The sequence below is a fragment of the Triplophysa dalaica genome, chromosome 17 (genome assembly GCF_015846415.1).
Source record: "Triplophysa dalaica isolate WHDGS20190420 chromosome 17, ASM1584641v1, whole genome shotgun sequence".
Classification (NCBI taxonomy): domain Eukaryota; kingdom Metazoa; phylum Chordata; class Actinopteri; order Cypriniformes; family Nemacheilidae; genus Triplophysa; species Triplophysa dalaica.
In genome coordinates, this window is record NC_079558.1 from 18667563 (window position 1) to 18811741 (window position 144179).

Genomic DNA, 144179 nt, shown 5'->3' on the forward strand with positions numbered 1-144179 from the left:
GATTAGACATCATGAGGCCCAATAAAACCCTATTAGACTTGATCAGGACACATTAAGCCTTGTTAAACCACATTAACCCTATAAGACCTGATCAGATATCTTATCAGACTTCTGATTCAACCTAGTCAGAGCACATTAGACCTCACTAAACCACATCCTATTAGAACCTCTTAGAACTCATCAAACCCTATAAGACCTTATAAGAACTTATTATACCTTGTTAAACCACATCAAACCATATAAGACTTGATCAGACATCATTAAACCTTGTAAAGCCAGAATAAACATTTATGCTTTCCTGTAGCTCAGTGGTAAGAGCATTGTGTTAACATCGCAAGGTTGTGGGTTTGATCCCAGGGGATTCCACATACCTAAGCATTAATTTATAGGATAATGCAATGTAAGTCGCTTTGGATAAAAGCGTCTGCCAAATGAATAAATGTAAATGTAGATTTCATCAAATCACATCAAATGCAATTAGACCTCATCAAACCCTATTAGACCTGATCAGACTCCATTAGGCCTCATCAAACCCTGTTAAACCTGATCAGACTCCATTAATCCTCATAAAAACAATATCAAACCCTTTCAGACCTTATGAGACTCCATTAGACCTCATAAAGCCACATCAAACCATTTTAGACCTGATCAGACCCCACTAAACCTTGTCAAACCCTAATAGACCCAATCAGACCCAATAAACCTAATCAAACGAATTAGACCTGATCAGACCTCGTCAAACCCTATCACACCCTTTCAGACCTGAGGAGACCTCATAAAACCACAACAAACCATATTAGAGCTGATCAGATCCCATTAGACTACATCAAACCCCAATAGACCTGATCAGACTCCATAAGACCTCAAATTTAAATGATTTTTCGGTTTGTCCACTGTCAGAGAAAGCCTTGTGAAGTTAGTCTGTGTGTAGTGACGTCACAGTGTGATGTTGTGTAGTATTTACATGATTCATGTCTCTGAGATGGACAGAAAACAGATGAGACGGAGAAACCCTGCAGCCGCTCTTATTCATCTCTTCATTTACTGTCTGAGGAGGAACACTAGCTGTCAATCAAACCATCTGCTGTCACATGATGCTCTCTTACACTGAACTGTTGCTTACTCTAGACTTCTAGACTAAGTTTATTCAGTAAATAGTTCATTAATCATTCTTATCATGAATTAATAATGTGGATGTCACACATTGGGACAAATGAATGAACGTCAGTGAAGCTATAGCCACACATTACATTTTCATTAATAACTCTGCTTGTTGTATCTTTTTTTGTCAGTCTTGTGAAGAAGCAGAAGAATCTAGAAAATTCTCTTTGTGTTTCTGATTAAAGTCCATTTGGGCCTGATTGAAACCTTGAGTCGTGATTCATTATGAAAGACCCTCAGAAGCCTCTCCTTGTTCATCAATAACAATATGATTTTCAACTGGGAGTACAAAGGTCGCGGAATTGATTGGTTTTACGTAGCACAAGATCGACATTTTCATTTTAGTTTGCTATCAGTGCAACAACAACAACAAGCTCTCGGTCTTAAGGCAGTGGAGCCAATCGCTGGCGGTGTGGAAGTCAATCTCGACTGCGTGGAGTGTTTGTCTAGTGGAAGAGCCAATCTTGACTGTCTTGAAGTCTCTCTCGGCTCCAAACAGACTGCAGGCAGATGTCAAATATAAAAATGGCATATTGATTTTTGATCGCTTCACAATGACATTCAGCACGGAGATCATGCATGGAAATTTTAAATGCAATTTATTTGAAAATGTCAGGCTCCTTCTTTTCTCCTCAAGGGAATAAAATCTTTCTGCACATCAGAGTAGGCGTGTCTGGATGTATCAGACCCTTTAAAGAATGCGTGTCACCATGAAAATCATGAAAAAGTTTTGTTGCTCTGTCTGTAAGCGGTAGAAACATTTGTAGGCAAAAACATTTGTCGTCGACCAAAATAACTTTTAACAGATGAGCGCAATGCAGTCTTTCACTGACAAGAAAACACATCAAACATCTTGATGACTCATGCTGCACTTGCACATTTCAGCCAATCAAAAGCTCTCTAGTATAAAAATGTTACTCCCTATAATCAGAGCTACATGAAAGTATATATACTGTTTATACTGATGACGACACACCTCACATCTGAAGTGTAATATACAGTCACCTAAAGGATTATTAGGAACACCACACTAAAACTGTGTTTGACGCCCTTTCACCTTCAGAACTGCCTTAATTCTACGTGGCATTGATTCAACAAGGTGCTGAAAGCATTCTTTAGAAATGTTGGCCCATATTGATAGGATAGCATCTTGCAGTTGATGGAGATTTGTGGGATGTACGAAGCTCCCGTTCCACCACATCCCAAAGATGCTCTATTGGGTTGAGATCTGGTGACTGTGGGGGGCATTTAAGTACAGTGAACTCATTGACATGTTCAAGAAACCAGTTTGAAATGATTGGAGCTTTGTGACATGGTGCATTATCCTGCTGGAAGTAGACATCAGAGGATGAGTACATGATGGTCATAAAGGGATGGACATGTTCAGAAACAATGCTCAGGTAGGCCGTGGCATTTAAATGATGCCCAATTGGCACTAAAGGGCCTAAAGTGTGCCAAGAAAACATCCCCCACACCATTACACCACCACCATAATAACATTAATGAGAAATTGAACAAGTGTTCCTAATAATCCTTTAGGTGAGTGTACATGAAGAGTTTGGTTCCAAAATGAGATCACTCCGTTAATAAATTTGTTAAAAAATCATGTATTTTTACTGTGCATTCCAATACATATCAATGAAACTTTTGGTGGTTTGTTTGATTTAAGCCATAATAACTAAAAAAAATACAGTTAACTAACACAGTAAATCACAAAAAAACACGATAACACAATCTCATTTTGAAACCAAACTCTTCATATATTAAAATGTATTTAATACACAAACTCTCTATAGTCTATCAGTGAATTATGGCATTTCAACGAAGTGCTGCGAACATTTTCATGCCACACAGACACTGACCTTCTCAACTGTTTGCGAATGAAAATCCTCTGTAATGTTTACAGCGTTCAGGCACATCTCACGGAGGTTTTCAGGCGTGACTGGGTGGCCGTGGGGAAATCGCTGGTGTTATACTGTACGTGTGTGTCTCGGAGGAGCTGTACTCAATACTTTTAAAGTTGCTATGAAACCGCAGATTGAATTTGAACTTTTATTCCTTGCAACATCCCAAGTGAAGAATCATCTCACCGGTGAAATAAAGATCTGAATTACATTCCAAACGTCACTCACAAAGGAACACAGAGACTGTCGTTCACTTTTGTCGGGTCCAAGACACGTCAGAGTTCAGGGGAACTCATTTAGTCATTTATGCTTTTATCCAAAGTGATTTACAAAGAGTTTAGGGAGCAATAAGCGATATGTCATACAGGAGCATCAATACAATAGGTGTCAATATAAAGTCACTGGTTTTAACAAAAGCTAGACCACTACATACATTACATACGCTGATGATTACGATTGAAATTCACAGGGGTTGAATTTTTGGAGAGTCAAAAGTGCCCGTAGTTGCAGCAACACATAAGATACAGACAAACAAACTATAGACACACGTAAACATCAACAAAGTGTATTAAAAAATGGAGTGCGTATGTGCACAGGCACGTAGTGTTTCTTTATAGTGCAACAGTGCTGTCCACTGGCCTGTGAATAATGAATAATACAGCGTTTTTACTCGTTTGACTGGCTGAGAGTAGTACTCCACTCTCAGCCAGTCCTGTCTCTTTGTTCCAAGGTTACCGCAGGATGCAGTTCATGCCCAGACCTGATGGCAGAGCTGAGAATGGGAAGCGGTGACCTGACAAGAGCTAAGAGGATAGAGCTGGATACAGGACGCGACAACTTTGTTTTTCCTACAACATTTCAAATGCTATTAGATTGTTAATGATAATCTTAAATCCTTAATTTTTATATTTTTATTAAGCCTTGTTGTGCAAGCACTGTTGAGCTTGTGCAGAGGCAGCAGCTTTAGCCAGAGGGGAACTGGAATCCCCTGATTGGGCCTGGGTTCCCCTGAGGGTTTTTTTCTCGATGGGAGTTTTGGGTTCCTCACCACCGTTTGCATATTGTTTTGCACTATCTGCCTGGCCGGGGGGGCTGCTTTAGAATTCATACTTGTATTCAATGTGTCTCATGTACAGCTGCTTTGTAACAATGAAAATTGTAAAAAGCGCTATATAAATAAAGTTGAGTTGAGTTGAGTTTGCCCAGATCCATGTAAATGCAGACCGTTTTGATAACGCTGTCGTGTGTACGAGAAACTGTTATGAAGGAACACATTTTCCATTTTTCATATTATAAATGTGCTCTCAGTTGACAGGTTGTGTGTGAATGACACAAAGACAAAGCATCACGGCACTACAGAGTTAAAAGAGCGCTTCACTGTGGCTGATATGCAGTGATATTTACAGTATTTAAGTGAACAGGTGTTTCACTTCAGCCACTTCTACATCATATTTCTAGCACAGTTGAAATCATAAGCACATGTACTGTAGTTGAATCACAGATGAGCACCATATCGGTGAGGGCAAGACTGCCATATAAACACACACAGGTGAACGTTAACGTTTCTCAACCAAATTCAATGTTTAATGATCTACACGTACAGACGTCTGAACAGTGTTTGTTTTATAAATGTGTTTAACAGCACATGTCTCTGTGACCCTGAGATGATTGATGGGTTTGAATACTACCCAAAGGAATAAAGCGGAGGATATTCTGTAGCAGAACTTTTTTGTTGGAATGCTAATCTTTCTGAAAACTGGTGTGAACATACAATCGCTGAATGAAAAGATGAACACCAATGGGTATTTAAGCACAACAGTAGTTTTGTGGGTTGATATGAAGAGATGATTGTAGGGTGACAGTTTTTGGCAAGTGTGTTATTTCTGCTACAATGAATCTTATCTGACGCGACGCACGAGGAGAGAAAACGATTTATCTGTACTGCGTCCAAAGAACATGATCCATAATCTCCATAAACTCCTTCATCATATCTCATTTTTTCCCTGGGAAATGTCTTTAATATACACTTACACACCCATAATGATCATCATGTAACTAACAATGACGTTGGACTTTCTTTTCAAACTTAACTCTGGGTAGAAATAATCTGAAGGGAATACTCCTCAATGTTATCTACTGAGAAGTGTGTTTTGTTTACTAAGCGTACTGTACCAGACAACATCTCTGCAGACTTCAGACATTATTTATGGATCTCTTTAAATGTTGAGTCATAAAACTGCTTTACTAGAACTGCCTACAGCAGAAAAAACAAAAACTCTTAACTGAAATCAAACATCTCATCTGTGAGCAAATTTACTCTTAATATGACCGTCTCTCCGGAAATAAAGACATTCAGAATCTTGAGCTCTCTGTTTCAAACAGCGTCAATTTCAATATGTATTAAAGCTTTTATCATTAATTTCTCAAGTAATTCTATCATGGCCAGTTAGTCTGAGCCAATCCTTTCATTGTGTTCTTTGTGTCTTTTCAAGAAAGAGGAACTGACTGCTACTGAACAGAACTGTGTTAAGACTCTTGAGTGATGGAGCAGATCTTGTGCAATAAAGCATTTCTCTGATGTGATTTCCAACAAAGAAACGATTGAGAGTTTGTTTTAACACATGTAAGTCTATTCGCCCGTGGGCTTAATTTCATAATTCTTTGCTATTTCAATTTCTCCAAACAAAGAGAGCTGAGAGCTGAAGAAAGCTGGAGGCTGGTATTCGTACAATCTGCACATTTTCTCACTGTGCTGTTAAAGTGTGAAACATACTGTGTATATTTGTGATACCCCAATCTGTCTTAACCCAGCCACTGTGCTAATGACATTACTAAAACTAGAGGTGTAGAATATAGAAGTAGTGTAAAATGAATGTATATTGTCAATAATCTGGTTTTGGGTCAATTTGATGAGAAATATTTGAGTTCAAACTGAGATCTTCAATCATATTGACTTTTGATCGCAGACTCTAGACATTTGGAAGTCATGGTTTATTAAAAATATTATAATTTTTAAATATTTACACTGAAAAAAGCATTATGTGCCTTAGTAGATTTTATGAAAATGAATTAATAAAGTATACTGACAATAATTATGTTCCTGTTTGAAACATTTTTTAGTTTTTCAGTAAAAAGAAAGACTTGTCCATGTTTTTGTTGATTTGTGATTTAGGAGAGTTTTGGTATTATTTTTAAGTTTGGGTTTTTTAAGTGGTTACCGTTGTTCAGAAGAGCGGTGCTTGTGCGTAAAGTCAGAGGGAGTCAGAATAATAGTTAGGAAGTGTGTTATTTCACTTAAGGAGCAGTAACTGTGCTAATGCCAGTCTCTTCTTTCATGACCATCTATGTTGAACATAAAACTTATATTTCAATATGAAAGAAAGTGATCTGTGCAGTTTGAGTTAGACATGTTCTTGTTTCAGAGTAACATTTACTAGTATTTCATTTATTCTGTTAAGTTGTACTTGAATTATGGCAGCAAATGTTACTTAAAAAATGTTCGTGCATAATGTTACAAGGATTTTATTTAATAAATTCTACAAGTTGTTTTTTTAGTGTTCATGTATAATGTCTTTAGTTTAGCATGAGCAATACCACTGTCATGAAGTCTAAATGCACACTTGACTTCAATTAATGTCCTTATATACTCATAAACTGTTTGTCAATGTAAATGAATGTTAATACTATTCACAATTATTTTCATAAATCATATGGTTGAAACTGAATATTGTTCTGCTTAATTATGGTGTGTATGAGTCTTATTGATGGCATTGTGGTCATACAAAAGAATGAAAGGGTGGAGAAAGTCCTTTGAGGCAGTGCAACGTTACTCGCAAGCATTCATTCTTTCAGTGGAAAACCCCCAGAAGTCTTTGACAGCCCGAGACCATGAGACACTTCTGAGAAATGTGCTTCTGCAAAGCACTTCTGTATTCAAGTGAGCCCTTGATAGCGTGCACACTGCTGATATAGAACTCCACGGTTTAGTCTATGGCAATAGTGTGTGTGTTTGTGTGTGTGTGTGTGTGTGTGTGTGTGTGTGTGTGTGTGTGTGTGCGTGCGTGTGCGTGTGTGTGTGTGTGCGCGTGTGTGTGTGTGTGTGCGTGTGTCCATGTGCGCATATGTCCCTCCACACACACGCATGACCAGAACCCCACGGTGGGATCATTTCTCTCAATTGCTCATTATGTTTTCAGCAGACAGAACTACTGGTGAAATATTCATTCTGCTGGGGAATGTGAAGCAACATTTACTCATGACACTGTTCATTATGACTGTGTGGAACATTAAAAAGCAGACTTAAATTAAGAAAGGTGTTTGGCGCCACCAAGAGGATCAGGACGGGTTTGTATGCAACACTTGGGCTGTCACTTTGAGAGATGGGGTAGACCGGGGCAAGTTGTCACACTTTTCATTCCAGTTTAAATTCTCACATTTTCTCATCAGTATATATTTAAAGATAAAAAATACATGAGAGCCATTTAATATTAATATGTAGCATTACATTTTTCCAACTAGAATTAATGTAATGTAATTTATATTTGACATGTTTGTAAATCTTTTTGTTTATGCTGACGAGCGATTAAGTAGTCCTTTATACATTTTTTAACATAGTATGATGCGCCTTATGTCATTTACTTTAGACAATTTAAACAATTTATCTGTATATTAGTAGAAAAAATAGATTTTGTCAAATCAGATCTTAAACATCAGGTTATTATTGTGAGAAAAATAACACACTGTAAAATGTTTGTAAAACAGGCGTCAATGGGCAGAACTTTACAAAAATCCCTTGAAAAGAGTTTAAATGGATATGCATTGATGAGGAGCTGACAGGTGTGGGTGATAGCCGGCAGGAGACAGGTGAGGGAGAGTGGAGGATTGTGGGAAATGCAGTTGGTAGGAACACTAAAAGCTTTACTATGAGTATTTCAGTAATGTGAACGTAGATTTGAACAATAACATCTATCTAGGCTCCGACGTTTTGTAAAATATTGTTTGAATACACTGACAATACAGAGGAATTGTAAATTCTGAAAACGGTCAATTTGGAGAGGTCTCTTCATTGGTTTCTGTCTGTAGAAACATGTTCTTTCTGTAAAGTTGCTTGGAAATGATATGCACGATAAAAAAACACTTAAATATAAATAAATAACTCTTAAATATGTTACTTTCTGTGACTTTTTCCATTTTGTGTTGTTAAAAACGGATTATTTTTAACGAATTTTAACTGATTGCAGATTAAACAAGCATCATATAATTTTACAATAAAATTTAATAATTATTTTAATATATTGTTTGTGAAACAGGCGGCAATGGGCAGAACTTTACAAAAATCACTTTAAAAGAGTTTAAATGGAGCAGTGTAGTGGGCAAGATTGAAATGAAAGGCAGGATTTGATATTAAGTGTTGTCATGCGGTCAGTTTTTAATTCACTTACATTTGTACTTTTCTGGAGAAGAAAGACAAATAGTAAAGTAGTTATCCACGTTGTCAAAAAAAAGCTGACACAATGTTTAAAAAGAGAGATTTAAATATTACTTTGGTACTGAAATATCAGTATTTATTTTGATGATGCATTGTTTTGGAGTAATAAGTGATAACATAGACATTTTATTTTATTGTTTGGTGATGGGGTTGTTCTATTTTTATATATATGTTTAATGTGCATGTTTTGTATTGCATCCAATCCTCAATGTTGGCCAAATAAACCATCATTCATTCAGGTGATCTTGTCAATATATTACACAGACTGTGAGTAAACACACCAGCGGCAGCGTTAAAGGGCTCATCGGAAGAAAACGTGAAAAATAAGAACCCAGCAGGTTAACTGTGGTGTGCCTTTCCTTGCCAGCATGTGAGAAATCGAGCTGTTCAGATTTCGCTCCTGTTGTGACGTAGAGGGTGGCTCTTATTATAATGTTACCGCCCCTCTGCCACCATTGTTGTTTTCACAATGCTAATGTTCGTGGACAACATGCGATATGTAATGCATTTGGCTGCACAGATGAACACAAGTCTTTGTTAAGAGTCCCAACCTCGGAAGAGACGAGATAGGAGTGGATTTCATTTATTCCTTGTGGAATTCCATCAGAAACAAAGGGGAAAATTATGTTTGGGACACCTGTACAAGCAGGGTTAGCTTTAAAGTTATTCCTCAGTTCCTCCTTCAGTAGTCCTCGAATCGAGAACTACTGAACGAGTCAAAACTGCTGATGTAAGTAATATTTATGAACAATCTGAATTGACGTAAATGTACAGTATATATAGGAGGATAACGTTAGCATAAGATATCGAAGGAAGCATAGTAAGTCACGGGCTAAATAGAACATTCAAACCCAGTGTTAAACTTACTTTATATTTACAGTTGAAAGAAAAAGTATGTGAACCCTTTGGGCTTACTTGGATTTCTTCATAAATTGGTCATAAAATGTGTTCTGATCTTCATCTAAGTCACAACAATAGAGAAACACAGTCTGCTTAAACTAATACCGCACAAACATTATACGTTTTCATGTTTTTATTGAACACAACATGTAAACATTCATAGTGCAGGGTGGAAAAAGTATGTGAAACCCTAGACTAATGACTTCTCCAAGAGCTAATTGGAGCCAGGAGTCAGCCAACCTGGGGTCCAATCAATGTGATGAGATTGGATGTGTTGATTAAAGCTGGCCTGTCCAATAAAAAACACACACCAGTTTTGAGTTTGTGTTGTCTGATGTGAACCATGCCTCGCACAAAAGAGCTCTCAGAAGACCTACGATCAAGAATTGTTGACTTACATAAAGCTGGAAAGGGCTACAAAAGTATATCTGAAAGCCTTGATGTCCATGTGTCCACGGTAAGACAGATTGTCTACAAATGGAGAAAGTTCAGCACTGTTGCTACACTCCCTAGGCGTGGTCGTCCTGTAAAGATGTCTGCAAGAGCACAGCGCAGAATGCTCAATGAGGTGAAGAAGAATCCTAGAGTGTCAGCTAAACACTTACAGAAATCTCTGGCACATGCTAACATTTTTGTTGACAAATCTACAATAAGGAAAACATTAAACAAGAATGGACTTCATGGGAGGACACCACGGAGGAAGCCACTGCTGTCCAAAAAAAACATTGCAGCACGTTTGAAGTTTGCAAAAGAGCACCTGGATGTTCCACAGCACTACTGGCAAAACGTTCTGTGGACAGATGAAACCAAAATTGAGTAGTTTGGAAAGAACACACAACGCTATGTGTGGAGAACAAAAGGCACAGCACACCAACATCAAAACCTCATCCCAACTGTGAAATATGGTGGAGGGGGCATCATGGTTCGGGGCTGCTTTGCTGCCTCAGGCCCTGGACGGATTACTGTCATCGATGGAATAATGAATTCCAAAGTTTATCAAGACATTTTGCAGGAAAAATTAAGACCATCTGTCCGCCAACTGAAGCTTAACAGAGGATGGACGATGCAACAGGACAACGACCCAAAGCATAGAAGAAAATCAACAGAAGAAAATACGCCTTCTGGAGTGGCCCAGTCAGAGTCCTGACCTCAACCCGATTGAGATGCGGTTACTTTGTGCGGTATTAGTTTAAGCAGACTGTGTTTCTCTATTGTTGTGACTTAGATGAAGATCAGAACACATTTTATGACCAATTTATGAAGAAATCCAAGTAAGCCCAAAGGGTTCACATACTTTTTCTTTCAACTGTACATGTAATTTGGCAAATGGGCACTTGGAGTTTGGCTATATGTATGTTAATACATTGTGTGCGTTAATTTGTTTAGCTGTGTCAAGCTGTCATTATTGTTTGCTTTTTAAAAACACTCCATGGATTTTAGGCAAGCATACACGCACAACATGAGCACATTACCAGGATGCGAGTTTGCTGTGACGGATTTTTTAGTCTCAGGATGAATGATTTGAGACATTTAAAACTAATATTACCCACGGAGGAAAAATAATCTAGCAAAACGATTGCAGTACTGCACGTGTGTTGTGTTGACACGCTGGACGTATGGGGTGTGGGGTGCGCACTTACTCATTATCATTGCTGTGACCATAGCTTTTTTTACAAGGCAAACGTTTTTTTTATTACACAGCCATTGAGTGTTTTTAAACAAAATATGTTAAAGACATCTCATGACGACCCTAATAAAACATACCAATTTGTTGAAAGTGCTCATGCTATGAGCCAAAAGTTTTTTATAGATTACAATGATCTGTTTGGGGAAAATGAAAAAAAAACAGTACATACAGAAATGCTTAGGGCAGACTCTATGGGACTTCAATGTCTGCAATAAAACCTCTGGGTCTTAGAGGTCCCCAACCCCAGGGTCGCGACCCACTACCGGGCAGTGAAAGAGCCATTGCCGGGTATCTTTAATGTGCTGAAAATCCCTGTTACGCCACTGTGCATTTGTATTATGCAACGTTCAAATTTACACAGAGGGCGCGTTTTTAAGAAATGATGAGACTCACCCTGTTCAGCCAGAATTAAAATGAATGCCAAACAAACATCGCTCGAAGGTTTCTTTAGTGCAGGAGGTAAGAAAAGACCTAGTGATTGTGATTCAGAGACAGCTAATGTTTCTTACGAGAAAAAGGGGTAAAAAGAAAGCCACCTTTAATTGAAAACATGAAGATTCATATCTAAATGATGGGTTCGTCGCCGGCGGATCACAAGCTCCAAGACCTATGTGTGTAATATGTGGAGATAAATTAGCGAATGAGTCAATGAAGCCCTCAAAATTGCTTTGACATCTTGAAACTAAGCATACATCTCTGAAAAACAAACCCTTTCATTACTTTGAAGGGGAAAATGTGAACAAATAGGGTAACAGCAACCGCTGAAAGAAATTTTTAGCGAAGACATTTTCCGAAAGATGTTTGGCGAAACTGCAGCTAAAAATAGGCCAAATTCCTCTTTCAGCTCACAAGGAGAATTGATGACATTGAATATCAATTGTTAGAAAGGATCAACAATTCACCGTGGTTTTCACGTCAACGAATTGACCAATGTTGACAACAAGGCAATACTTCTTGTTTTTGTGCGATATATATTTCAAGATGATGTGCACGAGGACATTTGTGAGTGCGCTCAATGGCAACTAACACAGCTTGGGCAGAAATGTTCAAGTCTTTGACTGAGTACATGTCAGGGAAACTTGACAGGTCATTTCGCGTTGGAATATGCACAGACGGAGCTGCGTGTATGATTGGCCGACTGTCCAGCCTCACTTCCCGGGTTAAAGGTCTCATGAACTGGCCTTGTTTATTGTTATATACTGTTTTATGAGGTCTAGTTATGACGTTCGCGTTAAATTAAAAAAACATCAAAATCAATAAGTAATACGCTATTTTCTACAGTGGTTTTAAGGCCAGCTCTGCAAACGTTCGGATTCAATGGGCGTGCTTCATCGAAGAGTTTATAAGTAAACGCCCACTGCTTTGACTGGATAGCAGTTTGTGTACTTGGAGCCTTCTGTGAATTTGGTTTGAGACGTAACGTTAGGTTACACATTAGCACCATTCACAGTTTTCGCACGGCATCAGTATTTTCTGGAGACCTACAGTAGCTAACTCTGGTGCAATTACTTTTAACTGTGCATTGTCCCAGTAAAGTAAAGTGTAAGTAAAGCCCAAATCAGTCTTAAATCAAACATACTGTTTGTTATTCTCATTGGTAGAGTATACGGATGATAGACTGCACCACAACTGATGTGACAGCGTTAAGTTTGCGAGTGCGCTCTCTCATATTGTAGAAGCTGGCTTCGCAGGATTTACAGATACTGTTAGAACGCGTGAACAAACATGACGGCGGAGGAAACAAAAAAGGTGCAGAAGGACGTTCATTAGTTCCCAAAAAGGGTCACACTCCACTGTTTGGAACAATTTCAGTTTTGACAAATGTGATGTTGATCAGGTAAGAGTCTTGTGCAAACTGTGCTCCCGTGCCATCAAAACTTCAAAAAGTAACACAACCAACCTTTGTAACCACCTAAAAAGCGATCGCAGAGTACAATATCAAGAATGTCAAAACCTGAAGACACAACCTGCACACTAAACACCCAGCCATCCATGACACAGACAACAATAACAGGGACATTGTTCAACGCAACACCATATTCGCCGTGCTCACAAAGACACAAAGAAATAAGTTCTGTTAACATTTTTCCTGAAATAGTGTAACTATTAGACAGATGCATTTAGTGATTTCTGATCCTTTTTCTCTGTAGAGAATGCCATGAAGGATCCAAGAATTGACCGGCTGTGGGTTGGCACCTTCTCCTACAGCTGGAAGTGTTCAGCAGCACAAAAGGAGCTGAAGGTCCCTGAGGACTCACTGAAAACAGCGTCCAACAAGGTGGAGATCACGCCAGGCCATGATAGAGAAAGTCATCGAGCAGCAGAAGACCATTGCACATGTCCTGTCTTCTGAGAAGAAGTCTCTACATCTTATCCCAACATGGCAGGACGTTGATGTGCTAGAGGCGATCATCTAATCCCTGCACCTCAAGTTGACTTGACAGATGCACTAGTATGTGAGCGTGTTGTAGGTAAAGAACTCTTATTTATATACTGATTTGAGACGCCTTAAAATATGTTCAAATTGTCTTTTTATTTACATTTACATTTAGTCATTTAGCAGACGCTTTTATCCAAAGCGACTTACAAGTGGGGTAGATAATGGAAGCAATTGGGACAGCACAAGTACAACAAAAGCATAAGTGCAATCAAAAAGAAGACTAGTCTCATATAGCCTAAGACAGTATACAGAATCATTCATTCATACATTTATTTATTTTTTTCGTTTTTTTGGGGGTAGAGAAGAAAATAGAGTCAGAACAGATCAGTAAGATGTTGGGAGAAGAGATGTGTTTTCAGGCGTTTCTTAAAGATGGCTACAGAATCTGCAGATCTTGTAGCAGCGGGTAGATCATTCCACATCCGGAGATCCGGAGAGGGTGGGCGAGAGAGATTTTTTACCTTTATGGGATGGCACGACAAGACGGCGTTCGTTTGCAGAGTGTAGGGATCTGGCGGGTACATATGTCTGTATTAGGGAGCGAAGATAAGGTGGTGCCGAACCAGTGGTGGTCTTGTAGGCCAGGAGCAGAGTCTTGAATTTGATGCGAGCGACTATAGGGAGCCAATGTAGCTTAATGAATAGAGGAGTGACGTTTTTATGTGTCTAGGTGCCACCCTGAGAACCATTTTCTCCTTTTGGTTTATTACACTTTAATGGCACCTTTGCATCAAAGAACTACATTATATTTTAAATGATTTAAAATCAAAAACTACTATGTTTTACAATTTCACTGTATTTTTCTCCATTTTTGATCAAATAAAAGCAGGCTTGATGAATAAGAGACTTCTTTCAAAATCAAATAGCACAGAAATGTGTCCAAACTTCTGACAGAAAACGGTCTAGCAGCTAGTGTTAGCAAGCCTCAGAAAGTGTCATGAAATAGTGCTAGCTTACATTTAACATATCTGATTTTCCGGCTGGCTAGTTACTGAATAAACATATTTTGGTATTTGCTAGTTAAACATCAATATTATAGATAAAACATATTTAACCAAGTAATATCAAAACTAATTTGAATGGATGTAAACTTCGAACTCAATATTCCTGTGTTAGTCAGAGTCTGGAAGACGGGGATATCCCACCCAGATGTGGGTGAGGGTCTTTTTTAGACCGTTTTTTCTTTCTCACCTAAATATCTGCTCAGTCTGTGGATTTGTTTTTACTATGGTATTATTTGGACAATAGCTTAAAGCACATGGTTTTAAACCTACATTTGTGTCATTTATGGAGATTATTTTTGTGTGCAGGATTAATTCAAGAAATGATCTGTGTGCACAGCGCATTTACTGTAGAACTAAATATAGATATTTACTATGTTTTTTTCTTATTCCTCGTTTTAAAAGTTTAACCCTAAACCAGATGTGGAACGTGTTTGATTTTGAATGCCAAAAAGATCAAGAAGAGTCATTAACACAAACATTAAAGATTTTCCTTCACCTCAGATCATCTCCAGAAAATCAGTTGGGATGGAAACCCAAAGCTTTCTTGGTTCATTGTCTCAAGCCCACATCACTGTCAGAACACACTGGACCTTTCATACATAACAAAATATATTTTCTCTCCATAAGGGTGGAGAGACATATTTCATACAAACTTATAAATTGTCAACAACGTAAACGCACAGGTCTATGGTAACTTATTGGCACTTGTGCTCCTTGATAAAATAATGTAGGAGCCCTAGGCCGGTCACGATTATGAAATAATTGGCTTAATGCAATTATTAGACATAATCACAATTATTTCAGAGAACCACAATTATTGTAAATCTTAAGAAGTGTGTGATCTGCAGCATTTGACATCCACCGTCCTTAATCTGCACTCACTGTGATATTTCTTCATCACATGAGCTGTATCAGATTCCTCTTTTTTGTTTGCAGAATCTTTATAATTGTCAAAACCTTTAAATAATTAATTGCCCTTTCCAACGTGACTGCGTAATACGGAAGTCGTGGACGTGCATCACTGAGCTAAAGCAAGCCATGTTCTTATATTTGAAAAGAATATCATTCTTTAGTTTTCAACAGAAAAAATAAAGTTGAATTATCAGTAAATTTCAATTGTAAAGTGAATCATTAAAGTGGAATAAACCAAAAGGAGAAAATGGTTCTTGGGGTTTCACCCAGACACATAAAAAGACAATACGCAGTCTATTATCTGTATTCTCCGCCAATGAGAAGAACAAACAGTATACTTGATATAAGACTCTTTGATTTGGGCTTGGTCCTTACACATTGATATCGCAACGATTTCTATTAATTAATCATGCAGCCCTAGTTTGGATACAGCAAGCACTTCCTCAAGAGGAGATATCCCAGTCGTCATCCTCATCTGTGTACTGAAAGACATGACAAATGTCACAACAGGTAAAGCAGGTTTCAATGCGTTACATAATCACGAAATACAAATACAAGGGCCGGTTGCTTATATCTATATTTTTTTACCTTGAGATCTTTCTTTTAAATGTATAGGCTATTACGTTTGCCCTACACAAAGTTTTTGGCGCATCCGTAATTCAAACCCTAGCAACACACTAGCTAATAAAAAATCTTTTTGCCACCGTTCCTATTATCACCGTAAGAACGTATTAATTAATTATTTTATTAACTAAAAACATGAAACAACAACCCACGAAGGGGTAAAACAAAAAACAAGGTATAAATAAGAGCAGGCAAACAGGAATGCAGACAAACTGACACTAGACTAGAACTGGGATAACTCACTGACAGGAAACACAACGCAACCTCTTCAAGAACTCGGATGCAAGCACTGGAACACAGCACGCTAAAGGCAGAGAATACAGAGAGGACAGAGAATACAAGGGCATTAAATAGGGAGACGAACAAAGGATAATAAACAATAGGCAGGTGTGGGTAATGAAACACTGAAGGGAAGGGGGCGGGGCCATAGACGAGACAGCACATGGCATGTCAATATATAAACACAGCCATGTCTATCTCACAGTAAACACGTGATACTATCATGGTTCTACCCCAAGGCTGGAAAAGCCTGAACAGAAATGGCAGAACCATGCCAAATGCCTTCAGTGTGTTTGACACACTGACATCGGCCGAAACGTCCCCCAATACAAACTGAATATCACAGTGCACAAACATATATTATATTAACACTGGATGCAATTGATCATTAAACAGCCCTTCAGATTTTCATGATTCTTTAGTTTGAAAACTACAAAACAGTTCTTAGAAACTTAGGAAACCTGAAAAGTTCTACAGAGCAAATATGTTCACATACCGTCACGTTGAACTAATACTGCTGGGGCCTCGATGACATCTGTTATAGAAACAAAACCATGTGTTATTTGTTTCCAAAGTGCACATTACCAACATTGTACATTATCCTAGTCCATCATTTTCTATTTGAATCTAAAAACGATTTCATTTATTTTTCACCAAAAGGATGAAAGACGACTGATCAGTATATGATAACTGCTCATATTTCGCGACGTGTTTCGACCCGTGCAGGACGGCAGCAGTAATACAGGATATCCTGAACACTCCAGAGTCTTCCTGTGCTGCTGGACTTCAGTACTGACCTGCTTATTCTGTGAAGAAATCATCTGCTTCTGCTCCTGAAGTCTGTCATTCAATTCCTGCATGTGACGTCTGGTCTCCTCTCTCCCTTCTGACACAACACACCGCAGGTTTGACAGCTCCTCCTGAAGCTGAAACACACAGAGCAAAAAAATAAAAATCTGTCATCATGTCATTCTAAACCTGTATGACGTTCTTCTATGAAACCGCTGACAAGTTACCAACCAGTTCCATCTCGCTGTCATGTTGCTCATCTATTTTTCCATTTTCACTTGAATAGTGAAACAACTTTATTAATAAACGGTTTCATCATATGCCGCACCGGGACTGCAGTTCAAGGTTCTGTGTGTAAGTTTTAGAGGCCATGGAGGAAACCCTTCCACATCAGGTGCTGCTTGGAATAATGACCATGTTGATGACAATGGCATTACAAAACGTATTGTGATGTTCATATCATGTGCTACAACATATGCAAGAAACGTGTGTAAATGACCTAGACCTCTCTTGACTTCTGACAAGGCTGGTGCAGGTACGGGGGGGCACCAAACCAAGCCTTCTGGGGTCATCTGGTCAAAGGCTCCTCCTCCTAGACATCCCCGCTTCACAAGTCAGTCTGTTCTTCAAAATCTGTCCTTGCAACTCAGAAATGTATCCATACGTTTTTTCAGATTTCAAGGCGTTTATGCTGTATCGCTTAGCATTTTTCTTATACAGTCTTTTGAAACTGAAATTACAAAAATGAAAAACAATCAATATCAGTTTAATAAAACAAAAGACAACCTTAACATTTCTTTACAGACCTATTAAAATGCATATGAAACACAGGCTAAATACTGTACTATACAGTGAGGGAAATAATTTGATTGATGCTGATTTTGCATGTTTGCCTGATTACAAAGAAATGAAGGGTCTGTCATTTTATGGTATGTGTATTTTTAGCCTCCTTTTCACAGATGTTAAAGACGACTAGTGTCTAGACACTGGCTTGGACAAACTGCGGCTTAGACGAATATTATCGTTTGTTTTAGATGTCAAAATCAACTGAATTTTATTGTGAATTGAAACCAGCTCAATGTTACCAACACGGCTGCCTCAGAGACTCCTGTTTACCAGCGCACAATCTCAAGAATACTAGACTTTAAACTACATGACCCAGCAGGCCTTGCACCGCTGATCACACACACGCATGAGACTCATTTCACAGTCTATATAAAATAAGATATATACTGCGAAGATTTATTGTTGTCACCTGGTTTGTTTATTGGATTTAGAGTCGATCTAAAAAGTCTACACATCCTTGTTAAAATGGTAGGTTTTTGTCATGTAAAAAATTTAATCATAATGATTCATGTCACAACCGGTTCCACCTAAATTGAAAAATTGCAACCTTTATATTAAAGTGAATGACAAGAAGAATCATTTAGGGGGAAAAACAATCTACAAATACAATAACCAGGTTTCACAAGTGTGCACAGCTTTTTCTAATGCAGTGTATGAAATCAACCAATCACATCAGCCTTAAAGCGGCCCTGCAACGATGTGTCATGCATTCTGACTTCCTTACAATGTTAAACGTGTTGTCTTCTCATGCTTAACATGGTCAACTTGTCAAAAAACAAGTCCGAAATTTCCACACGTTAAAAAATAATATTTACACACTGCCTTCGATATTTTCGTCCGTCATAAAAAGATTTGAATTGGGTTTGATTTTCTGTGCATCCATGGCAAATATTTTGAGAAGCGTTTTGACAATCCAGATACACCATATAAACGAGCGCCAAATACTAAAACGCATTCCAAAATTTTGGACTATGTGCATAGACCTTAATTTTGAACTTTACTAAATCAAAGGCGAAGGAAGAAATATACGTAATAAACATACATGTATATGTGACCATTTTATGATATATAAAAGTACAGTTTAAAATGAGCATTTAATGGCTGTAATGAAATCGCAGTGAAACCAGACGTGCTCGAGGATGTTTTCCAGAAGCAAACGTTCTTCTGGATTATTCTGAATTAAACTGCAGCATTCTGTGAAATGAAGATGAAGAGGCTGTTATAACTTTACACTTGTTTTAGAATAATAAATCTGTTGGATCTCATTTAGAATAAATCTTCTCACCTGTGGTCAAGCCGTCCTCACACCACACCTTCTCATTCATCTGGTACAGGTCATTATAGTTTGGAAACACCCCGCAGACCATGATAAACAAGAGAACTCCCAGTGAGTACACCGTCGCTGGATTTCCCTTGTACTTGCCCGTTTCAACGAATTCAGGGCAGGTGTAATTTCTTGTGCCTGGAGAATCATGAATTTAAAATTCATCCGAGACATTATCAGAGAACTGTCTTCATGTGTGAAGTGATACAACATACCCATATAATTCCTGTAGGTGGATGTTTTTAGGAGGTCGCCGCACCCAAAGTCAATTAATTTGACCTTAACTGTGTCTGGGTCTCCATAACGCTTGACCAAACCGCCCACCTCCTCACAGGGAGTGAAGCGCTCCAGGACCATGATGTAATTCTTCTCAAAGTCCTGCCAGTCAAGAAGCTGAATGATCTCTTGAGCATTTCCCTTACTGGCGAGAGTCAGAAGAGCGACCTCTCTAGGAATGGGTTCATCATAACCCGGCTGGAAGAAAGAGAGTTTTTATCAGGATCAGATGAAGGTGACAAACAAGGATTTATCTCAGTCTTCAACAAACTTAAGTCAACAGAAGTGTGTGTGTGTAAGAAAACAATATTGAAGATGTTTGAATGTCAATCAATACTTACGATGCTGATGTAATCTGTGTCCTCGTCCTTGACGACGTATTTCACTGCCACCTGAACAACAGAAACAGATTTACAGTTAAATCAGATCACTCAAACATTCATGATGAACACACATGACATACATTTATAACAACAGAGATCATGTTTGATCGGTCTAAACATGAACATTAGACACGTAATCGAGTGAGATATCAAAAACACACTGATAAAACTATCTGCTAGCTATTGAACGTAGCAAAAGTCAAACCTTCAAGCCGTCGCTGAGGCGGGTGCCTTCATACACGGTCCCAAATCCTCCTTGACCCAGCTGATTCCCAATCTCATACAGCCAGGAGTTGATTTCTGTTCAAAGAGAAATGAAAAGTCAAGCATTAGAAATACTTCCAAACCTAATGAACAATATTACAATATTTTAATAGCTAAAGGGAAGGCGGTAGTAAATAAACACAAAAACCTTTTTTCACAAAGATTTCATTGGTCTATGTTTGCTTGTATTAAAGTAAGAGTAGATTATTCCTGAATTTATTTTGTTTTAGTTCACTTTAACTGGAAAGCGCTAAATGAGGATAAATGAGGTAAGATTCATTATTTGCAGATTTTTATGTTTGTCGCTGCGTCTGTGGTATAAATGTCAATAATGTCAGAATTCATGTTATTGTATAATTATATTGTATTAATTAATCATAAAAATGAGTCAAACGCTTGTCAAATATCGACAAATATTGCATTATTGTTCGTGAGTAATAATTGTGTAGACATGGCATCCTCCATTTTAACTTTCCAGAGTTTACTAGGAAACACAACTGAACCACAAAAATGTCTTAATGTCATTTCATAGAACAAAATATAAAACCAAGAGGTTTGTTTTGATAAAGAAAGAAAAAGGCAGAGTTTCAAACTTTAGTCATTAGTGCTTTACTTCAATATGTTGTAGCGCTTTTACACCAGAGGATGGCGCCACATACATGCACACAAAACTTTTTTGCTTTAAATGTAAGAGTTCCTTCTGGAGGGTGTGTGCATGTGGCTCTTCTTCAATAAAAACATTTCGACCTAAAATTGAAGCCTAAATGTGACTTTGTCCATGTTGTTGATATGGTGTAAATCATAAGTAAGATCTGTTTGTTGTTAAAAAAGCATTCAGAATATTATACAGATTTCCAGTGGGCTATAAGATCATATTTAGGTTTTTTTCTGGGACCCATTGAGATGTCCCTGGACAAAAAAAACATAAAGGTCATCAAGTTCACAAGAATGTATTCATTTAATGAGGCTATTAATTACAACAACACATTTCAACACAATATGTGTCACACTTAGTGAAGACACACCCCCACCACCAGTTCATCGTAAAATAAAAAATAACTTTATAGATAAAACAAAATAGAGCCAAGGCCCAAACTCTAGCCAAAAGAGAAGACCATAAAAACAAGACTGAAGAAAAACACAAAACTCTAGACTCAACCGTATTAAACACAGAAACACTAACTGGACTTGTGTTGATCTCACCAGACAAGAGGTGCTGTTGTGTCATGTGTGTAAAAACTGAACACATGCATCAGATATCACTGTGACGGTCTGTAGTGAAACTACTTATATAATGTTCAAACACCACTTTCTATGTATGTGTCAGTGCAGTGTGAATACATGCTGGATATACAACATTGTGTCTCAAATGACGCACTATACACTTACACTATGCACTATGTACTCTACTGTCTAGTGTATGAATTTGAGAAGCGTAAATCATCTCACTGTATTTTCAATGTAATTGTTACCTGTTTTGCCCAACATGACCTAAATCACCATCATACTGAAGACGAATAGAACTTCGCTCGCGCAGCAACATGTCCAGTGTCATGTAAAGAAATTTAAATTTGAACAAACTACTCACATTATTTATACTAGAAAATTGTGTGTAATATTACATAAGTATATGATTTGGGACACAACCCGAGGCCATCTGTGCACGACACCTGTATGCACATTGTCATTCATTGGTTTTGAAACAGGGTTAGGTCTAAAGCTTCCTCAGTCAGGCGTGTTTTCTCATTGGAAGTGAGGCCCTGCTCATATTTAAAGTGAAATGTATGTATGTGTGTTCTGTAAAATAAACACCAGCAAACAAAACCTTGAATATTAAGTATAGATTTTTATTAATGAAAGTTTGCCAAATACACACCCAAAACCATCCAGGTAAATATTACGCTTTTATATCTATTTTCAAAAGTGGTAAATCATTGGAGTATGTTCAGGGTGAAACAGAGGTCAATAAGCATTAGATCTGTTGATGATTAAAAAAAACTCTTTCAGTCTTTCAGACTAATTCAGACCAACTCTTCTGCCTAGGAAGCCACTGGCCGACATTTAGAATGTATTTGTAATGTTTATTTATTATGTTGAACCATCTGAATGTTATGACGCTTGAATTCTAGTTTCTGAATTTTGTCGTAAATCTGCAACCAAGATCTCGGCGTATTAAAACGCAAAGCATACAGACATTTAAGAGACACACATTTACCTTCCACATGAGAAAAAAAATGCCATGAAAAAAAAAACTGGAGATCTGGTCAAGATGAAGAACAACATCATGAATGTACAGACTTCATTGATTCAATGGGGGAAACTCCAGTCGTGACACAGGTTCACACAAGTGCTTTACACGCAAACACACAGTAGTTACCCATCAGTATTACAAAAATAAACATATTAATACAATAAGAGAAAATAACAACTGTAGAAATTTACACATCTGATAGTATTCCCACTTCTTTTCAGTGCATAAATAAAGAAGAAATTACATTATTGTCGAGTTATAACTAATAACTAACATATATATATCTTGTCTCAATATCTCAATACTTCTCTCTTTCCAGCCAACCGTACAGTCAGAATGTAAACAAGATGCATCCGTTTTTAGACTGTGGCTTTAAACAAAAACTACTGTAGTACTCCAGAGTCTGTTTACAGCTTGTGCATTAAGGTGATGTTGACATGATTCTCGTTTTACAATAAAACATTATTGTGAATGGCAGAAAGACTCAAGACTACTCTCTCATAGGCACAAAGGCATATTTTCGTTTCACTTTGGAGCAATGCTTACACGCAAATCTGTCTTTATGTGAACAAACAGAAGCACATCTTCACAGTTTTGTGCTTTTCAACAGAAGAATGTATGTTTTCGCGCTGCCATCGGAGGTCTTACAACATTCATCACAACTGGGGTAAAAAAACGATTACACAGACCACAAAAAAAGATAAAAAGGAACACTATGTTTACTGTCGATGAGACATCAGGACTGAGATGTAAATGAACGATCGCTATACATGTAGTTCATTTATACGAGACAATTAGACCATTTGTGTTCAAATATTAAATGCCTGAGAATTTACAAAGGACAAACATAATTCACACATGTCTTTACTCATTACTGGATAATATCACAGAGATTAAACTCGTATTGAGTAATTTATAGCTGATTTAATATGTGTATAGCTAGAAAACATTTCATTTATAATTTAAGATTTCGTTTCGTAATTTTGTCAGGCATAAAAAGGGTAAAAGTCCTTGAAAAAGCGTTTCATGAGCATTGAAACTCTAAACAGATAAAAAAATACATTGGTTAAATAAAAAAATCTACTGATTAACATATAAATTAAATATACAAATGTTCTAAATGGTTACTGACAAATCAAACAATAAACAGATTAAAATGATAAAAAAAATCTAAATGTGTGATTCTGATTTTGTTTCCTTCTCTCACATTCTATGGCTTTCTATTGTTAACTTTAACTCTAATTTGTGCACGCTGCTCTTGTCAGATTCAGATTACTAAAATATCTGGACTCAAATCGAACACCGATGTTTAAGAATAGGACTGTATTAATAACACACATGTACAGAAACGCTTGTGCCCAACCCAAATTACTATGAATTAAAATAAGTATAATTTTACATGTGTATAAAGAGCTTCACAAGATCATTTCTTTCAGCTTTTACAGAAAAAACAACAACATTTGTGACAGATGAGATGGTAAATAAATGAATGAAGCATTCTTATAGTCAATATCGATGGAAACTTTGGCAATGTAAACTTACCATGAGGGTCATACAGTCTGAAATATTCACAGGCAGCAATTTCATTTCACTCATATTGCATCAATAATCACAAAACATCAACATACTTACAAGGATTTAATTCTTCTGAAATCACACATTAAAAAAAAAAATCTGAGATAAAATTCAACAGGTCTGAGAACAGGCGGGTCATTTTGGCAGCATCTAGAATAAAGAAACCTCAGATCTTTAGTCCTGGTTACATTAGATTCCTATTTTCAATCACATTGGTTAAAAAGCGTTAATAAAACTGGACGGCTCTGGATATCTGAGGCTTCCAACGCTTGACTTTGACAGTTTGTGAAGCTGAAATTACGAGAGCAATACAGATTCATTTACCTGAGTAAGATCAACAATACAAAGCCTTTATAAGACTAAAGCACATACAGTATATTAGACAAACACGGTACTGGATTGATAGTGTAGGTAGTGCAGATTAGAGGAAGGGGCTACAAAATTCATACCTTCAACCACAAGAAGCCCTAAAAGAGCCCCGTCACTGCTCGAGAATCTGACGCAAGACCTTCAGGAGGTTCTTCAGGCCGTAGATGTAACCCTGGTCGTGGCCGTCACTAGGGAAGACATGTGCAAAGTCAATCATCTTAACCTCCACGTCACCGCCGGTGTCCTGTTCCGCATCCCTCTTTAGCTCCTCCCCTTCCTCTCCTCGACCGCGGTTGCCGTTCGGCTGCTGTCTGGTCGTCCACACGCCGTTGTCCTGTTTGGCTTGATAGTGGGTCCGGACGCAAGCTTTCTTGTGCAGGGAGAACATGGAGGAGAGGTTCTGAGCGATGTTATTGTTCTGCTCGCAGGCCTTGGGCGTGAGACGGCCGTCAGAGCGCACAACACCCGGCGAACATGCCCCCTCATACACAAAGAGCAAAGAGCTGGCGTAAAAGCTGAGCTGACTCTGACCCTCGAACCACTCCAGGATCTTCTGGACTTTGAGGATGCTGCCGGTGACGGCGTCTTTGCGGAGAATGTCGCCGTTGTAGAAGAACTTGGACAAACCTGTGTCACAGAGACGATGCTGGTCACGCGAATCTTTCAACAGAAAATGAGAATTTGTGAAATGTTTGACATCTCACCTTCTCTGACCGTTTCCTTTCCCAGACCTCTTCCGTAATGCTGGTCATACGTGTCAACGCTGTCCGAGCCCGTCTTATACACCTACCAGACAAAACACAAACAAACATTCTTGAGGAGTCTTTTCACGTGAGGACATTACAATCAATTTAAACAAGAACAAATCAACTTCTAAAGTTAAACTTCTCCAGCATTTTATGGGACAGAACTGCCAGTATCACACTGTAATGTGTGTCTATTTTGAGAAGGCTATTAAGATTCTTTCTGTGTCACTCAAATCGGCAGAATCATTATGAGTAATGCTTGAGTTTGTTTCATTCATTCGTACAGAGATCCAAACGCCTGGAAAAGACATTTAAACATTGTCTGTCGCCCCTCAATACTTCACAAACTAGACCGCATTGCCCTTTCTGAGGCCGACTGATGTCCTACAGACTTAAAAATCGATATCCTTCAACACAGCGAAAGGTCAGCCGTTTGTTTTGTGTTTAAACTAAAAGGGAAGGTGCGGTAAACAACAGTTGTGCGCTCTTTATCATTTTCTTGCAAATGTTCAAGTAAAGAAACCACCCAGAAAGAACGACTAATATATGTTAAAGCGGAAAAGCAATTCTTCATTTCCCAACCATTTGGCCACCAGTCAACAACGTGATGTTTATGATGCTCAGTTTGACAGATGACGTGATGGCACAAATGAAGAACGCTCAGACAGCACATATCTCGGTCTCGTATCTCTGACTGCACCATTTCCTCTACGATAATAAAACAGAAGTGTTCATGTAAACCTCATCCATCATGAGCTGATGATAAAGACATCAGAGGTCCACCCATGATTCTCAGGAGAGCTGGATGTTTGTGAGATGGGACAGGACACACTGTGTGATCAACTCATCCTGTGTGATGACACAGATAGACCGACTCACACGAGTTAAGACACTTTATAGTGGTTACAGATCTGAAAATAAAAACCCTGTGAGCAGTGTTTGGGTTTTAGAACAGGGTGGAAAGATGATTCAGAAGAGCTGTTAAAGAACAGAACGACCACCTCCAGTCTGACACAACCTGAGGACTGCTTCAAATAAAAACACATCACCCCAACAACCAAGAAAATTCCCAGTGTCTTACGTGACGCATCACCTACACAAGTTTCACATCACTCTGGCCGATATGAAGAAAGAGTGTAGATGTGCACCATTAATCATTTCATCAGTTGTATAATAAAATAGAAGTTTCATGTCTTCAGGCAGTGAATGAAAACCATTCCATTCTCAAGCAGTGTTACTTATACACAATGTGTTGTGAAATAAACCTAACAGACTATAAGTCTCATCCTCTAGGCATAAGCTTGCACACGTTCTTGTGTAAAATTGTGCTGTGTTTCCTCAAAAACCTTTGCAGCCGTGCTCATTTGAATGTAATATTTGAACTGAGAGCAGAAAGTTTTATGCTGTAAAAACCTTTCTCAACTCATCACACTGAAAGCATTTTAGCCGTGACATCAAACGTCCCATCTGCATAACATCAGGGTTTATCAACCCGTCCCGAGATCACAGGTGGGATGAGCTTCACTTCTTGTAACCTCCATGGAGATTATATTGAATTTTTCTCAAATCTATTATATGCACAGATGCTCATATCACATTAACGGCCAGCGTTACCACCTCCCATGCATCCTATTCATGTGCACCCTTTACACCTGTGAACACACTTTTCAACAGCACATGCTTTTTCTGGCTTCTACCTCCGACAGCAACACTTCCCATTCATTCTCAGTGAAGTTCTTTTTTTGACATGCTTCTCTATACATCTGTGCTGTGTTTTGTTAAGCTGAACATGGTCGCTCGTAATTCATCAACATTACAATGAGGTTGAGAGCAAATTCTCGTGCGTATTTAAATGTGTATATGAACATGAATAATGTACGCCAGGGATGCCCCACCCTGCTCTTGGACACCTGTAAAGGTCAGCTCCTTCACCAATCAATCACCCTTGATGTCTGAGTGAATGAGACCTGATGTTCAGACTTGTCCACGTCTGCAGAAACACATACCCTCATCCCCAGCAGCAGGAAGCCCATCTCCTCCATCAGCGGGTACTTGTTGATCTGCTGATCTCGTTTCTCCTGTGAAGCGAAAGGATCGTAGCTCTTCTGTCCGATCTTCACGTCCATGATACACGGCTTCTGAAACCTGCTCGTCACGTCCTCCAGCTTCAGGTACAAGTCTGTGGTGGACAGCAGACAAGCTTTCTAAATCCAAGCGAGATATCTTTCGTCTTGGGAACACACACATTCATTATCCCATTTTATTACCCAAACTTCTCTTCTAAATCAGCAATAAAATACATGAAGATGCAGAATGAATGTTCAGTCAAATAACAACAATTACCAATGTAATATGTACGTGGTAAAAAAGAAAAGGTTATATTTTAGGTCTAGTTGATGTGAAATGTACAGCACTAGTTTTTTACGGCTGTTTCTCTTGTAATGGTCACTTAACGAAGTCCAGCTGTCTATTCACAGATACCCAGCTCTCTCACTGTACCTGTGGGAGTGTCAGGTGAGGACCAAGTGCCGTAATATGTTGGCAGGTGCTGTCGGAGGTCTATGAGACACTGGTCACAGCAGTCTTCAGCATACACCTGGAAGGAAACAGAAAGATGTGTCTGCATAAAAATATCATCCAACTGATTTAACAACAGTTACCTGTATTGCTACATACCATGCTGTAAAACTGCATCTCTCGCGGTCCTCTCGGTGGAGGCTGCAGCTGTTTTAAGACCGTACCATCTGGATGTTGCAAAATACCTGTGGAAAAAACATCCCATAAACTCAATGGTTTCGTCAACATTAAAACAAGATTAAGAACATATGTTACAAATTAGGTAGAACCTTTATCTAAGAAATTCAAATGTGACAGTACAGAATAATTATGGAATCAGACCAGATGTACTTTCACAATAAAGATGATTTTACATGAATGAACGTTCGGTTCTGTTAAGTTTTCTTTGTTTAAAGCTCACAGAAACAGCGATCGGGTTGATCACCGGCGGGTGTGTTGATGACATCTCGGGGGTTGGCCTATATGCCGGTTAGAAGTGGGTTGACGGGATTTAGAGATTACAGTCAGACGGTGACCGTGAAGCTGGAGATTTAGGTCAGACTCCCCCCATCCCTTTAAAAAGAGCCGTTTAAAAACGACACAGAAGAGCAGTAAACAAGAGATATTTATGAGAGTGTAAAAGTGTGGGAAGAAATTGCTTCCTCGCCATTTACTTAAAGCAGGAAATTATAAATGGCTTAAATTTATGCATTCATCTTAAGTTTGTAGCCAGTAACAGTGCATTCAGTATTACCCCAAAATCCAAATGAATTAACAGAAATTAGATTATGTATTAGGAAGAGCTGTCAAACGATTAATCGCATCCAGAATAAAAGTTTGTGTTTATGTAATTAATGTCTGTGTACTGAGCATATTCTTTTGAATTTATAAACACATACACTAAATATTTAGATATATTTATTTATATTTACCAATAATTGAAATAACATATAAATGTTTTTTCATTTTCATGTTTCTCTTAAATATATGCATGTATGGGTGCATATATACAAAATAAAAATGCAAAGTACACAGACACATAATATGTTAACACAAACTTTAAACCTGAATGCCATTAATCGTGATGGATCGTCTGACAGCCCTATAGTATAAGGAAAATGAAACTTGTTTTGGAACTATTGAAGTCAAAACCAAAAGTTAAAATAATGGAAAATTTTACTCTCACAGATGCTGATGATATTCATGAATACAATAATGAAATAATTTGTCTAGACAATAACTGTACTGTAGGCATATACTGTCATGATGAACAGATTAAATCAGATTCATTGCATTATGCAAAAAGATATTCAACACAACATTTAAATAACAAGAGTTGCTCAAGCAAAAGTCACGGGTTCAATCCAGAGAATACACACATGGTTAAATGTAAAGCTCGAATGCCTTTTAATAAGTGTTTGGTCTGCCTTGCATGTGTGTAAATGTGATAGTTGTGTCAGACTCAACTCAACACTATAGTGGTTTACAGTGAAGCAATTCATGACTTTTTTGGCACAGAAAGATCTCATCATATGAATTGTGAGTAGTGAGGGAGTGTGGGTCCAGTTGTCACAAGTGCTCAGTAACAATAAACCTTTGAGTCCATTACACTAATGCTTGTTGTCTATCACAGTGATTGCGTACATTTGTTTTAAAGACTTTAAATACAAAACTATATTAAATTACGAAACTAGACTGTATAACAATCCCTACCATCTTCTGCAATGCTCTGCTTAAATGAAAGCTTTACAAGTTGCTGTAGTTACAGGTTTAACGTTACATGTTTTCTTTATGACCAGATTAGCATTGTGACAACTAACTCCATATACAGTCTGTGACATTTGCTGTAAATAAAGGCCAATGTACACTTTCTTATGTATGGACAATGACAGTGGAGATGTTATTCGACGGCGTTTTACAGACGACAACACTTCAAGTGTGAGGTTCTCAGAAACCGACGGATAAACCCACCGTGAGAAATACTGACTGACAGGAGTAAAGAGAAAACACAAATGATATGTAAACGTGTACTGACCCACTTTATCCACGCCGTATTTGTGTCCGGCCACCTGATGAGAGAGCGGCACGCAGCCGTTCAGGTGCGCGCTATGCTCGCGCTCCGGTGAACACGCGCCGCGGGTCGGTACCGGACGCGCGACCTCCAGCCTCCCGAGCGCCACGGGTGAGTCCATTATCTGACGGGACGGCTCTTTACTTCGATCGACCACTAGACATTCACATATTGATCGCACACCCTCGACGTGTCACCGTTAGGGGTGACCGATCGCGTGCCATCAGTCACGGCGCCCACGCGTGTGACCATATAACCAGAGAGAGAAGCGCATCCCACTTCCTCGCCTCAGAAATGTTTACACTCCACCCTCTGTAATCGGCGCGAGATAGCAGATACACAACGAGGAGGGGACGAAGATCGACGCGATATTTTGGCGGAGTTAGTCATATCCACTCTCGGAGGTCGCACGGGAACAATTCTGCGAACGCTGCGCTGTTTGTTTCCGCCCCGCAAACACCGACGCGCGTCCCCGAGAGGCACGCTGTGAATGACGTCATGACGCACGAACAGCGGAAGGGTCTCGCTTTTCTCGTATTTTAATTTAACTTTTAAATTAGATGTCAGTTCGGGAGAATGAGAGTTTTATTTATTTATTAGGGCAAACATGGGTGTTAGTTGCTTTTGAGCTGTAACTGGTGTGTGTGAGGCGCCATAATTTTACCAACTTCCGGGTTGACAAACGTGCTGTAATCATCATCATTAATCGTGAAGTCTGTTTATAGTACTGAACGTTCGGTTATTGTGCGATAACACTAACTGTACTGAACATAAACATCGAGAAAGATTTTTTACATAATGATGTCATTTCTACGGGGTCATTTAGAAAAATCCCCGCGGTAATTTATCTTTCGTCAAATCCTTAAGGAAATGTTGTGCTATTTATGTATGTTAGTAAGCACGTACACGGATGTGTTGTGTAAATACAAGCGAGAAAACGAACATTAGCGTCTGATTCATCAAACATAATCTGTGACAGTTTTTAAAATGCACACGTGTGACAATTTAAAAATGATTGTTTTTCAGTAGTCATCAGAATATATAAAAATTCTGGTTCAAATTCATTTATAACAACAGATGCATCCAAAACGCAGGATGCTTTCAAACACCTCTAAGTTTAAATACATAAAGTATTTATGTATAAATGCAATTTATACATAAATTATTTTTGTAAATGCAATTTATGTAAAGTATTTTATATTATAAATGCTCAACTTAAATCTGAGACACTGAATCTAAAGGTGAAAAAACGAATAAACAAATGGGTATTTATACACAATTCTAAATCATAAATCTGTCATGTGCTCAAAATAACTGTGAAAATAAATATCTGAAACAAGTGCCCACTTTTAAACAAATTTTAATGCAAAATAAAAAAACAACAACAAAATAGATCCAGTATAGTTGCTCTTAACTATACAATAAAAATATCTAAAAGAAAATGTAATCAGTTAGATGAGAGATACAATAAAACGGTTTTCAATTTCTTAATCGCCCTCTTGTGGGGCTAACCGCAGCTGTATAACATCATGCCAATTTTAAATAGGATTTATGAAACAAGAAAACAAAGTGCCCAACACCACTGTGGGGGTGACCAGAATGCACAAAAATCAATAAAAAAGCTTAATGTCTTTTGTGCAGCGCACAGTCCCCTTCAAAACACTAGTTAAGCTATTATTATTGGTCATTTCAGATGGTAAATGTTAACAGTACAATATGTTTAATAATATAACCTAATCTTACGGTTTAGATGCTAGAATTTACAGTGATTTTTGACTTTTAAAAAAAATTCCGTTAAGTCTTCACATTGCATACTTCTGGGTCCATTCTCTTGCTAGTCTGTTGTACCTGCGGAAAAACAAACAAGGTCATGAGATTAACAGGCTCAAGACTTTTCCCTTGAGTAACTACCAGCAATCATTTAAAATCAGTTGTAAGTGTTCTTTGAGTCAGCAGTGAGCTGCTATGACTGTTAATGCAAAAGAGATTCTGCACTATTCCACATGTCAAACAAGACTTTTTCTCAATGCGTGTACTACTTACTTTTCTTTGTCTGATTTGTAGATATGTGCTATGTCTGGGACTAATGGGTCGTCAGGGTTTGGATCACAAAGCAAAGAACATATGGACAAAAGAACTGAGAAAGAGAGGAAAACAAGGATTACAAACACTACATCTCACTTTCTGAAAAGGACAAGAAAGAGAATCTAAATGAACACTAAACAGTTGCAGAACTATGATTTCTGATCGCTGTACCTTTTGAAACTGTTAGTGCTGGAGACCACTGTGACCTCAGGATGTCCAGGCAAATACTTCCATTACTGTTAATGTTAGGATGGTAGATTTTTGTTGTAAACGCTACCTGTTAACAAGAGGAGGGTGATCTTAAAATGCAATTTAATGACAACACTGCAGGCAAAATGCCAGGGACCCTTAATACCTTTGGTGGCTTGAAGGGATAGTCTGTTGGAAAGTGAATCGTGAGAAAGAAGACCCCTCCTTGGTATGGGCTGTCACTCTATAAATAGAAAAAAATAAAAATTTGCACTGTTCAGTTTTTGTCTAAACATTCTGCATTTCAGGGGTCCTAGGAAGTCATCATACAATGCTCATGTAACTCAATGACATTGTCATAAACCAAAAGCAGGCATTCACCAGCCAGTAGTGTTTATTCCCCAAACAAGTTACTTGTTTTTTAAATGACTCCTAAACGTTTATTGCAAACATCACCTTTCAAAAGTATTATTAGTCAAAACAAACTTCTGAGAGAAAATGAGGAAAATACTCACAGGTCCCATTATTGTTGCCTGCCAGTGAAACACTAAAAAGAAAGGAAAGAGGAGGTTTTTTGAGAATCTAATTAGTCAGATATTATCTGTTGTCATGTAAAACTGACTGACAGTTAACCTACAGTCATCTCCGACAGGTCCAGCAGAGCACTGAGCGGGAGGATCCCTCTGCAAGTCCTGTAGCTCCTAAGATAAATAAATATAGTCACCTTAAGTTAAGCAAATTAGGTTTCCATATGTCTGTATATTCAGTGGCACATCAAAAGTATGTATACGTTTTTATATATCATACACACAAAAGTAACATATATAAATAAATCACATAAAAAGAATAAAAGAACAAAAAAACAGCACCAGCAAACAAACAAAGCCACAGCAACTGCACTCTGTTTTATTCTATTATTTTTAAACACCTGCTCCTGAGGTCATATTAATATATATTATACATAATCCTTTTTTTGGATAATTGGTAACCAGAAAGTTTTTAAATACTTTATTTTAAACTGCTTGTGCATTGTCTTACTAACTAAACCTAACTTTTTAAAGGTTTGCCTTGAAGATTTATAAACAGGTCTACGTATGCAAAGTGACAAAACACAGACCTCATTTGTGTCAATATCAAAATGAGTTACCTTTGGTAGATCATATAGTTGTTAATAAAGCAATTTAAGTTATTCTTCAATCCTCTAAATATGGGCTCATTTTAAAAGACGTACACGGTTTGATTGCATGTCCTCTGGCAAGGTAAAGGATGTTTGCGATGCGCATCACAGTGTTGCGAAACAGAAACTGCCAAACTGATGGCGTCATTCTGGAGCTTCTGAGAATCCGGTTTTATTGCTTGCATTGTGTCCAATACAACAGAAACGACACCACCAATTGGCCATATTCAGTATAAACTAGACCAAATCAACTCTAACCAAAAGTCCCTCGAAACATCAACTGTGAGCCTTCAACAAAGAACACAAAAGTGGTTTGTTGAAGTGAATGAAATGATTTGCTGTGGCTGCTGCTGAAGCTCATGAGCAGACTCGGTGTCTTTGTTCAAATCGAGGCCTTCTCGAACCGTGAACACACATAATAATACGCAATACAGCAGGTGTAATATTCTAAATGACAACATTCAGCAAATTATCTCGGATAAATGTTGAATGTACGAGTTTTGATAGAATAAAATGACTCGTTTATATCATAGTTAGTCTTGGAGAAGTACATTGCTAGGCTAGCACACAAACACAACATTGCGGTTAACAATATACAAGCGACGACTGACGTTCTCATTAAGTCAATATTACTGACTGTAAGGGGAACTAAATACAGAATCTCTATTTAATGGCTACCAGTAAACTCCAAAGTGGTTATGGTTAAAAGGAGAAACACCGCTAGTTAGCCCGTTATGCTACTATCCACTCATATCGTCGTCGACATAATAAATCTACACATTATTTCGAAACACCCTAACATAATGTACAGTAACAATAAACCAATATCCTTCTACTAGCTAAAAATATAGATGTCATTTTATACCGTGTAAATCGAAATAAAAAGCGTTAGCAGGTTATCAAAAACTTGGCTACCGTTGTCATGCTAAAGGAAATCATTTGGCAATTTTGAAACAAAGCTTTTACCTTCTGTATTCTCTTCAATGCCATGCTTCCTCACTGTGTGTGGCGCCCCAGATTTACGCGATATAATGTATCTCTGCGATATTATTGCTACAAAAACCCTCAGCAATAGTGTGTTTCCCTGAGTTTAAAATCAAGTGAGGGACTGAAAGAGAGACAGCTGTAACTCAGCGACCTCTCACTTCCGGTGCGGAGTTGAGAAAGGCAAAACAAAAGTCCCTTTGAAGGGGAAAACAAAATATAAATTTAGAACTGAGTGCGTTCTGATAGTAAAGGATACTTGACATTTGAACAGTTGTCTGTTTCGTAAGAAAAATATATAATATTTTGACTTGTCTCCATCCGTGTAGAATAAAATTAAATACATGTAAAAATATAGCTTCGTTGTTATTTAAAAACGACGAGTTCGGTCATGTGAAATATTAAGGATATATTCCAATATTTCATCATGTAATATTCTACTATGTAATAATTCATATTCCATCAATACTGTAAATTGTATTTATATGGGTATAATTAGAGTTATACTATGATGGCTTGTAGTGTTATAGTAAGGTATGAAAGTACTGTCTCGAAATCTCTCGTGTGAAATACGCATGCACGGAGTCTTAAAGTAAATATAAATACAATTAATAAACAACTTTGTAATACAGTTATACTGTTTGTCCTTACAATCGAAAGTACCTCTTTGAATATTTGACCGAAATATTTCCCATGATGCCTTGCGCTTGGCTCTGGCTTCACAGAGCTGAATGGCGCCTTTAATGTAGGAGACAAGAAAACTCCTCAAGATAACCGTTTATTTCATTAAACTCTCACTCTATTTTATACAATAAACACTTGATCGATATTGTTGGGATAGTGACAGCAGGTGCACGATGGCTCCATTCAGCTTAATGTCAGTCGGTGCTAATGTTTTGTTAAAGTCAGTGGGACTGTTCTCGAGCGCGTCTGTTGTGAGGTGAGCGAGCTCTAAAATTACTCGCACGTGTCTTTTCAGGAAAAAAAAATGTATTTATAATAAAACTGCACAAGTTACTTCCTGCATTGTCCAAAACTGATGCATGCCTTTCTGTGACGTTACGGTGCTACACGGGGGTACATCGTGTACAATGATAATACCATGTTTTTAGGCATTTGCTATGTAAAACGGCGTTTCTTCACTTTTTACCAGTGACTTTGGCAGGATAAGGATTGTTAAAATCATTTTATGGACGTTGTACTTAAACGGGGCATTTTCATGGATATACAACATTGCAGCACCAAGCATAATTATTCTCATTTTAACTGCATATTGGTAATGACAGCAAGGCGTTGAGCAGCTCTGGCCCTATAGTAATATCAGCATAGTTATATTTCATAAAGCAAGATTCATGATAATCTGTTATTTTGTAATTGTAGGTGTTCATGTGTCTTTCCGGTGATAAAGAGTTTTAGCACCACAGCCAGGGATCCGCCAAAGAGACCCCTCACAGCATATATGAAATTTATGCAGGAAATGCAGCCCACCTTCGTCAGACAAAACCCAGGTATTCTGATCACTGAAGCTGCTGGCGTTTGCAATGTTACCTTGCATATCCGTTTATAAAAAGAAAAAAATACTTCTTAACCTCCATAATTAACTTTTTTAAATTCAGGAATAAAAAATGTGGATATCGTCCGAAAGATAGCACAGCAGTGGAGAGGCCTCACTCCTGAACAGAAGCAGGTACGTGTGAGTTGGATGGGTTTGTGTATGAACAGACGTGTGTCATTGATTCAGTGTACCTGCAGCCGTTTCAGGAAGTGTCATTGGCAGCTAGAGAGCAGTACAAGCTTGCTCTGCAGGAATACAAAGCCCAGCTCACCCCTGCACAGTCTGCTGCTATCGCAGAGGAGAGAAAACAGAAGCTCGCCAAACGAAAAGCCATCCGGAGAAAGAAGGCGAGTGTCCCTCACATTCAGTCACATACTAGTGTGCCTTACCACCAGTAATGAGAACACTACAGTTTCTTCTTAAACGCATGAATACTTCTTTAAGAACCGCTGCTTTAGGGTGAAGGATATTGTTTTAACTCTAGGAGCTGAATTCTCTTGGCAAGCCCAAACGGCCTCGAAGTGGATTCAACATCTTTATGGCGGAACACTTTGAGGAAGCACGAGGATCTACTATGCAGGTGAAGAAATAAGAGATCTTTTTTGCCATTTCATTTAGTGAAGCAATGTCACAAAAACAAAAATCAAGCCACATACTTAAAAATTCCCAGGGTAATGGCTAACCGGGAAATATCATCAAAAAGTCATAGAAATATGACTATTATCAATAATCTCAATCATTTCAAGAAATGCTCTCAAACTCTTTGTAGATTTCACACAATATGATTTGGTGGCAACAAGTGTGTTGAATGTCATTTCTCCTCGCAGGGAAAGATGAAATCACTGACTGATGACTGGAAAAGGCTCAACATCCCACAGAAACAAGTGAGTTTCACCTGAACAGCCCTGATCTTCCCTTTCAGATGAGCATCAGAATGCTGTATCTCACCTCACTGCTTCTTTCTCAGATTTACACACAGCTGGCAGAAGACGACAAAGTCCGTTACAAAAACGAGATTAAGTCGTGGGAGGAGCACATGACGGAGATCGGAAGAGAAGATCTTGTTCGGAGAAAAGAGAGGAGGTCCCTGAAAGCAACAGCCACTAAGGACAGAAAGAAGTCCAGCGTCTCAGTGTTAAAGGCAAAAGCCATGAAAAAGAAAACCTCTATGAAGAAGACTGATTCAGGAACGGCTGCTAAAAAGACTGTGAAGAGCACCACGAAGTGAGGTGTGTGTTTGTGTGTTATAAAGGCCAGTTCCGTCATGAATAAAGACTCTATTCTTTCCATTAAAGCACTTCTGGTGTTTCAAGCTTGAAGGTTTTAGGAGGTCCCCGTAATTTCATTAAACTGTTTTCTCGCAGCTTTAAAGTACAGTATTATGTTCAGGATATTTTAGATCCCAAGTACCTGTGACCACTCATGTAGTGTTATACTGCTTTCTGAAGTCCGTTTCTTAACATGCATCAGTTTTGCTTTTTTGTCTCCCACAGTGAGTTGTGTCTCATGCTTTCCAAATAGAAAACAGCAGCTTTTGTATGATATCTTTAATTGCAAAATAAACATTTACATTTTCTACAAAAACAAAAGGTATTTACAACAGCATGTTATCTCCACTATGGTTACATTTCTTAAAGACCACATGAAATTGTTTATGGAGATAGTAGTAGTTCTTCTACACTCCACTTCTTTTAAAACAGGATGTTTTGTTTGGACTATAGCCTATAGGCTTATTTTAAATAACAGCAACAAACCATGAGTTGCTACTTGCCAGCTCCGTAAAAAAGCTTATATAAAAACATGACATTATTTACAATATTATGTGAAATATTATTTGGGGAATAAATTCAGGGCTTCGTGTGAGAATCGGGTTTGGCCTCTTGCAGTAAGGTTTCAAAATCAGGTGAGCACACCAGCTTGTGCGTGACGTTTCCCAGCACGGTCATGTCTCCAGTGCGCCCCTCTGACAGCCGCACACACACCAAATGCTGCGGATGCAAACACCATCAGCTTTTTATTGTAAATGACATATATAAAACGCATCCGGTTTATGACCTGCAGACTCACCTGTAGGAAAGAGAAGGCGGCTCCCTCAGAGACATCTAAAGTTACATTTCCCATGAGCAGCTGAACTTTACCCGACCTTCTTATTTGTAGTTTTCCAATCAGACCCTCGGAGAAGTCAGACAATACATGCATATGGGTCTTTTCAGTTTGATCCTGAGAAATGAAGACGTCACAGCATTAAAACCTGTCACGAGAACACTGAAACAGATATTAAACTGGAAATGTAGTAACCGGTAAGCTGTGAAATCTCAGTGGCACAGTGTGAACATATCCTACTTTAACATGCGGCGAGCGTTTGTCTGCAGGTTTGACGGATTCGTGTCTCTTCTTCTCTGGGCTGCTGCTGTTTTTCGGCTGACCTGGTATGACATCAGGAAGCTGAATGAACAGCAGCTCTTCCCTCTCTGAAACACAAAGCTGCTCAAATAGTTCTCGAACTGTTGGCTGCTGTGGGGTCACAAACGTGGCCGGTTTCAGGACGTCGGGCTCTTCTTTAACTGCATAAACCACAATGTCTTGATTCAGTGCTTTGTTAAGAATAAATGGCATAAGAACTAACCTCCTAAAGCCACTGCAAACACAGTCACTTACATGTATTAGCTGCGTCTGTGGACAAAAGGTTGCACGCCTGACGGAATGGAAGCCTTATTGGTCTCTGCGTTGGGTCGTTTTTTAACCCGGGATCATCCAAAAACTATTCATTAAACCGAGAAGAAAAAAAAGAATTAAAAAGCAGTCGACTCTTTAAATGCAAATTCCCATGATAAAATCAGTTTCCTTTTTTATTTGAAACACATTCAATGGCTCAGCCCTTATTTCAATGTCTGTTTATACTTAAATCTAAGATTTTCTACCTGCCATTTCTAATCAGCTGGAATCAAAAGAACCTGTCTTCAATATTTATTTTCCAGTGTGTTTCCCTAGAGGATTTCTACAATAATATCCACAAACGTTCACTTTTTCAAGCAGATGTACGTCAGGGTCGATGTGTTATTGTGACTTACATCATCTCGTTGGAGTTTTTGTAAAATTGCATCATCATCATCCTCTTTAGAATTGATCTTCTCCTTATCAAAACACTTGGTGACTAGTGCAGGATCACAGTTGCTCGGGTTCGAGCCTCCCCAATTACCTGCAGGTGAGGAACCAGACGCGAGTGAAATGTAAATCTTTCTGATTCTTTCTCTATGAGTCAGTGGTGTGTAAACGTACCCGGTTTTCTGTAGGTGTCTGCAGGACCCTGTTCAAATATAGAGTGAGACTGAATCGTCTGGGGTTTTTCCCGTCGTCTTCTTTCTCTCTGTCTGTCATCTCTGTCTCTTCTCTCCTTCTTCGGTGCTGTGTGGGTCTCCTCCTGTAACCTCCAGAAAGACAAGAGTTACGGGTGAGTTTGCTGCCAAAACAGAGTTAATCAAAATAACTTCAGTGCACTTTTTACGTGGTCAGTGAGTTTTCTAAAGACATTAGATTAGTCTCCCACCTAACCTGAGAACACAAGAGATACAGATAAAATGTGTTTCTAGAATACTTACTCGTCTTTAGTTTTGCGCACAGAGTTAACGTTTGGTACGAAGGTTTTCTGTAGAAAGAAAATAACTGGGGAGTCAATTACAGGTCCATAAAAAATATATGATATATAAACTGACGATGAGCTGTACAAGTCAACCTTCTTAAATCCACCCAGGGTGAGATCTCTGGAGCGCAGGGAGGTCAATCTGCCCGGTGGAGGGGGATTCAGAGATATCCGGCCCGGAAATCCTCTACCCAGAGCAAATGATGATCTGAAACTCGGTTCTGGATCCCCATCACTATGATCAGACATCCTGACAAAAAATACATGTGTTAAAAAAAAGACACTATTCCTTAAACATTACAGCTGAAATGAACAAAAGAATGTTGTCAAAAATGTCAATGGCTGTAACAGCTACACTACTTATTTTGATGAAACCTATAAGGGTCTGTGTGATGTTGGTGTGTTATTTGGTGCATAAGAACCGTTAGAACACCATAAAGGAATTACTGGTTTTATTGGTAAACATCTTACGGTTCATATTTGCATTTATCAGGGAAATGTTATATTTTGTCAGCAGATATCACAGGCAGTGCACCAATCTGATGCTTAATTATGTGCAACAACACGTTTTCACACCGAAAGGACGCTGCGCGCGCCTCCTTGTTTGTCAACACAGCTAATACAACGCAGCTTTTAACACGACTCGGTGCCGCTTACGATGGGTTGTAAATCTACAAAAAAGACGCAATAATGTAGATATAAAGGAAAACAAAGACTATACGTACTTGAAATTTGTGTAAACGCCTTTAGACGCATCTGTAATATTAGCCGAGCTAACGGCTACGTGCTCCAGAAGCGTCAGTCACGGGTCACGTGACCGCGCCTCACCGGTAACATGACAGACTCACAAACCTTTTATAAAACACACACCACACGCGCTTTATTGTTATGTGTTTCCTCCTTTATGAGAAAGTACAATTAATATTAAAAATATACATTTAATTTTCATTTGATGTTTTCGGTGTCTTGTTTGTGTATTTAGATGTGCGTATGGGAAATTACCAAGGAAAAGTCTTTGTGTGTACATGCAAACAAATGTCATGCTTACATGACGTGTGACGACACAGTCGAGAACATGTTTGCATTTATAACAATAAATACACATTTGTAACCTATAATAAAATAATACAACTGTCTCAAAAGTTAGTATTCTATTCTGTTACATATTCGTGTTGAGAATGTTGTCTAGGCAGACAGCTCACTACACAGATGTTGTCTAGTTAGACGACTCGGTAGGTTTTGTGACTCTCTCGATCATCTTTTGGCTGATGCTGCACTGAGGGCGGCGCTGGTCTCACTTTCTCCTCCGCTCCCCTCCGGTCACTTCGAGTAACTTAACGGAGAGCCCGCGGTCAGGATGATCTGAGAGCTGCGAGTCAGCGGTGCTCTGCGACAGACATGGCCGCTCAGCGTGAAGCCTTCAGCGGATACTCACAGCAGTCTGACCCGGGCTCGAACAGCGAGCGCAGCGCCGACTCTCCTCTGCCCGGGTCTGAGGATGACTCCACCGGACCCGCCGCGCCGCCGGACCCCGAGTGGACCGAGGAGAGGTTTCGAGTGGACCGCAAAAAGCTGGAGATCATGCTTTTAGGTAAAACTCTTATTTTTACAAGAACATTTAACACTTTATAAAGTTTATGAAACTCACAGTACTACACAACGAGCACACTTATAAAAGTGAGTCATTGTCTTGTTGAGTTAAACACACACTTGAGCAGTAATGTGGTATAATGCATTAACTCCAGTTTGTTGTTTCTTCTGTGTCCTTCACTTTATTTTGACACGTAGGCTGCAATTCTTTGTTTTCAATGATTTTGCTGTGCGATATGTGTTTAGACAGATCGTGGCGTGAAAACATAGAACTTTAAAAACACTGGAGGATAAAAACATCTCTATCAGTCCTCCATAAGGATCGGGCTCCATCCCTCAATAACACACGAATGTATCAGAGATACAGAGAAAACCTCACAGTGCTTGATAAAAGTACAGTTCACTATTTAAATTCATTCGTAGATCATTTTCATTTATGTAAAGATCATTTCTAACAAAACATAAGATTAATAAGCTTTTATTAAGGGGAGTTATTTGTTTGGTTTATAACATTTCGTGATGTAGCCTATCGGGTTTATTCTTATTGAGTAGTGTTGTATATATTTATCCATGTTTTGTCTGTACATGAGTACAGTAAGAGTTATGATGGGATGGTGTGTGTGTATTCTGAATGGCAATAGGGGGCAGTGTTAAAACAGCTCTGTTTTTGACATTAGCCTGAATTCATTGTGTTTTTCTTCATTACTTAAAGTCTTACACTGTCATTTCAGTACAGTAAGCTCTCTGAAAAAAGTTTTAACAAAGGTTGAGGATATAATAGAAATTAATATGGAAAATTATTAAATGTCCAGATATTCAAATGTAAGCTTTAGACTTTAGTAATAAAGGCTGGACAGGTCATTAGCAGGATAACATTTATTTCTTTAATGATCTTTATCTTTTTCTCCTGCACATGTACCGCAAATTGTTTTTGGATGTGCACACGGTCACTCATAATTCATTCAGCATTTTTTCACCCTTGTGTCATTCGAAACTTTGACCGAGACATTTCACAAAATATCTTCTTTTGTGTTGCAATTAAGAAAGAGTCACATGCAGGTTAACAACAACATGAGGAGAAATAAATGATGACGATGTTTTGTTTTTGGCTAATCCATCCCTTTAACCTTCATGTATGTTGTATGCTTGAACATATTCTTAATAATAGACAGAAAATGAGTCATTTACATCTAAAGAAACAAAAAAATGACCTGATCACGTTTGATTCGAGTGGATTTCTTGAAGAGAAAGAGTTATGGACAGGAGCTGCACATCCTCAATGGCTCTGTTGGGATATCGAATGTTTTGATGCTCTTCGGGTCGTGCATTCCATGTTATATACTCGTGGGTTTCAGTTGGGAAGTTTGACTCTGGAAAGGGACACCGGCGACACACACAGACAAAGTCACCAGGTTCAGTCAACCACAACAATCCTTCCCGCTGAGGTCATTCAGCATCTCTTCATGGGATGTTTTTGGACAGTATTTCATGGTTCCGAATGATATTAGCATTCCGTTGGAAGACGTACAGATGAGTTTATGTGGGTTGTACATGAACTAACATGGTACAGACTCAGGATAACTCGGGAATAGAGATCTAGAACATACAGTGACCTTGTGAGCTAAATATTAAAAGCATTACACTAAGATCCATCAAAGTACAAAGCTTTGCTGTAAGTAGACATTCCAGCATTTTAGATCAGTTTGTCAGCTTATTGTCAGCAGTAATGATAAACTGTTATCATCACACGGTGTCATTTTGTTAAAGAAGAACTCGAAGGCTGAGAGAGAGTGAATAACATTGTTTTTTTGTTGTCATATATTATGAGTTTAATCTTGATATTTAACAGCGACAAGTTCAGAGAATTGGCTGCATGTTTCTGAAATGTTCACATCACAGGTGTGTGTTCCAAAAGAACTCAGTCTTTCAGATATAATGAGAAAAGTTAAGAAACATTCATCTTGAATGGGAACATATATGAATCATGTCGTTTTATATCTGTTTTATCTGGCTCATAAGAACACCGCCATTCTGGAGTTTTCTCGAATCGATAATGAATCACATAAAGTGTACTTCCATATTATTTAAATTGTGTGTGATTGTGTAGAGTAGTGATTTGTTTGTTATGCATGTCTGAATGTCATCGGCAGAAAAGAAGCCCTCAAAATACATAAGTATGCTTTGTTTCTAAACTGAGTGAGCTTACACAAGCAGTCTTCTGTATGGCATTGTTTTCCTTTTGGCCTCATTCTCACTTTAACTTTAAATGTCAACTAAGTTTAAATATACTTAGAATTACATTATTATGTTTTCGGCAGTCTCATATGATGATATCATGAAGTATTCTGTGGTGAAGAGATGATCAAGTAGTGGTCTTCTGATAGGGTTTTTTAATGGGCAAGGTTAAGAAAGCACTGTGGACGATTCGCTGATAAGAGGCCGATATAACACAAATTCAATTTAATGAGTAAATGAGCTACATTGGTGAATCTAAACGAACAATTATTGTGTATTACGTGCCTAGTTATTAACAGACTGGAACGCATGAAGAGGTGCATACGTGATGTTATATTAAGTGTGTGCAGCTAAACATGGCTTAAAATGAATCAAATATTTTAAATAATGTTTTTAATAACTATTGATACTTGAACAATTTAAAATACAATTGAAATTTTTTTCAATCTCATCCACTTTACATGACCCATTTTATGGTGGTTATATTACATTACTTGTGGCAAATGCCTGCTTTACATCTTAGTTTCAGTTTTATGAATAAAATGCTAATGTGCTGTACAGGGTGGCCAAATTGTCGACCATTAATACAATTATTGGTCTATCACTATTATCCAGAGATTATGCCCTTGAAAATGTCCAGTGAATTGTCTAGCAGTCAACAAGTCTTTGCAGTTCATCTGATCGAGTGAACATCTTCAATCTCAGGGAGTCACACTGGGACAAAAACTGCAGTCCATCAGTGGTCTGTTAAAGTCGTCCAAACAGGGAGGAATCATTCGGCTTGTTTAACTCTCTCACTGATGGATTTCTTCATTTCTGTAGAGTTCCAAATCTGTCACTGTAGGCCAATGATTTCTTAAAACACTTTGCTTTTTATGGCATGTGTAACATCAGACGAATATTTGTATACCCTTAAAAGTTATTTATTTTGTTTGAAGATTGCTTTAAAAAGATTTGTTAAGAACTGATTTTTAAATAGCTCATTGGCATTACTGTGCAGATGTTTTTTCTGGGTTGGCGTATTTCTTCTTGGTGAGATATATCGAAGGGTTATGGATAAATCACATCACAACCTTGAACCATGATATTCTTACTCTATAGAGAATATGATTCCACAAAATTAGTGCAAAAAGATGTTCAAATGTTAAAGATCCAACAGTCCAATGTATGGAATTTAGCGGCATCTAGTGGCGAGGTTGTAAATTACAACCAATGGCTCACTCCAGCGCTCCCCCCTCCCTTTCGAAACACTACGGTGGCTGACACAGGACTAAGATGTCATCACGTTTTCACTTCTTGCTGAAGGAGATGACGTATTTAAGAAACGTGTTCTGTAGAGCAGTTTATCCGTTTAAGGCTACTTTAGAAACAACATGGTGAATTCCGTGTAAGGCAGGGGTGTCCAAATTCAGTCCTGGAGGGCCTGTGTCCTGCAAGGTTTAGCTTCAATCCTAATCAAACACACCTGAACAGCTAATCAAGGTCTCACAAAGCAGACTTGAAACTTCCAAACCGGTGTGTTGAGCCGAGTTGGAGCTAAACTCTGCAGGACTGTGGCCCTCCAGGACCAACATTGGACACCCCTGGTGTAAGGGGACCCGTAGTGTATTTAGATAGAAATAGCTCATTCTAAAGTAATAAAAACACAACGCTTCATTATGTAAGATCTTTATACACATCTGAACACATTGTTATTTATATTATATTTAATTTCTGTCAATAGATTCTCAAAAAAATGACACACTGCGCCTTTAATACAGATTTATATAAAAATATTTATCAAGCTTTGAAAAGCACACCTGCATCATAACAGTAATCCAAATGATTACTAAATTTCCTGTGAAGTGAAACAATACATTGGTAAGAGAAAATGATGGGTTGATAACTTTAAATCTCATCGCGTCTCTCTTATCTTGTGACTAGTTGTTTAAGAAATTTCGCACTAATTAGGTTGGAAGCAATAAGATTCAAAGTGATCGTCTTATTTGAATTTAGCCTTTGAATATACTTGTTTTGGTTTCAGTTTAGCTAAAAAGGCTGAACAAATAATTTTCATAAAAAAATTATTCATATTAATAATAAATATTTTTTATTTTTTTACACACATTTTAAAGTGAATTATTTATTTAGACATGTCTGCTAAAACTCCACATCTAGGTATACGCTCACAAAGAGATAAAGCTTACACCATATCAAAACCAGACACACAGGGACACGTGAGAAAAAGTGTATTTCCGTGTTCAGAGTTTTTGTCCTTACCATCCATGATGCTATACGCAACAAGTGACTGTGGTTTCAATTTCAGGAAGTTTCTAAAATATACGGTGTCACATCATGTTTGCTTAGTACACAGTGTTACACACCCACACCACAAAACTCTTATTTTTCTTTGGAGGTCATTGGTTCTAAGAGACAGTATACTGGTCTTCTATTTATGGAGATCATTCTATAATGCTTTAAGTGTAATTTGGCAAACTGTGTTCTGGGTGTATGTGTGTGTGCATGGCTGGTTAAAAACTTCATCTTTTTGTAGTCTGTGGGATGAAAGTGTAGGGACGGAAGTGAGTCTGGTGAAGAATGTGCTCGGGGCTAACTGTCCTCTGGACTGAGGCCTAGGGAAACACTTTCCTCTGTTGAGGGTAAACGTGGCATTCTACCCGAGAACTACTGCTGAGACCAGTCGCCTCGGCCTTCAGTTCATAGAAAAACAAGGCGTGATCTTGCCGTGGGTTTTGAGTGTATCGGCCGATCCTTTAGGAAAAGATCTCCGTTGCTGCTTAGAAAACTATAGTGTTGGCCAAAAAACATTGAAGAGAATGGAAATAAGTCTGTGAAGGGTGGTCGAATGTATTGGGAGCATTCAGGAAGCCTGGCTTGTGTTGTTGGGGTATGAAGGACCCTCGAGAGGTGGTGGGCGGAAGAGTCCCAGAGCTCACAGCACATAATTCACTGCAGCTGTTGAGAGTCTCTGTTTTAAAAAATGCTGGCTCGGACCCGAGACTTTGTTATGACAAGGAAAAGAACGAGCCGTTACACTGCAGCTACCACCTCGACTATCACGAGTCACAAACAAAAGGTTTGCAATCCAACCATACTTGTTCCTTTCATGTCGAAGAGAGAAATAACCTTCCATTTTTAATTTGAAGGATTGGAATTTTCACAGAAAGAAATCCGTCACGACCCTTTTTTTAAATGTTTTGTTAAGTCTGAGATGGTCCTCTTGATTAATTTCAAACATTCGTAACACAAGGTTTTCCCAGCTTTGGCAGTGTTGTTGCCTGTTTTTTCTTTAGCAAACATCCCAATGCGATCACACTGAAAGATTAGAAACACGAAGAAAAAATACCAAATATGTAACTGCCTGGGGATAATCTCTTCATACGGTTTCTTAAGAACTGATGCTAAGACATGTGAGCAAGATGTTTGCATCAGACCAAGGCTCATGCTAAGAATACTCAAACATGCTTTATGAAGAAACACATTCGCATTATTGAAATATGTGGTCTTTCTGAATCCTCATATCTTCATATTTTTACATAAATCATTTTTATATCAGTCACCTTTATGCAGTGTTGGATGCAACTAGTTACTAAGTAATTAGTTACTGTAATTTTATAAAAGTAAGAGATTACTTAAAAAAATGTCTGTAATTTAATAACAGTTACTTCTGATGTAATTAAACTTAATACTTGTGTGTGCAATAGTGGAATTGACATCAAAATTCAAATTCCAACTTTAAAGTAACTTCTAACTCTAACTGTGCTTTTTTACTTTGGTCAGTTAATAATAATACTTTATGTAGTTTAATATTATTTATTTGAATGAATTAAGAGCTGTTTCACGTCTATCACTGAATCACTGAACTAATTAAGGTTGATATAGGATGTAGAAAGTCATTAGTAATAAGTCATTAAATACTTTTTGGAGAGAGTCATCTGTACAGTAATCTAATTACACTATAGAATATGTCATTAGTAACTAGTAATTCATTACTTTTTCAGAGTAACTTGCCCAACATTGGCAAATGTTTGTCACTGGTTTTCGCAAATTTCTAACCAATAAAACTTTTCGTCAACTTTGACGACGCAGTGTGTAATCATTGAAAAAGTTTTGTGTTTTATCTGTGTTAGTTTGGTGAATTTGGACATACAAGGTTTCAGATGGACAGCAACAATATGTTGAAAAAGTTTTGTTCTTGTTTCTCTAGCAAATGGCAGCGAAGTAAAATTTTAAAAGCTGTTTTTCACCAAAGTAAAGTAAAGCAATTCTGGTGTGATTGACGTGCAGGAAGCCATTTTGTTGTCATTTGAATGGGAAAATGAACCGGAAATGAGGAATGACATCAGAAAGAAAGCATCATGAATTTGTGATTGAACCCAAAGCAAATCCATTGAGCGCTGGTGTTGAAAGATGAGAATCCCAGCATTCAGGACACACAGCTGTTGATACTGGTTGGGTTGATCAACACACTGCTGCTGCTGGAGACCAATGTGGATGTGGATGGTATAGATTTACCTCATCCACAGAACGCTCACATTCAGACCCACTCACGCTCAGCTGGGACATGTGAAACCTGGAGACACACTTCAAACTTGAATTGATTGGAATGATTTCTCTTTTTGAGGTTCAATAATACATGAGGTCATTCTCTTATAAAAATCTGCTTTGTAGCTTTCACAATTTGAAGATCTCGAATAATTGTGACATTTCATACAAACATCAGGTATATTTAATAGACTGATCATATGGAACACACAGTCATTCAGTTCCCTAAAGGTCTCATCTGTGATGTCATTTCCTGTTATATTCATCACATGATAACAAAATGGCTCCATGTATGCCCTTAACAGCACACTGACCGGGCCAAACAAACAAATACTGACTTGCAGAATACTTAGTGTTCGCTCATCATTGCGTGATTATGAGATGACTGCGCTGCATGTGTTAAACGTCACAAACCTCATGAGCTCATGCTCCCTGAGGCTTTAAAGCGTTCGTCGTCTGTTAAGAATTTATCGTGCCACCGTTTGCGCATCAGACCGCGTCTTCTGTCGTATGCATTACGCAACCTCTCCATGACATCAAGCAGAAAGTTCACGATTACGCGGCCAACAATGATGAGGCCACAGATCTAGCTGAACGCTTGGATCGACATCATTACACATCTGTGCGATTGTTTGGTGGTTTCCATGCGACGGCGGGCTGTTGTTAGCGTTGAAGCAGCGTAATGACTTATGTGTTTAATACACACATTTTTTATCATGAGCAATTCCAAGTGCACAAATATAAGATACAATCCCACTGGGGAAACCCAGAGTTAAGAGCCAGGACGGAAAGAGATCGCCTTAAATCTACAGCTCGTATGAAACTACAAACTCATAACCATGACAATTACACTTTCCTTCAGTAATAATAATAATATATCATTATAATCATCATGTAGAATTCATCTACCTTGTGAATTGCAAACTTAATCATTTAACTCAAAGCACGTTGATGTAACTTGTCTTAGGAAAGCCATCTGTCAACATTTGTATTCATCAGAATGTGCACACAGACTCAGAAGGACCATTTTTTTCTGCCAATCATCAAGATTATTTCTCCTGTAAATGTTGAATGTATATAGTCCCTCTCCTTCATTCTTGAAAATCAATGATTCTAGAAAAGTTATTAGTCAGGCTTTATAGGTCAACAAAGAATGAAACACCCACAAAACATGTTGCACAAAATGTTCTTCATACAGGTTTTAATACTAGAATTGCTTAAACTAAAAAGTCTTTGGGAACCAAAACAATTGTCCTCTATAACATTGTCACTGAAATCACCTACACCCTAAAAAATGATAAAGGTGCATCAAAGTGTTCTTTGATAAAACAGAAGAACCTTTTTTTATCTAAATGGTTCCCAAAAGAGAATGACCCACATTGCTAAACTATTGACAGGCGACTAAACAGCCCCGGTTCACTGTTTAGAATGATGATTTTCTCAGGATTTAAAAGCAGTTGGAAACATTTGAGATATTGTAAATACTAGATACAACAATTGATACAATAAGATACAATAAAAAAAAGAATACAACATTAGCCTAGTGGTTTTTGGATATTTTACTGCAAAAGTCTTACAAACTCTACCTTTAAGATTATTAAAAGGTAAGAAGACGGTTCTTTAAAGAACCTTTGACTACATTGTTCTTTGGCATCGCTGTGAAGAGCCTTTCAAGCACCTATATGTTGAAGATCGAAATGTGTAACAAACTGTCTACACAGTGGCGTACAATATTACAATCAGAAAGTCGAAATACATTTTTTTGGTAACATCACCCTCTTTGGAGCTGGAATTGGATTTTATGTGCGGGTGAGAAATCTTGTTCATGACATATTTATGTTTCTAGCTCTAGCTTTAAGTTCTGTCGGTCTATAGTTGGCCTTGGGTGTGTTGAAGCTGTGTAGAGCCCCTCTTACACCGGTGTAGCCTAACCCCACATTCAGTAACCTAGAGGCTTTCTTTGCTTACAGTGTGGTTAACCACAACCTTGCCTGAGAGGATATTGGCAGCCCTGGCATTCTTCAGTTTTGCATTTCACTCAGAAGAGAAGAAATCTAGTCACAAAGAAGACTTTTGGGTCACTAATCTGTTTTTGGAAACCAATCTGTCTTGGATAAGAGTGTATGTGACCTATGCCAGTAATTCAGTGATATTGTTTTGATTGCCTGTATGTGAAGAGGGATGTTTGTCTTTGGTCTTGAGTATATTGATTTATTCTGCTGTTGTGGAGAGATGTGGATGATGTTGGCGGGCTGCACTGAGACACGGAGCTTTCTGTCTTTAAAGCGTTTATATTCAAGCAAAACCGTTGCTTTTTTTGTCCTGCCGTGTGGAGTAAAATCAGCTGAATCTACTTTCAGGTGAACAAATTTCAACAATCTGAGCGTGTTGTGTTCACATCACAGTAACATACTGCCTCAAGTGGGCAACGATAGAAATATGTCATGAGATTTCTCCTTTCTTTCATTTTAAGAGGATGTTGTGTTAATGTTAGTTAGTTGATGAAGTTAGGGTGGGGCAGTTTGGGAAGCTCCTCCCCCTTTTAAAATAACAAATAGTATTTAGTTGACCTCACAGCATGCAGAGTGATGTCATAAAAATCATTGATCTGTATTGGCTACAGCGCAAGACTTAATTTAAAATAGTTTTATCTTCTAACTGTGGGTTTTTTCAATGGTTTGAAGCACAGTCGTTCATGGATATCCGTATCTATACTCAAAGCCAAAAACTGTAATTTTGACTTCTTGGGGTCTTTAAATATTTTAACTGTACTAGACAAGTTATGTTCTAATTTGGTTTCTCTGGAAAAAAAAACGTACAGATCGCATATCACAGGCCAGTCTTATATTAATCTTGAGTACGTATACAGTAGTATTGCGTATGTTGTATCTTGGAAGAGTGTTTAGTTTGATCAAATTTATAAAAGAGAGATACAGCTGTGCGATAATTTCCAGGAAAAACACGAGCCGCTAGAGGTGGGACTAATGGGGAGACTGGGATGGAAGTACAACATCATCACATTAATCCCTTTGTGTTTTGTACATTATACACGTAATAACAATGCCTATTTTGTAATGAAAAATTGCAGCATTTATATTTATATTTAGTCATTTAGCAGACGCTTTTATCCAAAGCGACTTACAGTGCACTTATTACAGGGACAATCCCCCTGGAGCAACATGGAGTAAAGTGTCTTGCTCAAGGACACATTGGTGGTGGCTGCTGGGATCGAACCAGCAACCTTTGATTTACCAGTTCAGTGGTTTAACCCACTAGACCACCATCTCCACATTTATTGTCAATAGTTTAGCAATGTGGGTCATTCTCTTTTTAAAAACCGTGTGCCCTAATAATCTTCAGTTAAGATTTGAAAATGCACTTCCGTCCTGGAAAGATGGCATTCCTGTAAACCCGAAATTGGGAAATTGAGTTATGATGTTTAAGTTTTGAGATTGTTGTACTGTTGTTGAGTCCTTTTAATTTTGAACATTTAGCAAAGTCCTTTTTTTATTTATAGTTAAACAAAAGAAAGATCTTAAAAAAACCATCCTTTATCATCCCTTAACAAACATCCTTCACACACACGCCTCCCAAAACCTAAGCATAAGCACCACTCTTCTGAACGACGGTCACCCTAAAAGTAAAAAATACAACAAACCAAGATCCAAGATAATTGAACATTCATCATTAACAAGACTTCTCCTTTCCAAAAACTCTTAAAATAACACTTCATTTCAAATATCAATCTCCTAATGCAGTCTCACCCAAAGCATGATGGGAACTGAATTTCATTCTCAACAAATCGTCTTGAATTAACTTGTTGAAGTTAAGTTGGACTAACTCAAAAGTTTTAAAAATGTTTTATGTCATATTAAGTTTACACTAATTTAACTGTTTAATTTCTTTGAACATTCTGGTTTACAGTGTAAAAAAACATATTGATGTGTTTTAGCTTTATCAGTTTTGAGAAGAACATGAATCTGTTCAGCTTTATTCAGCATTATTTTCAGAGAAGAAGGTGCTGTTTATGAAAAGTTTCCTGAAAGCTTTCCACGCTCTCATAAATCCATTAGATCCTGTTTGGCTTTTTTTCTTGGCCAATTACAGAGAAATGAGTAACTGTTTTTCTCTAACAGAATAAAACTGTGTAAAGTATGTCAGAGAGGCTTGTGTCTGATTCAGTCTGTGGTCATGTTCAGTCAATCTGCTCTGAGAACTTCCCTATAATTCACTGGATATAAATAAACACATCACATTTGTCCGAATTTCTGGACACCCTAATTCTAAAGCTTGTGTCTATTTATATAGGCCACGGTCTGGTTAAACAATATTTGAACGGAGGTATTTTGACATTCTGTAAAGTTGTCTGTTGGTGGTTGTTTTGGTTAATGTTTGATTTTGCGGTCTGGAAACAACACCCAAGTTGTCTCTGATGTAAATGATTCATTTATGAGAAGTGATGAACACATCATGTCGACTGTGATGTTTCTTTAATCTAAATCAAATGTTCTCAAACATCTCAAAACTAAACAGTATACGTAGGTTATGTCTGGAATGTTTTCTCATCTCGTGTGGCTTAGAAGGAAAGATACACTTCATTGAAGCATTGTAAATGTGGTTGTATGGATCACAGAGTTTCTTTCCAAATGTCTGAAAGTAGTTAAGCAGTGATGGGTCTGCAGAGATGTGGATGGGTGGGAAAACAGGTTTAAATTGGATTGACATCTTTTCTTCCCAAGGCCATGTGGAAAAATGTATTGATATGAATTTCTGATCATGCCAACGTAGTGAACGCTGATGTTATATTTCTCCTGAAATGTCTCGTTCTTCTCTGCAGCTGCCACCGAGGGCCGCGTCAACGGAGGTGAGGACTTCTTTCAGAAGGTAAGAAAATAATATCTGCAAAAACACCAAATAATAAAAAATATTTTCATGTTTAGTTCTTGGTTACTGTGCTAGACTGACAGTCGGCCTTCAGAAAATATCACCGGAATCTTGAGGATTTTTAGGTGTTGTGCTATGGTAGGGATAACAAGATAGTTACTGGATTTTACTGTAAATTGAATAAGGAATCGTTAAAATTGTATTTCTGGTAAACGAAATGAAATGTTTCACATATGAAATGCTTCATATACTTCAAAAATCTTTATTCAATAGATTTTGATCTTATAACTTGATGAATGCTAAAAAGACAATATTTTTTATAACAAATGAAAATGTGGTATTTAAATATTTGAAACCGTAAAACTAATATTACTCAATTTTATAGTTTAACTTTGAATAAATGAGCCTCATTTGAGGCCTTTATAATATAGCTGCTATATGCAAACATCCATGATCAGATGTTATTCATCACAATGAGAAATGATTTTATCTTCGTTTAAAGATGATGTGACACACAAGATGATATCTGCCTATCTCATAATAATCTTGAGTACCTACAGTATCTTCAAAGAGTCTTTAGTTTGATCAAATTTATAAAAGATAGATACAACTGTACGATTATTTCAGAAAGACGGCATGCAGGGGGGGGCGGGACTACAGCACGAACACACAATACATCATCCCTTCATTATAATGTGTTGTTTATATTATAAATGTAAGTGCAGAATGCCAACAAGCACAGACAGTAGACTCAGGTTGACTTACTGTGTGTGGCTCATGACTGGCATCTTTCAGCGCTGGGATCGCTCCATCTATCAGTTTCAAACCATCTGCAAATCCAGCGTTATATCCACCGATTACATAATATCCATCACCCAAATGCAGTGAACAAACAAACACAGCTGAACTTCACGAACGAATCACAATGATGGGCGTGATCTTTATCCCCCTCTCGCTGGTTGACAAGTGGGCGTGTTTTTTCAGGAGAATTGTCCAATAAGGGACTGAGAAAAGTTGTTACGTAAGGAGATTTCTTGTTTTGAATTACAGAAATACTACGTCATACGTCCAACTGGTTTTTGTCAAGTTGACCATGTTAAGCATGAGAAGCCAGCAGGTTTACCAGTGTAAACAAGTCAGAATGCATAACACACTTTAATGATGCTCAGCAATGAGTCACTTTCCTCAATAACAAGCTCTTGAATGGTTTGGAACACTTATTTTTAATTGCTCACATGTTTAATGAGAGTATAAATGTAGATTCAAATGTCCAGTGTATCACACGTGTACATTGAGCGAAGCCTATATCCTCAAACTTTTGTTCGTCAATCTCAAATCACCTACAGAGACATGTCCTAGGAAAAAGTATACAACAAAATGAAATGTACATTCATTGATAACCGGAGACATCTGTACAGAACTGTGAAACTCCTGAAAGACGAGTCACGTGACATCTGTTGCTTGAGGACCATTAGAACTAATACTGTAGAAGTGTAGAACACACAATGTATAAGTTCGGCGGGGCGAGAACGCTTGTAGTATGTCAGGGTGAGCACTTGCGTCTCCAAATAAATACAGACGGGATATGGGATAGTGAGACAGCTCGAAGAGAGGCTCGGCACCTGAGTGCAGTGCATGCTGGGAACTCAGTTCCTGTTAGAAAATCTGCAGAGTGCTCAGGCTAAGCAGCAAAATAAACACGTCACATGCCGATATTGAGAAGAAATTCAGCCACGTCCAAGATGTTTCAACCTGAAAGGTGTGAGAAAATAATCATAGAGCTTGAAAGCATCAGCTTCTGGCAGCGGCGTATGGCTGAGCCGCCGCACATGACGGCTTTGAGAAATACCCGTCTCTGCTCCTCAAATAAACATCATCTAGCATGCCACGAACATTGTGTTACATGTCAGCTAAAGTGAAGAGGAATGTTGAAGGTTAAGGATTTGAAAGATATTTGGCTGTCACATTTATAAGATCTGAATGACCATTATTGTCTTACAACCTGTCTACGCCGCTAGCGAGTGTCGTAGATGAGATCAAGACGTTTGCATCGTGCCGCATCGAGTGAGGATGTTTATAATGGCTTTCATAGTCTTTTGTCGTGTGGACAGGGTGTGATGATTAGTTGTGATTTATGCCACAAATTGTCATTTATTTTTGCTTAATTCATTCAATCCATGTCAAAAATTATTATTAATAATATTATTAAAAATAATTATAATTACTTTAATTTTATTTGTTGTGAATCATAATTTTTACTACATCACTTATACACGTAACACCTTTAAATTAGTGGTGTCAAATGATTATTCACAATTAATGGCACCCAGAATAAAAGTTAAGGTTTGCATAATAAATGCTGTGTACTGTGCATATTATTTTTGTGTTTATAAAAACATACACAGGCATGCATACATATTTGAGAAAAACTTTTAAATTAATAAACATTTATATATCATTTCAGGGGGGCACGGTGGCTTAGTGGTTAGCACGTTCGCCTCACACCTCCAGGGTTGGGAGTTCGATTCCCGCTTCCCACTTGTGTGTGTGGAGTTTGCATGTTGGTTTCCTCCGGGTACTCCGGTTTCCTCCCCTGGTCCAAAGACATGCATGGTAGGTTGATTGGCATCTCTGGAAAAAAATTGTCCGTAGGGTGTGAGTGCGTGAGTGCGTGAGTGAATGAGTGAGTGTGTGTGCCCTGCGATGGGTTGGGTCCATCCAGGGTGTATCCTGCCTTGATGCCCGATGACTCCTGAGATAGGCGCAGGCTCCCCGTGACCCGAGGTAGTTCGGATAAGCGGTAGAAGATGGAATGGAATGGAATATCATTTCAATTATTGGGTTCAAAATAATTCATCTAAATATTTCCTAAATATATCTATATATATATTCATTTATAAATACAAAATGAATATGCACGGTAAACAAACATTTATTATGTGAACCCAAACTTTAATTGTGGATGCGATTAATCGTTTGACAGCCCTACTTAAAATATACATTTATTTAATAATGAAAATATAACTTTCTGAAAATCATGATAAAGAAAACAACTTATTTTATATTTATCTTGTATTAATATTAATTTATGTGAATATTTGATTGCATTGAATGAAATTAAACTACTCAACAGTTATTGATTCTTTGCGGAGGTTTACCATAAGTGGAGTTAAGGCGACATAACATTTGTTTATGTTGTTTCTGCTGAAACCGTCTATAAACTTATCCACTATAAAATGTCTTAATAGTTCTTTGAATATTGAGAATGTCATGAACAGTGTGTTGACTGTACGGCAGATAAATTAGTGACTGTTGAAAATGAATGATTTATCACTATAGTCATGCAAGTTTCTGTAAATATGATCCAACTAAGATCAAACTAAAGTGATATTTTGCTGCTCATGTCAACATCATGTCATGTCATAAAAAAAAAATACTTAATGTAAACATACTATGACGGAAGGTATACTATGAACCTGAAACTCATGTCTTTCACACCAGAAGACTGACAAGTTTTCCAAAATATTAACCAACAATCACATCAAATTAAAATCTTACACAACACCACAAACACACTTATGATAAAAAAGGGTGGGGGGGGTCTAAGTGGGGATTTACAGAAATATTAAATAATGTTTTTTTTGTAACATAATAGGATATAAGGATATATATTATTACACATTTTCTTGTAAATGTGTTGTCTTTCTCACCGTATTTAAAAAATAAACTGTAAAACAATGAAATCCTGTTTAAAAAAGCGAACATTTTCTGGCAGCTGGCCGCATCTGGGACAAATAAACTTTGAAATAACAGGTTTTCCCTGTAAAACTAAATTTTCCCTGTTTTTCTTGTAAATTTGCGGTCTTTTTCTGTATATTTTTAATTCTGTAAAAAAATACATTCTGTAAAACTGCTGAGTTTTTTTTACAGTGTGTGTTCAAAATATGAAAGGAAAGGTGTTCAGATCTTAAATAAATGTCTTGACAAAGCGTTGCGAGTAATAGCTCAGATTCTCTCACTTTCTACCCATTGATATTCATTTGTGGTTCAGGAGAATGACCTGTATATTCAACATAGAAGAGAAATCCAGTGAATCTGATTGACCCGGTGGTGCTGTGAGAGTTTCTCGGGGGGTGTGACCGATTCTAACAATCTTCTTCTCTGACATGTTCCAGTTGTTTATTGAGTGAGGATGAGTTGTAAACTGTTATTTGTCAACACACTGATGGGCTGTTTTTGAAGGGAAATGAAGAGCAGGTTATGTTTGCAGGACAAACTTTTTCAGCAAGATTACGAAACGCCAATATTGGAAGTAAATAATGCAGTACAGAGACCTGGATGGTGCCCTGCGTTTGTGTCATATTTGAACAGATTTTAAACCACTCTCAGACCACTTAGGGAACTTACAAACCAAAGTTTTCTTCCATTAAGATGTCATCATGAACAAAAAACAAAAACATGATTCGTCAGTGGTTAAAGATGCAATAACATCTGAAGCTGTGTGTTGATGGAAACTGAACTGGCCTGTTTTCAAAGCCTCCACCCACAATCCCTTTCACCGTGCCACAATATGATCAAACTCTCTCCAGCTCACGGCAGGTGATCTCGGCCGCGGATGAGACAGAGATCATATGGAGTTACTGGGAGAGTTTGTCTAGTCTCTTTCTCTCTCCCTCTCCCTCTCTCTCTCTCTCTCTCTCTCTCTCTCTCTCTATCTCTCTCTATCTCTCTCTCTTTCTCTCTCCCTCTCCCTCTCTCTCTCTCTCTCTCTCTCTCTCTCTCTATCTCTCTCTCTTTCTCTCTCCCTCTCCCTCTCCCTCTCTCTCTCTCTCTCTCTCTCTCTCTCTCGCTCTCTCTCTCTCTCTCTCTCTCTCGCGCTCGCGCGCTCTGTCTGACTGATTTCCGTAATGGAGTGGTCTGGTTGGCTGGATTTGTTTTTGACCTTTTCGCCGTGCATTTTCTTCCAAAATAAAAGGCGCGGGATTTTCCCAAGCGCCGGACCGGGCTTGTGTGAGGTCGGAATGTTATTTATAAGTGCTTAGTAACTCCGATCGGGAGAGAGATGTTTTGAATGTGATACGACATTTCATTTTGTTAGACCAACCGCAGGCTGTATCCGTTTAAAGAAGCGACAGCACGTCTTTGATGCTTCGGATCTCTTGAGGCTCAATCCATCTCGCCAAAACTTTGTTTTTCATGATGACATGTTGTGGGTTATGAAGAACGGGTTCGCTTTCATGCCGTGTGATTTGAAACAGGATGTAGATCAATGTAATGAAGATGATTAAGATTGATTTTTAAAAACAAATCGTGAAAGTTAAAAGTGTATTTCTGAGTGCCACTGAACAGTAAATCTGTGGGATCTCATTCACTGTGGGATTTATAAAATTGATGATCAAATCAGCCGCTCGACATGAGGTTCAGACGTTTCTGTCCTGATGTGTCTGTTATGTTTGTTATGAATGTGTTTCTCAAGCGTCTTTATGTCAGATCTGACATGTGCTTTATCATCATGGTTAGTATTATTGCTCCACAGTTCTGTCCAATTTTATGAATGAGTAATAGTCTAGCACACAATTATTAGTGCGTGTTTCCATTTGATTTGTCTGGCTAAGAACAGAGGAACATGTCTGCAGAAGGTTGGACACTAATCATCAAAACAAGTTTTAGTTTTCTTAAGTCGTGACAGGATAGAAATGTCTGGTGTATGGTGGTTAGTGTTGGTTTGTTTATCTTTACCAGTTAAACACGACAGGCTGAAGTTGGTGGGTTATTGTTTTTTGTGCACTGATATCAGACGCATTAGTTATTTGTTGTATTTCAAATAAAAAGAGAAAATAATCCAATGAGCTAAAGTGCCTTCAAGGAATAATTCATTGTATTATCCAAATGTTTTAACTGGTTTTAACTTAAAAGGGACCAGTCATCCTAAAAAATACAATTTGCTGTTGCCTTTCAATATCCCACAATAAACAAGCCAAACCAGCACAAGAGAATACGAGAACAAACACGACTTCAACACGTGACACGGCGGTAGTAAACAAAGCATTGACACTGCGTTAAACTCAATAAGACAAGAATCAGTACACTTCTAAAATACGCTTCTGTTGACTTCTACTGCTTCTCCTTTAAAACTAATTCAAGCTAATAATAAAGTATTATTATCTATACCAATATTTTATGATAATTGTATTAAATAAACAATTTGTTGAATGGGCTGTCGCATTTAAGTTTAGCATTGGTTTGGCCATAGATGAATGAAGGAGTACGACCCCGGAAGGCTAACGGTGGAGCCAGAACGTAATTGCGGTTGGAACACAGTGTGCTAAAAGTTGAAATTGTTTATTTAATACAGTTATCGGAAACGTGCATGTGCAGCAACGTTTGTTTATATTATTGTCGATAAACCGTCTATAAATGACTCATGTGGCACGCTTGGGGTTTATTTGTAATAACAGCTGGCTGGCTGTACATTATCTATCACTTGTCATATAATATTTGTCACATATTTGACATAACAGCTCACAATCCTGCTTGAATCAAACCAGGGGACGCACTGTAAAACTTTGCTGTAGTTTTGCAGCACGTTTGCCAGTAACTTACTGTAGATTCAATTACTTCTCTCCTATTTCTGATTTGAATTTGAGCTAAACTTTACTTTAATTAATAAAAACACTTTGACTTTTGAGCCTCAAAGTGAGCAGAAGAGACCTGTCTCAGTTCTGGCATTAGCATAGCAACGCTGCAAAAATGACACTCTTTCTGGCAATTTTGTTTTGTTTTCTAGTAAAAATATTTAAAACATCTTAACTTACAAAACATTTACATAACAAGAAAGTGACCTAAGATATTAAGTCTTATTTTATGAACGAATATACGAGAACTAGATATGTTTATGCTTAAAACAAAATTGAATATGTAATTTACAGTAATTACTGGCAAACCTGCTGCAACTTTTTACAGCAGTTTTACAGTGTGGGTTCTGTTTTTATTTAGCAGGAATAGGACGCACTGGTTTGTTTACAATCTCCCTCCATCGTTTCTATTTATAGAACTCAATCTTCACAGAGATGATCCAGTTCCAGCATTCTCTGTCCCAGGCAATTCCTCTCATTCCTTGAAAAACTTGATGCTTGTTTCTATCTTTCATCTCACTGAGCAAATCAAACATCTCGTCACTAGTCTCAGTTCATGATCCTCACGTACCCAAATGTTGATAAAAACCAGTAACAAATGTGAAGTAAGCCCAGTGGGCCAAACACGTATCAGAGGCTCAGCTGAATCAATAAAAGACTTTCAGAATGACTCTTAAAGCTGTTTATGTGAACTGCGACCTGAACTGAGTCTGGTCCAGAGATCCACAAACACCTGTGACAGCACACGCTGAAGCCGGAGCAGAAAACAGGTGCTCGACGCGCTCTCGGATGATTCTCACGAGGGAGAACAGCCGGACATTTTCACACTCGCATTCTAAACATCATCATGTGACTCAATCCATAACGCAAAACATCGTAACAATCTGCCAGATGTTGTCTTAACATTTAACTGGGGTTCACAGTCCCAGAACACACACAAACACACACACACACACACACACAGAATGTTTAATGGGGTTCATTTGAAACACTTTATGTGCACATGTTTGATTTAATTGAATCCAGCAGCAGCTGAGAATATGGAATGTTCAACATTTTTGGAGATTTTGCAAGACAAAGGATGACACAGTCAATCCATGAAGAGTTTATTATGAACACGTCAAATGATAGACTACATTATCTTTACTAATAATTTGTGACTGGATTTCTTCATCCTGATGAGAGGTGATGTATTTGTTTTCATCACAACTGAGAGTTTCCCTTTTGACAGAAGATGTGGTATTTGGTCATTTTGGATGTATTCAGTTCTTCATTCATTAATTAATAACTACAGTTAAAGTGATGAAAACAATGAAAATTCTGTCATCATTTCCTCACCCTCATGTCAAACCTGTATGAGTTTGTATCTAACTCAGAACACAAAGAAGATATTTTGAAAAATGTTGTCGGCCGAACAGCAGTAGCAGCCATTCACTGGCATTGGTTTTGTGTCCATACAATAAAAGTCAAGCACTGTGTTTGTTTATCAAAGTTGTTCAAAATATCTTCTTTTGTGTTCTGGAGAAGAAAGCAAGCCATACAGGTTTCAAAACGACAAGAGGGCGTGTAAATGATGAAAGAGTTAAAATTTTTGGCTGAACTATCCCTTTAAAGTAGATCTTTTTGGACTTGTTTTGTCGTGGCCAATATAGATAACGCTTTAGATCACGGCCCGCAATGTACCGCATAATTAAACAGGATTACTTGTAACAATAATGTACCTCTATAGTACATATCTATAGGTAAAGGGGAACAATATGTAAAGTTTGGGGAATAAACGTGTCAAATTAAAAAATAATATTTATGAGGGAACTGCATGCCATATAAACATCCAAATCAAACCGCTCTTGAACTACTTGATTATAGCCTCAAAAGATCAACATTGATTTTGCAAATTTTACACATAAAAACTCATCAAAATAACCCATAGTTACCAACAATCCTAAAATCAATCAAATTAAAATGAAAGTCAAAAAATTGACCGTAGACAGAAAGTCTGCATGCTTCATTGGGGCTGTTTTGCTTGATCAAAAACTGAACACATCATTTCCCCTTAGTTCATGTTTGCTATAATAAAATGTACTGAATTAATATCCACTGTAGCTTATTTATCGGTACATGGTGATTACAAAAATGTAGTGTATGTTCACTCTCAGATTGTTGTATAGTATACTGCAGGTCGTGCATACCACGTTATGTAAGGGATAATGTACAGCCGCTTGTTATCGCAGAAATAATCCCCGACAGTGTGATCAGGAAGTGAAGCGGAGGGTCTTGTATCACACTTAAGGGGCTTAATTCGCGATAACTCCCAGCTGCTTGTACATTATCCCACTTATTACACGACTACTTGCCACATGAGAAAAAAACTGGACATTTGTACCGAATGCAGACCTTACCTGAGGAAAAGCCGGTTAGTTTCAGTTTTATAGTAAGAAACAACGTTCAAACGTCACGAACAGGCAAATTGGTTTAATCATTTGTAAATAAAATGTCATATATGTGATTAAAAGACACATTCATAATAATTTTTGTGTAATATTAACCTGCCCCTCCCGGATGCAATGATTTGCAGCATCCGGGTTACAGAGTGTTTTTAGTTTTGAGCGGTTGTTATTTGAAAATACAGTATAAATATTATTCCACAAACTTTGCATATTGTTCCCCTTGACCTACAGATATGTGCTGTAGATTTGCATTATTGATACAAGTAGTTATGCTGTAAATTCTGTTTTATAATGCGGTACATTGCGGGCCGTAAATCTAAAGCGGTACCCCAATATATATTCTCCAGACCCATCTCCAGTTCTGTTGTGTCCGTGATAACATTAAGAACATGTTCTGAACATGTTGAGCCGGTTAAATGTGTGAGTATATTAGAGATGTTCTAGTATGACGTATAGTGAAATGTGTTGGTTTGGTAAGTCTTCAGGAGCTGTGTGTGGTCTGTTTGTAAATGTCTTTCACACGGGCACAGCTTTGCCAAGAAAAACATTCACAGAAGCTTTTACACGGTCATTGTTTGATAGCAGGACACAAGCCAGAGTTTCATGGGTCCATCTGTCTGTGACATTGAGCAAACACAATTCTTCTTACTCATGATTCATAAGAAAGTCCACATTTAACACACCATTCCAAAAAAACCTTCATCAGCACCTGCCCCATCTCACTTCATCAGCACACTTTCACAAAGCATTCTGGGATTGCCTTATAGGATATAAATGGAATTAAATAAATATAAATTTAGAGAAATTCTTCAAAAATATGAATGTTTGTTATCCCTTCACAGGTCATGGAGGAGACGAATACTCAGATTGCATGGCCTTCCAAACTAAAGATCGGTGCCAAATCCAAGAAAGGTAAGAGTTTGTGTCTCATGTATTACTCTTTGTTCAGTGCTCAAACGCTTCCTCTCTTTTCATTGGAATGTGTCTTATCAAAGTGATACATAAACAATGCGCTTACAGAAAAGCATTTGATATATCTTCACACAATCAGCTGTGACATTATCTTGGCCTCAGGGTCGGTCGGACGGTTCCTTCTTGTAATATTTCGGCATTGACATGACTGATTATGTAGAGAACAACTTGTGCTTCTTTTTATCATCATGTTGTTGACATTGGGCATCTCCTGTCTCATCACGATTGGTATTTCCAGGGGCGGACTGGGAAGCAAAATCGGGCCTGGATTATTCGGTCCACATCTGCCCTCCACCAATCCATCCTTCCGTTAGAAGGCATCAGCAAGTCGGACACGTATGCATGCAACGCAATGCACACCTTACTTGCATAATTGTCCAACTCGCTAATGCCTTCGCGTTGAGTGCATTCGCATTAATAAAACATCTGCCCCTGGTCATGGCCGTGGGCCGTCTGTGGGACGGTCGTTCTGGACTTTGACAGAATGTCCTGCCCGTCAGTCCGCCCCTGGGTATTGCTAATATAGTATTAAACTTCATGTAACTCGTGATTTTGCTACATACGTGAATTAAAGGTACAGTTTGTAGAAATTGCCGCTAGAGGGCGCACGATCAAAACAACAACAACAATTGCGTAGCTTGATGACGGTGTGTAGATGCGTGGAATGATGGGATATGTTGTCTTCAACTCCACCGCTGATGGTATCGCTGATACCTCTGTCGGACGGGAATGAAAAATCATGTGAACGGAAGAGGTCATTTTATTTCATTATAATGAATTATACCCGAGTAATGTAAGGTTTAAAACTAAATTGTTAGTCATAGATGTTACAGTAATTGTCCAATTCGATGTTGTGATAACACTGCGCAGTTTTAAGTGTTCAAATCAATCATAGTAAAAGTTATTTTGAACGTACCCACATCATTTGCAATAATGCTATACGGGTCGACGGTACAAATTACTTCCGCATTTGTCTACGTGTCACGCGGGTTGCTAGGTCAGTAAACGCAGTAACAAAGGGAAACGCGGATATGTCGCCATTGTCAGGCGACTAAACGGCGCCGGTCCACTGTTTACAATGGAGATTTTCTCAGGATTTAAAAGCAGTTGGAAACATTTGAGATATTCTAAGTACTCAGCTGAAAAAAATATAACATTGGCCGAGTGGTTTTTGGATGTTTGTCTGCAAAATTCTTAATAACTCTACCTTTAACATAAAGTAACGTTACTGAGCATGCACGAATTTGTGGTCCAAACGTAACTTCTGCTACACATCTGCACATCATTATTTCTGATAACTAGCAAAAGAAATAACAAGGAAATGACATTAGCTAGCAAGGTAAAACTAAGTCTTGTCAGTATTATTTGGGGTTAACCGTTACGTGGCTAAACTTAAATGCGACAAAGTTACACAACCCATTCAACGAATTTTTTATTGAATAAAATTCATATACGATAATATTGTTAATTGATTGTAAATGGCCCTTCGCAAAACTCCCCTTTGTTCCTGTTGCTAAATCCCACAAGCTTTCGATATCAGTGTAAATTTGTGCACTCCCTGGGGAAGTAGTGAAGAATTTCCGGAAAAATGATGCTTATTTCAGACAGAAAGGTCTACAAAATGCATTCGAGGGATACAGGATTTGAGATAACTATAACAATAATAAAATGGCCGTTAGTCACGGTGGCACATAATAACCATGTTATGATTCGGCAGATAGCTTGTCAATCAAACTGCTTGAGAAGGGTCAATTATTATACAATAAAATATTAATTTAATTATGTATGAATAATATAAATATTATATTATTAGCCACAAGCGATAAACAAACACAGACTGGAAGATATCTTACATCTCGGAGCATGTGTCCGATGATCTGTTAACAGACATTCAGAACACCCCAGAAACCCCTCACAACACATTCAGATAATCAAACAACAACCACAGTCACTTTAGCAAAAATATAATTTACTATGAAGTTAAAAAAATAATGTCATTAAGCATATGGTTTAGACATGACTATAGATGAGCTCATTTAAAGATGTTTATTATAAAGAAACAAACCTGCACTAATAAAATAAATAAAAAAATAAATAATGTATTATGTCATAACAGGAAAACAAATAAGAGTAAAATGTACAAATAACTTTTAAATATATTTCAGTTTTACATTTTTTAGGGTCACTACAAAATCTTTTTGACCAAACTTTCTGCTGAGCTTTATATCTTTATCTTAGCTCCTTATTTTACCTACACACAGCAATTCAAAAATAATAAAATAACTATGAAAACAAATGGGGAAATAATTACATATGAGGAAATAAGTATAAAATAAATAAATGCATAAATCAATATAAAAGTATCTGGACGACAGAGGTGCATTGGATAAGAGACTTGAGCTATTCTTGAAACACCATATAGTGACAAAAACTTTTCAATCATTTGGTGCACATTTCCTCATAGCGAGTGTTTCATTTCTCAGGAAAGCTTGAACAGCTTGTGTCGAGTTTCTAACAGTCATGTCCTGGTGTCATAACGCTGTAATCCAGAGGATGGAACGCAAACAATGACAACAACACTTCAGCCATTCCAAACAAACATCTGATCTGTTTTTAAAGTAAAACCTCTTATGTGTTTGGAGAGCCGTGGTCCGGGTTAAAGGTCATTCACATTCCTGCTTTCTGTTGGCAGACGTCCGGGGGCACAGCCTGAGCTGACATTAATGTTACATAATCATTTGTGTTGATCTGATGACTGCATACAGCAAACATCTCGTCTCAATAATGATAGAAAACACATGTGTAACAGCGTTCTGACATGTGGACGGCACCGTCTTTGGCTTATTACAGCACAGAAGAAGTGTTGACCCCGCACATCATGTCCGGAACAGACCGCTGCGGTCAGCTCCATAGCGTCTCAATCCGCAGCCTTGACTTTGGGTCCCCCTCCATCACACTGTGAAGGTGATACGCTGGCCGTGTGATGAACAGACTTTTGTTTGTAGTTCAGGATGTTAAATCAAACAATCTTATTACCAATCAGACTGTTTACAAATGCAGGATTGGTCCTAAAAAATGATCATATTACATTAGTATAATGTTTGATTTTCTATTTATATTGGTTCAAAATAGACTCATCGTAATTCCACACAACAATTAATAAAATTTAGGTAGATGTATTTAATAGAAAGAAAATCTGAAATTGAAATAATCAAAGAGTAGTTCACTTGTCTTTATAAATATATATATTTTCATCCAGCACATACACATTTCATCATCTTGGAATTATTTAGGATCTATCTGCATTCTGAGCAGTTCTGAGATGTTGAGCTTCAACATTTTTGCATTCCGTTTGATTTTCTATATTAAACCTTTTTGTTTAAAAAAAAGTCCCAAAATGTACACCATAAAAAATATCACATAAAGTTAACAGGTTTTCACAGAATACGAATATATTTCGTAATAACTCAACGTTGACAAAATGCCCCAAATTTACATCATCAAATCAGCCCCCATTATATCAAATATTTGAGGTCTCAGTGCTGCTTCAGACCCGTGAGGATGGATGGAGTCTACCAGAGAATAATGTGGAATACTTTTCAGGCTCCTATGAGTCTCCACATCCTTGAATCATTTGGGACGGGACCAACAGCCGCAGTTACTGTATGTGCTATTATCTCTCGCCTGTCCCAGCCAAATACTCATCAGATTCAGTCATTCAGTCATGATTGTCTTGTGATGGACCTGAAGCGGAATGTTGGAGTGGAAATGTAGTTCGCTGTATATTTACGTGGCTCTTGAGAACACATTCCATTCCTGCAGCGTTTCAGCTGAATCAGGCAGTTCTCATCTCAGTCTCCAGTCGCTGTCTGTCTGTTTCTCTCATCTGACACAGGAACAGACATCTTTCTTCCATTCCTTTCTGTGTGTGTGAAGACAAGTCATAATTACTGTAAATTACTGTAAGGCAGCGAAAGTGCTGTTCTAAAATTAGGAAACATAAAATTAGGAACATGTTATTCCTGCGAGACGTTCTCTTTTCCAGTGTAGACACAGTGTTACGTCAATCTTTTTCTTCAAAAGCCGTGACCAGCATGACCAGTTTACTTTGTTGTGGACATTTTTTATCCATTTAACTTTGTTTGTGATGTTATTGTAAATGATTAGTGAGTTCATGTTATTTAAAAAACATACCATTAGGTTTTTGTAATACTGTATAAAACCTCTCTCTTGTGCTTCGGTCCAGGTCTGCTGTTTTTTTTAATTTGGATGTCTTCTAATAGAAATATTTCCTTGTACATTTAACTAATCCTGCAGTATGTTTTGCTTGCTCACACACAATTCCAAACATACCCATGTAAAGTGCAAATACTGTAAATAAACACTTTCGACCCTTGGTCCGGTCAAACCATTTTCCTCGGTTAAATTGAACAAACTGGTGTTTTTTAAAGTTCAGTAACAGGGCAATTGTAGGGCTTTAAAATAATGCTTTTTCAACACCCCAGCTGAAAGGATAATGGAAAAACATTATTAGTGACCGAGAGTTATAAATTTCAGGTTATGCCGTGCATTTAAACCCTTTTTGGAGGCCAAGAAACAGATAAAAGGATAAACATTTTATCCTCAAAAGGAGGGATTTTACCATTGTTAATCATATAATAGTATACTACAGTATGTGCACAAATATATAACTATTGTATAGTAAAAGGATGTAAAACACAGAACTCAGATAAAATAAAACAGAAAAACTAAATGATATGGCCCTAATTTACCCGACTGTAAAGTCCTTTGTCCATTACACATTAATATTTTTTGGTGTATATTTTTTCTAATATAACAGACCTTTTATACTTGTGCTAAATAAACTTTAAACCTCTATAGCACCAGTGGTTTGTGCAAATAAAGTTAAGGTACAGCCCTGTAAGCTCTCCAACAATACTGCAAAGCATACAAAATGTTTCTACACCACGTTAAATACTTTTTAGCTGATAGTTGTTCTGGAGAAAAGCCAAGCACATGTATCAATGCAGGTTTCATAAAGAGAAAATCCCTTAAAGCCTTCAGTTCTCACGCGTTGTTTGAGATATCCCGGAGAGTCCTTAACTCACAAACTACCAAAATAAGTTCTCTTTCACGTCTTCTTACTCTGAGTCGGTCATGTAAACACGAAATGACGCCAATATTCCAATATTCGCAAGCATCCTAGTAAAATCAGTTCATTTCATGACCTGTATACAGTATTAGATCTGTATATCCTACATTTCACTGCTGGTTGTATATTCTCTATATAACTGTGTATGTGACAAATAAAATCTTGAATCTATTCGCCTTAAAGGGGCAGCAGCATAATAAAGATCTCTATTTGTAATGTTCATCAAACAACAAAGAACGGGCCCAAAAACACTCACTGCATGATATTAAAGGAATTGTATACTCCTTATGTGAGGTGTTTTTTACAATAAATGAAAAAGTTGCATTTGGCACTTTTCCACTGTATGTTTCCGTCAGGTTTAACATTGCGTTAAGGGTCTCAATCTCTATTTTACTGTCACGAAGCATATAACAAAATGCCAATATTATGTATTAAAATGCGTATTCATGTGTTGCAAGTCGCTGGTAATGATTCTCTCCGCCCAATCAGTGATATGTGTGTAAACACGTCACATTTTGGTATCGGTACAGTACGCTTGGAACCTCAAACGAGGTGGTACTACAAAAAGTTACAGGTACTAGGCACTGTACCCAGTGGAAACCCCCAAAAGTGAGCTGTACCGCACCATACAGTGCAGTATAACGCAGTAGAAAAGTGCCAATACATTTATTTAATTGTAAAGATGTGTTTTTAATATGGTAAAGTTTGGAAAGAGTTGATGTATAAACAAACAATAATGATTTGCATTCATTTGCAATTCAATTATTAATGTATTAAGCAGGTTTGGATGTAGTGTTGCCTCATCCCGTGACTCTGGTGCTACCAAATTAAGGGCCGGTGTCACCAACTTTATGACTTGGCAGCAGCAGTGCTACCCCTCTCGTGTGTTAGAGCCCTCATTAAAGGGTTTTAATCCACACCTTCCAGCCAATCAGAATCGAGATTTAAATCAGACCATGGTACAAGATAATCATAGAAATGCTCTATACTATATAAAAGCTGCACATTACTCGAATGACGTTCACCTGAACCACACCATCTCCACATACAACGTTCTGGACCAACCGTTCAGACCTCGCCCGTCCAGTTTAGTGTTCTGGAGGAATCCTGGGTTGCTGTGTGGAGAGATTTATAGGAGGACAGAAGAACATTGGTCCGCTTCTAAAGAAGGGTGAGCAGCTGTGAAAACAGGCCGAATGCTCGGTTTCTCTCGGGTGAAACAGACGGGACCAGCGTCACCATGGAGAGCTGCTAGGCTGCTGCCGTGTGCTGGCCAAAAGACTTCCAGAGTGGACCACAGAGGATTTAAAGCTCTTCTCTTTAAATAAACACCTTGGACTCTTTTGTCTGCAGATTGTGAAGACAATGGCCTTGACCTCTTGATCCCAAACACATAAACATCTCCCCTGAATGACTTTGTTATAGTGTGAGGAGCTGATGAGATGTTTCCATGGCAACAGATGCGAGGGACACTGGGGTTCAATTGCTGGGACTCCCACTGGATTTAATGGTTAATTCAAATCAAGCAGCAGGGCTTTCTTCATGTAGACCTACTGCAATAGATGACAAATAACACACATTCATTTTGTCTCATGAAAGTTTACTGATTTATTGAAACAAAGAAAGGATTTCATTTATATGTTGAATAGAATTGTGCAAAAAAATGTAACATTACCTATTTAAACCTTTCAAATACAAAGTAGCCATTTCTTAAAGAATGTCAGCATTTGATATGAAATCTATAAAAAGGCCACAACATTAGAGGAGCGCAGGACAGCGTGTCTCCATTAAATTCTCAGAATATTATCAGACCTTCTTTGCTTGCGGCCCGCACATACAGAGATGTTATCACGTCTGCATCATGAACTCCATCACCGCATGTTTTCTGACACTGAACTCCTTACGCTGGAGCAGAAATTCAAAGTATTTTGTAGAAAAACACAGCGGCTCCAATAAACCCTCACTGTCATTTTAAAAGGAATTTTTTGCTAGCCTCCGTAATAAATTTCTTTTGTAATTTCGCTCTTTCTGGACTTGTCCTCGGTGTTGTGAATTCGTCCAGCGTGCGTGACTGCGTTGTGTTTATGTTCGCTCGCTAACATCTGTTGGGTCACACACAGAGTCGCAGATTTTTGTTTGTTGTGCAAGATGTTGTGACTCCAGATGTGCCAAATCATATAACTTGTAAAGCGCATGAGAACGTAGATCTTAGGAATAGAAGAGATATATTACAGCCATATCTTGCAAAACCCTCGAAAACATTGTTTTAAGGGTATTACTTTTCTGAAGTTCTTGGAAAAACTGGTGAACATCTTTAATGGGATCTTCTTCCCTCCTCAGAGCTCTCTGAGACTTTCTGTGAGACATCAGAGAACATAAGGACACCTAGTGGTTAAACATCACTCGATTGAAAATAAATAAAAACAAATCTGCTGCAGAACACAAAAGAAGATATTTTGAAGAATGTTGACAAACAAACATCATCGAATTGACTTCCATTGTATGAACACAAAACCGCTGCAACATTTCTCAAAATATCTTCCTTTGTGTTTCACTGAAGAAAGATTCGCATACAGTTTTTGAATGACACAATTACACAATTTTATATAGGGGTAAACTATTTCGTACTTAACAATCATTCATTTTGATTTCAAGGAACTTTGCTGCAATTCTCCATAAATGCAGTTGCTTAGCAACTGTAAACAACTACACCTGTTGTGTTTTCGCATGACTTCATGTTTCTCATGTGTAAAGTGACACATTTCTATCATCACATGTGTCAGTCTGCTGTAATCTCTCCTGCTGGTTAGTCACACAGCGGCACAACTGCAGGATATTTCTCGTCCCTAAAACACAAGACATAATCCACTGTGGACATTTCCAAACAGTCCTTTCAGGAGCCTGTACAACACAGCGGCCGTCACAACAGCATGCTCCATTTCACATCACCCCCTGTGCATGTAGATAAATAACTCTCTACACAACCTGTTCTCTCAGAGATCAGTATCTCCATCTGTTTACTGAAGTCGAGCTTTTTAACCGTGATGACGTCTAACGTCCCTGCCAAAGAAAGTAGTCGCTTTTAGCAACTTGTTTGCAACCTCTGTTTGAAAGGCACAATAAAGGTGTAAAAAATCACTAGCAGGTGTATTTTAATGTCATGGAATAAAACGTCAAAATATTTAGAGGTTTTGTTTACCACAGACCTTATTTCAGGCGATTCATCAGGCTTTTTGTTTTTCTGTACATTTTTTGAACATTAGAATAACACTGACATTCTCTGGTACGATATAGTTTGCCTTTTTGCTGAATAATTTTGTCCAATAGGTTGTTTGAACATGACGACACATGATGACATGATGGCACATTTTACAGATGAAGGGCTGCAAGTGATTTTCTTTATAGGAATTCACTATAACAGAATCAAAATGCCTTTGTTTTGCATTGATGTTCAAATCGATCAAACCATGAAACACAAGGTGTTGATGTTCATGAAGGGGGGAAATTCCAGTTCTGACTGAGAAACGGAGATAAAAGTGGTTTGCAAACCAGAATCTTTGGTTGGGATGAGCTGAGTCACTTTGTTAAAACACTTAACGAGGTTTAACGTCCCTAAACAACGACCAGAAAAAGTTCTTCCCCACTGAAGTCCATTATAAGAAACCAGCTCAACATTCTGAAACAATGACCACATAAAACCTCATTTCTATTAAACCTTAATTGTAATAAACACTAGCTCTTGTTAAAAGAACAAGCACTTAGTCTGGGGATAAGAATAGTCGCTGAAGATCCTTATAAAGAAACTACAAAACGTGGCTCAGGGCAGCGAAAAACTGCGAACATAAACATTTCTGTTATCATGTTTATGTTTGATATCAGTGATTAACATATGTTTTTATTTTAGTTTTCCGTGGTTGCTGTTGCGGTACGTTAAGCTGTTTCCTTTTAATGGACTTCTTTGGCAAATAAATGCTTAACATGAGAGTTTACATTTTATCTGTTTAATAAGGACTCGTTCTTTTAACATAAGATGGTGTTTATTACAAGTAAGGTTTGACCGGAATTTGGGCTGACGTGGTTGTTGTTCAGGTCATTAAACATTGGTCTTTTGAGTTTGTGATATGGAGAAAATCAGTCCCCTCCATCAAATTGATTTAAGACTACTAAAATAAATTAAGTTCATACAACAAGATTATAAAGAATAGTTCAAAAATAATTTGATTTCGAAATTCAATTTCATGGAAAGTTTTCCTTAATTGAATTAAGTTCGTTCAACATCTTTTATTGAGTGTATAACTACCCCAAACATGTTTAGTGTTCTCTCAATTACACTTTTTTCCAAAGCGAATGATATTGAACTAATACATTGTTTCTGAGAATATAAAAATCCCCTGCGATCAAACCCATGACCTTTCTCTAACCACTGAGCTACAGGAAAGCATTCCTATCATGTAAACTGAGGGGTCATGAAAAGTTAATATCATTAGTATTTTCATCACCTGACATCATGTTTGGTCTTTGCTGTATGAATATGTCTTCAGTAGATATTACACACCTTTGTTCTGTCAGCACATACATTTCCAAATGTTAAATCATGTACAGCGTCAATGCTCTCTATAAAGTACTCGAGTGTTGTGAAGCATTTTAAAAAGCGTTTTTACTTCTCACATTTGGCACATTGTGAAACACAGTCAGCTCCAGCACAGCTTCAGTAGGTGTGGAGTCATTGCGCGTTTAAATCAAAGCCAAGAAACCCAAGCACTTGAAATTGGTGATGTGGACAATAATCTCAAGTGTGAATCTGAGAGATGCAAATCGTTCATGTAATCCTAAAAGTGTTAAACCGCACTTCATTGGCCTGTGTGCAGTCAGTGTGGATTATATCTCTGTTCTATCGCTAGCAACCGTTTAAAGTCTTCAGATTGACCACAGACAATGGTCACGTTACATGCATTTTTCTCCTCCGGCAATGCGTCTCTTGAATCTGCTCCAATGGCTTGTACGTGGGACGGTGGTTTACTGCGGCTTCTCGCTCGTTCCTCCTGGCATGGAAAGCGCTCATCATGAGTTTCCAGTGCACGCAAACACAGACATTTCACGCTGGATCTGGAGCCGTGTGTTTGTCCTCATTCTTTGTGGAGAGTCAAATGTATGGCTTGACGTGTCTTGTGGGTTTCTTCACATTCTTAAACAGGTTTGCTCCATAAAGGCGTACAGTATGAGTACTTAGACGAATTCCAAACAGCATTTTCTGTGCGCTTGAGGACGCTGCGGGTATCACACGGCACGCCGCTCGAAGTGTAGATTCCAACCAAATCTGAGTCAGTTGAACCCCTTCATGAGTCACGTGATTTTACACATGACAGTTGTTGAAACACATGAAGTATGGTGTTTTATGGAGTATGGTGCTGTAAAATTGATTTAGATCGTAGATGTAAAATAATCTGTGATGAGAAATGTTTGCGTTCATACGTTCTTTTGATTGCAGACGAGACAAATCTGAGCTCACTTTGACACATTGTTGACATCTCTTCTCAAACTCTCATGACAGACACATGACATTTCTGACTCTTTCTGTCTGGAGAAATATCTGAGACTTTATTTCAGATTAACTGACCCTTAAATAACATGTAAAAACAACACGAGCTGTGATTGGTCTCTGTACCTGTCAATCAAACAGTCTCTTATGTCAAGTACCAGTACGTTCAGAACTGTATATAGTATGAGTACCAGTACCAGTATATAGTATGAGTGGGTGTAGTATGAACACATTTCGGACATATTGCGTCCGCCATGTTTTATGGTCATGTGACCCGTATGCTCTTTGAACCATGACGTATTAACATCAACGAATACCTAAACGTGAGCATTGTTAAAACAATTTAATCACAAGAAATTCATTTAACGGCACTAACATTAAAAACAGACGTCTGCGCTAAAGTTTTCCGCTATTTTTATTGGATTTACTTTTGAATTGTGACCGTTGCTCAGCTCCCGTGGAATCATGCGATAGCTAAGTGTCCATCTGATCCACACTCACGAATGTCGCCGGAAGCCGTAGACCATCCGGATATTTCTCGGCTACTGTTTTTGCAGACTGAGGTTTCAGACATACTATTCAAGACTCATGACTCATTTCGACAACTATATAGCATGGGAGTATGTGATTCGGGACGCAGCTATAGTATGGAGGACAAGCGGATGTTGGCATGGATGCTTGGAAAAAGGATTAGTGTTTGGAATCTGGGAGTGTTTCAGCACAATGAGTCTGTTATTATGTTTGCTGGAACGATACAGATGTTCTGCATTTATTTACCCATAACACACTGCAGTTTTCTGCCAGTGACACCATACAGCTTCGTTATTATGTTGCTAGATAGCGTGGTTATTAAGGCGTTACTAAAGCCATATGGCATTCCTCCTGTAATGTCATTTTCTGTTGAATTTTGTCAGGCAGGTATAATGTGTACGTGTCATTTTTATGAAATATAATTTCACATTTCCTTAAAGGTTTTTAGAATATTTGAGGTATCATTCATATCCACAGCAACTCACCAACAACAATTCTAACAGATTTATGTGATTTTTTATGACATGCCCTATGAACTCTTTTCTTACAGATCCACACATTAAAGTTAGCGGAAAGAGGGACAATGTAAAGGAAGCCAAAGAGAAGATCATGTCTGTCCTGGATACAAAGGTGAGAATGTCAGGATCCATCAGGGTCGAATTCATAAGATGCCACGCAACAGCCCGATCTCACGAGAATTCATAACAATCGTAAAATGTGAATTGTACAAAAATGTATGATTATTATAAAATGCTTTACTGAAGCGAAGCAAATCATGCTAAAACCTACAAATGAGATCGTACCAAGTCATATGAATGAGCCGCGTATTAGTTGAGAATTGCTGTGGGACTGTTGCGTGCAAACACATTTCAAAAGCACACATTAGATGCAGAGCTAGAAAGAGTATTCTTTGTATTTATGGGGAATTGGTATTGACATGGTGCCAGCAAAATGATGTTATCAAAGAATTAATAACTTCATTTTTTTTGTTCTGTTACATTATCAATTCTATTAAAATAATAATTTCAATTTGTTCTTAAATAATCTGAGTCTCTGCCTTTCTTGTTTTACACCATTGGTTCATTTGTGTGGTCACAGGGGTTCAGAGTCAGCTGACCTCTGTGACCTCCATCTTTGGGAGGAAACTTTTCTAAACCAAACCAAAGCTACAGATTATCAAAGAAACTGTATTACTGATGCCAGACTACATTCAGACGTAGCACAGAACCGATGTGTGGAACAGCTCTCTGTAGACTTGACGTAATGGAAAACTGATTTGATGCTCATAGATCTAATTCATTACGTCACATACTGTATAACATGAGTGAAGTCCTTCAGACAGGCAGGCTCTGTTCTCCTCTATTTGAACTTGATGTCATTTTTTTCTATCGATCCCCAGCTTTCACCTCTACTGTGCATCCCCATCTCTGTTTAAAAAATAAAAAGTTTTGTACTTTACATACTTACTTTTGTATGGAATGAAGTCAGATGACATCAAAACGACGCTTCCCACAAATTCCAACTGCTTAACCTCTTGAGCAATGTTCGATAACAATAATGATCTATAAGTCGATTTTTTAAATGATTTTCTTTCATTTAAAAAGTTTGCACACATCAGCTTTAGAATGCAACATCTGTACGTCATTTGTAGGTTATACATCATCTAATACAATTCATGTTTTGTGTCGAGCAGAGTAATCGTGTGACTCTAAAGATGGACGTCTCGCACACCGAGCATTCACACGTCATCGGGAAGGGAGGAAACAACATCAAGAAAGTGATGGAGGACACGGGCTGTCACATCCACTTCCCTGATTCCAACCGCAACAATCAGGCCGAGAAGAGCAACCAGGTGTCATTCTGACTCTCCGTCCACAGCGTTTTATATTATACTGTGTGTCAGCAATCAAAGATTAAAGCGGGATGTCTAATTTCTCATAGCCGTTGTTGATGTTTAAATCACCAAAAAAGAAAACACGCCTCTACCCTCATCTTTCACTTCCATCAGTGCTCGGCTCGACTAATGTTCATCCTGTGCATGGTGCACCTTACTGCTGATTGGATACAGGGTTGTTTTGGTACTCGGCCAAACTCTGTCTCAACAATCGTAATTCAGAAATTTGGACACCCCGCCTTTAATACTGTGAATCTCACAGAAATGTTACAAAATATTTCCAGAATTTATTCATTTATTAACTCTGTAATACTGACCAGTTGATCTCTTAACAGTCCTAAAAAAACTTAAAAGGGGTGATATACGTCCTTATTCATTTCTGGACCTGGATATGTTTTTGTGTGATGATCTCTCAGGTTTTGGCTGATATAAGTGAATGAATGAGGCATGAAGTGTCTCTCTCTCTGTACGGCGCTGTTCTCAGACATGATGAAGTGGGGAATGTAGAGATTGAGCAATGAGTGTGGGCTCATGTGTTTAGAGAGACTGGTACTGAAACTTACAGACTCATAAAAGATGATGAAATCACACCGCTCATGTACTTATGATAACATCTGACACGAGTCATTTTTCATTTTCACCCAAACAACATTTACTCGCCCAAATTTTCTTTCTTGCGGTATTTGAAGAACATCACATCTTCATTGTAGAATCAAATCTCCTGAGCTATAAGACAGCAATCCCTAAACAATAGCATTTTCCTCTAGACCATTTACATTCTCCTTTGTGTTCTTCGGTAATACAGGTTTAGAGTGAAACATGGTCATCAAGTGACCAGACGCTTTTATTTTCATGTTGTGTTGTCATCTTCATTTGACGTCTGTCTGTATATTCCGCAGGTGTCTATAGCTGGACAGCCGGGAGGAGTCGAGGCGGCCAGAGCCAGAATTCGGGTAAATAAACCTTTATAAAATGATTGACAGGAGGTGGCAGGCTGTGATTTATCATCATAGTGTTGAAGGGTACAGAGAGTATTGAGTTTTGGGGGGAGATAAACACATTCCTCAGCAACACAACAAGCAGCGTTCCGCTCTCACACTGGAGCTGCCGCCCCCTGCTGGTGATTCATCGTCACCACAGACACCGACACACCCATCGTCTCATCTGTGAACAAACATGAATAAGGAGAGCAAAATAAATGTTGCGTACATTTTCGTTTGTGATGTCAAAGGCAGTGCCTTCATTTTGTGTGATAAACCAATTTGATACACACTTTGTTTGACACTTGGATGAGCATTAATGTCTTGATGCAGAACAGATGTTGTCGTCGCTGTAAAACAATGTAACGCTGCCGTGTTGGTGATTTGGCATTCGTTTGGCTGCGTGTCGCTGCTCCTGCTTCAGCTCCGTCCAAACCTTCTGCTCAGGTTTCATCAGCTCCTCACGTGCTTCCTCCTGAGTGAGAACCAAGACAAACACGACCTTACTCCAGAATCTATCATCAGGCCTCACTGTTATTTCACAAAGCAATTTGTACAAAATGAGCACTGTCGAAAAACCCAGGCCAACCCATTTCAAACCCAAAATAATGGTGCTGTACATGAACCGTTCAGGGAGTGAAGTTTAGTGGGTCAGCTTTACATTTTTCCTCTCTTTACACTTTATAACCAGAAACGTTGTACGTACATTTTACAATATAATTGGCAGTTCGTTCAGGCGATAACCCATCTTAGCCCAAATCATAATGTTATGTTCCTTGAGGAGCTCACTTCAAGACCGTCCTCCTGACTCTTCTCTCGCGTACTGTCAACACACCAAACAAATGCAGAAGTTACTGATTCTTGAACAGGTCATCTGTGCGGTCCTCCAGATTCTGTGTTCACCATAATGAAAACAAAAGCGCAGATTGGTTTTGTTCCGCTCGTAAGCCTCACGGTCTTAATAACTTCAGGAATGAGGAGAACCATTAGCAAAGATGAATGGTTGGAATTCCAGAGCGTTCTCCATGACTGATGCTCTGCTGAACCCAATAAAAGTCTCCTTGTGAGAGTAAAGTCAGAGTGACTGTCCTGACCACATCTAAAGACACTGAGAATGTCTTTCATTTAGGCCTCGGGTGCAGAACACCAGACCAACAGAACCCCACAACATGTGGATCTGATCACAGCTGCATTTCTGAGACTCGATTCAATTCAGTCAGGAACTAAGTCATTACGTCTTAACGATCATTTCAACTCTGTTTCAGGAGTTGCTTCCCCTGGTGTTGATGTTTGAACTGCCGGTGATGGTTCAGATGAATCCTGACCCGAGCTCTCCTGCCATCCAGCACATCTCGCAGACGTACAACATCTCTGTGACCTTCAAGCAGAGATCCAGACTCTACGGAGCGACGGGAGTCGTGCGGGGCTCGCAGAACAACGTAGCAGCTGTGAAGGTGAGCATTATCAAGAAATGTTCTTTGTGATTTGGTTTTGAACAATACGGTTTCCAAATACATCCTCCAACTCAACGATAAACCAAAGAGGTGTGGTGAGGAGAACCAACCTTCAGATGAGAAGAGACCTCGACCCAAAGTGAATCCTCTTCCATCGTTGCCCTTGAGGAAGGGTCGGGTGAGAACGGGCTCGTGGAGTCCGGTCCAAAACCACGCACAGATGCAGTGGGAACGGATGCCTGAAAGACTCACTCAAGCATTCCTCCCCTCGTTCACAGCGTGCTGAAAGACGGATTTTGCATCATCATGACTGTATATGCCAGAATGAAATGAAGAAGCGATTCTTGTTTTGTTTTTCCGGGCAGCATGAGAGAACAGCAGTGTTTGTAAGCGGGGTGGTTTCGTGTCTGTGGTTTTGTTTCAGAGGGGTACGGTGGTGTTGCTGGAGCATCTCGCGGGGAACCTGGCCAGCGCCATCACGGTCAGCACACAGCTGGACATCGCCCCGCAGCATCACCTCTTCATGATGGGACGCAACTGCAGCAACATCAAACACATCATGCAGCGCACGGGTGCTCAAGTTCACTTCCCTGATCCCAACTGCCCTCAGAAGAAATCCACCGTATATGTTCAGGGAAACATCGACTCGGTGTGTCTCGCCCGACAGTACCTGATGGTAAGTTTCTGCACTAGTTTTCAGTGGCGTTCACTAAAACAGTGGTTCTCAACCTTTTTTGGGGTCAAGCCGCGACCCACTTTTAGAATATATGACGTCATATGTAGTTTGTTTAAAAAACGAGTGAAGTACACTAAAATACAAACAACTATTTGTGACGTAAATGACTGATACTGATAAATGAACAGCCTATAAGTAAAGGCTATGAAACAGCAGTCTCAAACTAGTTTTTTGATCAAATTGTTGGTTTGAGTCACCACCTTAATTATAAACATATACCACATAACACGAACAAAACATGGCATTTTGGGGTTATGGAAACACAATATTGAACTGTTAATGAAAGATGAATATGAATATCTTACCTCCTAGCTAACACACAAAGGACCAGTTGTGTGACTTATTTCACACGTTGCACGGCATGCTCGTAATGTTAGTTTATTTTGCGCTTCAGTATTTGCCTGAGTGTAGCACTGTATAAAATGTCTGACAAGACAGGATAGATCGTTTTTCTGATAAAATGTGTGGGCGTGGCTTGCGTATTTTTAATGCAAATTGATTGGATATATAAAAACTGAACTGTTGAACTGAAACTAGCTCCGGACTGACAGTTGAAGGGGAGAAGTTAACGGAGTGAGTCTCGTATTCTTCGTTGACTCCAATGGTTTTTTCACAGTTTCAATAGTTCCCGGAAGTTACCAGTAACACATGGAGTTCCGATTAAACAGACTAAACTTCTTACCCATTTAAAGACGAAAGCCATTAAATTAAAAAGTGAAAGTAATAAAGCATTAAAGAGAAAACATCACTTCCTGGTACTATCTGAAGGCTATCACGTGATGCTCAGACTTCTGTTGGCAGAACCGTCTAATTTACGTCATTTAAGATGGAAGTGAACTTTCAGATTTTAACTGAAGATTATGAGGGCACATGAAGTTTTAAAATGAAAATGAACCACATTGATAAGCCATTTACTATAAACTCTTACATATTTCATGAAATACAAGAATTGTACTTTTTTATTTCACTGGGACTTTAACAACCAAGACTTACAAACAAAAGAGCTTTCAGGAATATGTCCTCTTCTCACCCCACAGTTATATTTAACTTCACTGTTGGTTGGTGGTGATGAACGAGACTAATTTATTCACACAAGTCTTTTGTCTCAGTTTAGATCCTTAAAGGGCATTTTTAGCATTCATAAAGAAGACCTCTTACCACACCGTCTCCCATTTAGCACATGTAGCAGTTTTCTTGTCGTCTGCTGAGTTAGCTCTGTCGAGGGAAAAAGAAAAAGCAGCTCAGGGCTCAGTAACTGAAAGCCTGACGCATGGAGGACCTGCCGCTGTTTTCCTTTTCAACATGAGATGGAGGTGATGGATCACTGCTGAAGAACTGGAGCTGTGCTGATTTAGGACCCGAGCCAACGAGACCTCGAAACAGTTTCGACTGTATGATATAAAATTTGTGTAGAAAGACTTTGCTCACTCTCTCTCTCTCTTTCTTCTGGTGTTTGCGGCAGGGCTGTCTGCCTCTGGTGCTGATGTTTGACATCAAAGAGGACATAGAGGTGGAACCAAAATGCATAACATCACTTATGGAGCAACTGGATGTGTTCATGAGCGTCAAACCAAAACCCAAGCAGCCCAGCAAGGTTTGCACGCACACAAAGACCTCAACCAAACACTCCATTTCTCACCATTTCTGCATTTTGAATTCTCATAAAAATAATGTACAGCTCGTACATGATTTGTGGGTGAGTTTATACTGCCGGGATGTGGAACGTGAAAAAAAAACCGCAAAGTATTCATGTCCTTGGTGAAGGGTGAAATCCTATCCTGTGTTTAAGGCTGAACGGGTGATCAGTGTTAACATCAACCTGTATTAAAGCCTCTGTAAACCTTCTTCTCATCTTTCACGCTTAAGACAGCACTGCTCCAGACTGATATATACATTTACTGAGGAAGTATACATTTAGTAAGAGACTAAGAAGAAAATTGAAGACATGGAGAATTACATGCTCAGGAAAACCTCCAGTGTCAAATGTAGCGGAGACATCACCACGAACAGCCTTCAGAAATAATATCACTTAAAATAATATCACTTCAACTTTTTTAGACAGGAGTTTATTGTACTATGGAAATCAAAACTCCAAAAAGACCGAGAAGAGGTTTTGTCCAAACTAAGCTGCAAAAGTGCACACTTGCGCATTTTTCACATAAGCAAAATTTCTTCAGAGTAATGTAAAGTCACAGTGAGGTCATGAGGAGAACAGGGTTAAAGTCTGAGGATTTCCTGACAATGTAATAGGAAAATCAATTCCAGTTCTGGAATCGGAATCGAAAAGTTAGGAAATGGATACTTGAGATAACATTAAAATTGCAACGCTTCCTATCAATTTCTTTAACTTGTGAACTTCTGAAATCTCAATGAAAGCCATTATGAAATAATCCATATTTTTACTACTTTACAAAACATGGTTGCTATGTGTGTGTGTGTACCAGTGTTCAGAAATATATACAGACGCGGAAAAAAATAAGAGATCACTGCAAATTTTCATTTCAAATCAGTTAGATGTTTTGTTGACATTCTAGTTTATCGTCTGATTTGTTTCAACAAAACCTCAGGAGTGACAAAGTCATCCAACAACATTGTGAAAGACGAGTCCAGTGTTGGGTGTAACTAGTTACTAAGTAATTAAAAAGTAAAGTAAGGGATTACTCAGATTTTTTCTGTAATTTAATTATAGTTACATCTGAATTAATTAAAATAAACACTGTGTGTTATATACAGTCACCTAAAGGATTATTAGGAACACCACACTAAAACTGTGTTTGACCCCCTTTGGCCTTCAGAACTGCCTTAATTCTAAGTGGCATTGATTCAACAAGGTGCTGAAAGCATTCTTTAGAAATGTTGGCCCATATTGATAGGATAGCATCTTGCAGTTGATGGAGATTTGTGGGATGTACGAAGCTCCCGTTCCACCACATCCCAAAGATGCTCTATTGGGTTGAGATCTGGTGACTGTGGGGGCCATTTTAGTACAGTGAACTCATTGTCATGTTCAAGAAACCAATTTGAAATGATTGGAGCTTTGTGACACGGTGCATTATCCTGCTGGAAGTAGTCATCAGAGGATGGGTACATGGTGGTCATAAAGGGATGGACATGGTCAGAAACAATGCTCAGGTAGGCCGTGCCATTTAAACGATGCCCAATTGGAACTAGGGGCCTAAAGTGTGCCAAGAAAACATCCCCCACACCATTACACCACCATCGTAATTACATTAATGAGAAATTGAACAGGTGTTCCTAATAATCCTTTAGGTGAACGTATGTGTGTGCAATAGTGGAATTGACATCAAAATGTAAAGTCTAACTTTAAAATCTGTACTCTAATGTATAATTCTCACATTTGTAATACTCGGTCAGTTAATAATAACACTTTATGTAGTTTAATATTTATTTGAATTGAGAGTTGTTTCATGTCTATCACTGAATCACTGAACTAATAAAGGTTGATGTAGGATATAGAAAGTCATTAGTAATAAGTCATTCAATAGTTTTTGGAGAGATTCATCTGTACAGTAATCTAATTACACTATTGAAGATGTCATTAGTAACTAGTAATTCATTACTTCTTCAGAGTAATTTACCCAACAATGGACAAGACACAAGAAAACTGTGATCAAAATTCATTAAATAATTTTTGAACTTTTTCTAAATACATGTCTGTCGTATCGCTTAAATCAATCCAGAGCATCTCTTCTGCTATTTTTTCACCCCATTACCTGCAAATAGAAAGAATTAAAAAAATTTAAATGATCATTTGTCCTAAACACATACCTATAAATAAGTCGGATAAATCAGAAATACGGTCTCTGAAACTGTCCCTTAATTGTCTCTGTGGCTACATGTATACAGTACATAATGCAAACCAGTAAATAAACAGGCTTAAGTACCGTAAAAGTTGATATGGATGTTCATTTACTTCTTTTTTAACTTGGGATTGCTAAGGATCAGAATGGATGAAATTCACACGATACACAGCTCTAGTTTCCATGGCAGCGGTGCTCAGATGCACTCATTGGAAAAAATGTTTGACATATTGGCTCCTCCCTCTTTAAAATAGCCAATAATATTTAGTTGACTACATCTGGATCTGGTAAGAAGCTGAAGCGCAGAATCATGCTATAAAAATCATTGATTCGTATTGATTATTTGGTCAATGTTTTGAAACAAAAAAGCCACAGTTATAGAAATCCTTAAGGCTAACATAATTATACTAAAAGCCAAAAAACATTTGAATGAGGATCATATTAAAGATTTTTTATGTATTTTAGTACATTATGGTGGAGGTGAGTATAAAGTGTGTGATAATGTGTGTTGTGTCAGTCTGTGATAGTGAAGAGTGTGGAGAGGAACGCTCTGAACATGTATGAGGCCAGACGCTGTCTGTTGGGTTTAGAGAGCAGTGGTGTATCCGTTGCAGGCGGGTGCAGTATTCCTCATCTATCATCTCCCGCTCTCACCTGTCCTGTGGGACTCGACATACTCGCCTCCACCGGCCTCGGCCTCACCAGCCTGGGTAAATATCATTCATTCATCACAACTCACTTTGTAAAAAACATTTTAAAGGAACAGTTCACCCCAAAATATATCCTATATGTTTACTCACCTTCAAGCGTTTATATGAAAATCAAAAGAGGAAATTCAATAGAGCCTTCGTGTGACCATTTTGTGTGAGAACAGTGATAATTGTTGACATCAAACGTGATAAATTAGCTCAATATAGTGATGTTTTTTCCTCACAAATGTATCGCATCATGATATGGATATGTGCGCTTTTTGGAGCTTCAAAAACTGGAGCTTTATTCCTTGCCATTACAAAGCTGGGAAGAGCCAGGATAGTATTCAATTTAACTCGTATTGTGATCCTCTAGTGGTCATATACACCTGGGACGGCTTGAGCGTGGGTCAATATCGCTTGTTTTTTTTAAATAGAAATTAAAACAAGTCACATATGAAAGTTGTTCAGGTTTCTAATTGAAGCGTCAAATTTAAGCCTGAAGCGCAGATCGGATTTTGATTTACATTAACTAAAGACACAAGCAGAATGTGTAGTTGAATCATCGGTGTGAGAACACACACACACATGCACATCCTTGTGGAGACTTGTATAAAAAAAACACACTCTCATCCTATCGCTAAACCAAACCCTCGCTCTAACCTTTCTGCATTTTTACATTTTCAGATAAACATCATTAACTTTGTTGAACAATTTCCCTCAATGTGCTGTAGACGAATGAGACTTTTACTGTTCTGTGTGTGACCTGTAGGTCTTCTGGGACCTGCGACCGCCTCTATGACCAGACCCTCCACCAACTCTCTTCTGAATGCTCTCAACAGCTCCATCAGCCCGTTACAGACGCCCACCTCTGGATCACCCAGTCCAACTCTCTGGTCCAGTCTCACCAGCACCGCAGGTACACAACCCACACACAACACACAAACACTCACACACCATACACACACCACATACACGCCACACACAATTAGTCCTAGACATGGCTCATTAAAACATCCATCTTTTTCCGTGGGACCAGAAGTGTTCAGGACTTATTATTCACATTAGTAAAGTCAAAAGTAACTGTAATTAAATTAAAGGAAAAATTACATTACTTTTTCAAAGGAAAAGTAATTAAATTACAGTAACTAATTACTTTGCAACTAGTTACACTCAATACTCAATACATCACGATATGGAAAAAAATAATTGCAACTTACGTTTCGTGCCGACTTTAAACAAACCATATGTGGCCCAAACTTAACTTCCGGTATATCTCGGCAAAGAATCTTGAGTAGAATCTGAGTAGTTTTCAACTCAATGCATTTAACTCATTCCCCGCCAGCCTCTTTAAAAACAAGTTGCCAGTCTACGGCAGCCTTTTTTTTTTACATTTTCACCCAACTTTAATGGCTCACAGTACAGAGTTAATACACAATAAAATAATAAAAAAGTCATATTACTAGCCACCAGCCAGACGGATAACCAAACACAGACCAGGTAACTTCGGACCAAGCGCCTGTGTCTGCTGAAACCGTCTGTAATAATGTCGGCTATTCCCAGTTGAAATGTTGCATTTGTAATATCTTTAGGTTTCTCGTCACCCTTGATGATCCACCCGGCCACACAGGCCACACTGACCAGCATGCTGTTGTCCGGAGTGACGGGCTACACCCAGAACAACCCCTCCCCTCCGCCCGGTCTCGCTCCTATAGACGCTCAAGTGTCCGGAGTTTCAGACTGCAGTAAAGCCGTGTCCTCCCTCAGCAGCAAAGTCAGCAAGTCTTTCTTCATCCCAGTGTGTCTATCTTACATTCTCTCATTGTCATCGTCTTATTGACCGAGCTCTTGTGTGTGTTGTGTAGCAGTCCAGCTCAATGTACAGAATATCTGCGGCGTCTTTGGCCGAGAAGGTTCTGAACGGCTCTCACGACTCTGTGCAGGACGCCAGCGGTCACCGCGCTTCTGAACCGCTGTCCAGCAAATCCAACCAAGATCAAGGTGGGCATCCTCTCAGATCCTCAACACGCTTACAGTCGTCCAGTGTGATGGCAGATTTCAGGCTAACCCTTGGCACATGTCGTAACATATGTCCAGTTATTTTCTCTGCTAAATGCCAGTAAGCTTTGTTTATACTGCAGCGTTTGACACACGAGTGAACATTTCATACCAAAGCCGGATTCATTGCAAGATTTATTATTCTCTCCTTAATGCAAGCGGTGACATTCACTTTTGAAGTATGTCAAAGTTTGATTTGTTTCTTGACCTTCTGTAGATTGGACATCAAATGTATTGACTTTGCTGAGTGTAATTATGGATGAATATAAACTCACATTGGTTTACTGTTCCTCTTCTGCTCTGTGCGAGTGGCGTTTGTGGAAATATGAGGCCGAGGTGTTCTGTAAAACGCTATTGTTCTGGTTCAAGATATTTGAGTTGGCCTTACGTTCACTCGGTGGAGATATATGTGTGTTTTGAGCTGGAGTCAATTAGATGGCGTTATTCCTGAGAAGTAATGAAGGTAAATGTTCTGTTAGATTCTTTGATGCTGAGAGCGGTGCAGGAATACAAAACTACTCAAACAAAACATTCAATATGAGGAGCTGAGGAAAGAATAACACTGTCATGTGTGTGTGTGTGTGTGTGTGTGTTCAGGTTCAGATACGTTTGTGGAGGTGGGCATGCCCCGCAGCCCCTCTCACTCTGGGAACAGTAATGAACTGAAGCAGATGTTGGCGTCGTGTAAGACGACCTCAGGAAAGAGACAAGCCCTGGAGCTGTTACAAGCCACCAACAACTCACTGCTACAGTACGAACACACACAATCACTCAACACACACACACACACAACACACACACCTGAATACACACAATCACTCAACACACACAATCACTCAACAAACACACCTGAATACACACAATCACTCAACACACACACCTGAATACACACAATCACTCAACACACACAATCACTCAACAAACACACCTGAACACACTCAATCACTCAACACACACAATCACTCAACAAACACACCTGAATACACACAATCATGAACACACACACAATCACTCAAAAAACACACCTGAATACACACAATCACTCAACACACACACCTGAATACACACAATCACTCAACACACACAATCACTCAACAAACACACCTGAACACACTCAATCACTCAACACACACAATCACTCAACAAACACACCTGAATACACACAATCATGAACACACACACAATCACTCAACAAACACACCTGAACACACTCAATCACTCAACACACACACCTGAACACACACAATCACTCAACACACACACCTGAACACACACAATCACTCAACAAACACACCTGAACACACTCAATCACTCAACACACACACCTGAACACACACAATCACTCAACAAACACACCTGAACACACTCAATCACTCAACACACACACCTGAACACACACACAATCACTCAACACACACACACACACACAATCACTCAACACACACACCTAAACACACACACAATCACTCAACACACACACCTGAATACACACAATCACTCAACACACACACCTGAACACACACAATCACTCAACAAACACACCTGAACACACTCAATCACTCAACACACACACCTGAACACACACAATCACTCAACAAATACACCTGAACACACTCAATCACTCAACAAACACACCTGAATACACACAATCACTCAACAAACACACCTGAACACACTCAATCACTCAACACACACACCTGAACACACACAATCACTCAACAAACACACCTGAACACACACAATCACTCAACAAACACACCTGAACACACACAATCACTCAACACACACACCTGAACACACACAATCACTCAACACACACACCTGAACACACACAATCACTCAACACACACACACACACAATCACTCAACACACACACCTGAACACACTCAATCACTCAACACACACAATCACTCAACACACACACCTGAACACACACAATCACTCAACACACACACCTGAACACACACAATCACTCAACACACACACACACAATCACTCAACACACACACACCTGAACACACTCAATCACTCAACATATTATCTGTTCTTGTATTTGTTTGAACTCTTTTTTTTGTGTTTGTTTGTTTGTGTGTGCAGTTCAGATTCTCTGTTGTCAGACTCTGACTCCAGCGCTTCTGATAGTCCTGTGGCTGATAAACGTGCTCCAGGCAGTGAACGAGCAGCAGAACGGGCCGCCCGTCTGCCGCCTCAATCCTCCTCTAACATGCAGATGATGAACTCTGATCCTGAGGCTCAGCCTGTAAGTTCTGATAACAGTCTTCACATTCTTTCAAACACATGTTGTATCACTTTCTTCTGACACTTGATATCCAGATTAACATTCTACATTAAAACCGTTAGAGGTGCTCCGATTGATCGGTCGCCGATCATAATCGGCCGATAATCACTTTGGGATGTATGATCGGCGGTCTCTAAAAAGGCCGATCCAGAAAAGCCGATCAGATGACGCAAAATTGACAAGACATTTATTTTACGCGATATGAAAATGACTTCACCGGTCTGCCAATTCTACAAGGTGTGTGAAATAGACAATGCTTTATCAATCTGATGCGTGTGTACTATGTGAATTCCACGATGCGAGAAGCACCCAAAACATTTTTACACCAACAACCTCTTTAGACATTTGAGGTTTAGTCACGTAAAGGAGTGCGACTAGTTTTCAAAGTTAGCCTCGCGCAGAGTGAGCGGGCAGTTCAGCAGCTTGAGCGCCACTCGGCTGCATAGATCGCGTCAACCGAAGATTCATTTGTTCTACCAGTGATAGAAATATCTGATGGCAATCGTCATTTTGACGGACTACAATAAAGGCGATTTGTAATTCCCCTTTTCATCATTTCGTGTCATTAGAACGTGATCGTGAATGAACGTGATTGTGAGCGGAAGGAGGTAGACTATCGCGAAGGGACGTGTGTTTCTATTCATGATCTTACTCTCAAATGTCTGCTCAGTTTTGCTCAACGCGCATGTGGTCAACAGAGACTCGAGATGCATCCATCACTCCCCGCATACACACAGGCGCGCTGTGGTGCCGTCTTTACAGAGTTTTTACTTCATAAAATAGCGTCTTTTTGTATTAATAATAGCTTTCAGTGAGTGGAAAAATTTCTCTGCGTTTTCTCTGTTCACTGAAGCAGCACATATATGTGAAACCGGACAACAAAAGAAGTCTTATGGGTGCATTTTTGGAAAATAAGATTTTTACATAATTTGAAAGCTGAATAATTAAGCTTTCTATTGATGTATAAGTTGTCATGATATGATCATATCTGGCGGAGATATACCCGTTTACAACTCTGGAATCTGAGGGTGCAAAATGTTCAAAATATTGAGAAAATTGCCTTTGAAGTTGTTAATAAAAGGCCCTGTTAATGGCCATCCACTCACAAAAATAAAGTTTTGATATATTTAATATATTGAATTTACAAAATATCTTAATGGAACATGAGAAAATTCGATCATTTTGACCCATACAATGTATTTTCGACTATAACTAAAAATATTCCTGTGCTCCTTAAGACTGGTTTCGTGATCCAGGGTCACATATGACCAAACCACAGCTTTCTTGTGAGTACAAAACACCTTTTACAGGCACCTGTCATTGTTATTGTATGGACATAAGAACATAAACATTTGCTTGTAATTAGATTGTTATTTTATGTCCGACAACAGAAACATTGAAAATAAATGAAAAGTCTAAGTCTAGCACAACCTCTCCTCAGCTGTCAGTAACGGAGACATTTTTAAAAGCATCAACCCTACTGCAAGGACAGTAAGATTATGAATATCAGATTATCAGATAAAATAATGTAATAAATTTGCTTTGATCACGGCCACTTTACATTGTGGAAGACAAAGGGTTTCTGGGACTCATGTCACATGCTGCTATGTTTTATGAAAATATGTGGTAACACTTTCCTTGAAGCATGTATGTTTAATTTATTGTAAAAGTAGTTTTCAAGCAGTTTAATGCACATTTTAATGCATTGTAATGTCTAATAGATAATTGTTATTACAGTTAATACATTATAACACTAAGCAATTCATTGTAACACAACACATTTTAAATTGGTTATAATTATTTACAACTACATATAATGCATTACAACACACATTATGAATATTAATAATGCATTTTACCCTTTAATAACTCTTTATAATGCATTATACATAAATGCTTCAAGGAAAGTGTTACCAAATATGTTACTTACTAATATTCATTAGTTAATTCATGACACTTTCTCTTTTGGTACTCACAAAGCTTCAAATAGTTCCTATAATCGGTGATCGGTATCGGTATCGGCCAATACAACTTTCAGTGATCGAGGATCGGTGATCGGCTAAAAAAACCCTGATCGGAGCACCCCTAAAAACCGTCTGTGTGACACGTTCTCTTCAGACATCTCAATGTTTCTTAACACACAGAGACTCAGCCGCAGTCTGGTAATGGCTCATGACAGATTGAGGCGGTGTTTAGTATTTGCGCTCCTTGTTCTCTAAACCGAGCTGACAGGAGAAATGAGAGCCATGAAATCTTTTCCAGAAGCTTTAATCATAATTGAATTTCTCTCTTTCCTTCTTCACAGGCTTTTGACTACGAGCAAAAGAAGTTATTGGCGACCAAAGGTATGTGATCTACCAATCAAATCACAGTTTGGGTTAAACATCCAGTGTTTAAGGGTGTCTCCACCCATCTATATTGTTAACAGTTCAAAACTGTTAATTGGAAACTGAATGTGTTTATTCTGGTGTACCAGTAAAAATCAAAGACAGAGCATCTGCATCGAGCAGTGTTTTACAGTAAATAAAGCTTGTCCAGTGTTCACGACTATAAACTATTGGTCTGAGAATGAAGAATATACTCACCGCTATTCAGACTTCTGATCCTCATACTGTAAATACAGCTCATTCTTCTTTATTTACGTTTGAACTGTGTTGAAATATGTCACACGGTTTTATTACAAAGCGAAAAGTTTTGATTATTCAATTGGTTATTAAAGGGATAGTTCAACCATCAAGGTGTTTCAAACCTGTATACATTTCTTTGTTCTGTTAAACACTAAGAAAGATATTTGAAAAGATGTCAGAAACTGACATATCTGGGACACCATTGACTACCATTGCAGGATACAAAGAAAATATTTTGAGGAATTTAGGACAGCAAACGGTTCTGCGGCACCTTTGACTACCATTTGTTTTTTTCTACTGTGGTAATCAATGGTGTCCCAGACATGTCAGTTGCTAACATTCTTCCAAATATCTTTCTTTGTGTTCAACAGACTTGTTTTGATCAAATGTGACCACACGGCGGTTGTAACTCATATCCAAAGGCTCTGGTTTTGTTACTAACCCTATTGCATAAATAGACCTGAACGCCACACAACACTTTATCGTACAGAGATTCTTGAATTAAAAATCAGTAATTTAAAGGCACAATACGTACTAATTTTACTTAATTTATTAGTTTATACAAATGAACAAGATTATTATTGCATGACAATAGTGAGAATTTATGGAGAAATGATCTTCGCTGTCATCAGGACCACAAATGTTTCCTTAATACAAAATGTGTGTTTTTTTCTTCAAATTTTGAGGTGAAATATATAATTTCTTCTCTCACTTGCATGAAACACATGCAGTGATGTATCGTTAATCATACTTTCTTCCGTCTTCGGTTAGCCATGTTGAAGAAGCCGGTGGTAACGGAGGTCCGCACTCCCACTAACACATGGAGCGGTCTTGGCTTCTCAAAGTCAATGCCTGCAGAAACCATTAAAGAGCTGCGCAGAGCAAACCACGTGTCCTATAAACCCAGCATGGCCACTACATATGAGGTGAGATGTCAAGAGATCTGAACGGATCGTCCGCGTGCTCTGATCATGCGTGTGATTCTCAGTATAAGGCTGTGGTGTGTTTTTAAGGGGTCGCCGCTGGCTCTGTCCCGCTCCAGCAGTCGAGAGGGGATGGCGAGTGGAAGTGACTCTGATAACTGGAGAGAGAGAAATGGGAGCGGGCTCCCAGCACACCCTGACTTCACTTCTCCCATCAGCCCCAAAAGAAAGCAGAACAGAACAGGTGAGAGTCTGCCATGAAGTGCAAGAAAATCAAAGATGCCTGATTTACATTTTATAATTACATTTCAATGATGTCGCTCACATTAAAGTCCCAGTGAAATAAAAATGAGAATTCCCATTTTTTCATGAAATATTGCAGCGTTAATTGTAAATAGTTAACAATTTTTTTAATCCGTGTACCCTCAAAATCTTCACTGAAAATCAGAAAATGCACTTCCGCCATCTAGTGACTAAGTTAGACGGCTTGGGCGGGGCATCTGTTAACTCCTCCCCTTCAACTGTCAGACTGCTCCTAGTTCCATTTAAAAATGCAACGGCTGTTTTTATACATCCAATCAAATTGCAGTGTAAAATGAAGCCACACTCACTCTTTTTTCCTTGTCACTCGGAATACGAGAGTAAAAACTCACGGGTTCACGGGGACTTTAAATATGTAAATTATCTCTAAATGATGCCTTTCTATCTACATAGGCTACACTCTGAAAAAGTTAAATAGCAATGTCCTTTACCTGAAATGCATTTGATAAAATTGTTTTTTTATATGAAATCCACTGTTTTTGTTTTAATTAGTTTTGTTAAAAAGCAAATGACATTTTAATGAGATAAAATTAAATCAAACAATTATGTTGAAGTAGAATTTTTATCAACCACAGAAGTTTTTTTCTGTCACGTGACCGTGAAGCATCACATTGTTAACTGTGAGGAGAAAATAAACATCCACTGACGATTACTTCTGCGCAGGCCCAGGCTCCAAGCTGACCCTTTTGCGTGATTTGTCAGCGCCCATCATTAGACGTTTTACACTCAGTTCATTACAATAGAAGGAAGTGGAGTCATGAAAATCCTGTCTTGAATTATTCTTTCTCAAGTTGTTCCAAACCGGTAGAAATGTCTTTGTTCTGTTGAATACACAGAGCGATATTTGGAAGAATTTAGGAAAGCAAACAGTGCCAGGGCACCTTTGACAACCAGTTCAATGTTTCAGTTGTTAACAAATACAATTCTTTGTGTTTAACCGAACAAAGACATTTATAAAGGTTTGGAACAACTTGGGGTTACAGAGATTTCACTTTTTGGGTAGAGTATCCCTTTAATGTCATCCAGGGCTGTAGTCAAGTCCACCTTTGTCGAGTCCAAGACAAGGACTAGTGTTTACTGCGGCATAACGGGGGGAAACGACCCGAGTCCCGGCACATACAAGGGGCGGGCGCTCCAAGTTCAGAGGAACTACCAACCTCAGAGTCCTTTCCCTTGGACAACTTGTGAAATGATCAAAAGCGGATCAAATTTGGTCCATTTATTTACTTTGGGTATAGAAATTTCACCAAAGTCACATAAAGCCGAAGTGCAACTTGAGCTTTTCTCTCCTCTTCTGCCATCATCTTGGATCATTAGCTTTTCCATCAGTGACATGTCAAGTTGTTGTTCTGTTGGTTGGCAGTGTGTCTTCATACTTGACGTCAGTATCCATCTGTATCATGAGCTGTAGTTGCTGAAGTTGACATCCACTGGCTTGTCACTCATGTTGCTGGCAAAATTTGGCCGAGACAGGGTTTTAGAAATCTGTTCACTAGGCTGTGAAGTGTTTGTGTTGTGTTTTTGTGTAGAACACTATCTGAGCAGCAGTAACTACATGGACTGCATCTCTTCAGTGATGGGGACTAACGGCTGTAATCTCAACACATCGCTCAGAGGATCGGATCTGCCTGAGCTCTTCAGCAAACTCGGCCTCGGAAAATACACGGATGTGTTCCAGCAGCAGGAGGTGATGATCACATCCATGTGTTCATTAATGATGCTCATGGGACCGCATTCATACACTCAACATGTCTCTTGTTGATGACTGAAGCTATGACCATGAACCTTTCAGCACAGAGCAAAAAAAAGTCCAGTGAATAAGACACATTAATGCAGTTCACGCAAACACGTCCATACCAGAACTATCACTGTGACGTGTGAGCTGGGGTTCTGGACGCAGTCTAGTCAGTTGATCAGAGAGTCATGGTACACATGATCTTGACAGGGTTGATCTGAGGTGTTCACCACATCTGGGAAAATGCCCAAAATGCTGGCTCTGTTTCCGTTTGTGAGTTATAATCTCAATGATATTGGCCGCGCCACACAATTGAAGTTGAATTGAAATAAATGGAATATTGAGTTCAACACATTTGTGTCTGATCTCAAGATCTGTTTTTATGTGTAAACACAACTGTCATGTAACTTTCATTCATTCAAATGTGAATAACAGCTCAGAATCCAAATTGAATCAAATAAATGGATATTAAAGGCACTTTCACCTCTGTTCTGAATGACAGGTCACCCTAGTGCTCACAGCGTCTTGATAATGATAATTTCACCTCACACATGCCACAATGAGTGAACAAAACCACAGTGACTGGTTCTGTCGCTTTCTTTTAGATCGATCTCCAGACGTTTCTCACGCTGACCGATCAGGACCTGAAGGAATTGGGCATCACCACGTTTGGAGCCCGCAGGAAGATGCTGCTCGCCATCTCAGGTCTGTGCGTTTTTTTTGGTAACTATTCATGTAAACATGCAGTTACACAAAATAATATTTATACGTATAATGAATATAAATCATATGTTACAATTACTTTAGTGATATGAAGAGTGACAGCTCAACTCCATCAGACTCCATATTTTGTCATTGACATTGAGTTCCTATGTTGGTTTCTGGAGTGTCCAACGACAAGTTTATGTACATACAAGGTGTAACAACACTTTTATTTTGTAATAATTGACAGTTTTTCTTACCTTACTTCTTGACTGACTCTCAAATGAGTCGTTCGGCGAATCATCCTTCTAACCCTCTTCTTCCTGTCAGCCTACTCTGATGTGATTGGTCAGATGGTCTAGCCTGCTGTGATTGGTCTACCGTAAATGTGGCTCATGAACTACAGTGTTTGGGGGAGAAAAGTGAAGTTTTTGCGGGCAAATCTTGCAAAACATAGACTACTATATGTAGAGTTCTCTGAACTGAAACTGGATTTGACTTTTCAATTACGAAACGTCTGAGGCTTGACTGTCTGTCCACATCCCAGCCTGACAGCGAGCGGCAGAGACAAGACGTGAGCGTGTGTTAGAACAGCCGTGAGCGTGTTTCCAGCACCCACTGTTACATCACCGTCAATAAATTCTTCTGTTTTATCCGCCCGCTTCTGGATTGAGGTTAAATCAGCTCTTTTTTACGGTTCAAAATGATGCTTGATATATGAAGGACTTCAGGCGAGTGTTTATTTCATCGACTGATCACAGACATCACACAAAGATCTTTTTTGATCCGGACTGATGCAAGTTTGGGCTCGAGGAGAGAAATTCCCTCTTGTGTTTTTAAGTGAAATCCCGGGCAGTTAAATCCGGTTTTGTCAGGGACACTTACTGTAAATCAGATTGCTTCCTCAAAAAACAAAACACAATGGCAGTGTTCCAAAAACAAGTGAGCTCTCTACATATTCAGAATATACATTTGGTATATATACATACATTTTATCACATTGTAGTTGATAATGAAGAGTACAAAAATAACTCTTATATCTGTTTATTATTTTTAATACAAGTATTTATTCTATTTCAAATTAAGGCTAAACGCTTACATATTTATTTCATCTGTTTATAACAAAAAAAAGTGTTTTACTTTAATATATGTTCACATATATGCGTGTATTCTCCAGCTGACCCCTGTCACTCAGGCGTCCGTCTCATGTTGATATATACTCAAAATCAGAGTGCATCATGGGTAAAAATAAGTGAACAAATGTAGGAAATAAAGTTGTTCACTTGGACAATATACGTTTCATTCATTCAGAACCTTAATGTATCAATACAAATTTTTTTTTTTAATAGTTGTGTGTGATGAAATTGTATTCTTATTAAAATATTTTGTTTTTAGCGACAAAGAGTGTTCCAAATCACTCACAATGTAAAGTTTCTTTAATCTAGGGTGCTGTCTATGTAGGCAGCGGGGCAGCTCACTAGATTTTATGAAGCAGATGCCGCTGAAAGACATTTACTGTTTAGTTCATTCCAGGCGTGTGGTGATGTTAACATGCATGTATGCAGAATATTAAAGCACGCTTGTTGTTTTCACAGAGCTGAACAAGAACAGAAGAAAGCTTTTCGAATCGCCCAACATCCGCTCCTCATTCCTGGAAGGGGGCGCCAGCGGTCGACTGCCACGCCAGTTCCACACAGATATTGCCAGCGTGAGCGGCCGCTGGTGAGACCTTCAAAACAAGCCAAACTGCACGAAACCCCAATCCCCAATCATCTACAACCTGATGAACAGCAATGGACCAAACCCAGACCTTCTGAAACTGTGCCAAAAATATACATGTCCAAGTGTTTTATTCAGTACGGTGCTGGTGTTATAATGAAAGAAATGACGTGAAGGTTCAGGACTTCATTTATAAGCATGTCTCGGCCTTTGTCATACTAATTCTTTGCACTTTAAGAATACTAAGTACTTTGTCTACGGACAGATGTTCATCTGATCCGCCCGACTCCATACGCTTGGATCTCACTTACAGCACTTACATGGATATCAAGCCAAACTCAAGTGTTCTGCACAAAATGAATCTCAAACCGCTGCGACACTGCAGTGAAATCTGTTGAATTGAATCATGTTTCAATGAATGAGACCTGAAGTGGATAATTAAATGAAACACAACGGAGAACTCCATCAAGTCACCTGAGCTATGAAAGAGCAACACCTAAACACATTTCCCTCTGGGCTGTCTTGACAAGAGACACACTTCAAAATAAAGGTCCTGATGAGGGCTTGCCAAAGTGATTTCATAAAGAACTTTGCAGTCAAAGGTTCCTCAAAGAAAAAACAGCAGCTTAATGTTTCATCAATACCAATAATCACAACAGTAGAACCTGTTAAAGAGAACCTTGTGTTGTCAGCGCTCCTCCAACACGTTCATCTAAAGTCATTCAGAAGAGTTTTCAAGCTCATGTTAAATCTGTCAGAAGCAGATCTCACTCTATTTCTCTCTATCTCACTCACTCACTCACTATCTCACTCTCTCTCTCTATCTCTCTCTATCTATCTATCTCACTCTCTTTCTTTCTTTCTCTCTCTCTCTCTCTCACTCACTCTCTCTATCTCTTTCACTCTCTATCTCTCTCACTCTCTATCTATCTCAATCACTCACTTTTTCTGTCTCTCTCTCTCACTGTCTCTCACTCACTCTATCCCTCTCTCTCTCTCTCTCTCTCTCTCTCTCTCTCACTCACTCACACTCTTTCTCTCTCTTTCACTCTCTCTCTCTCTCTCTCTCTCTCTCACTATCTCACTCACTCACACTCTCTCTCTCTTTCTGATAGAAGTGCAAATTACAACAGCTCAATTTCAACCACTTTCCTCAATGCCACCGACCACAACTCTTAAAAACACAAGCTCATCTTTGAGAAATCTTGGATCTCTTCTCCAAACTACCTCCCTGATTCCGCCCGTCCCGTCCAGAGCGCCACCAAAGTCTGCTTGTGTTTGGTTTATAGAAGCGGTTTGATCGTTCCGTATCTCACAGCGCTCTCTCTGTGTTCTTCAGAGAACATTTCCAAAGCAAGTGTTGTTTCCGATCTAAAGCTGTGAATGTTGTTCTCTGAAGGATTCAAACCACCCGAGTGCCTTTTGTTTTGCACTGACAGTTTTGCCAAAGTCATCAAAGACTCTTGATCTCTGGAAGGTACAGATGTTTTAACATTTCCCCGTGTGTTCTTGATTTTTATCTTTACACGTACAATATGTATTTACACCTCTCATTTAACGTCAAACTTATGTACCTGATATGTGATAGAGGTACTGTTTAAATCTGCATTGTTGTTATAGCATGTAGTCTTATTACTGCTTGATATTTTACAGGTGGTAGCAAACAATCAGTTAGTTTTGTTTTGTTTTTATTCTTTGAAATTGAATTGTGACTGACAAATGAGTGAAACAACATGTGTTTCCTAAAAGAATCATAATAATATTAGTAGTTTTGAAAATGCAACCGACTATGCAAAGAGTCCCTTTGCCATTTTAAATGTATTGTTTTAAGCACATATGTTTCTGTGGTTTAATCTTTGATTTATTTGAAGCAAATCAGTTTTAGATGTTGCTTTCAGTATATCTCAGTATATCAATAGTTTAGCGCTTTCTACACATCAAATGTTATTTTAGCGAGAGACCGACTGTAATTCATTTTTGGAGCTGTTTTGTTCTCTCCGTTCGAGGGGAAGATAAGGGATTCATTTCTGACATGACCTTGTGACCGGGGTCAGCACGTTTTTCAGTATCTTGGTCATATGTGTAACCTCTGGGTTGGGAGGGTACATACACAACATGCACAAATGTACAGATCCATGATTGTGAAGCATAATAAGAAATACACAAGCACATTCATCCGTATTGTTCTGACAGACGTCTTTAAGTTACATCTCGGCCAGTGCCTTGGGAATGACTTTATATGTCTGTGAGCTCGGCAGATTTTGTAAAATACTCCATTGTGATGTTTTGTTGAGGTTGGGTCATACATTTGTATACAGGATGTGTTACCGCTGAATGTTGTTTATAAATCAGAAGTGTTGTTACAGATGAATAAAGTGTATGGAAACCTTTTCCGTTTGCCTTCTCTGGTGAGTTTATTGAAGCTTTTTCTTTCTTTAAATATGCGTGCGTGTGTTGTTTACATCTAGAAACGCTTCCTTTCTCTTCCTCGTGGACTGAGGTTTATGTGACTGTATGTAGACTTAGTGAATGTGAGGATGAGATGGACTGGAGTAAAATGTTTTTTGAGCAGAACCGCACCCATCATCACAGCAGATCATTACAGTATGACACAAATATTCCAGTGATCTCATGATACACACACACACAGACTTTTCTCTCTATTTGAAAGTCAAAGGCGACAAGTTCACTTTACAACAAGGTCGTATTTGTTAACATCAACACTTCTTCCGCATTTTTTCTTCTTAGTTCATGTTTGTTTCATCGTTGAAGTGGTACCTCAAAGGCTTCATGAACAAAGCAGCACATACTGTAAAACCTCTAAAGCTTTCTATGGTCAATCTCAAGTTTACTGTACTTTGGGCAGACGTTCCTCAAATATCCTCTAAATGAAACAGGACAGCTTGTGGCTTCTCATTTCCCTCTGGCAAACCCTCTGAATTCCAGCTTTTCCATCTCGCCACATTTTTTTGGTTGTTGTCGTTTTCAAATGTGAGAAGAGATTGAGTTCAGAGGTTAAAATGTGAAATGTGTTTATTTCACAACAGATCACTTGAGGATGAACTCTGTGATATTCAGACAAAAACACAAATAAATATAAGTGCTTATTGATATTTTTTATTTAGATTTACCCATCATCGTATAACCTTATGCAGTTCCTGTTGATCACTTTTAGGGTTTACATGCTTTAAGATCAAGTAAACAGATAAAAAGATTGCATAAAATATAATAAACAATCGGTATTAAAACGATATCAGTATTCAGTTCTAGACTGCAGCTCTCGTGTGAGGCTGCTGAGCACAAAGAGTGGACGGATGTTTGAAGTAGTTTCGTTTTTCTTCCAATAGGGGGTGCTAAGGTGCGGATTTGCTTAAACTTGCTGTTTTACGAAACGCTTCCACAGTATTTGCATTGTATTCCTTGTTTATTAATAGAATGTGGCGATAAATTGTATGAGAATTAACCACAATTCAATAGATATATTCACTCTTTTTCAGTGAAGTTGTTTTCCTTAATTCATTTTATATTTTTGTAGGCCTGGAATGAAATATGTCCTGGATATAGAAGACCAGCATAAACATTATGTACCTCATACAAAACACAGTTGTCATGAAACACTTTCACATTTGGATGTATAGAGGAAACAGGAGTGGATGTTTAATGTCTTTATAGCACGCATTTCAAACACAAATACTGTGAATGTTAATGTTCATTCTCTTAACACTGTGAGTGCTGTATGATGATAAAACCTGTGATTCACCTGAAGCTCATCCATCACCCGCCGCCTCTGTTTATCATCATGTGTCACTGCCGTGTTTTGCCTCTGGTTTACATTCTGTGTGTACTCATGCAGCTCATTTACATTCTGAGGCTTTGTCCAGTGTTCAGGAAGCTACTTTAAAAGTGAAAGTGAACAAACAGGCTCCACATAATATGTACTTCACCAATATGGAGTCTACATAAAAATAAAAGGACAAAAGTTTATTTATCATGAAAATGAAATGATAAGAAAAACACAAAGTGCAGAATAAATCCTGTTGACAGGCACTGACAATGTAAACAAATCATTTGAGTTTTAACGTTTGTGATTTGATTATAAATCTGGTTTCATGAGGAATGTCAGTTCTGAATAATCTGCTTTGCGTTTTTTAAGAGTTTTCATTAATATGGCACACCGGGGGCTGCATGCAATGATAATAATTAAATATCAATTTCAGAACAACATGTGAATTTTTGTGATTTCTGTCCTTGGGTAAACAAATGCACAGCCAGGATTGACCAGTTCAGTTCACGAATGTCATATTGTGATGTGTTGCCTTCTTTTTTCTGTCCAGTTTGTTTAATGTTTCAGATTTATTTTACTGACTGTTTACTGTCAAGATGCTATTGTGACATGCAACCACTCGACAATCGACATCGACAACACTGAAGGTTAATGTGTGTTATATGGATTTCATCTTTTTGCAGTTTTGGTGGAAGTTTTCTTGTTTGACTCTATCTGTTGTGGAGTTCTAAAAGATTTGTTTAGACCGTTGTTGTAAATGATTTAATGTGAGATTTATTTACTTCAAAACAGACCTTAAAAATATTAACTTGAGTAAAAAGGGTTCTTGACTCGTTTAGATGTCAAATCAAAAGACAGTGACAGCTTTAAATGACTTAGTTTGCGTGTGTGCGTGTGCGTGTGTGTGCGTGTATGTGCGTGTGTGTGTGTGTGTGTGTTTGTGTGTGTGTGTGTGTGTGCATGTATTTGCATTATGTGCATGTGTGTGTGTTTGTGTGTGTGTGTGTGTGTGTGTGTGTGCATGTATTTGCATTATGTGCATGTGTGTGTGTTTGTGTGTGTGTGTGTGTGTGTGTGTGTGTGTGGATGTACGTGCGTGTGTGTGTGCGTGCGTGGATGTGTGTGTGATGAATCCTCAGTGTCAGCAGCAGAGATTATGTGTTGGAGTTGTGTCCTAGTCTCTCTCCATCATCATTTCTTCACCCTGAGTGAACACCTCACATGAACCTGCTGCTCCTGAATTCGTCTCTGTTATACATCCTGCTCCTTTAATTACTGTAACGGCCTCTCTCTCTCTCTCTCTCTCTCTCTCTCTCTCTGTCTCCATGCTGGCTTCTGTCCTCATAAATGTTACCATCTGTCATCCTCTCGTCTCATTGCAACCACACCATTTGTGATGACACACAAGAGCAGATATTTAGCCTGTGATCAGAATCTAGAGATGTGGAGGGATGGATCAGGGGATGGAGAGATTCAGAGTTTGGGGTATGTAAAGTTGGATGGATAAAGGGTGTTTGGATCAGGGTATGGATTCATCGGAGGATAGATGGAGGAAAGGATTAAGGGATGGATTAGGAATCATGTACAGTGGATGTGTAGGGGGTGGAGTGTGTTGGGTTTTCACACAGGGTGTTAGAGAATACGGGGGGATGAAGGGCTTCTCACTTTGCTCCGAGGAACATGATGACGCTGCTACACACTGCCACACACTGAGATCCACGTTCAGATCTCTTCTGTGTTTGATCTGAATCAAAAGCACCTGCAGTGAGATTCTCCATCCGTGTGATGTTATACAGTCTACTGAATGAGAATGATGTGATTCATGCTCTTCAGGGGCAGTCACTGTAGATCTTCTGGGTTTACGTTCAAATGCATTCAACTGAACTCAAAAGACAAATACAGCTCATACAATGAATCTGTTTAATATATGAGAAAAGATGTTCAGATGAGAGTCGTGCAGCAATTGTCATCACAACATAGCCTAAAGGAACAGACAAAACCTACAATTTTAAGATGGAGACATGAGATACTTCATCAGAAAAAAAATCTTTATGAACTGCATGGGCCCAGTTGAGTTACTGGTGTTCACTTATTTCTGATCATTCTGCAAATATAAATGTAACCCATTATTATTACAGTAGAGACCTTTTAGACATACTAATTCTCTGTTTAGTTTGACATTTTGTCTTGGTGTATTTAAAGGTTTCGCTTTATTCCTCTTTGCTCAACACACTGTCCGAGAAAAAATGACAAAATCATGTTTTTTTAATCTAACAAGGTTTCTGTAAGTGTTATTATTAGTCTGATGTAACATGAATAAAAGTGTTTGAAATTAACTTAACAGTGAAACAAATGTGTGTTTTGTGTGAGAGAGAGAGATTTGGCAGTTTACCCGCTTTACCAGAGTCTAACTCATTTGCTTGACAAATAGCAACAGAACACAAATGGGAAAACAAGAAAGCTAGTGGGCAGTAATCTTGTTATATAAGAAAACATTTAATTCACTGTTAATCTCTTCTGTGTTCTCTGTGAGCCCACAGGCTGAATCAACATCGCTTCACATTAAAGCCTTTATGATTCTCCATCAAACATAAATACTGTACAGATGAAATGAAGCTGAAGTAAAACCAGAAGTTTAATCACAGCATCTGTAGTGAAGTCACAGTAGTACACATGGTAGCCAATACGCACAAAACAACACGCTTCCCTGTGATAAGACTACACACTATACATCATAGTACTTGTAAACATGGAAAACACAAAAAACAATTATGTTTAGCTCTTTGAAAAAATGTTTTCTCATATGAAAGTCACTTTGGATAAAGATGTCTGCAGAATGAATAAATGTAAATGTACTTTTAACTATAGTAAAATGACCAGATACAGGATTTTTTTTAAACGTACAATAGAAATTTTTGTTCACAATAGTTTATTACACCGTCCTACAGTTTACTACTGTTTACTACATCAAATACAGTACACAACATGTATTAGCCGAAATGCGCAAGGATAACAGAAATGGACTTTAAGACATGCAACCCTTTAGAAAGTGAGTTCCAGACCTGACACATTAAATCGGTCAATTAAACATCTATCCGTAAGTATAATGACACTGTGAACTGAAGGAGTGACACTGAGGGTCATCGCACTCTGACCTTGACTGTGGAGGATGAAAGATCAGCTGTGGATGGAGAGGCCGTGACGCTGCGCTGACGTGGCGTGGCGTGGCCATCATCAGCACCACACCGTGGAAACCCGTGAGAGAAGCACAAGAGGTTCACATCTCTGTCCTGCGGCACTGCAGTCACTCGCACTAGAGGAATATCGTCCGGTACAGACTCAACGATGGAGGTTCCGCGCGTGGGACATAGTGTGAGCAGCCCCACGAGTCCGTGTGTGGACATGATAAAGAATCTGAGTCTGGATGCCATCCAGCTTTGTGAGAGAGAAGGTAAGAAGTGTTGCGTTCGCGCAGACAGCTGAACGCGCTTCTAGACGACGGCGAGCACGCGCGTCGCGAACGCATTGAAAGATCGCTGCATGTTCTAGATTGTTGATGTTGAAGGTTCAGTCTGTCATATTTACTGTAGAATGTGCTGGTGTGCAGGAGCGGGCACACTGAGTGGGGCTTATTGTCAGGGAAATGTCATTTCAATACATGCAAAGGCGCGTTTTCCGTTGCGGACGCTTTCGGTTATTGAATCAGATGCTTTATTTGTTAGTCAAACGCGTTCGTGGAGTAAATGCATTTGATCATTTCACCCCACAAGCTCATCAACCTAAAGCCATACTATATATCGAGACGTTGAAATATTATTTCAACCGATGCAAACGTGAGTTACACGTGCAGTGCTTCGTTTCTAAGAACGGCGTTTGACGACTACATGTCTCTCGTATTGTGTGTTTACGGCGCACGCATGTAAATGCTGTAGATGTCACGTGCGCGCGAGACCTTGGTCTTTGTGTCCTTCGGATGATGGACAGAGATGCGTGTGTTGTCTATTTCATGCACGTGAACGCATGTTTCAGGATGATGTTCAGCACCATGGACACGGTCAGTGCGCGCCGCGCGCATCATATGGAAACAGCACCAGACTGCAGCTGCATGAGTCTCTAAACGAGCAGCACAGCGACTCAGTGACTCCGACGGGTCTGAAACAGCAGATTCACACTCAGCATCTGCTGATTCATACGGGTGCTGTTCATTGTCTAATGCGCGTGCTGTCTACATTGATTTGCTAAGTTCGACATAAATGTTGATGGAGAGGGTTCACGTGGGTGTGTTCCCATCCAAGCATTTTCCAGCCTCATTTAGCTATTGATTTTCCACAGCAGTCTGTTTACTGCATCCTTGTACGCTTTTATTTTTTATATTAGATCAGGCCTCATATAAAAAAAGTAATACAATACTATGTTGTCATGTCCTTTAACATTTTGACGCTACAATATTTACAGTAGGGTAAATGTATAGCTCCATTTTGTTTAGCTCCATTACTGTGGACTCGCATATCAACTCAATGCTCAAGTGTAGTGAGGACCTACCTTATGTTTGGTATTCTGTTCCAGCGCTGTGTAGAGGAACTTCATGTCCCCTCAACACACTGAACACACCAGGAGAAAGACACAAAGAGAGAAAGAGTGCTTATTGACACAGCATATAATGACTATAGGCACACACAGCTCTATTGACATACATTCTATTGTTATGAATTAATGAAACATTGTCTCGAACTACGTTTCAGATTTAACATAAAATGCCGTCTTGTTTCCCAAAACCCATAAAACAACCCAACCGTTTAAAGTGGCCGAGCACACGAGTATTGTACTTATTCTCTGCAGGTCTCCGTATACTGTAGAATCTTGTTTGTTAAAGGATTCTGAACAATAATGAACACTGATGACTGTTCAGATGTGGACCAAACATAACGGAGTCACAATGGGACATTCTGTTCGGACCCATCTGTGTTCTGTGCCACAACAGCCCGTCTCTCTCTCTCTCTCTCTCTCTCTCTAATTTGATATATATTATTGAAGACTACATTTACATATAATTAATTTCATTCTACTGTACATACATCCTATATATTAAGATCATTAGAGCGAAGAATTTTTTCCCAAAAAGAGATTTAAGAGATTTTACAAAAATCATGTTTTAAATTTTTTACATGTTTTTATTGTGTTATTTATCTGTATTTTTCTGCGTTCTTATGGCTTAAATCAAAACAAACCGACTGCAGTTTGATTGAAATGAATTGGAATGCACAATAAAAACATGATTTCTTTTTTTTTTTAAACAGAGATATCTCATTTTGGAAGTAAACTAGTGTTCATAAACTAGTGTTCATAAATACAGTATATCATGAATTAGGTTGAATGATGACTTCATTAAATCGGTACTATGTCATGCGGACACACACAGGGTTTCACGAACACGTTCCAGGTGCTCATTATGGGATAAGAATGAATGTATGGCTCTGTCATGAACGCATCTTTCAAATATGCTAAGTTCTTTCTTTGCTGAAACAGAACCCAGCTGGAATGAAATCAGAACTATATTTCCGTGACGTAATCTCTGTGTCACAGAGCTGCACTTGAATACTCTCAGGATGAACGTGCTTGTGTGGTGAAGCAGACAGGGTGGCAGGTCTCAGATGGGTGAGGCCTCGCTGACTCAGTTTAAATGTACAGCTTTGACCAGCTGTGTGTGTGTGGGGGGGGGGACGGGCTCCATCTGCCAAGCCCACCCGCTCAATGAAAGAACGCATTTAACACGGCCATCAATTTACTAATTGTGTCCAGTGTGCACAAAGGGCAGTTAAAACACAACAAAACCCACAGAGATAATGCAGTAAATTCATGAGGATGAGTCCTGTCGTGCAGTAAAACGTGTGAACTGAGACTAAAGCTTTATACAGTCACTACATGTTTGTTTTTATTTCTACATGATCTGATCTGGTCTCGTGTGGTTTCGTACACTGAATGGATGTCAAAGTCTTTTGCAATTTTTTTTTGAATGATCATCTTAAGAGAATTCTGCTGGACAGACATTTGTAAAGCACCTAGAAAAGCATATATCTGCTGAAAATATTTGTGCAACATTTAGTGTTTGTATGTTTTTCTGTCACCTCAAGCGCAAACATCGCAGTTATAGAAACCCAGATTTGCTTTCTCAGCTCGTGCTGTTATATCACTGCATCACACTTTGTGTGTGTGTGTGTGTGTGTGTGTGTGTGTGAGATACAATGCTGCTCTATTTGGGGACCATGTGATTATGTAGATACAGAACTTTATTACAACAGATCAGAATCTTAAACTCCTCGGCTAATGTACCAATCTCTCTTCAGAACCCTGACAGTAAAACTAAGAAATAAAGTTAGAAACATGATTCTCCATATATAAACATCAGCTGAATCGACTCAACCGTAGACTCAAGGGTAGTCCATGCTGTTATGTTTAAAGATTGCTCGTTTTATTAAAGGTCCAGTGTGTAATTTTGGAGGATCTATATGGCAGAAATGCAATATACAGTATTATACATAACTATGTGTTCAGAGGTGTATTAAGTCTTTACATAATGAAGCGTTACATTTTTATTACCTTAGAAGGAGCTATTTATTCATTGTCTATCTCAAACACAGCAGGTCCCCTTAGGGGCGATTCACATTTCGTGTAGAGATGATTCAACTTTTGAGAGTGCCGCACGTGCACCGCTGGTCATATGACCATAGAAAATTTGAATCGGCCATTACATGGTATTCTCCATGTTGTTTCTACAGTAGCCTTTGACGGCAAAGCAAACTAAAATGTTACAAAATCTTAGTCCTGTGTCAGCCAAGGGAGTGGGGTGCGGTGGAGTGAGCCGTTGGTTGCAGTTCGAAACCCCACCACTAGATGCCGCTAAAAAGTATTAAAATGTGTAAAATGTTTCAATTGTTAAAAATTACATTAAAGTGTATTACATCTAAATTCACATAAAAATATTTATTATTAATTAGTTATGTCAACAAGTGATAAGTTTAATGAATAAATGTTTATTGATTTAAAGGAGTCAGAACTGATAGAGATCACACAGTGGCTGGCTTTTATTATCACGTCTCAAAAAACTTGTTTTAACAGGATTACAGTGAGACCCCGGGATATAAATAACTCATGAACAACACGCCATTTTCATTATTATTTCTATATTTATATCAACATTGGATGGGCAGGTGAACTTGTGAATTCATAATGAAATATGAAATGCCACGCATCATTTATTTTAGCCGATTGATGTTGAAAACTGATATGAGTACTGAATGCATCTGAAATAAAAAGCCACATTACGCTGTGTTCACACTTGACTTCTTTTATGAAGCTGCTAGTGTCTAAAACGTTTTTTAAACACCAGCGTCTTTTTCTGCAGCTCAGGTCGTCTTTTGAGGTTGAAAAAAATATTTTTTTCTGGAAAAACACCCTACGTCACCTTTTTCACAGCTAAACAATGACAGAGATTTGTCTTTCAATAACAACATGCAAAGAATGTGATTGGTCGAGAAGGCTCAAGATCGAAAAAATAAAATGGGGTCCGAAACGCCTTTTGCTGAATAGTTTTGTATAAATGTAAATAAAAATTTCACATTCAATAACTTCTAATTGCATTTCTAGCAAGAAAATAGTATAGTCGTTTTTAAATATGTGATTGGTTTTTGCAAAGACGCTCTGTGTTTATAATTCAAATAGACTTCCGTTACGCTGCCTATGAAGCCTCTCATTCTAAGCTGCCTCCGTGCACAAATGCTATCTTTGAACATTTCCGGCTGCTCTTTGTAACCATAATTTTGCGAACTAAAAAAGCTCCATTGTCAACATTTTCTTGTCAAAAATAATTTAAGTGTGAACACAACCTTATAAAGTGTATGAAATATCAGAAACTAATACCACATTTAACCTTGGACATCAACTCCCTTACAGCCAAAGACACATTCAGAGAGGTTTTACATTTCTCGATACAAACCAGGATTAAAATAAACCTGTGAGGAAGACCTTTGTATTGAAGAGCTCTCAATCAATCATCTTCTTCATCAAGACTCTCAAAGTTAAAGGAACAGTTCACCCAAAAATTAAAATTGTGTCAAAATTTTCTCACCGTTCCAAATCTGTACAAATGTCTTTGTTCTGATGAACATAGAGAAAGATTTTGGAAGAATGCTTGTCACCAAACAGTTCTTGGACCCCATCGACTACCATAGTAGGAAAAAATACTTTTATATATTACTTATATAATTTTCCCCTGTTGAACACAAAAGAAGATATTTTGAAGAATGTAAGACATCAAAACAGTTCTGGGGCACCTTTGACTACCATTGTCATTTTTCCTACTATGAGAGTCAATGGGATCCAAGAATTGTTTGGTGACAAGCATTTCTTCCAAATATCTTTCTCTGTGTTCAATCAAACAAATACATTTATACGGATTTAGAACAACTAGAGTAATTCATGGAGATGGGGGTGAGGTAAAATTCTGATTCAACTTCTCCCACTTTATATACTTAGCCCCAATTCGATTGTAACTCGTGGTCGCCATTGTTTGCTTTTAGCAATGTGATCATTTTGTGTACGCCTGTAAGTAATGATCACAGTTAAATGTTTTTTAACCCAAACCCCTACCCTAAACCTAATAAAATACGTTATAAAAAAAATATGTTAATAAATAAAGTTTGTCTTCAGCAAGTTTGTTTCCTGTCACAAGAATAAGTTACGAATTAGTTGCGTTTGAGCATTCTCATTCATCTCAAAACCACTGATAGCCCCTGCTATGAAATGTGAATTTGAAATATTTTATTAGCTCATTTTTTCCGAATGCTGACCTTCCGTGAGGCCTGCTGAACATGCACAAACTCCTGAAGCCTGCTCGCTCCCGCTTTCTCTCTCCCGTCTGAAGCTGACGTTTCCAAAGTCATTGCTTCTAATCACCCGACTACCTGCCCGTTAGATCCCATTCCAACCCATCTCCTTCAGGCCATCTCTCCGTGGGTTGTCCCCACTCTGACCCACATTATCAACTCTTCTCTCACCACTGGTACATTTCACACTGCTTTTAAGGAGGCCTGTATAACCCCTTTACTGAAGAAACACACTTTTGATCCTGCACTGCTAGGAAACTACAGAACAGTATCTCTCCTCCCCTTCATTGCAAAAACCCTTGAGCGTGTGGTAGCTAACAAGCTTTCCTCCATCTGCCGCTTCGACACTGTAAACCACCATATCCTCCTGGCGACCCTCAAGACTGTGGGTGTCTCTAGAATAGTTCTACGGTTGTTTAAGTCTTACCTCTGGGGTAGGCCATTCAGAGTATCCTGGAGAGGTGAGGTCTCTGATTCCCAGCATCTCAGTATAGGGGTACCCCAGGGCTCAGTTCTTGGACCGCTGTTATACTCCATATACACAACATCCCTAGATTCTGTCATTTAGAAACATGGCTTTTCCTATCACTGCTATGCGGATGAGACACAACTCCACCTGTCATTTCAGCCTAATGATCCGACGGTTTCTGCACGCATTTCAGCATGCCTGAATAACATTTCACTCTGGATGAAGGACCATCACCTGCAGCTCAACCTTGAACTGCACGTGACACCGGCTTTCTAACTTGTAGACAGTTTTATGCATTCGGTCCGAGGTTGATGAGATGACCGCTGTGAACGGCATATGCTCTTGTTTGTTTTTGTCATGATTCCGCTATCATGTCATGTTTATTCTTATTCTTGCAGCGGAGTCATGACTAAGTCTAGGGTTTTGTGTGAGAAGGACATGGCATGGCTTAGATTTTGGCTGACATGCGCCTTCTCGTGTCTCGTCTATGGCCCCGCCCCTCTCGTCTCCTCGTTAGCTTCCCTTGAGTGTTTCATTACCCACACCTGCCTATTGTTAATTATCCTTTGTTCGTCTCCCTATTTAATGCCCTTGTATTCTCTGTCCTGTGCTCGTTTGTTCTTGTACATACTTGTAAACTTTGATGTCCGTTTGCCTGTCTGAACTCTGGTTCCAAGGAGTTATCCATACGCTGTGTCCCAGCGTTTATTACCAGCGTCCTGTTCCTGTTTTGTGATCCTTGTTGATTTTGTTGCAGTTGGTTTTCCCTCCGTGAGTTTTACGTTCCTGTTTGGCTGTCTTTGTTTATCCCCTGTATTTTACCCCATTGTGGGTTTTTGTTTTGTGTTTATTAAAATCTTTTGTTACCCCATACCGCTGCCTGCATTTGGGTTCTATCACCACACGTTTCGTGACAGTTTTCTCAGTTAATTCAAGTCCATTCTGTTTTACCCTCCAATATATTAATAGCACAGACCTGTGTCCTGTCAAATCTACTGTACATTCATCATTGTGTGTTACAAAACCTTTTCAGTGAAAAACACACTTTCTTCCAGATCCATAGCTTTATTAAACGTGACGTGTGTTATTTGATCCATCATTTACGAGGTGCCTTATTCCTCTGAATTTGCACACTATAAATTAAACAAAAACATACAAATATTAGAAAATAAGGCAAGATGATGAAAGCTACACCAGTGAAGATGCAGGAATGGTGGCGTTTCATATGTCTTGAGGGTGATGGAATTACTGAAGCAGTGCATTAAAGTTGCATCAGTTCTTGGTCCCAAGACTATAAATAGAGCAGCATCTCATTCTTCAATGTGTTGAATCAGATGAAAGTCATGCCGCACTGTGACTACTCATCTCTGTCAAGAAAGTGTTGATGGGTCAATCTCACCACTGATGGACAACACAAAGGACAGAGATGAAACATCTGGAATATTTCATTGTAGTAACACTGTTGGTAATGAAATTCTGTGCCAACAGGATCACAGTAACAATATACCACCGTAACATTTCATCATATTAATCTGCTTGACCTTGAAGGCCATTTCATCTGCTGTATTATGAGAGAATCAAATGAACTCTTGAGATAAAGCACATCTCAACTTTAAGCAAGCAGAAACCCCCAATGACTGCAGGAAATTCATCACGTCCAGCTTTGAGTTTCAGCCAGTATTATCTCAACGCTGCCCAGAATCAAAATATTTCTAATGGAAATTAACCCATTTGCTGAAAGATGGACAGCTAGAATAAATCCTGATTATTAACACTGTATTAATCCCGGGAAGACAAATATCTCATCCATTTAAAATGTCAACTGTGATACAGCATTACAGCAAAATACTGCTGTAAAAATACACTGCAAAGATTGTATCATGTTGTAACATATTTGTAATTTTACATTTATACGCACAACAGCTGTTTTTAGTGCATTCAAGCCCTACATTTTCTGTTGTTAATGCAATGCAATGCTTAACTAATTAATAAGAATGAAAACAAATAATAAAAATAAAAGCAGTAAATAAATTCAAAGTGAAAATGAAAATTGGGTCATCACCTGTTTGACTTTCTTCTGCATGCAGAACACAACAGAAGATATTTTGAAGAATGTATTTTTCGGGTGAACAATCATTCCTAAAATTACTTTACAGCAAAAACAAACAGCTCATCTCCGGCATACTGATACAGAAAAAGTATTTTATTTTTGTTTCCATGATCATACTGGAATAAGAAGGTCATGTTGAGTGCAGTGCATTGTGGGATGGGGAATGTCTTAGCAAACCAGTCTACCGGTTACTCCTGATGTGCTGTGATACAATCCCAGTCAGGTTTGTAGTAACTCAATCATCATGTTTTCTTTGGCGAGTGTTTTTGGATAAATTCCCATGTCTAGCATTCATATACAGTATGAATCCAAACGAACGTTCAGTAATTCAGCTCTTTCCTGTTTATTATTCATACGGATGAATGAAACAAAGCAGAGCTTCTGTGTCTCATGCTTCAGAGCTGCTGAGGGCTCAATGAGGGCGTTGTGGAGATCTTGGAGTGACCCGTCAGAGAATGTCCGGCTTTGTCTGTGTTCTCATGCGTTCACTTTCTCTATTGTTGTCTGGTCATGTGAGGAAGCCCATGGATGTCGTCATGCATGTAGAGTCCATAACTATCATTCATCTGAGAGACATAACTCGATCTTTCCATCTGTATAAATATATTGACTGATACTGACAGACTATAAAGCTGAAGACTTTCTCTGAAATATGTTCACTCAGAATGTGCAGGAATATTAGCACTTATGTATATTACACCTCCACTCGCATGTTTAACCAAACTGCCAAGGCACTTCAACAAAAGCCTTTATTTTGTGGAAAACACAAAAGTGATCAACACTTACCAAAGTAGCATCAGAGAAGACTTCAGCTAACATTTTGTCACTTGTCAGAAACGAGTAGAAAGTGTTGAGGGTCTTGCTCTGAATGACTTCAGCACATCACTATTTTCTCACAATGCCCTGATGTTCGGCTCTTTTTTTAGTCTCTTCCACTTCATTTTAGTTCCACACAGAAAAGGGTTTTGTTCAGGGCCGGCCCGTGGCATAGGCTACATAAGCAGTTGCCTTGGGTCCAAAATGACCAGAGGGGCGCCAGATGAGAGCGCAAAATACGACATGTGAACAGCTTCTTGCATTTCATTTTATTTTACCTAATCACATTAATAACACATACAATATTTTAAATGCACCAGATTTATCCAACACTGGCTCATTTTCATCCGTAGGCCCTTTCGGCAGGTTGATTTTAAGGACAGGAAGAAAATATAAACAAAATATGAATACACCAAATAACAGTTTTTCAGGATTGCTAACACACAGTTCATGAAACAATTCACCATTTTCTGACAACTATAAACATTCTCAGAACAATACACCAACTTATCCAAACCCCCCACACAAACAGCCTCATTTTGCAAAGGTTTGACCATGTTCTCGTTCAGAAAACACAAACACACAATATAATGAAGTGAAGTGTCAAGCTGTAAACTCAAACAGCACATATTTATTCATCAGTATACATTCAGTCAGACTATCAGAGTCTCAGGATCATATCAATAGGATCAAAGGTCATTGTGCATCATAGAATCATCGACAGGTCTTTATACTGCTGACTGTAAACATACAGTATAATCACACTACACACTTTATACAAGAGAAATTTAACTATACTATCTCCAGTAAACTGTATGTTTACGCCCTCAAATTTGTGATTGTCTAGTTTAAAAATGTGTATTTGTAGCCTTCTTTACCTGTTCAGTGTTTTTGCTGACAATCTGATACCTTTATGAAATTGTGCCAAAGGTTCAGAGGATGACATGTTTTTTTACATTCCCTCCTATTGACAAATGGCTTTACTGTTTGTTTCCTTTATCTTCTCTGTAAGTGACTTTGGATAAAAGCATCTGCTAAATGGCTGAATGTAAATGTGATTTGTGCAGTTGTGTAGTGTATTGTGTTGCATGACCAGTTCATATTGTTCTTTGGTTTTTGAACTCTTCTTGTCTTGTAAGATCATCTTCATCTACTTTACAGAAGTGTAATGTTTTAGTTTTCCTAAATCTCATTTTGCTCTATGTGCACTCCTTTATGTTGTATATTCTAATAAACACTAAGATGTCAAATTATTCTTGAATCGCAGTAAGAGGTTTTAGTAACAGTGTTCTGGGTTGATCTCACCAGTTTGGTTTTCAGCAGGTTGAATGGTTTTGTGAAGAGAGCTTCATTTTGACATGAAAATTGCATTTTTGGGGAATAGGGTGATACGTCATGGATTTGTGCTCACTGTTTTGAGAATACGAGGCATCATTTCAAGAAATGTGTTTAAGCATTTTGCATCATGACGCGATTATAATTAACTATAATTGATAATCTTAAGGCATGAATTATGCATGTGTAACGGAGAACAGCTAGTGTGGTCTGTGCAGGTGTTCATTTTCTGATATTTTTATGTATTTATTTTGTATAGTAGGGGGTGGGGCGCAATCTAAAATCTGGCATCTGTAAATTGATGAAAACACAATGTGCAACCCAGTCTCACAGCAGTTCATGGCATAGACACAACATTTGGAATCTATCACAGTAATGCGCGTTCATGGACACGAATATCCACATTTTTTCGTGTCAGTGTGCACAACCTTTTTTAATGTCACTCAGCACAACTTTCAATACAAAGACTAAGTGTGTATTAACGGTCCGTGTACGTTTTATTCATTTGATATCCTATATTAAATAAATTAATGGAAACTGAAAAATGACTCTTTTTTTCATTTTTCGTTTAGTTCAACAAACGAAAAATTAGATTTCGCCCCGATTTTTCATGTTTCGTTTGTCGTTTAAAAAACGGATTTCGGACTCAATATGGGATTCGTACATGTGGGCGGTGCTGTAACGCCCCTTTCACCCAATTGGTCAAATCGCTCACCATCCTGTACGGTCTTAATTCTGCCAGGCAGAATAAGAGTCACCTCTAGTCCTTCATTTTTAAGTTATTGCAAGTATGTCGGCGCGAACCACTGCTTATTTTTAACAGTGCGTGATATTTAAGCAGACATATCTGTTGCAATGTACGACATTTAAGAGATGCAGTATGCTGAATACCAGGGGTCTCCAACCCTGCTCCTGGTGAGCTACTCTCCTTAAGATTTCAGCTCTAACCCCAATCAAACACACCTGGGTTGCTTGATAATTACAGAAAGGTGTGCTGAAGCAGGGTTGGAGATGCAATTTGCAGGACGGTAGTTCACCAGGTCCAGGGTTGAAGATCCCTCTGTATACAGTAATTTATGATGATTTATGATGATATAGTATCTTTCCAACAAAAGTCACCCATTACAATAAACACTTAAAAGACACAGACAGTCAAGAATAAGAAATGTGACCTCTTCGAAGTACTACAGAAGGTCTCTGCTGACACGCAGACATAGAAAACATACATGTGTAATAGCATAAGTAAAAACGTTAACAAAGATCCTTTTTCACGGGGCATTGCGGGTGTTTGACAGAGTTGCATCAGTCCAGCTACTCACTGCCTGCTGCATGCATTTCGTCAATTCAGCAATTTATGTTCCTCAATTATAAAAAAAAATAGCAGAATAACTCTGATCCCCATCATCTGGACACTATTCCCATCACTTGTCTACCCCTTGTTTACTGTCTTATTCCTTTGGTCTTGTAATTTGTCCGCTGTTGAATGTGTTTATGGTGTTGTGCTTTTTCCTGTGTCTCTGTGGATTAAATTATACCAGTTTGGAGTATCTGCTTGTCTTGAGTGTTTGCTTCACAAACCGTGACATCTGTATGTAAGTGTCTCTGTCGACACCTAGGGTACTTTACAGACTCGACTTTCACCTGAAAATTTAGATGTGCTGGTTTTTCTCAACAAAAACTAATCTGCTTTATAAATGGGTTTTTCATTCGGTCTGCATGAGTTTATTCAGAAATTGTTACAAAATCTAAACGATAAAACTAATATTGTATTGATGGGAGAGTCTACCCGCTACGCAAAGTCTTTTTCAGCACATCCCAAAGATTCTCAATAGGGTCAAGGTGTGGGCTCTGTGGTGGCCAATGAGTGAAAATTATGTATATGTTTCCTTAAGCACTCTTTCACAATTTGAGCCCGATGAATCCTGCCATTGTCATGTTGAAATCTGCCCGTGCCCTCAGGAAGGAAAGAACCCATTGATGGCATAACTTGATCATTCAGTCAACTGACCTCATTCTCTGGGCACATAACGTTGTTGAACCTAGACCTCAAATCCAATGGGAGGCTCTTACCTATTTGCTTAGTTGAATTCATGCTGTTGTTGACTGTTTTTGAACAGGCAGTGTATATAACTCTGCTTTATAATTGGGTTTCTCATTCGGTCTGCATGAGCTGGTTCAGAAATTGTTACAAAACCAAAATGATAGAACTATATATTTACATTAACATTTAGTCATTTAGTAGACGCTTTTATCCAAAGAGTATTACAGAGAGGTCAGGGAGCAATAAGCGACATGTCAAACAGGAGCAATCACACAATAGGTACTGATACAAATAAGCCAAAGATAATTTAGATAATATCTACAGTACACATGGATGTCCAGTTCACAGCATATCTTCAATACTGTAAGACAACAGAAGCCCTAGTTTAGGCACAACACGGTTAGCATATCTATAAATCTGGTCACCTACAGATAGTCATTCCACCACCAAACACACACACACACACACACACAAACACACACACACACACACACACACACACACAGACACACACACACACACACACACACTTCTCCCTCAAACATTTGCAAAACATAGTGATATGTAGATTCTCACAATTAGATAAAGCTGTTATTTTAAACTGGAAACAAAGAGTCAATGCCTAAACTAAAAACTAAAACAAAAGACAAATGCTAAAACTATTGTTAATCATACATACAGTGAGGGAAATAATTATTTGATCCCCTGCTGATTTAAGTTTGCCTGCTTACAAAGAAATGAAGGGTCCATCATTTTCATGGTGATAGACTGACAGATAGAGACAGAATATCAACAACAAAAAATCAGGGGGAAATGTTATATAAAGGTTATAAATTGATTTTCATTTCAGTCAGTGAAATAAGAATTTGATCCCCAAGCAAAACATAACTTTGTACTTGGTGGAGAAACCCTTGTTGGCCAGCACAGAGGTCAGACATTTCTGATAGTTGGTCACCAGGTTTGAACATGTGTCAGGATATATTTGAGTCCACTCCTCTGTCAATCTAGATAAGATAAGATTCAACCGATTCGTCAGGTATGGTGACCCATACCCGAAATGTGACCTGTGCTTTTAACCCATCCAGTGATTAGTGAGCACACACACAGCAAGTGGTGAACACACGTACACCCGAAGCAGTGGGCAGATATCACTGCAGCGCCCGGGGAGCATGTAGGGTTAGGTGCCTTGTTCAAGGGCACCACAATCGTTACCCGCCGGCCGTGAGGATCGAACCGGCAACCTTCTGGTAACGAGTCCGACTCTCTAACCATTAGGCCACGATTTATATCTTTAAGGTTTCTTGGCTGTCGCTCAGTAAATTGTAGTTTTAACCTCCTTCACAGATTTTCTATAGGACTAGGGTCTAGAGACTGGCTAGGACATTTAATGTGCGTCTCCTTAAGCCACTCTTTGGTTGACCATAGTGGTGGAGAGGTTGAAATGGGAGATACAGATTCTGTTGGCAGGCCTCTCTTATATACATAAGATGATTTAGGAGTACTGTCTTAAAGTGACAGGACTATTCTGTGGGCCATGTAGGCACATAACCAATCTTTGGGGCCAGAATTCTTGCTTGTTGGTAGGGGATCAAATATTTATTTCACTGAGTGAAATGCAAATCAATTTATAACCTTTATTTCCACTGATTTTTTGGTTGATTTTCAGGTTCTATCAGTTAAAATAAACCTAAACATTATAGGTCCTGCATTTATTTGTAAGCAGGCAAACTTACAAAATCAGTGTTGGGATCAAATAATTATTTCCCTCACTGTACATACATACATGCATACTGTACATATAATTTACTCGGATCACAATAATTATTGGGGAGAAGAAAATTGATTGAATTTTTTATTTTTGGAATATAACTGATGGGGCAATTACGGTTAGTAGTAGTCATAATGGCCTAATGGTTAGAGAGTTGGTCTTACATTTACTAGACGCTTTTATCCAAATCGACTTACAGTGCACTTATTACAGGGACAATGCCCCTGGAGCAACATGGAGTAAAGTGTCTTGCTCAAGGACACACTGGTGGCTGCTGGGATCGAACCAGCAACCTCTTGATTACCAGTTCAGTGGTTTAACCCACTAGACCACCATCTCCTTGTGACTTGTGACCAGAAGGTTGCCGGTTCGATCCTCAGGCCCGGCGGGTAACGATTGCGGTGCCCTTGAACAAGGCACCTAACCCTACATGCTCCCCGGGCGCTGCAGTGATATCTGCCCACTGCTTCGGGTGTACGTGTGTTCATCACTTGCTGTGTGTGTGCTCACTAATCACTGGATGGGTAAAAAGCAGAGGTCACATTTCGGGTATGGGTCACCATACCTGACTAATCGGTCACTTTCACTTTCATGGCGTGAACTATTTCTCCTTAAACATGAATCGATGAATGTTCCCAATCATCATTACAGAATGCTGTTTTAAGTTCAGCAATGTTCATAAACTTGTACTATAAAATTGTCGCTGTTGAAAGAAAATTATTTGTGATAAATTGACTTAAATTTCTAAAACATTTCAGGTCACATTTAGTTTGGTTACATGTGATGTTGTGAGAATAAAATAATTTTTTGCAGAATTAAATTTTGTGTTTTACAAACTAACATACACATCTGCATGCAGGCTCCCAACTGTGCAGATTCATGATGTTCCTTATGTGTGATGTTTGTTCTCAGAAATACAGCTACAACATATTCATACTTTATCTGTATGGAGAGTGGATAAATTAGATTGAAAGAGGCTGACACCCCCTCTTGTGGACAGCATTAAGAATTATGGTCATCATGGAATTTTTGGAGTTTGATCTAAATGATCTGTATCAAAGTTCGTGATATAGAGCCTATTCATCCACTTTTTTATAACAATAAACATTAAAATAAGTGAAAATTGGCCCAACTTGCATCAGGAGTAGACTTTGAACTTGAGATGGCGCATAAAGAGAGAGCGCATTTAGGCCACGCCCACACCGGGGAAACAATCCAACCCACTTTCTATTGCGGGAAAATGCATCCTTAGGGTTAGGTGCCTTGTTCAAGGGCACCGCAATCGTTACCCGCCGGGCCTGAGGATCGAACCGGCAACCTTCTGGTCACAAGTCACAAGGAGATGGTGGTCTAGTGGGTTAAACCACTGAACTGGTAATCAAGAGGTTGCTGGTTCGATCCCAGCAGCCACCAGTGTGTCCTTGAGCAAGACACTTTACTCCATGTTGCTCCAGGGGCATTGTCCCTGTAATAAGTGCACTGTAAGTCGATTTGGATAAAAGCGTCTAGTAAATGTAAGACCAACTCTCTAACCATTAGGCCATTATGACTACTACTAACCGTAATTGCCCCATCAGTTATATTCCAAAAATAAAAAATTCAATCAATTTTCTTCTCCCCAATAATTATTGTGATCCGAGTAAATTATATGTACAGTATTCATGTATGTATGTACAGTGAGGGAAATAATTATTTGATCCCAACACTGATTTTGTAAGTTTGCCTGCTTACAAATAAATGCAGGACCTATAATGTTTAGGTTTATTTTAACTGATAGAACCTGAAAATCAACCAAAAAATCAGTGGAAATAAAGGTTATAAATTGATTTGCATTTCACTCAGTGAAATAAATATTTGATCCCCTACCAACAAGCAAGAATTCTGGCCCCAAAGATTGGTTATGTGCCTACATGGCCCACAGATTAGTCCTGTCACTTTAAGACAGTACTCCTAAATCATCTTGTTATGTATATAAAAGAGGCCTGCCAACAGAATCTGTATCTCCCATTTCAACCTCTCCACCACTATGGTCAACCAAAGAGTGGCTTAAGGAGACGCACATTAAATGTCCTAGCCAGTCTCTAGACCCTAGTCCTATAGAAAATCTGTGAAGGAGGTTAAAACTACAATTTACTGAGCGACAGCCAAGAAACCTTAAAGATATAAATCGTGGCCTAATGGTTAGAGAGTCGGACTCGTGCGCTGCAGTGATATCTGCCCACTGCTTCGGGTGTACGTGTGTTCACCACTTGCTGTGTGTGTGCTCACTAATCACTGGATGGGTTAAAAGCACAGGTCACATTTCGGGTATGGGTCACCATACCTGACGAATCGGTTGAATCTTATCTTATCTAGATTGACAGAGGAGTGGACTCAAATATATCCTGACACATGTTCAAACCTGGTGACCAACTATCAGAAATGTCTGACCTCTGTGCTGGCCAACAAGGGTTTCTCCACCAAGTACAAAGTTATGTTTTGCTTGGGGATCAAATTCTTATTTCACTGACTGAAATGAAAATCAATTTATAACCTTTATATAACATTTCCCCCTGATTTTTTGTTGTTGATATTCTGTCTCTATCTGTCAGTCTATCACCATGAAAATGATGGACCCTTCATTTCTTTGTAAGCAGGCAAACTTAAATCAGCAGGGGATCAAATAATTATTTCCCTCACTGTATGTATGATTAACAATAGTTTTAGCATTTGTCTTTTGTTTTAGTTTTTAGTTTAGGCATTGACTCTTTGTTTCCAGTTTAAAATAACAGCTTTATCTAATTGTGAGAATCTACATATCACTATGTTTTGCAAATGTTTGAGGGAGAAGTGTGTGTGTGTGTGTGTGTGTGTCTGTGTGTGTGTGTGTGTGTGTGTGTGTCTGTGTCTGTGTGTGTGTGTGTGTGTGTGTGTTTGTGTGTGTGTGTGTGTGTGTTTGGTGGTGGAATGACTATCTGTAGGTGACCAGATTTATAGATATGCTAACCGTGTTGTGCCTAAACTAGGGCTTCTGTTGTCTTACAGTATTGAAGATATGCTGTGAACTGGACATCCATGTGTACTGTAGATATTATCTAAATTATCTTTGGCTTATTTGTATCAGTACCTATTGTGTGATTGCTCCTGTTTGACATGTCGCTTATTGCTCCCTGACCTCTCTGTAATACTCTTTGGATAAAAGCGTCTACTAAATGACTAAATGTTAATGTAAATATATAGTTCTATCATTTTGGTTTTGTAACAATTTCTGAACCAGCTCATGCAGACCGAATGAGAAACCCAATTATAAAGCAGAGTTATATACACTGCCTGTTCAAAAACAGTCAACAACAGCATGAATTCAACTAAGCAAATAGGTAAGAGCCTCCCATTGGATTTGAGGTCTAGGTTCAACAACGTTATGTGCCCAGAGAATGAGGTCAGTTGACTGAATGATCAAGTTATGCCATCAATGGGTTCTTTCCTTCCTGAGGGCACGGGCAGATTTCAACATGACAATGGCAGGATTCATCGGGCTCAAATTGTGAAAGAGTGCTTAAGGAAACATATACATAATTTTCACTCATTGGCCACCACAGAGCCCACACCTTGACCCTATTGAGAATCTTTGGGATGTGCTGAAAAAGACTTTGCGTAGCGGGTAGACTCTCCCATCAATACAATATTAGTTTTATCGTTTAGATTTTGTAACAATTTCTGAATAAACTCATGCAGACCGAATGAAAAACCCATTTATAAAGCAGATTAGTTTTTGTTGAGAAAAACCAGCACATCTAAATTTTCAGGTGAAAGTCGAGTCTGTAAAGTACCCTAGGTGTCGACAGAGACACTTACATACAGATGTCACGGTTTGTGAAGCAAACACTCAAGACAAGCAGATACTCCAAACTGCAAATTGCATCTCCAACCCTGCTTCAGCACACCTTTCTGTAATTATCAAGCAACCCAGGTGTGTTTGATTGGGGTTAGAGCTGAAATCTTAAGGAGAGTAGCTCACCAGGAGCAGGGTTGGAGACCCCTGGTATTCAGCATACTGCATCTCTTAAATGTCGTACATTGCAACAGATATGTCTGCTTAAATATCACGCACTGTTAAAAATAAGCAGTGGTTCGCGCCGACATACTTGCAATAACTTAAAAATGAAGGACTAGAGGTGACTCTTATTCTGCCTGGCAGAATTAAGACCGTACAGGATGGTGAGCGATTTGACCAATTGGGTGAAAGGGGCGTTACAGCACCGCCCACATGTACGAATCCCATATTGAGTCCGAAATCCGTTTTTTAAACGACAAACGAAACATGAAAAATCGGGGCGAAATCTAATTTTTCGTTTGTTGAACTAAACGAAAAATGAAAAAACGAGTCATCTTTCAGTTTCCATTAATTTATTTAATATAGGATATCAAATGAATAAAACGTACACGGACCGAAAAGTCATATCGTGACACAACATACCAGTGAGATTGTAGGAAATAGGAATTCACACGAATGAGCTACCTTGTAAAATCGGTATGAATTCCCATCAGATTGCGTTGATAAATATTTATATATATGAAAAATACAGCATTTTAAAACACATTAGTTTGAGTCGTGCTGACTGACACGAAAAGGGGGAAATTTGTGTCAGTAAACACATTGATAGATATTCCCGTGAGTCTGTGTTACAATGTGATGATCTTTGCTGCCACAGATGTGGCCTTTTTCAAGACAAACAAAACACATCAAAATCTCAATCTGAGCTCATTTTTGATCAAATGTTAAAATTGTAATGTGTTTCATTGTTTAGAAGTACAGTGTTTTGATTTTCTGTGCTGCAGAGAATTTGGATTTTCAAGGTTTTCACCTCACAGTGATGTATGTTACCTTCAAGTTATGATAATGTGCTCAAGAATACACTGAGGTTTAGCATCTAGAGCATCTATCAGAGAAAATAATGATGACATCATCAATAAATAAATATAACAGACACTATCAGAGCGAGAGGTGGGCAGGACTTCAAAAGAGGGTTAAAGGATCTTACCCATTCTGTAACGGCAGCTCTCTCTATCTCTCTCTCTCTCTCTCTCTCTCTCTCTCTCTCTATCTCTCTCTCTCTCTCTCTCTCTCTCTCTATCTCTCTCTCTCTCTCTCTCTCTCTCTATCTCTCTCTCTCTCTCTCTCTCTCTCTCTCACTCTCTATCTCTCTCTCTATCTCTCTCTATCTCTCTCTCTATCTCTCTATCTCTCTCTCTCTATCTCTCTCTCTCTCTCTCTCTCTCTCTCTCTCTCTCTCTCTCTCTATCTCTCTCACTCTCTCTCTCTCTCTCGTGATCAGTGTGTGCACAGCGGTGGTTGATGACATCATCTGGGCTCCTCCTATGGGAGTGTGATAAACTTGTGAAAAACAGACGCTAAAGCTGGTCTGAGTCAGTAGCGTATGTGTCTCAGGCTCATGGTGGACACTGGACAGGGGTCAGTACTATCGGTCTGGACGTAAGATCATGAGTTCCACCTGTCGCTCGTGTGTAAGGAGACGTCATGTGTTCATCTGGTAGGTGCTGCTGTGGGTTTGAGGTTCTGCTGTGATCTCCTGCAGGTTCACACTCATGCATCATCATCACCATCATCAGCACATTGCAAAGAATATGTCTCCATTTCACTTTATTTCTTGTTGAAACAATTTAGAAGCGTTTGTGCTTATTGTGCAAGATATATTTTCTTAAAAGTTTTACTATGCACAATTTTGCACTTAATTGTGTTTTAGGGAAATTTTGTTAATTTTACTGGAAAAAATAGACGATTTATATTTTTATTCTGCTGTGAAACGAAGCAGTTGAGTTGTTTATGTTGCAGTTGAGTTATGTTATGTTTTATAGATGAGAGGAGACAGCGGTTTATTATTGTATTATGTGTATTAAACAAATATTTGTTGATAGATTTATGTATTTGATCATTTGAAAAAGAGCCTAAAAACCGAGCATCTCCTCTCGCTGTGTTCATGGATGGAGATTTTAATAGCATCTTGCCTGTCACATCATTCCAATGTCCTTACAAGGAGAAAAGAGTAAATAAGATTGATGTAGTGTTGAACTGAGCCTGTGCTACAGTTATATTGTGTGTGTGTGTGTATTTGGTGATAATTCTAGACGACAAGTTATTTGTTCTGCCTGAGTTAAGATTCATTCATGTAACCCTATAAATGCTTCACACATACATCAACAATACCAGTCAAACATTCAGACACACTTGACTGAATCTGGTTTTCATGTTCTTAGAGGTACATTTCTTTAACATCTCTTTATATTTCATCTTTAAGAACGCTGAGTGAGAAAACAGTGTTTAGTAAGTCAAGCATCTGGTCGGCTGTGCTGTAATCATTGTGATTTGTCCATTAAGCATGAGATTATTTACTTTTACCCCACAGAGACACTAAAAAGCTTTGCAGTAAGAGGCTCAAAATGACAAACTGCTGCTATTTGAGCTTTTAGAGTCTCTGTGGGGTAAAAGTAAATAATCTCATGCTGTCATTTCAGTGTTTTAGTATGAAATCTCTTTACATTCGTGTCACTGATGGCGTTTCTCTGTGTGCTTTTAGAGACTGTAAAACTCTAAAAATCAAGTTTACGTTACAATTGAATAATTGTCTTTATAAATATAAACTTCACAAAAGTTTTGTATTGTGTCAGGTAACCAATCATTAATGTGATCACTGTTAAAAATAACAACCTAATTTTTCCGAATTTTACTATTTTTCAAGTTTTTAATATGGTCAGGAAAAATTATTACTTTACGCCCAGCTGTTTTACAGCTTTTTAGAGGATCTTTAAAAAGAAGTTTTGTTTTACAGTACATAAATAAATGAGTCTTATTTTTGGATCATTTAGATTGAAGACATACGTTTGACTACTGCATTTTCCTGCCAAAATTTTAAATCAACTTGATGCAAAATAAGTGAATTATGACAATTGTCAATTTGTAATTTGTATGAATTCCTACATTGTCATACATTTTGGTCTGATCAACTTTCACCTGTGCTTATTAGGTTTAGGCATGTTATAAGGGTAAGGGGAGGGACTTCATTATTGCTTTTTTCTATGTTTCACATCTTTTTATGAGTCACTCAGTACAGATTCACATGCAATAGCCAAGTATTAGTGAATGGTATTACAGTATTTGTCTTGTAATGCAGTCATCTGTTTAACTTGATCCCCAAACATTTTTTATTGCACATTTTTTATTGCATCTTTGCAAAAAATACATTTTTGTTCAAACGGTAAAAACATAAGAAAACAGAGCAATTACAAACCACGTGCTATTATTGCTCCTTATTGTGACCCTGTACCAGCAGTCATAAGGGTCAATTTTTCAAAACTGAGATTTGAATAATGAATAAATAAGCATTCTAGTGACGTATGGTTTGTGTGGATGGGACAATATTTAGCAGAGATACAACTATTTGAAAATCTAGAGTCTGAGGATGCAAAAAATCTAAATATTGAGGAAAAGAGGCGCTGTAGCAGGCCGTTACTTAGAAAAAAAGTTCTCTATTGACATAATCGGCCATTTTCACAAAAATAAGTTTTGATATTTTCATAGTAGGAAATTTACAAAACATATTTATGGAACATTTACTTAATATCCTAATGAGTTTTTGGAAAAGAATGAAAAATTGATAATTTTGACTCACACAATGTTCTGGATTGTAATCAGACTGATAAAATAATAAAAATAATTTTAAGGATAACATACATATCTTAGGATATGCCAGCAGTCCAAACCATTGAGGCCAACAGAAATCAAGAATCAGAATGCGAGTCTGAAAACGTTATGAGGTTAATTGTATTAAACTGATTTTATTCACAATGACAATAATGTCAAAATACAGAAAATCTTCTAAAGATTCATAAAACAGGCTTTTTTTCTTCAAGCTGAAAATCCTTTCCTTTATTTGTCTTCTCGCTTCATCCTCCTACTTTATAGCAACCTGCTACCTTATACCACCACCTATAATCACACAGCAGAAGTACAATCTCTCGTCTCTGAGAAAGAAACGCAAAGAGCTTCTGATGTGTGAGGACAATTGCTCTTTTATTTAAAAGTTGAAAGTAACAAAGAGTTCTGCATCACACCGTTTAGACAGATCGTCTCCTCCCTGCCGTAGGCGTCCAGTCTCTTGTGTCTTTGTTCTGCGTTTAGGCGACAGATGAAGTAACACATGATTCAGCGCTGAGAGCTGCAGAAACATTCATTTATGAGAAGATCTGCAGAACTTCACCTGTTTGTGTGTGTGTGTTCATCTCTCACAGGCATTCACTGTCTTTACTTACTGTGTGTGTGTGTGTGTGTGTGTGTATTTCCCTATAGAGCTCGGGTGAATAGAACAAACTCATCCTGGCGCCAGGACGGAGAGAATTTGGGGTTAGTGTGTGAACGTCTGGAGATTGTTATTTAAGGCTTGTCCTGCTGTGGCAGTGCTCAGAGGGATTCATGCTGTTTTTTACAGGTCTGCAGTAATGAGGGTTGTGAGGAACGGCTTTGAAGGTGATTGTGTAATTTGTGTAGATTTTTTGTTGTTTCTCAAATGCAAGGCTGAACCCTCCGGCGGTGGCATTTGCAGGCTGCTTACATCATCAAACCGGGTGTATTTCAGTTAAAGGTACAGTTTGTAACAACTTAGCAGGAAAATATCCCAGAACTTCTAGGCTGGTGTTATAAGTTTTGTTCAGCTGTGTACTTACAATATCTCAAATGTTTCCACCTACTTGTAAATCATGAGAAAATCGCCATTCCAAACAGAGACACGTGGCTGTTTTAGACCCCTTTGTTTCCGCCTGTTCTGACAGTGTTGTGGACAAATGCAGAAGTTGTGTCTAGTGTCTAGCAAGCCACTAGTTTGTTTCGTGTACTCACTTATTTATGGACCACAAGTATTCGCAACAATTATAAAACCTCATTACCTCATCCGCTAACATGACTTCTCGTTCCCGTCTGATTGATGGTCATCTGCAATGGAGTTGAAGACAACAGATCCCATCATTCAACGCTCCTTCACAGCGTCATCAAGCTACGCCATTGTTGTTGTTTTGGTCGCTCGCCCTCTACAGTCGTTTTTTACAAACTGTAGCTTTAACTGAGCAATACATTCACAAGTCATAAGAATATTACAACAATTTACGCTTTACTAGGAATAATGGTCATATTTATTATTGTCAATATTATTTCATTCTTTATGACGTATGCAGCCTTCTGTTTGAGAAACGGCTCTAGGGACTGCAATATGAAGTCTACGCTTTTAAGAAAAACAATGAACCTACAGAAGAATTACTAAGCCTAACAGTCGATGAGAAATAATAAAAAGGCAGCCAAAATGTCATAGACTCATATCTGTGTCATATCAACAGAGACATGGGGAGGGGCTCTTTTTACTTGAGCCAGTACATAACCGCCTAGCAACCACCCGGCACTCCCTAGCAACCACCCAGCAATGTCTGCTAACCCCACAAAACACTTTACATCTGTTTGTACTGCAACCGATAGATATACTGACAGTTTACTTGATCAATACTTGTAGATTTTTTTTTTTTTTAAACATACTCTTTAAGCGAACGTATCATTTTACTGTTTGATATTTAAGAATGCTTCTATGTTCCTATGTTCTTGAGGCATTAAGGTTGATCCTTGAAGTAAAATCCTATCAGCAATAACAGCTCAAAACACACGTTTCAATCCATGTGTGAGAATTTGTGAGATGTCCAGATATGCAAGATTGTTTTAGGTTCAGAGTCAAGCAGAATCCATCACAAAGCATTTCCTCAAACATCTTGTTTCTTTTCTCATCCGTCTCTTAGGGAATAAGTCTCTGGACAGCGGCATCGCTGAGATGGAGGAACTCCCTGTTCCCCAGAACATCAAAATCAGCAACATCACGTGTGACTCCTTTAAGATCTGCTGGGACATGGACCCAAAGGCCAGAGAGCGCATCACACACTACTTCATCGACCTTAACAAAAAAGAAAACAAGAACGCCAACAAATTCAAACACAAGGTGCGTGTTTGTGCGCGTGTTTTACTTTTATTATAGCCAAACTCGTTCAGTTCAATCCCTTTTAGATCTGGTCTAGTCCATCCAAGAACAATAATTCTGTCATTATTTATTTACCTTCATGTGGTTGTAAACCTATATGCGCGACTCTTTCATCTGTGGAACACAAAAAAGAATGTCTCATTGGTTTTGTGTTCATACAATGGAAGTCAATGTGGTTTGGCGTTGTTTTGGTAATCGACGTTCTTCAAAATAATGTTCTTTTGTATTCTGAGGAAGATGGTCAAACAGGTCTGACATGAGGATAAGTAAATCTTCATCTTTGGTGAACTATGAAGTTAAGATGACCGGGCACATTTTCTTTCCTCCACTATCTGTTTTCTTCAGGATGTTCCCACTAAACTGGTAGCGAAAGCGGTTCCTCTGCCCATGACAGTGAGAGGACACTGGTTCCTCAGTCCACGTACTGAATACTCTGTTGCTGTCCAGACCGCTTCCAAACAGGGTGACGGAGACTACGCCGTGTCCGAATGGAGCGAGATCATTGAATTCTGCACAGCCGGTGAGATGCGTTTCAACTCTTATTCTCGACCAGTGTTGGGTGAAACCATTAAATAAGTAATTAGTCACTGTAATTTCATTACTTTTCCCTTGAAAAGGTAAAGTAAGTGATGATTCTTATTTTTCCTGTAATTTAATAACAGTTACTTCTGATGTAATTGAACTAAATACTGTTTAATATATTCAATAGTGGAAATGACATCAAAATGACAAGTCTAACTTTAAAATGTATGCTTTAATGTATCCTTCTCCCATTTGTATACTTTGGTATGTAAATGAGAATAATTTATGTATTATTTATTTGAATGAATTAAGAGTCATTTCATGTCTTTCCTTGAATCACTGAACTAATCAAGGTTGATGTAGGATATAGACATAAGTCATTAGTAATACGTAATTAAATACTTTTGTACTGTAATCTAATAACACTTTAGAATACGTAACTAGTAATTAATAATTTTTCAGAGTTATTTACCCAACACTGTTCTCGACAATAAAACCTTAAAGTGAACAAAGCAGTCTTCTAGATTTTCTGGAACAGAGGAAGGCACTATTGTGGACTCATAAGATCTCCTCTCGCTTTTTTTGTGCGCACAGATTATTCTTCTGTTCATCTCACGCAGTTGCTGGAGAAAGCTGAAGGTATCGCCGGGAGAATGCTGCGCTTCTCCGACTTCTACAGAAATCAGCAACAAGAGTATTTTGACCATGCCAGGTAGGTACTACTGTAATCCAGAGCTAAGGACCCAAGTATGCTTAGTTTCCTAAAGTTGAACTCGCACAAAGTTTACTTCATTTGACTCGAGCCGACAGGTGTTTCACGCACGCGCATAGCAACAAATTACAATACGTCTCCTGACTTACAGGGGTTTGTAAGGAACACTTAAGCATGTCTTATGGACACCGTTTCCACCTTGCGGATAAATAATTATTGCAAAACATCAAATGCTTATGTGCAACCAGCGCATTTCAAGTATGTGCGGTACGACAATCCAGGCACACTTGTGCACTATTCTACGCCATTTTGTAGTATAAATAGTGTGTGTAGTGTATTCACATTGAAAATCCTCAAAACAGAAGTGCACTTTAAGTACCCGTATGATGCACTTTTTTGACCGAAAATATGAAGTGTGGAACTGTGGACACTTCACGGTCTCAACGGTCGCATATTCGCTTACGTAGTGTAAGAGAGGCGGCGCTATCAGACGCTGCTCAAGCAAAACTCTCCTGCAGAGTGATAACGCTTCAATCTGATGATGACTAAAGTAATGCTGGGAAAAACGCATGAAATCTACAATTAAATGAACAATGCACAAGTATTTTTTTATTCACACGCAATTTGGCGTGTGATTGACATCATTGGTGCTCGTCTGGGAAACCGACATACTTCTGGCTAGTGTAAAACCGTTTAATATTCCCTTTGGGACGATACTACTATTCTGATATTCATATACTAGATGGTTTAGTGCATAGTGTATAGTATGTCATTTGGGACACAGCTAAAATTTGTGTCACGTAAGTGTGATATGTGTGAAGTATACTTAGACCTTTACTTTATCAATTTACTTAGGGTGACCTTACGTGCATTTTTCCCGGACACACCCTGGCCTGGATTTCGGGAAAAATGTCACGTATGGTCACCATAAACTTATTCTGAATTCTCTTGTAATTTTTCACCAACATTAAGATCTAAAGCTGTACAGCCTCCTTTTTTCTGTATTCTGGCCACTTTTATGATGACGTTTTGAAGTATAGCAAGTAGACAGAATGTTCATTTGTGTGTTTTATTTCATAAGCTGCATGAACTCCTGAAACATTTTGGGCAATATTCCTTGATGTAAATTACATTTTCAAACATCCCAAATGTTAGTCTACATTATTAAAAATTCTATTTCCATAACACTTTCCTTGAAGCATGTATGTGTAATGCATTATAAAGAGTTATTAAAGGGTAACATGCATTATAATTCTTCATAATGTGTGTTGTAATGCATTATATGTAGTTCATAAGAATTATGACCAATTTAAAATGTGTAGTGTAATAATGAATTAACTGTAATAACAATTATTTATAAGACCGTACAATGCATTAAAATGTGCATTAAAATGTTTTAAAACTACTTTTATAATGCATTATACATGCATGCTTTAAGGAAAGTGAAACCCAAATTTCTTCCCATCTTTGACTTTATTATCCTATGCTCTATTCTAGCTTTATGTGTGGAAATAGGCTTTTATTAAAAGTAATATTTATTTAAAATCACAGTTTTGTACTGTGGTCGTATAGCTCTTAGAAAACAAAAAGCAAATATGTGTAAGTAGAGTAACTGCAGCAATTTTCTTCTTACAATAACATAATACTTTTAATTTTATGAAAGCCATTATGTCTAGAGAAGAAAAGACACAATTTATTCTGTTAAAGTGAATGCAACTGACTCGTGAGCTTTATTAAATCTGCTTTCCCCAGAATAAAAGATCATTCATTTAAAGGCACCTTGGAATGAAATTAAATCCATTAGAAAGGAATCATTGCAGCGCGGGAAGAGTCTTTCATTTTACCGCAGTTCACGTATCAATAGCGCTTCATCTTTCAATCAATAGCACACAGTATTCATCCCCTTTTGAGTCAGAGTCTATCCATGCTGTATTTACCCCAAAGTGAATGATATCTGAATGATAAATGCTAGTCGTATAAGTTGTAATTCTTCATTATAATTCAGTTCAGATGTTTCATCTGTTGCTTTCAACTGAGATCTCATGTGAGACTGTGTCTGTGAAGGTCAGAAAGCATCTGACAGACTACATCATAGAGCCATACGACAAAGAGGGATGAGAGCATTTAGCAAAATAATGAGATGGAAGTGAAAAAAGATTGATAATAAAGATTTCGAGAAAGTATATAATTCATGTCCTCCAACCTCGATATTTCGATATTAAGCGCCCTCTAGTGGTCATAAAAATAAGAATGAAATGACAATTGTCACAAATCGAAATGCACGTACATTTTTATTCAGTGTGAGGAGTTTTTACACGGTCCCTTACGCATTTTTCTTATTAATATCACTCTAAAAACGAACTTAAATCACAACGCTGAGATTTGAGAGGGACAGCAACAGCTTTTTAAATGACTTTGATCTAATCTGAGAATGACAGCTATTAGTTGTTTACGGTCACATTTGTTTGTTTGTCACAGGGAGGCCCAGAACAACAAGATGTTGCCGTCAGTGAAAGACAACAGCGGCAGTCACGGTTCACCCATCAGCGGCAAGCTGGAGGGAATCTTCTTCAGCTGTAACACCGAGTTCAACACAGGCAAACCTCCGCAGGACTCACCGTACGGCCGCTTCCGATTCCAGGTGCCCGCCGAAGCGCTCTTCAACCGCAACACAAACCTTTACTTTGCCGACTTCTACTGCATGTACACCGCCTACCACTACGTGATCTTGGTGATCGCTCCGAAGGGCTCTCCTGGCGACGAATTCTGCAAGCAACGCCTGCCGGCACTGGACATCGCCAGCAACCGCTTCCTGACGTGCACGGAGGATGGAGACGGGCGGCTGGCGTTCCACCACGCTCAGGATGTCATCCTGGAGGTCATCTCCACCGATCCCGTGGATCTGAGCCTGGGCACGGTAGCCGAGATCAGCGGTCAACAGGTCATGAGTCTGTCCACAGTCAACGCCAAGAAAGACCCCAGCTGCAAGACTTGCAACATCAGCGTGGGACGTTAACCTTTCCGTCGCCGCTCCTCCTTACCCAGAATGCTTTTCACAGCATGTGTCTTCTGACGAAACGCTCCTTTCTTTTACTAGCGTATCGCTCCTGACCCCAGTCGGGCTTGATATGTCCATCACACTCCTGTCAATCAAACTGCTTCTTTAACCTTATTGGCTGTTGAACCCCTACTGATATCCCTCCCATTAGAAAGCGGCATCATAACAGTTATTCAACCAAAGTTATTCCAATTTGACACAAATGGCGTCACCGCGATTTCAAGAGGCGTTGTGAACGTCGGGCGGACTGTAGCATGACTGCGACTGTAAAGAAAACCATCGACTGTTCTTCGGCAGTGTTTCACGTTATTTATTCCAACCCATCCAGTATACTGTGATCTACCATATAACAAACGTGACGTGTAGATAGAAAAATATTTATTTTTTAACCAGTGAATAGAAAACATAGACCGAAACGGAAGTGCACGATACAGAAGACTGGGGGGGGGTTGATGGAAAAGAACGGATTCTGAGAGAAGCAAATATATAGAGAGAAATATATTTACTCTATAAAACAATGTAGATTTAACGTGCACTAGCTAACATTCAAAAGCTACATTTGTCATTGTGGATGTACAGCAAATAAAGTGTTGAGACACACTAAAACCACACCTGATTGTAGCACAATTCAACAGTTCACGCTTGTTGGCATGCAAAGACACTACACAGAGAGATTGTAATAGTTCATTGCATTAGAGCCGTCGTAGAACTAAAAAGATCGACTGAGAGAAGCTACTTGAGCAGAATTGCACTTCAAGCGCATTTATCCGATTCTTATCAACATATCTCCTGATAGATGGGCTTCAGTATTGATTTAAACTTTAACGTGATCGGACAGTGTCCAAGTGTTCATTTTAACTGCCTTCATGTCACTGATTGTTTGTGAGAGCAACTTTAAACTCAACAGATAATGTTCTTCTCTTTTAGGATAGTTATCTTTGCAAAAATACAGCCTTTAGCTTTCTTCATCTCTTTGCTGGAATACAGAATAGTATTCTGTGTATGTTTCACACCATGCAATTAATGCTACAATCTGTAACCTTTTTTGTTAATAATAAATGAGTACGTAACAAATTCTCTCTTCGCCTTCCTATGACTCCACAGTAAGTTCATAATAATGATTTCTACCTTGAGCTCTTCGGTACGATTTCACTCGAGACTAAGCCGCAGTTTCACATGTCAAAAAGAGATGGCGATAGAGAGGCAAACGTTACAGATTGCAGCTTTAACTTGCGTCCGTTTCTACAATGGCTGTCGCTGTATTTATACGTTTGGGAAAGCGATGAAACTTGCATACGGCAGTTTTAAGTGCTCGGAGTTGATTTCTGTCGAGAGTCTTGCATTATTCGGCAGTCTCTGAGAATCACGGACCCTCGGCCGCATTCCTAATTCCAATCATAAACTAGCGTCACACCCACGAGCGAGGAACTGTGAAAATTGCATATGATTTAGACTTTGGTTAAAAAAATCTCCTCTAAAAATAAAGTGCCATATTTCATTAACATAGCTGAATACTCTGTGTTTCCTCTTGCCCTTTAAAATACAAGTGAGGTTTATATCCATCTGTACACTGCACAGACATTGAACGCTGTGTTTATGTGATAATAGCCGTCCATCAGAAGGCTTCCAGTCTAAGACTTGGTAAATAACATTAAAGTGCATTTCAGCATCGTTATGGCACAAATATGTCAAATGCACGACTCCGTTTGGTCCGAACGTGAGGTTGAATATAGAAAGGCAGAAAAGGACTCTATGTGGTCTCCTGTTTGCTGAGCAACACCTCCAGTAAGCGTAATTTGGCTTTCAGGCTTTTGTACTCCTGGTATTCCTCCGCCATGGGGATTCGGTCATCTTTTTGTGCGCTTCTTCATCGTTTCGGTGAAGGGGAAACACATAAAAAACACATATAAGTTAACCCTTGAGTTGCCTTACTGAAACGCTTTTGTACATCAACAGACAGCAGATAAATGGAAGTGTTCTTATTTTGAGATACTGTGTACAGAAACATGTCTTTCTTTCCTGCTGGAGTTATTTTTGTGTATTTTTGGTTAGATGTGTGTTGTGTTAACTATGCTGAACGCTTTTGAATCTTTATTTTCCTGTTTCCTTCCTGTCCATGTTCAAAACATAACACGAAATCCCATTAAAATGTGTTAATGAGACAGTGATGCATCAGTGTTTTACCTTCCCATCTGTCTGAAGAACTGCTCCTCAAACTCACGGATGGCTTTACGCCGTCTCTTCTTCTCGGCTCGGGTCTCACGCAAGCACTCCAGCAACTCAGACCTGCAATTCATGGAAACAAATCGTCGGTTCTTCAGTTCTTTCGAAAAAAAGAACCTTGTCATTGTTAACTGCTCTTTTACAATAAGGTACAGTAAAAAGTGCTGTAAAATGTATTAGAATGAAACAGGATTTAACATTTTTCATGACGAGTTTGATTTCAGTTTCTTAATCAAAGCAATTGTGTGACTTTAGAATTAGAATTTTCATAGAATAGTTTGTAATATTTTGTATTATTTTGGATCTCAACCGACCCTTTACTTTCATTTAAAAGTCACACTGAATATTTTCTTTTCGTGATTTACATGTTAAGTCAATGCAAAGACGTGATAGGACATCCTGCGGCGTTTCGCACAATGACTCTGTGCGAATAGAGCATTCCGGCCATTTGATGCGCAAAACACGCGAGTTGAAAAATCTGAACTTTGGCAAAAATTTGCACCACTTTAACCAATCAGGAGCTTGCATCGTGAATCACGTGATTATGATGTTGCGAGCTGAGGCAGATATCCGAAACAACAAAGGAGGACAAAATCATTGTTGCTGTATGGTGGAGCTGTACGATACATCTTACTTTTATCCAAACAGGAATAAAAGGATCTTGCTTGGAGGACATTGAGTGAGGAGGTCTTACAATCTGTTAAATTGTAAAAAACACTCTTCATTCAATTTGAGCTATATATATACAGCGGTGATAATAAGTATTTGACACATCAGCATTTTTATCAGTAAGGGGATTTCTAAGTGGGCTATTGACACAAAATGTCCACCAGATGTAGCCATCAAGCCAAATATTGAATTCATACAAAGAAATCAGAACATTTAAATATACAAGTTCAGTCATAATAAATAAAGTGAAATGACACAGGGAATAAGTATTGAACACACTTTATTAAATACTTTGTAGAAAAGCCTTTGTTGGTGATTACAGCTTCTAGACGCCTCTTGTATGGAGAGACCAGTCGTCTGCATTGCTCAGGAGTGATTCTGGCCCATTCTTCCACACAAATGGTCTTTAAATCTTGAAGGTTCCTCGGGCCTCTTTTATGAACTTTGATCTTCAGTTCTCTCCATAGATTTTCTATGGGATTTAGGTCAGGTGATTGACTGGGCCAGTCAAGCAGCTTGATTTTCTTTCTTTGAAACCACTTCATTGTGTCCTTGGCCTTGTGTTTGGGATCATTGTCTTGCTGAAATGTCCACCCTCTTTTCATTTTCAGCTTTCTGGTAGATGGCAGCAGATTTTTATCCAGAATGTCCCGGTACATTTCTTCATTCATCCTGCCTTCAATAAAATGAAGTCTGCCAGTACCCCTTGCTGAAAAGCAGCCCCAAACCATGATGCTTCCACCCCCAAACTTAACTATTGGTATGGTGTTCTTGGGGTGGTGGGCAATGCCATTTCTTCTCCAAACATGGTGTCTAGAATGACTGCCAAAAAGTTCAATTTTGCTTTCATCTGACCATACTATAGTCTCCCAATAATCCACAGGCTTCTCCAAATGCTCTTTCGCAAACTTTAACCGAGCCTCAACGTGCTTTTTGTTCAGCAATGGAGTCTTGTGTGGTGAGCATGCATGGATGCCATGGCGGTTCAGTGCATTGCTTATAGTTTTCTTTGAAACAACAGTTCCTGCTGATGCAAGGTCTTCCTGAAGTTCTGCCCGAGTTTTGCTCTCGGAGAACTCTCTTGATTATTCTTTGGACTCCTCGGACAGGGATCCTACGTGGAGCACCTGATCGTGGCCGGTTTACGGTGAACTGATGCTCTTTCCATTTCCATATAATGGCCCCCACAGTGCTCACAGGAACATTCAGCATTCTGGAAATAGCCCTATAACCATTCCCATCAAAATGCTTTTCAACAATAAGATTACGAAGATCTACATACAGTTCTATGCTTTTACCCATCATGAAGTCTTTCCTGTGTGCCTCCTAGGTAATGAGAAGCCTTTATAGGCCATCAATTAGGACTAAAGCAGCTGATATCAGTTAGTACTGATGGGGGCAGGGTTTCTCTCTCAATACTGACAGATTTCAGGTGATCTCATGGCTTTCTATGCCATTTTGCACCTTGTTTCCTTCATGTGTTCAATACTTATCCCCTGTGTCATTTCACTTTATTTATTATGACTGAACTTGTATACATAAATGTTCTGATTTCTTTGTATGAATTCAATATTTAGCTTGATGGCTACATCTGGTGAAATATTGTGTCAATAGCCCATTTAGAAATCCCCTTACTGATAAAAATGCTGATGTGTCAAATACTTATTTTCCCCGCTGTATGTATATATATATGTATATATACGAGACTTGAGCCGCCTGGCAGAAGCCCCTCACATGATGCAAATTCGTGTCTGTTGTGAAGTGAATTTCATGGGCAAATGAAGCGAGTAAACTCAAAATGTTTAAGTGTCCAACTATGCGGGAAAACCGCAATTTATTCCCTTTAGTCGCGATAGGTGGGAACGCTCTGTTAGGGTGACTAAGGGTTTGTGTACCTGGAGGCCTCGTGTAGGTTGGACATGGTCACTGTGGAATGTCTCACGGTCTTGATCTCATCCATAGGGGACACGAATGCTGTGTCACTGTCTCCCTCCTCCCCCCCACAGCACGTCTTGTCTGGAAAACACACAGGCGGGGGGGTGTACCGCACCGAGTCTTCATCTGACCCCTCCTCTTCTTCCTGTCAAACGTTGACAACAGGCTGTGTTAGGAACTGATGATTTCTTTTTTCAAGAGCACATATCACGAGCTGAACTGGATTCACAAATCAAATCTTACTTCTGTCCAAAAAAATTATTTACATTATTGAGACAATATTTACACATTTGCACAATGATAATGATTATTAAAAACTCAGAAACTTGGATTATGTACTATCATTATGTATTATATTTCTGAAGTAACAGGTAAAGTAACAAATTGTCATATAAATTGTCATATTTAGATTTGAGTTTCTTTATATTTTTTTGCTGAATTCAAATGAATATAGTTAGTTTGGCACTTATGTGTGCTCGAGAACAGATGCTGACATGTGTTTAGCTGTTCCACAAATACACACAATATATTGCACATATCCATTATCTATCCGTTATTATAAATTAGGAGAAATAGATAATGTTCCTTGTGACAATTGATTTCAGAATGTTTTTAGGAAGACTATAGGACTATGTTCTTTAATGTAATGAAATCTTATTTCTGTAGCATTTTTTTACAGTTTGCATTGTTGCAAAGCAGCTTCGGAAAAACACATTGTAGAAAAAACAAACATAAGACAAATCAATATAAAAGAAATGTGTTTAAGATATAAGTCAGACTGTTAGGATAAAAGCAGTGAGAACTTTTTAAAGTTAAATTGGTGAGGATAAGCCGCAGGTTTGGCAAACCGTTTGCCAGAGTTTGTGACCTCAGAACAGCAGTCATATGGTCAGTGGGTTGAAATTTGATGTCAGAAAGTTATGATCTATTTTAGCCGTTAGTTTAAATAATTGATGTTTTTATAGTACAATGATTCTTTATTCTATGCACAGAAATCTTAATAATAATATGAAATGATGAGTAGGTTTTAGGGATGTAACGATTCACTGTGAGCCTGCTGAAAATCGATTAATATATCAAGCCGGTGTATTTTGAGTCGCAGTACATGTTTTGAACAGCAGGGGCCGCTGCGTTTACTGTAAATTTGGAAAACGTGGATATGATCTCTTATATCTATATATAAATATCTCTTAAACGTAAAAATCCTAGAAAAGCACAAACAAAGTCTTATTTTGTCTATTTAAATTTCTTTTATTCAGAATTTGTTTTAAAATTGCAGCTTTTTTTGACATAAAATATATATTTGTTTTATAAAGAAATGTGCAGAAAAATTGAGAAATAATAAAAGGGCAGTTGTTCATTTCTAATTTGACTTAAAAATATTGTCTAAATCTAATTAGTCGGTTTTGTAAAAATAAATCTTGACTGAATCATATCATGAGATCAGTTTCATCGCATCGTGAATCATTTTATCCCTACAAGGTTTTTGGACAGAAAACAGTAATAAGTGGACGGTGGTGTCTGTTGATATAAATGAGACTTACTATGGTGGTGATGGTGGGTGTGGCACACAGAAGATGCTTCACCATCTGGTATCTGTCGTAGAGTGGTTTCACCAGATTTCTTTCTTGTTTTGTACCCTGCGGCCACAATCATAAAGCATAATAATCCTAATCTAAACTCAATTAACTGGAATGTTTCAATATAAAAATTCCTCTTACTGGTCGACCGTGTAAACTCTCAAAATACAGCAGACATTTTTGCAGCGTGATCTTCTCCAGAGCCATCTGTCTTTGGGTCATCTCCTGCGGACAGAAGAGCGTGTGTCGGGTTCAATCTCAAAGGGACGTCCAGCGGAGCGCAGATGGTCTCTTACCTTCATGTTGTCCGGCAGGCCGAGGGACTGACGTTTCTCATGCAGCCGTGTCAGGAGCGTCTCTACCGTCTCCTCCAGAGAGGGGTCGTGCTGCTGCTCTGACAGATCCTGATGGCCGTTCATGTGTCCGCAGACATCGGTGGTCTGGCAGTCGTCTTGTCTGCGGGTTTCCTCAAATGATTGTTTCAGCTTTAAATCTGAGAGAGGGTTAGATAAACCGGCTGAATGAATATCGTTTTGAGCTGTGATCAGGATAAAAAATATCTTATCATTTATTTACTCATCCTCATGCCAGTAAAGGACATAAAAAACTCTTTTTTATATTTATTTATATCTATTTATATATCAGTTTTAAAGGGACGGTTTATCCATAAATGAACATGAGCAATTTACTGATTTAAATTCTAATACAACATAATCAGTAATTTATCATAATTACCATTATGTTCTTTCCATTGCTCAAAGAATAATTTTAACATAGGATCAAATTATTTATTTATTTCTATTGCTGTATCGTAACGCGTACAGATTTATTTTGTAATTTAAACAGAGAAAATTTGAATATGTTCTTAAATCAATGAAAGAATAGGAAAAAAGTCCATGACTGATGTTCTCATCCTCTGTGACTTTAAAAGTACTGTTTACACACACAAAAATATTTACGTTTAAGTTTTATTTTATTTGAAATAACACATCTACCAGTACTTAAGATAAACTTTATATTTATCTAGTTAAAAGCTTAATATTCTTTTGCTGTGTAAAATACTTTTTCATTCTCATTACTGATTCAGGTAGTTTTCCAAACTTTCTTTTTTTTATTAAAATATACTCCTTGGCTGTCTTCTTACGTGTGATTAATGATCTTGGCCTCGCTTTTTCTTAGTAAAATATGCTCTTGCATTTACATGGTTTCTGTAATGAGAATTTTTAAGGTTTGTGTTAAACCATCAATAAATATTTTGAAATTTATGGTTTCAAATTCGCCTTTTATGTGTTTTTTAAGACCATCATGTTTGACACATTGTAACCAATATTTCTTGAGAATCACCCATCTACCAATCTACTTCGATTGTTTAATAAAAGTTGTTTATAACAAATTAGGTAAAAAATACACATGTCTAAGAAAAGCATTGCTGACGGTGACTTCAGTCTCTCTTACCTTTGAGTTGCTTTCGAGATCTGGCCAGTTCACTCATGAGCTTGAAAATCTCTGGATTGGCCGATTTATCATTATGTGAAGGCTGTGAGAAAGAAATGTGAGCTGAAATCAGTCTACAACATATTCTCCTGATCTCCTAACATATATTGCTCAAGTTATCTTCCCCGAGTCCCACAGGACAGAATATTCAATACCTCTCTTTGCCAGCAGAGGGGGCAGCAGCACACTATATAACACACTACACTGAATCATACAGACAGAAGCTTACATGAGAGCAACTTAATTCTCACCTTATAGTTCATCTCTTGCTCAAAGTGCTCCTCAAACCTTCTTACTTTTCTCTTGAGTGTCTGAATGTGTTTGCTGAGGAGTGAGATGGAGGTCACTTCAGCTCCAGGAGCCTCCGTTCTCACAAGCCCACGAGCCCTAAACACACAAACGCACACATAAACACTTACTCATGCATGTTCATGTGAACAAGAGTCCATTTCAATATCCAGAAAAAGATGATCGACTGATATTTGGCAAATCTGTGTCAGCAACGCAAAGGTTTAGGATCAAAACACACACAAAGTAAATGGATTAAAAGGATTCTAAGTCACTTTGGATAAAAGTGTCTGGCAAATGTAAAATCTCTCTGACATATCTGGACTGATTTTGTGTCTATTGTTTCACTCCGTGGCCTCTTGCTTTACACAATGAACAACCGATGAACAGCTTTTGGAAACTCAGTAAGAACGTTCATAATGACTAAACAAACTACAAGTAGGTCAGTGTGTCACTAGCAGCCTGTGAATGCGGTGAGCTGCTGTTCAGGAAGGGAACAGATCTGAGAGAGTCAAGTGTGTGTGTGGGAAGGCTAAACCCTAAAGTATGGGGACAAAATGTCCCCACAAAGATGGCAATATCCCAAATTCTTGACATTTTTTGGTCCCAAGCTTATGAATCATACAGAATTAACTTTATTGAAAATCTAAAAGAGCAGAAAGTTTTGTGTGATTGTTAGGTTTAGGGGGTGGGTTTGGGGTAGGGAATATTATATACAGTTTGTCAATATAAAAACCATTGTGTCCCCATAAAACATGGAAACCCAACATATGTGTGTGTGTCTGTGTTCGTACATGATGAGATGCTGTGTGCAGGGCGGAGACGGGGCAGATTCAGGGTCCGTGTTGAAGCGTTGACTGTGACTGAAGCTGGAGCAGCGAGGAGAGGGCAGGGGGCTGTTGTCGTCTGTGATGTGCTGGATGAGTTGGCTGGGACCTGGCCTCTGCTGGAGATCACTGCTACACTCACCATCCGCCAGTCTGACATCTACACACACACAGGAAGATGAAAGCAGCATGTCTCACACCTCCAAGGTTGGGGGTTCGATTCCCGCTTCCGACTTGTGTGTGTGTGGAGTTTGCATGTTCTCCCCGTGCCTCAGGGGTTTCCTCCGGGTACTCCGGTTTCCTCCCCTGGTCCAAAGACATGCATGGTAGGTTGATTGGCATCTCTGGAAAAATTGTCCGTAGGGTGTGAGTGCGTGAGTGAATGAGTGTGTGTGTGTGCCTTGATGCCCGAAGACTCCTGAGATAGGCGCAGGCTCCCCGTGACCCGAGGTAGTTCGGATAAGCGGTAGAAAATGGATGGATGGATGGATGAACCAGCGCTCCTCAAATAAAACATATGTTAGTCTAAACTTCAAACTCACTGCCATGACGCAAGTTAGCTGTTGTTAGGGTTTTGCTATGTGGTTGCTAGGGATGTTCCATTTTTTCAAATAAACTACCCTTCATTAGTCCTAAATTAAAACGTATCATTAACAAAGGGCCAATGTCAAAATGAGCAAACTGAATCAAGCTGCTTTACTGTCAAACGTACAATTCAATATTTTCTAGAACTTTCCATGTGCATCTGCTGTGTTTTCATGGTATTGTGCATAATATATTTAATAAAATACACTAAAATTACTGACATGGGAAAATAAGGTCTCAAAAGAGTTTTTGTTATAGTGCCCGCATGAGAAAATTCTTCATAAAAACGAAACACAGAAAGTTTGATATAGTAGACAAACACACAATTGATACAGACTGAATATGACTGTATCTGAATGAATGGTTGAAAATGGAGAATCACACACATTCAGAATCACACACTCTCTGTCAAGATGTGGTTAGACGAGTGAAATGACAAACAGAGAATGCATTACATTCCAAATATACTGGAAAATCTAAAGTATTACAAAGTGTAACAAATTGTTGTTTCGCTCGACCGTTTTATAGTTCTTGTCCAATTGTGTGATACTTATTATTGTAGTAATATTTATTATCATGTAGTAGCATCAATGTTTTAGTGTATATTTAGCTCAAGTAGATTTGGAGCTTTTATCATTCATTGTGATATAAGAATCGTCTGATAACACATCTCTTCCATCAACACCACTTATCACTTCTGGCTTCCATCTCTTTTCTACTCTTTCAAATAAAAACTTACTTCTGTATACTGTGGCTATATGAGACCAGTTTTTTATTGCACTAATGCTTTTTGTCCTTATGTTGTTCCAGTTGCTTCCCTTGTTTCCCTCCTCTGTAAGTCGATTTGGATAAAAGCGTCTGCTATATGACTCAATGTAAACGTATATTATTGTGTTGATATATCGGTTTATTGCAAATAATAACATCTTAAAATGATTTTTTTTATTAATTTTCCAATTGTCACTGTCAGAAAATTCTAGAAATGTCTGAAGCCACAGGGAAGGTGGGATGAAGCGATGATGACTAACGTCTGGAACTTGGTTCGTGATCGTGAGGACAGTATTTATCATTCAAGACAAAAACGATCAAATGTAGACTTGTGAAATTTTGGACGACTCAGTGTTAGTACTGTTTTGTCAGTAGGATACCTTGTAATTTCTGCGTACGAGTTATTATTCTGCATGTTAAATTTCATAAAGAATCTGCAAAAATTAATGTTATATTGTGTTCATTATGTATTAAGACATCACGAGAACACGTTTGTTTGTTTGTAGGTGTAAAATAAAGAGGGTTTAAACGGAACGCGCACGTGCTGTACTGAATGCACCATACAGCTAATGTGATGAATTACGCCTCAGGTTACTCTGCTCGGACACCTGCGAGAACCCGAGGGGACGAGACTACAAAAATCAACATCACAGCATCAAAATCACTTCTCTGGCAGTATTTGATATATTCCTCTCAATATACGATAAATTAGTCAATTTGAAGCCTAAAAGGTGCTGCGAAATAAAAAAGAAACGCATCTATCGTCCAGTTGCGCGCTGCACGTGAGCGTCCGCCGCCTGTGATCTCTCCATCATTTCCATCATCTCCCTGCGTCCCAACATGAAGCCAAAAGACACACACTTGCCCAAAGACAAGAGCCATCTTCTCCACGTCGAGCTGCGAGCAAACACGCCCTCCAAAACACATCTTAACCGTGTCACTATGTCTTACCCAAAAGGCTTTTCTCCTCTCCGACGCCGTTGCACGAAGGATGCTGGCTCTCCTCTTTGAAGCCCAGGGTGGGCGGACTGTCTTCTGGAGATGGATCTGAGGATGGGCTGGTGTCTCCTTCCAGCGCCTGGAGCTTCAACAGAGAGCTCTGCAGGCAAAAGCAGAACATGCCGACTTCAGCTTCTGCAGCACGAGGAGTGAAAGAGAAAGCCGCGACGCGTCGAGATGCGCGAGGAAAGACGCTACTGCGGTCTCACGCGACCCTCTGTTCAGCCTCCATCAGAGAGTCCCCCACACGATACACGCACCACGCGTGCGTCTGAGGTCGTGCGTAAGTGCGCGAAACAGCTTGCGTTTACGTCCCTTACTGCTGCAGTTCTTTATGTGGCATGGATTATTCATGCCCGTCTTTGAGAGGTGGAGAAAGAGGGAGAGAGGGGGAGAGAGGGAGGGGGTCTGCTGGCGTCAGCAAGCTGGCTGGAGCTGGTTCTTCTGTGACAGGTGCGGCGGGGGCGTTCGAGTGTGATGCACGAGCGCGTGGGATGCGTGGGGGGGTCGTGAAGGCTTTTCCAGCATCTGGGGGTGTGAGGTGTTCACTGCGAGCGTTGACATCACGGCCACTCCCATCATTCATTCATAAAACACGAAACAGATGCTGCAGAGCACGAGACACGACACTGACGAAAAGACGAGATGTGACGAACCGAGCTCAGATCGATCAAATCTGCAATCAAAAGTCAATATGATTGAAGATCTCAATATGAACTCAAACATTTCTCATCGAATTTACACAAATCCAGATGATTTCACCTCTACATTCATTTGACATTGAGGGAGGAACGTGAGACTGAAACGCAGCTGAGAGCTGTTGAAAAAATATAAAAGATCTGAGCACTGTGCTTTATTTAATTCAATTCGAATATTGTTAAGTCTGTTTAGTCCTATATTATAAAACTCAGAGACTTTCTAAATTTCTGAGGCAGTTCTCTATAACTTCTGGCGGACTTGCTTATTTCTAAATTTGACATATATGCACGATGTTACTTTTATCTATTTACAGTAACTCATACAGTCTTCATTTTCTCACATATCTGACGGGTTGTGTTTGGTGATGTGACTGTAAAGGCTGATCTGAGACAGGGTGAGTCATCCTCTCTTTCTGGAGGGGGAGAGATTGAGTGGGGAACGCCACTGACGCTAAACCAGATCCAGCACATCCGCAATCTTAATCAAAGCTGATTTTATTTCACTGAAATACAGCGAATGAATGGAGAGCATCTCCTCATCCTGACATGCATCAGTCACTGCTCTCTTCTCCATCAGCCAACAT

General features: G+C 38.7%; 8 protein-coding genes across 14 annotated transcripts; 3 read left to right on the plus strand and 5 right to left on the minus strand.

The window, feature by feature from the left end:
- Nucleotides 1–16284: 16284 nt before the first annotated feature.
- Nucleotides 16285–21769, minus strand: LOC130439454 (serine/threonine-protein kinase pim-3-like). The gene is made up of 10 exons (XM_056772072.1): nt 21754–21769; nt 20223–20317; nt 19976–20026; nt 19574–19832; nt 19320–19496; nt 17688–19228; nt 17420–17585; nt 17197–17325; nt 16896–16934; nt 16285–16424 (listed from the first exon to the last, which is right to left on the minus strand). Exons 1-6 carry the CDS (start codon nt 21767–21769, stop codon nt 19116–19118), a joined length of 711 nt encoding a protein of 236 aa, XP_056628050.1. The 3' UTR covers nt 16285–16424; nt 16896–16934; nt 17197–17325; nt 17420–17585; nt 17688–19115.
- A 338-nt stretch (nt 21770–22107) lies between these two features.
- Nucleotides 22108–30342, minus strand: ipmkb (inositol polyphosphate multikinase b). Its single transcript, XM_056771642.1, has 6 exons — nt 29814–30342; nt 27899–27984; nt 27722–27818; nt 27229–27401; nt 25181–25262; nt 22108–25103 (listed from the first exon to the last, which is right to left on the minus strand). Exons 1-6 carry the CDS (start codon nt 29968–29970, stop codon nt 24589–24591), a joined length of 1110 nt encoding a protein of 369 aa, XP_056627620.1. The 5' UTR covers nt 29971–30342; the 3' UTR covers nt 22108–24588.
- Nucleotides 30343–31192: 850 nt separating this feature from the next.
- On the minus strand, nt 31193–34467 carry ube2d1b (ubiquitin-conjugating enzyme E2D 1b). The gene is made up of 7 exons (XM_056771244.1): nt 34267–34467; nt 32761–32824; nt 32639–32670; nt 32290–32367; nt 32106–32211; nt 31893–31986; nt 31193–31697 (listed from the first exon to the last, which is right to left on the minus strand). Exons 1-7 carry the CDS (start codon nt 34288–34290, stop codon nt 31652–31654), a joined length of 444 nt encoding a protein of 147 aa, XP_056627222.1. The 5' UTR covers nt 34291–34467; the 3' UTR covers nt 31193–31651.
- Nucleotides 34468–34967: 500 nt separating this feature from the next.
- Nucleotides 34968–37428, plus strand: tfam (transcription factor A, mitochondrial). The gene is made up of 7 exons (XM_056771243.1): nt 34968–35224; nt 35665–35792; nt 35901–35971; nt 36037–36186; nt 36324–36419; nt 36667–36723; nt 36807–37428. Exons 1-7 carry the CDS (start codon nt 35142–35144, stop codon nt 37065–37067), a joined length of 846 nt encoding a protein of 281 aa, XP_056627221.1. The 5' UTR covers nt 34968–35141; the 3' UTR covers nt 37068–37428.
- On the minus strand, nt 37372–40319 carry zgc:171971 (uncharacterized protein LOC569690 homolog). Its single transcript, XM_056771242.1, has 9 exons — nt 40205–40319; nt 39573–39729; nt 39439–39485; nt 39119–39267; nt 38911–39038; nt 38498–38600; nt 38183–38403; nt 37907–38059; nt 37372–37827 (listed from the first exon to the last, which is right to left on the minus strand). Exons 2-9 carry the CDS (start codon nt 39726–39728, stop codon nt 37687–37689), a joined length of 1098 nt encoding a protein of 365 aa, XP_056627220.1. The 5' UTR covers nt 39729; nt 40205–40319; the 3' UTR covers nt 37372–37686.
- A 180-nt stretch (nt 40320–40499) lies between these two features.
- bicc1b (BicC family RNA binding protein 1b) lies at nt 40500–98361 on the plus strand. 2 transcript variants are annotated; one of them, XM_056770554.1, is made up of 21 exons: nt 40500–41070; nt 52687–52733; nt 62658–62727; nt 74560–74639; nt 75703–75861; nt 76803–76856; nt 78149–78337; nt 78762–79013; nt 80536–80667; nt 83412–83604; nt 84356–84502; nt 85176–85357; nt 85452–85584; nt 86239–86392; nt 87740–87902; nt 90247–90286; nt 91340–91494; nt 91582–91735; nt 93342–93499; nt 94153–94252; nt 95845–98361. In XM_056770554.1, the coding sequence occupies exons 1-21, from the start codon at nt 40878–40880 to the stop codon at nt 95973–95975; spliced, it is 2886 nt and encodes a 961-aa protein (XP_056626532.1). In that variant the 5' UTR covers nt 40500–40877; the 3' UTR covers nt 95976–98361. The 2 variants fall into 2 exon arrangements, with proteins under 2 accessions (XP_056626532.1, XP_056626531.1); XM_056770553.1 differs by having other exon boundaries at nt 40501–41070; nt 85449–85584.
- A 4225-nt stretch (nt 98362–102586) lies between these two features.
- On the plus strand, nt 102587–133691 carry phyhiplb (phytanoyl-CoA 2-hydroxylase interacting protein-like b). Of its 6 annotated transcripts, XM_056770558.1 has the most exons (7): nt 122590–122704; nt 125518–125571; nt 125657–125694; nt 127002–127198; nt 127583–127757; nt 128354–128471; nt 130950–133691. In XM_056770558.1, exons 3-7 carry the CDS (start codon nt 125667–125669, stop codon nt 131485–131487), a joined length of 1056 nt encoding a protein of 351 aa, XP_056626536.1. In that variant the 5' UTR covers nt 122590–122704; nt 125518–125571; nt 125657–125666; the 3' UTR covers nt 131488–133691. The 6 variants fall into 6 exon arrangements, with proteins under 6 accessions (XP_056626534.1, XP_056626537.1, XP_056626536.1 ...); XM_056770560.1 differs by lacking the exon at nt 125657–125694; XM_056770556.1 differs by lacking the exons at nt 122590–122704; nt 125518–125571; nt 125657–125694 and adding an exon at nt 102587–103203.
- On the minus strand, nt 133280–143261 carry fam13c (family with sequence similarity 13 member C). The gene is made up of 10 exons (XM_056770555.1): nt 142850–143261; nt 140513–140705; nt 139682–139817; nt 139392–139473; nt 138233–138429; nt 138078–138161; nt 137901–137996; nt 136317–136501; nt 133714–133815; nt 133280–133394 (listed from the first exon to the last, which is right to left on the minus strand). Exons 1-10 carry the CDS (start codon nt 143016–143018, stop codon nt 133280–133282), a joined length of 1359 nt encoding a protein of 452 aa, XP_056626533.1. The 5' UTR covers nt 143019–143261.
- Between the last annotated feature and the right edge of the window lie 918 nt (nt 143262–144179).

Coding starts and splice junctions, on each gene's coding strand:
- LOC130439454 (XM_056772072.1), bottom strand. Junction 20,027..20,222: donor GCCTCAGCGACGGCTTGAAG/GTTTGACTTTTG, acceptor TCTGTTGTTCAG/GTGGCAGTGAAATACGTCGT. Junction 19,833..19,975: donor ACACAGATTACATCAGCATC/GTAAGTATTGAT, acceptor TCTTTCTTCCAG/CCGGGTTATGATGAACCCAT.
- ipmkb (XM_056771642.1), bottom strand. CDS start 29,970: ATGGACTCACCCGTGGCGCTCGGGAGGCTGGAGGTCGCGCGTCCGGTA. Junction 27,985..29,813: donor ATACGGCGTGGATAAAGTGG/GTCAGTACACGT, acceptor TTTTTTCCACAG/GTATTTTGCAACATCCAGAT. Junction 25,104..25,180: donor AAAGGAAACGGTCAGAGAAG/GTGAGATGTCAA, acceptor TCTGTGACACAG/GTTTGTCCAAGTTCTTCTAC.
- ube2d1b (XM_056771244.1), bottom strand. CDS start 34,290: ATGGCATTGAAGAGAATACAGAAG. Junction 32,671..32,760: donor TGGACCTGTCGGAGATGACT/GTAGGTTAACTG, acceptor CTTTCTTTTTAG/TGTTTCACTGGCAGGCAACA. Junction 32,368..32,638: donor AGGCAACAATAATGGGACCT/GTGAGTATTTTC, acceptor TTCTATTTATAG/AGTGACAGCCCATACCAAGG.
- tfam (XM_056771243.1), top strand. CDS start 35,142: ATGGCTCCATTCAGCTTAATGTCAGTCGGTGCTAATGTTTTGTTAAAG. Junction 36,187..36,323: donor AAGCCATCCGGAGAAAGAAG/GCGAGTGTCCCT, acceptor TTTTAACTCTAG/GAGCTGAATTCTCTTGGCAA. Junction 36,420..36,666: donor CACGAGGATCTACTATGCAG/GTGAAGAAATAA, acceptor TTCTCCTCGCAG/GGAAAGATGAAATCACTGAC.
- zgc:171971 (XM_056771242.1), bottom strand. CDS start 39,728: ATGTCTGATCATAGTGATGGGGATCCAGAACCGAGTTTCAGATCATCA. Junction 38,404..38,497: donor CACAGACGCAGCTAATACAT/GTAAGTGACTGT, acceptor TGGTTTATGCAG/TTAAAGAAGAGCCCGACGTC. Junction 38,060..38,182: donor AACGCTCGCCGCATGTTAAA/GTAGGATATGTT, acceptor TTCATTTCTCAG/GATCAAACTGAAAAGACCCA.
- bicc1b (XM_056770553.1), top strand. CDS start 40,878: ATGGCCGCTCAGCGTGAAGCCTTCAGCGGATACTCACAGCAGTCTGAC. Junction 74,640..75,702: donor TGTCTGTCCTGGATACAAAG/GTGAGAATGTCA, acceptor TGTGTCGAGCAG/AGTAATCGTGTGACTCTAAA. Junction 83,605..84,355: donor CCTCGGCCTCACCAGCCTGG/GTAAATATCATT, acceptor TGTGACCTGTAG/GTCTTCTGGGACCTGCGACC.
- phyhiplb (XM_056770556.1), top strand. CDS start 103,098: ATGGAGGTTCCGCGCGTGGGACATAGTGTGAGCAGCCCCACGAGTCCG. Junction 103,204..127,001: donor CCAGCTTTGTGAGAGAGAAG/GTAAGAAGTGTT, acceptor TCCGTCTCTTAG/GGAATAAGTCTCTGGACAGC. Junction 127,199..127,582: donor CCAACAAATTCAAACACAAG/GTGCGTGTTTGT, acceptor TGTTTTCTTCAG/GATGTTCCCACTAAACTGGT.
- fam13c (XM_056770555.1), bottom strand. CDS start 143,018: ATGTTCTGCTTTTGCCTGCAGAGCTCTCTGTTGAAGCTCCAGGCGCTG. Junction 138,430..139,391: donor ATCTCGAAAGCAACTCAAAG/GTAAGAGAGACT, acceptor ACCCTCTCTCAG/ATTTAAAGCTGAAACAATCA. Junction 137,997..138,077: donor AGAGTTTACACGGTCGACCA/GTAAGAGGAATT, acceptor TTGTGGCCGCAG/GGTACAAAACAAGAAAGAAA.